The 144179-nt window shown below is 39.9% G+C and overlaps 4 protein-coding genes across 11 annotated transcripts in view; 2 read left to right on the forward strand and 2 right to left on the reverse strand.

Moving 5' to 3' along the window:
- Positions 1–39714: 39714 nt before the first annotated feature.
- On the reverse strand, positions 39715–105429 carry IFTAP (intraflagellar transport associated protein). Of its 7 annotated transcripts, XR_008466272.1 has the most exons (10): positions 105331–105427; positions 92411–92593; positions 78825–78982; positions 77303–77374; positions 76297–76351; positions 69606–69733; positions 61959–62169; positions 53389–53466; positions 51525–52906; positions 39715–48603 (listed from the first exon to the last, which is right to left on the reverse strand). XR_008466272.1 is itself a non-coding variant. In XM_054200547.1 (7 exons), the coding sequence occupies exons 2-7, from the start codon at positions 92511–92513 to the stop codon at positions 62017–62019; spliced, it is 651 nt and encodes a 216-aa protein (XP_054056522.1). In that variant the 5' UTR covers positions 92514–92593; positions 105331–105428; the 3' UTR covers positions 61136–62016. The 7 variants fall into 7 exon arrangements, 3 of the variants coding, with proteins under 3 accessions (XP_054056522.1, XP_054056521.1, XP_054056524.1); XR_008466273.1 differs by lacking the exon at positions 51525–52906; XR_008466274.1 differs by lacking the exons at positions 39715–48603; positions 51525–52906; positions 53389–53466 and adding an exon at positions 54904–60241 and having other exon boundaries at positions 105331–105428.
- A 383-nt stretch (positions 105430–105812) lies between these two features.
- RAG2 (recombination activating 2) lies at positions 105813–107420 on the forward strand. Its single transcript, XM_054201151.1, has one exon. The coding sequence runs from the start codon at positions 105813–105815 to the stop codon at positions 107418–107420; it is 1608 nt and encodes a 535-aa protein (XP_054057126.1).
- An 8271-nt stretch (positions 107421–115691) lies between these two features.
- On the reverse strand, positions 115692–118802 carry RAG1 (recombination activating 1). Its single transcript, XM_054201192.1, has one exon. The coding sequence runs from the start codon at positions 118800–118802 to the stop codon at positions 115692–115694; it is 3111 nt and encodes a 1036-aa protein (XP_054057167.1).
- A 7275-nt stretch (positions 118803–126077) lies between these two features.
- Positions 126078–144179, forward strand: part of TRAF6 (TNF receptor associated factor 6) — a 23556-nt gene continuing 5454 nt past the window's right edge. The window contains exons 1-6 of one of the 2 annotated variants that reach the window (XM_054199509.1): positions 126078–126184; positions 134218–134544; positions 140837–140987; positions 141603–141761; positions 142668–142739; positions 144081–144158. In XM_054199509.1, the coding sequence (XP_054055484.1) occupies positions 134249–134544; positions 140837–140987; positions 141603–141761; positions 142668–142739; positions 144081–144158 (756 nt within the window). In that variant the 5' untranslated portion in view covers positions 126078–126184; positions 134218–134248. Of the gene's footprint in view, positions 126185–126238; positions 134545–140836; positions 140988–141602; positions 141762–142667; positions 142740–144080; positions 144159–144179 lie in introns of those variants that run through there. The other variant, XM_054199508.1, reaches the window with a different exon arrangement.

Below are 144179 nucleotides of genomic sequence, written 5' to 3' on the forward strand. Positions count from 1 at the left end.
CCAGTGAAGACACTGGTCTTGTAATGTCAGTAGTAAATATTTTCATTACCGTATTTGGCTTCTATTCACCAATGCATTAAGTGCTTTACAGATTACTCCAAAGACTAGATGAATAGTTTGTGTCTAACTAAGCCATTTCTACTATGCCACTGCAATTACAAACCTCAGAAATGAAAGCACAATGTCTAGCACAAAAAGCTCCTCTGGCTTTTGTTTGCTTGCACCTATTCCCCATAACAGCCCAAAAATTTATATTGCTTCCTATACCACAATCTTAATGTTAGTGAAGTGATTTCATTAACATTGTTCATTGTCCTGTTTGCAAAATAAAGCCAATCAGCAAACTACTGTTAACCCAATTTATTTGCAAGAGGTATTTTCCAAGCAAGGAGAAATTACAGCAATTGTTCATCATTAATTTTGTTAATAGATGTGTGTTCATTTGTACTACGTTGTAAACAAGGCACTGCATTATACAGGAGGCATACCGCTAAACTTGGGATGCTGTTTAATGTCCTCATTTTATTCTATATAATCACAACATTTTCCAAGAAGCCATGACTAATAACCTTGAGGTAAGGCTCTTTGTGAATTTTGAAGAACCAAGAAGCTGAGCTTTGGAACCAGTCATGAATATTATAAGTCTTCACCTATATCAGAACCTGAGCAAACGTAAAGTGAATTATTGAGGCAACTAGCTTAGCAAGATTCTAAAAAGGGATTGGACACATATGAATACTGTAAAAAAAGCTTCTGCAGTTACAGTAGGTAGGATAAAATTACAAAGGCTATCAGCCCACATGCTTCAAGTCATAAGCCGATCACCAGCTTGAGTCAGGAAGAAATGTTCTCTCATGGGAATGATTTTTTATCTATAATACAATTACATGCTTTATAAAAAACTTAAGGTCCTGATGAATCAAACACTGACCACTATTTAGAGACAGCAAACTAACATAGACTAATTGATTTAGTTTTAATATGGAAATTTCAAAGTACATAGAACTGAAGTGTAACCAACAAGTTTTTAATGAAAACTTTCAGACAGGAAACTGAAAGCATTTTATAAGGAAAATAAGCTTCAGTACCCCATTTTACAGATTAGGAAATGAGACCAAGAAGATAAGGAAGTGACTTAACCAGAGTCGCAAGTCAAGCACAGTCAAAGCCAAGTGTATCCTGCCATCCTCTGAGTTTTACACCAGTGCTCATCCTGTTGGGCCTGAACCTGTTGCCTGTTCAGTTCAGTTCAGTTTTGTCTTCACAAAATTGTCTTAATGCAAGTTCTTCATGAATCTGTTTAATTGAAAGCACTCTGAGTTGGTTTCACAGAACTGCCTTCATGCGAATCATTTGGAGTCATGTTTGTGGGGGGTAGTGACCCATCAAGAACAAGTTAGGGATTATTGCATGGGAAAATAGACTGTCGTCAGTGTAATAGAATAACTTTACCATTCTTTCAATACAGATTATTCTCCCCGGGGCAGACAAATTGTTCCAAATAAAAGTGATTTTTTTTCAGAACAATTATTCCACTGTCCTCAAATAATTGCAAAATAATGGTGCTTGGGGCTGGGTGTCAAAGAGGTTTCTCTCTCTGCGTAAGGGGGTGGGAGAGCTTGGGCCCGATGGGCAGGAGGCGTGAGTGCTGGCTATCTGATCGTGTGCCCTGTGGTTACTTGTGCACAGGCACTGTTAATTCTTATATGCAGAGGCTATGTCTCGTCCTGTTCCCATCTATCTCTGGTCGCTAAGGACTGCTGTTCTCTAATACTGACTCTTACTATTGAAAAATAGATTTGCCCTGCACAAAGAGGTGTGAAATAGGCATGTGATACACACAAACACAGTGGCTGCCTGACAAAGCAAACATTAGTTTTGTTTTATTTTATACGTGATGAAAGGGAAGAGAGTTTCTCTCCTCATGAAAAGGAGATGACTGGATATGGAGGCAAAAGAGAACAAGGAGAAAGGCTGAGGAGACCTACGGAATAAATGCAAAGAAGAGTATCACTGGAGTATGTACCTGAACATCGTGGAGTAGAAATCTAGTCAAAACACTGGAAAGGTCTTAGATTATCCAAAGATTTTTGTTTTGGTGGTTATGAGAGAAAGAGATCTCATAAAACGGTTGAACTCAAATTTGCTGTCTTGTCTGCAGTGCAGCTGGCCCAGGAATGGTTGCTTATAGTTTTTCTTTGCAGTTGGATCTGTCTTCCTCATGTCATCATGCATTTGTCATAGATTTTGCTGGGGACAAATATTGGCATATCCAAATGTTTGTAGCCCCTTGCTTAATCATGCTTCTGTTGAAATGAACGTTAAAAATCCCGTTGATGTCTGGAATGTTGGATTACAGTATATAATATGGGTGACACCATCCTCCAAGAGCTGGAACAGCAAACTAAAACCATGACTTTCCAAGTCCTTATGTCATTCTCAGACTAGTAGGTTACGTGTTCAATGGCAGGTGCTTGGGCTTTTGCTGATGTTACATCTAACAAGAATCCAAGGAAAAAGCAGGGTCATGCATCTGATCTGGGCTCTAGGACAAATATGGTAATTGCCAGTACAACTTCCATGATGACACCTGGTCTCTTAGGAGACCACCATGCCATGAGGGAACTCATGTAGAAAGTACCTCCTGTGGCAGGAGTTAAGAAATTTTATTATGGCTGAGCTCTATAGAGCCTGGCTTGGGTGTAGAGCTGCAGCATAGGTGACCTCCTTTGTATTTTGAACATGCTTATATTCTCATTTGTCCTTACTCTTGATACAGTTCTAACTGCTTCATGCATCCTCCTGATCCCGAAGTCACTGACACTTTGTCATAAAATTAAATACCTTTCTTTTCAGCTGTCCAAAGGAAAAAAGCAATGACAGTGTTATATTTATTGGAACACAGATGTCAAATCAAATCAATTGTTTTGCCCAACGGTCATTACATCTGTCATTTTGTCTTTAGGCATTGAGAGAGACAGGAGAGGGAAAAAGATCAAACCAAACCAAACTGGATGAAGTCATATCAATATTAAAGTTCTGTACAAGTCGATAAAAAGAGACATTTGATTTTATGGGATTTGTAAATGATTGTATGTACTGTGTGATATATAGTATAGGAATGAATGTAAAATAACCATTTACAAAAGGAAACTGGATGATAGTCCATCCAGGCATGCAAGGAGGGATGATTTGCACTGTGAATAAGTGAGGCTACTCAATGGTCTTGTGGACCAAAGCTAATTAATTTCTAATTTTACAATTAATACCATCTTTCTAATGACAAAAAAGATTTGTTCCTGCTCTTGCAATATCACCATTTACACAGTGTTTGAGGACTAGTATATTTCTTTGAAAAGTTGTCTACTGGAGAACTTCATTTGATTCTGATATTTATGATATTTTGTTATCACATTGGCTATATGCTATTTTGGTTTTAACATCATCATTTGGTCACAGTGTCTTATATCCCCAGGCAAAACCTAATTACACTATCGGTCAGTTGGCATTTCTGTGTAGTGTGGAGGAAGCAAAAAACTTTCAGCCGTAACATAGCAGCACATGAGGAAAACGATTGCAGAGGATGACCCTGTCAAATGTAGATCCTCAGCAGACTCTTCTTGCTGCTGTTTTCACATTCCAACGGTGTCAAGGAGAGGTTATTAAATACTCCTGACTATATTTCCCCCTTTATTTTCAGGTTTTGGACAGTATCAACTTCTGTCAACATATCTGTACTTAACATAAATATTCAAAAGGCTAAGATGAAACCCTGTTACATAAAACCATTATAAATAATACATTTTCCTTTAAATCTTTTAATTTGATTAAGGATATAAAACAGACAAATCATGCAAATATTATTCAATAACTAGTTTATATCTGTCAGAAAATATGGAAATCAAAGTGTTCTACTTTAAAGCATTCTTGCATCACAGTTAATCAGCATTTTTAACTTCCAGATCACAAGCTTGTATATATGAAACGACTGCTATGCTAGAACATCACATTAAAAATTCTTTTTGAATTCTAAAGCAACTTGTCAACACACATGTTCTAGTAGTAAGTGCTCACAGTCACTTCAATGCTTTCTCTGATGTTGCCCATTTCCTGTCAAACACAAGGGCAAATTTCAATCATGATACAAAACTGCTACGTTTGAAATCAATCACGGAACTATTAACAACAGTGGCCACGGCTAGGCTATTCTACTTTGCATTTCTATAAGCTTTTTCTGTCTTCAGATCCCAAAGGGTTATTTTTACAGCATGCATTAGTTCAGCCACACCGCATATGGCCTCTGTGGCATTGTCAGTATTGTTAAAGCCAGGTGAAGCACAGCACAGAGGATCCGTGTGCTATAAGAATCAGAAGGGTTATTTGCCATAGCCGAGCATCACAGGACTGTGACAAAAAGTCATCAGGTGAGCTCATTCACTTGGGACAATGCTGTGCTGAGTAGCCTTACCTAGAAAAAGCAGAGTTACTCATCTGCTGGATACGCCGCAGATGCGCTGAGAAGCCAAGATCTCACTTACAACAACTTCATCTGTGGTCAAGTGAGGCACACGGGTGCATGTAGGTCTGGTTCCGAGTGACTTGCCAAATAAGCCACTGTGGGACTGGGAACAGACTCTCGAAGTCATGAATTGTGACGTCCTGTTTAAACAGTAGAACTGTTTCAGATCTCAAGCACCCACATTATATTGACAAAGAACATAAATAGAGAAACTCATGTCTTCCCTTTCAGAAAAGATCAAGGGAATTTTAAATGGAATTTGATCAGATAATGAAGTCAGAAAGCACTGTCCTTAGTTTACTGTCTCGTCTGCAGCACTGAAACTCCATGACTGTAAGTCTCCTGGCAATACAGCGTTTATGATTAATTTTTTAACTGATTCAGTTTTTCTACCTACGCCAGCCAGGCCAGGAAATGAGATGACCTTTCTTTCTAAACCCATCATCCTCTGCTTGGCATTGAATGGTACATGTTGTGATGAGTTGCTGTAGTTGCGAGGCAGCTGGTTTCTGTTAGCACACAGCACCATTGTTAGCACCATTGTCTTGCTTCTGCCCAGGGAATGCCAGTATTACCAGGGGTCTGTTGAGCTTGAATGTCCTCAAATATCCTTTCTGGACACAACATCCCTTCCACACAAAAATAATGGGAAACAACGTATCCAGAAATGCAGAAGTCATGTTTTACAGAGTTATGATACTCTTGGTTGCAAGAAAACACCAAGAATCCTGCTGACGGCAAAAGTGGTGCATTAAGGGATCTTTGAAAATCCTTTTTGGGATGGGAAGCACTACCTGGATCACCACAGAAGAGGCAGGTCTTGCTGAAATTTCTTAGGGATGTTTGTGATCCTTCATTACTTAAGGACTTTGCCTTAAGTACAACCTTAAGTACAAGGACTTTGCAGTGCAGCTGCTGTTGTTGGGAATGTCCAAGTTTGACCATCAGTTTAGGAAAGATTTAGAAAGCTTAAATTTTAGCAAGCATTTGACAGCTTGTACTATTTAGATGCCTTGCTCACAATACAGAAAGCGTATTTCATTTTTGAAATGGAGTGTGATGAAAGCCCATAAAATCACCAATGGAAAAAAAAAAAATCTCTGTATAGACACATGAGAGTTTGTGCCAGCACATGGAAAGTAATATTTAATTGAAGCTATTTTAGCATATGGGCAAAGCTTAAGTTACATGAAACCCTCTGGGATTGCTGTTGATAACTGGCCAGCTTCTATTGTGGAGCAATCTAGCTTTGAGAGATTAATGAGTGTGCTAAAGCATTGGTAATGGTTCTTTTCTGAGAATTTATTTTCAGACACCTTGATCTGTATCATATTTTTTTAAATACATGTGAAAAGTAATACCAATGCCATAGGCAGAAAACAGCTATCTCCTTACTGCAGACATGTACAACCAGAATAATACTCGTTAGAGCTCTGCAAAGGTCAGCATTTCTTTCTGATGAGGATGTCCAAGCTTGAGCATGTAGCGCACCACCATGTCACAAGTTTAAAGGAGGGTTGACTGAGGCAATGTCTCCCTGGCTGCCTAAGATAATGCAGCAAACTTGTCTAGAAGCTTTCTCTGGACAGCCTGTGGGTTATAAGCAGCAGAGTGAGGCAGATTTCAGTTTAAGAGAAAAAGATGCTCAAAATATTCTGTTTAAACGTATTTTGTCTCTGAAATGCTGAGATATCACTGTCATGGAGCTATTGGCCAAGTTCATAATGATCCTTCTACCATCGTAATGAGAGAGGTGCCCTGCAAACCTTCTGAAGAATAAACCCTTATGACTGAGAATTGCTGGTTGTAAAAGCTAGGTTCCCAGTCTAGCACCTCTCCAAAGATAGGTTAACAGCGAGTTGGAGGCTGAGAAGAGGCTAAAAAGCATGTTGGAATCAAAAAGGCATTAAGAGTAGAGACAGGTTGTAATAAGTGCATGCCAGCTATTCCCTGATGATCCTCCTCAAAGCACCATAGACAAGTTTGGTCTAAACTGCCGTAAGACTGACACAAATAAGAGCCATCTCCATAGTATTCCCTTTCTGCAACCTCTCACGAGAAAATAGGAAGCAACAGAGAAGCTACATTAATAGTTTAAATGCTACCATCCATTTCTATTTGAACAGGAGAATATGCCTCCATGTTCTGGACAGATTGAATTTGTAGCAGTTGTACTGTATAGGTATCATATCATATCATCTGACATGATCGATTATGTTTGTTATGGTCAGGGCATTTTTATGTTAGGCAAGGCCATTTTTTCAATCATTTTTAAAGTAATAGAATAATAATTTTTAAAAAGCCCTCAAGATGTTCAGGAACAAAACAAGATCAATCCTCTTCATTTTATATTACGCAATTGCATAATAAAATTTAAATCTTTGTTTCATAATGATGAATTAGATACATTCTGCCCATTATTCTATGGAAGTGTGCAAGAAATAGTTGTTAAGGTGATGGGGGAGAGGGGACAGCATCCCAGCTGCATCCTGTAATATGGTGTTTATAACAACAACATTCTGCATAAAATGAATAAAAGATAATTTGGTGCATATGTCATTTCTGTATATGGTAAAGGCTTGATTTGATATTTATTTCAAGAAGGCTCCTGGTGATTGTCTATTGTCATAGCATTAGATGAGAAGAGAAGGAACGAGTGACTCTTTGAATGTGACTGCAGTAACAAGGAGAGCCTGCAGTCATGTCTTGTTAATTTACCGAGGAGAATGTCACATTTACATTTCAAATTATCCCACTGCACAGCTCCCAACTTGCTAGGATTATCCTGAGTTTTAAACCATCCAGATTCAGGTTTCATTGTTTACTCAGACTACGCTAATCCTTCACTTCTCCCTCCCTCCCTCCCTGCTACCCCACCCACAGAAAAAAGAAAGAGAGAGCCCTCTCCAGAAAATCTAACATTAAAGGGAGTTGCCAATCCTGCTTAGTAATTATGCGATGATTCCTCCAAAAGAGCAGGGTGAAATGTCATTTTTATTATTCTTCTAATTCCTCTCCCTCCCTTCCTCCTCCCCTCACCCATCTCCTTGTAGGCAGGCATCAGGAGTATATTTTCAGTGTGATGTGCAGGGATTTAGATGTGCAAATCCTATTACTGTTGTTAATTAGAACACATTAGCACAGCCAGCTAAAAACGTGCACCCTTTAATGTTTATCTGCTTGCTCTCACCTCTTATCCCTATCCTGGGCCTGATTCTGATTTCTCACTGGTATTTACCTATGTAGTAGTAATGATCTATGGGAATTATTCCTGAATTACATTAAAGTAATAAGACCAGAAATTTTCTCAGCCTCCCATCTGTGACATTTATGCAGATGCCACATCATCTTCTCCATTATTCTGCTTGCTTTCTTTTAGGACCTCTTAAGGTATTTTCTACATCATTCATTCACCATCAGGCACTAACAGCCCCAATTTTCACATCCATTTTCCACTGACTTTATTATACAATGATATATTAAAAAAACCTTGGTCCTATGACTGCTGTTTTGTTGAATTATTTGAGGGTGAATTATTGAATTATTGAAGGACGTGTTTTAAATGGCAAGGTATTGACAGATTTTTCACAGGTTTTAACCCTGTGAAAATAAAGCATTGATTTATTTATCTGGTTTTCCATCAAAACACATCCAGTGACTTCCTACCACAGGAGAAGGGTTTTTTGCTGAGGGTGTCCCTTAGGAAATCTCTTAGATCCAAGGTTTTTTCTGACTGTCCAGGTGGATTCAGCGCATGCCCTAATTCTGCTCTTTTCTACCAATGCGACATTTACAGTTGGACCCAGATGAAATGGAAATGGGCCAGTGCTGGATGCATTTGAAAATCCTGTCTATCACAGGGGAGTTTCTCTGACGCTCTGAGGGTAGCCTGTGCCCTTACCTGGCACAGCTGACAAAGGGCAATGCTCTGTATCAGCCTCAGCCCTGGAGTCAAGTCGGAGAAGAGAGAACATCCACCACTGCTCTCCTTTAATCTCTGCTCAAAGGGCTTTGTACTAATTATGCTTTACAGCACTCTTTAGAAGTGAGGGAAGGAATGCTATGGTTCCACTGCAGATGAGGGGGAGAGGAGCCCAGTAAAATGACTTGGCGACAGCATCAGCCTACGGCAATCAAGATGACAGGCCACAGCTTCAGCATCTGTCCTTTTTGTTGTTACTCAGAAATGCTTCAGTGAAAAGAAAAAAAAAATCTGGATACTTTTTTACCACTTCTGTGTAAAAGCCTAGCCTTTCCCAGGCCTGCCCATTTACCTATTCACCTTGCCTTGTTGCTAGGTCAGAGGCAAGAGATCCAACACATGGCTTAGGTGATGCCAGCATTTTGTGCCCAGAGCTGACTTTGCAGGTCATTTTGCCTGCTTTCAAACACAGAAATGTCAACATTGTTAGGTAGCTGCTGCTAATTGCTTACCAGTAATGCATAAATACCATATATGTCCTCTTACGAGGGAATTGGTACTTTTCAGCTGTTCTTCAACAAATTGTTGTGCTTCAAAACTTCTGATTGAGTCCACAGGAGTCAGTGCAGCCAGCAGGACTCTGAAGGAAGGTGTGAAGGTGAGAGCGGGGAGCAAGTAAACTTTACAGCGGTCATTTTTAGCCCTCCATAGAAGTATCCTTTCTCCTTGGTTCTGTGTAAATACAGGTAGGTTTACGATGCTGCTTTTCGTCTACCTCCTGAAATTTTAGCATTTAATTTCTTTCTTGCAAACTGTCACATTAGCCTGGTGAGACAGAGAGCTAAATGGTGCTCAGATGTAACTGGAGGAGCTCAGGAAATTCACATCATTAATGACCCAAGAAAGAAAATTACTGAAAAAACCCTCACCCTATATGAGGCCATTCAAGCTGTTCGGACAAGCCCAAGCCAAGCTGGTGATTCTGAGTGAAGAGCAAGTCTAGAAATGCCACAGTCAGAAAGGCTTGGGACTTAGGCCTGGAGTGGTTGAACACTCTAAATGCAGCCCAAACTTGGATTTAACCCATTGTTCTGTCCTGGGCATTTGCACCCGTGTTGCTCACGTGGCAGCAGTGCCTGCAAAGCCTCGCTGGAGAGCCAAGTGTGGGGGGCTCCAGGGTCTGACCAACCCAAGACCATTTTCCCTAGGGAGAGGACAACACAAGGCAGGAGGGGAATGTGATGGCGCTTATGGACAGGGAGTCCTCTGCGGCGCCAGCTAACAAGCCCTGCTAGGATAAAGCAGCATTACCACGGCTTCCAGCCCTCCTCCGAGCTGCTTTTAGGTAATATTATAAAAATGGCAAAGAATGCAAGTCCGATTTCCACTAGATCCCAAGCCATTCCTTAGCCAGGACTGCTTTGTGGAGGTGAAGATAAGCATTATTATTATCCAAGTAATAACGAGTTGATTAATTACTCTGTCCTCAGGCATGCATCAAGATGATATTTAAAATACTTCACTGGGCCCACAGAGGTTTGGTTTTCATTCAGGTGAACTTTTTTGAATGTCTTCTGCGATGTACTAGGGACAAAGAGGTTCCAGGGATTTAGCATATGCTCTTCGACTCCAGCCTTTCTCTGCTGTGTCTTAAAGGCTGAGCCATAGACTGCGCTCCCCAGCATCCCTCACTGTGTCACCAGGGTGGTGGCTGTGCTTGTCTGCCATGAGTACGCAGCTGCTTTCAGATCATGGAGTTGAAGACAGCAGCTGTGATGATAGAGCCATGCTCTAATCGAACAATTCTTTGAAATGAGGAATTACAGTGCAGGAGTAATAAGGAGGGGTTCATTTCTTGCTTCCATCAAGAATAGGAATATTTCCATAGATTTTTACTAGAAAATAGGTAGAAATAAGCAAGTAGGCTTAGGCCCAGTCTAACTAGACATATGCCAATAAAAGACTGATGTTCTCAAAATATATCATACAACACATTTCATCTATTTGTACAGTTCACTAAAAGCAAAGATAAAATTGCCTAATAGACATCATGGTATTTCATATGCAATCATGGTTGTTGTAAATGACAATTTCTTCATAAATATGTAGAAACTAACCAGGTATTGCAGCAGTTTTCTTGTATTCACAGATGCTGGTTCCTAAATTCAGTTATGCATCACAGGAAATGAGAGATGTTCTTTTCAGGGTGCTTAATTGTTTCTGCAAGCATGTTTACCACGTAGGAGAAATTCAGTAGGAAAGTACAACTCCTGTTTTTTCTGTTCCATTTGGCTGCTTATGAGATAAATAATCAGGATAAATTCATAGCTTAAGGGACCGATTTGCCTGAGATAGAGTAGTTGATTGTATTATTCTAAAGAAATAATATGTAGTATCTCAAAATAATTCCTGCTTATTACTTTCAGCTCACTAGTGCAGAATGTTCCTTGCAGAAAGAACAGCATTAGACCAGTGCCAATCTGACAGTCCATTTTTCAATGACACTTCTTTCATTTACTTTATAGAAGAGGACTTTAATTTTTTCTTGCTAAACATATCTGTCTGTCTATCTATCTATCTATCATCTATCTTTTAAAACAAAATTATTACAACTTTTTTTTCTGCAAATTAAATTAATGTAGTTTATTTTATTCCTTCATATTAAATTTCAACAAATACATAACGGTGTTTCTGAGAATTTACTAGGCTAGCTAGTGCACAGCTAAGTATTTTCTATGCTACTGTGAAAGAGAACTAGCCATACTTTTGAGACTGTCAGATGTAATTATGCAGTTTTAAACTTTTATGATACCCACCATAATTTAAGCATTTGAGTATACCAACATGGTTTTAAAACATAGCTTACCTGAGAGGTAAGAACATATTACCTGCTATAAGTATGGAGAAAGTAACAAATAAGTTTATTAATTACAGAACATCAGAAACCAAAGCTGTGGAAGAGCTTTCTGAGTCACAGATAGTAATTCTAGTCAATTCAGCGAAACTACTAAACTGTTAATGTAGCTGAAAGGAGAGGTTCAATTTCACTGTGTGTGAACTCTATGGGACTGCAATTATGAAAAATTATTGATGTTACAAGAGTGGAAAACCTTGGCTTCTGAAATGGAATAGGATTGTTCATGAAGTTTAAGATTTGTTGGTTCCTGTAGTAAGAGGGGTAATTTAATAGCAAACTTTGGATATCACATTAAAAGCCACTGAACGTAATTTTTTGTAATATTAACATAGAAGGGCTAGAGCACCAAATGGACACCAAAATTCACAAAGAGTATTAAATATGATCAAACATAACAGACTGGCTATGGAGTTTGTCATGTGGCTTTTTTCTTTTCCAAAAGAATTCTTAATATTTTTTGAAAATCTACCTAAAACAGTTTTTAGAAAGAATGAACAATTAAAACAGAAGAAATCTGTTCTGAAACTTCATTGATGATAAGCACAGGTGCGTATCCATAAGAAGCAGCTAATTTTTGTAAGCCTACAAAGCTCATGTCAGATGATAATTCAGTACCGACTTGTTACTCGTGTCTAAATGGTAATTTATTGCTGTGGTATTTTTAAGGTTTTTGAACTCCGTTGTACTCTTAGACCTTATCCTTTGAAGGGAAAACTGTATAAATAAAATTGGCAGTAGTCTGCCTAATAGTTATGTACAGTCTTACCTGGAGGTGCCTCGCACTACTGAACTCTTTGGCTTTACTGACTCTGCTTTCAAGACAAGATGCAACTTTGCCTGAAGGCAGGCCTTTAAACCAAAATAAATTTCCTTAAATTATTGCTAGTGACAAGAGTGCTCACTCATTCTTCCCCACTTGACTCATCCTCGGTAAGCATTCCCTTCAGCCTTAAAAGAAAATATCACTGAAATTATATGTGTTTTTCCCGTGGCTGGGAGTAGACTGAAGGGATACAATTTTATATTCTTTTTCAACTAGAACTATCTAGCATCAAAGATTGTCTTCCATCAAATATCTCAGTCATTCTGATTCACTTATTCAAGTCTGGGAGACAGAGCCCACAGTACTTGGCTACATACCATCATTTTCCTTCCAGTAGTATTTTTCCCAGAAATGAAATGTGCAATCCCTGGATCTTCAGTAAATGCATCATTGCCAAAACTGAATGAGAGTTCAGTCTGTTTAAAACAGGTTTCTCTCACTGTGGAGTGAGAGAAAGGAGCTTTCTGAATAGCACCTACTACTCCAATACCAGATGCACTTTGGCATGGGATACAGAGGCTGGGGAGTTTGTGGCAGCAGCTGGTGGGCTGCTCCACTTGCCTTCCACAGACCCAAGCCTACCAGGCAGAGTGCCAGGATCCAGAGCAGGTCAAGTGCTGGGCACCCTTAAATACCAGACTGCCAGCAAAAGTTTGGTGGAAAGAGAGCAACTGATAGCAATTACCTGTAGGTAGGGCAGATTTGATTTCATGCTGACTAATAGCCTTAGGCTGTTGTTCCCCAGGCATTGAATCAGGTTTTGGTACTGGATAAAAGTCACTGTCACCATATGCAAAATCATAAACCAGCACAAAGACATTCTACCCATTCAAATATGTGTTGTTGCCTTGTTTGGGGTTGGGGTTTTTTTGAATGTAGGGGAGTAAGTATATTTTATGCCACATCAGCCTCTCTCCTTCTACACCTTGCTTGCTACTAACATGAATCAGAGCATTGGCTTTGAATGCTATACTTGAACTTGGCTTTTGATAGAAATCTGTGTTTACAGCTGATTTGTACTGGAGAAGACATAGTCATACACACATCCAGTAGCAGCAAACATGATACCGTGGGCTAAATTCCATCTGTACTGGTAGTCTGCAGGAACACATTATTCCAACATCCAAAATCCAAAACATCCATATATCCAAAAATAACCAGTGCAAAATATTTCCTAAAGGTGATCACAGTGCTGGTAGAAAGGTGACAAAGACAGGCAGCAGCTGCTGATCAGCACCACCTGGGACACAGGTGCATTTTCAGCTGAAGTCTTGATGGATTGATTACGTGTAGGCTGCTTGTTGCTTTTGCAATCTCTTTACAAGGTCAATATGACCTTAGATATCTGTTGTTTGTGAATAAAACATCCGTAAAAGAATTTCCCAAACATTTGCAGCATTCATGGTTCCCCCGTGGAGGAATCAACCCACTTGAAAATTCTCAGAGCCCAACTCACATCTGGTGTTGTACATTAATGACTCCTAGAGAATTAAGCTAGTTTGCACATGAAAAAACTTGCTTCTTCTCTGTCTCTTTCCACTTCCCCAAAACAACCCCAAAATATCTAATCTGATTGCTCAACAAGAAAATCAGCATAATGCAACATGTACTGAAGGTATCCAACTTTGTTCACGCTCAATAGGAAGCCTGGTTTGCTGATGATAGGAGCGTTTCTGGTCTCTTGGGCGTCTTCAGTTGCAAGACTACATCTATTGTTTCAGGTCAGAACAGGATAGTTATGTTTTGCCAGACATAGCGGTACCAGGATTGCTTTCACGTAGACAGGTAGTGGGCAGTAGTGGGGACATGGCACGCCTCAGGGTTCAGCCACCATCCAGCGCTGCTCAGAGGCAATAGCCTCAGCAGTAATCACAAAGTTCACTAAACATGCCAACTGGGATGTGCCAACTTTGCCCTGCAGCAAGACTGCCTTCCCAGCATTATTGCTCTCCCTGTTGATTTAGACGGGCTCAGGAGACAAAGGGACAAAGTTGTTTAAACTTTTTTATCTTACTGAAACTCTGTGATGATTTAATTTTTTTTTTTCATTTTTGTCACTTTTTTCCACACATGCTCTCTGTGGGAAAATATACACACAGAAAAACATACACATTTGCAGTACAAACATTTTTCCAGTGACAGGAGACAGCACGGCTTGTGCGTTCCTTCTGGTGCTTTCAGTCATTCCCTTTAGGCTATAATCTTCCTCTGCACTTTTAAAAGAAGGAACCTGCACAGAAAGGAGCCTCCACGGTTTCACAAAGAGCAATCAAAATTTTCTGCTCTTTATGGATTTGAAAAATGGCTTCATTGATTGAAGATGTAGGCCACTGTTGGTCAAGAGTCACTTGTCCTTTTGTAGTTTTTTTCTAAAAAGGCATAAAATTTCTGAATTAATGAGAATTTTCATTGAATCATGAATTCTACCAGTATTGGCTTGAAGGTAGATTTGTAGTTTTGTCCCCAGGGTAAAATATCGCTCTGGCTGCCTTCATCTTGTGAGCTGTCCAGCTTTATTTAGAGTGTTACATCCTTTCTGATCATTTTCCAGAATACCTGGGGTTTTATTAGAAACAATAAATGTGTAGGAAGTATAAGGAGATTCCAGTTAAGAATTCTTATGGTCTATTACTTGTATCTTAGCCAAGATGCTTCCTCTGACTTCTGTTTCATGTGTCGTTTTCTGTTATGTGTGATCTATTTGGTATTACAAAACAGTAAGAAAGCTTGTGGTTATTATACAACAGGTCTTGCTTGAATTTGATTTAAGGTTTCAAAATCAGCTTCAACAGCTGGAGTAATTATTGCCCCAAAGTTGTCAGTCTGCCAAGAGGATCCAATTTGAGAGAATAGATACTTTTCACAGAAATAAAAAACTTTTGCATTTTATGGATTGTCAGCTGAGTCCTTTCAGATGATTAATAATCTGCTAGTTCTCTTGAACATTTTTGACATCTTTGCAATAGCACAGTTTTGGCAAATATTTCCTTCTCCATCTCCCATGTTTAAACAGAAGACTGAGAGAAAAAGCACAGAAAAAGCTAATACACTAGGAAAACTAATTATGTTCTATGGTTGGTTTTTTTCTTTCATTTTAGTTCAGAAAAAAAGTAGAAAAAGTAAAGATCTGCAATTCTATGACATTCCTGACAGGCCCACAAAGTGTAAGATATCATAAACAAATATTAAAACAATAAGGAGCTGTGAAGTTTGTCAGGGAAAGGCTTTTGTCTCTACCAGTAGTATCAAATTGTATATATTCTTCTATCATCTGCTATGTACCATTGTTAGAGAAGAACAAAGGATAATTTAATCCCAGAAGCAAAAGTGGTGAATTATTTTATTGGAGAAAACTCTGAGACAAAGAACTTCACAGGATTATTAACCAAACTACTGATAACAGGCTGGGAAAACCCAAAACCTTGTAGGATACCCTACAATCTAGGCAAAAAATACTGGGCAGGAGCAGACTGAGTTAGTTCTCGTGGATTGCATGTTTTTCCTGTGAATATGTCCTTTATCTAATCCATGTGTGTCCTTCAGTGAAAGGATCTCCAGCTCCAGAATTTAATGGCCTAGTATTCCTTTTCCTGTTGACTACAAAGATGTTTGTCCATTTGTTTTGACCATCTATTTGCAGGAGCATAGGCAAGACTTATTCTAACTGCTCCAGAATAATTTAAATGTGTTGCTCATGCTGTTTACCCAGGTTTTACCAAAATAGAGTGCATTGTACATCTAAGGTAATGTAAATCCATTAGCAAGTAGGGAAGATGATCAATTCTTGCCTTTCAGTTTAGCTAGATCTCGTGTGTCTCTTTTCACCTGGTCCACCTTGAAATGCCAACTGATGCCTGTTGATTTATTGCACTCCTAAGCACTTTTCTGGCCCTTATGTAAAAAAAAAAGGTACTATTCCCCAGGCAGGGATAGCTTACTAAAGCATGAAGTCAATGGAAACAGTCACCTGTAGTGGTCAATTTGGCATTCTTCATGCTCTTTAAAGGCAAGTCCGGCGCTGACCAGAGTTTGCCCTGTGCAAATAACGTATCTAAAACATACCGGGACTGGCTTAATCCTGAAAATCATCTCACCACTATAGATCTTTGAAATGGGGGGTAGCTACCAAATGAATGAATTAGTGTGTATAACAGCAACAGTGAACATACTTACCAAACACTGTGGTTTTACGGTTGTACTAGTTGATGCTGAGAAAGCCTTTAAGATCCTTGAGTGAAAGATGCTGAATAATTACAAAGTATGATTATATGGGATGAAGAAATGCTATTAGTATTATAAAAGCAAAATACCTTACTTTGCTTGCTGCTCTTCAGGGACAATGTATAGTGCAGAATACAAGCAATGTCTTGAGCTTGATCTAGGGTTTAACTGGAACCTGCTTGCACTGAATAGAAGATACATTTTCTTGTGACTAATGTTGACTAATGACTAATGAAATCTTATTTTCCATGGACAAAAATCTTCCAAGATCTCAGTGTGGGATTCAATAATGTCTTAGGATGCTCTATCATTTGATCATATCAAAAAGGTTCATTGGCAAAGTTCTTGACAGTGAATATGAGCATCTTCATGCACAACAAACACAATTTCAGCTCATTTTCAGAGCCAGGTGTGTAATATTCTTCATTAGTATTATACCAGAACACTTTCACTATGAGGTGGGTTAGGGCAGAATGTTGCCACCATTCATCATCTGTAATTACGCAAATTTTTGTTACCTTTGCAGGCAAGTGCAATATACAACCAAGCACTTCTGCATATATCTAGTTAGGAAAAAAAAGTTCATAAAACAGATTCAGTAATAACAACAACACCATGTTTAAGTTATAGTGACAAGAATTACTTTCTAACACTTTAGAAACTTATAAAGCACCAAGAGCTTAAAGGTCTATTATGGTTAATGAGGCTGGTAGATGTGGTACTATTACAGGAACAAATGAACAGATATATGAATCACAAGAACAGATTGCAGCCTTTATAATTTTTTCTAATCTAAACTGAACTAGTACTCCCATACAGGACATCTATCTGAATGAAACTTAAAGTGCTGGCTTAGGTGTTAAATTATAGGACAATAGCTGGACACCTACCAAGTATTAAAGGGCAATTAACAGATTAAATCCTCCTCAGGGGTTGTTCCAATATGCCTTGAAAAATGCTCGGTAAAAGTATTGATGGTAGTTGCTTGTGGCTCCATTTTTCCAAGTGACTAAAATTCATTCCATCTGCTCCTTTTTGTTCACACATTGGAAATGTTAATGCTCTGTGACTGAAACTCTCTGCTCCTTAGTATTTTGAGACTAAAATAACCCGAGTGTAGTTTAGCATTTCAAATAAAATGTTGTTACACAGCATACCCCCAAAAAAACATCCCATCTTACCTTACTCAGGCATGCCTCATCCTATCAAATGAGGGACACCCGGTCCTTCTACTGTCAAAGGCCCTCCTTACAGACACTTACCCCACCTTATGAGGGGTGCTATACAGGAGGGTCCACCCCCTGCTGCTTACTGTGCCGAGAGAGCTGAATGTGGGTTGGAGTGGTTGCTGGTGCCGCATGGCCTTACGCAGTTGGCACAGAGACAGTGAGGGGTCCTCTTGGAGCCAGCACAAGAGCTCTTGAATTTTATTGGGCAGCATCTCTCTCTTTTTTATATAAAGCTGAAGAAATAGGAAAATTTTTATCAGTGTAATCTGTCTCCTTCAGTTCAGAGCTGAGTACAGCCACAGAAATGTATCAAGAATGCACATAATTTAGTATATTGTTACTTCAATTATTGCTGTTCTTGTTGATAAGAAGATTGGACCATATCTGTTATCCTGCCTGTCCAAGATTGTTAATGAATATTAATTACATTTGGTCATTTTGAATTGTGGGCCTTCTGTAGGACTGTCAAGAGACAACCAGATCTTTCCCTTGCATTTTTTCATATGTCTGTTGTATAATTTCAGGGGTTTATGCAATGTATTGTCTCCAAATGGGAGTTCTTGCACACCAGGGAAGTTGAAATTAAGATCCTGACTTTACACTTTGCTCAGTTAAGGAGTTAAAAGAGCAGGTGACATGTATTCAATTATATTTAAGAAGTTATATGTAGTTCTCTTGTCCGTGATTAAAAATTATATTCTAGAAGTAGAGACAATGCAAAGAAGGGCAAGAAAATGACACTATGGAAGGATTACAGGCTAACACATAAGAAAGGGAGTGACTGAGGAAACAAAATTAATTCTCTCTGCAGAAAGAAGGACTCAAGGGAATATGAACATAGTCTATAAATATTTCCAAGGAGATAATACAAATGAAAGAAGGGGATTATTAATGTTATCACAAGATGGCTGCAAAAGAAGCAATGTCCTAAATGTAAGACAGGAAAAGTCTGTAACAGCAAAGATAATAAATAATTAGGAATAGGCAATCTTTATGGGTTTACAAACCTTTCTGGGTGCTATCTTCGGTTCACAGAGTATCACAAAACTAGTTTAAACATGTCAATGCCCCCTACTTCCTCCTGTCAGTTTAAATGCTATTTCACCAAGGAGACCTAGATTAAAAAAAAATATCTTTCTAGCTACAGAGTAGCCTGTGGCTCAGGCAGAGGCTGGAAGGGTGATGACCTGAACTAGGCGGACACAGGTGCCCTCCAGTTAAAGCTGTTTAAATAATTGTATGAGCAATGTTCTCCTGGCCCTCCAGACCTCAGCTGAGGGAGCACCTTCAGCACGTGGTGGCAGCTTTTCCAGGAAGGAGTCAATTCAGCTCAAAGCTTGGCACCGAGCCACAAGAGTTCCTGTAAACGCCTGCCCCCCATCCGCATCAGTGCTCTCCAAAGCCTCAGCTGCTCGCATGACCTTGGCCACCTCCTCACTTCCAGCAGTACCTCCCTCCCCTGCGCACCCATTCCTGCCTCAGTCAGCTCAAATACCTGTAGACTGTCTTACAAACAAAGGGACAGGTATTCCCTTAGGGCTTCTTTTAAAACATTGTATTTATTTCCCTTTCCTCCTAAAATTAGGCCTCTTCTTGTAACCTTTCTTTTAAATGTGGTTCAAGGGAGCCAGTGCTCTCTTTGTATTTAGCCTCCTGAATTTGTTTGTGACTTCTCCCCCAGACTGTCCAGCAAAACTGACTATGAGCAATAAGAATTGGTGTCATGACATTCTGCTTTTATAGCAGTACTTTCACTATCATTAATTGAGCCAGACAGGACAGATCTAATCCCTTCTTGAAGTCTGTGAAAAAACTCCCACTGACTTCAGTGGGAGTTGCAGCCAATGAGTGGCCTTGACAGAGAGTCCAAGGGCATTTATCCACAGTCTTGGCTGAATCGAGATCTCATTTCATATAAAGGAAAAAAAAGCTGTGCGTTTGTAGTACAAACCGGTTAAAAATTTAAATACCTGCTGTGAATAAACAAATTCACTGTAGCATGAAGGGGGATTTTCCTCTTAAATTGCTGATTTTAAAGAGAATCTAAAATCTTTAATTCTCGGAGAAGGCTGCATTGATGCTTGTGGCTAGTATGAAAGATCTGTTTCAAGCCTTAAATTTTTATAGCATCTTTTTAATAGCATAAACAGAGAAGTTCTTACATGTTACTAACACCAGTTGATATAAGCAATAAAATAGAATTAGAACAATCTTCATTATTTTCATTATTCTGCTCTGTTAAAGGCTTCTATCTCCTAGTGATGTTACACCATGAGACTACAAAGATTTTGCCACTTCTCTGAGATGCCTGTGTTTCAGTGCTCATCCCCAGTCCCTCATCAGCCAGCCTGCAGATGCCAAATCATTTCACCAAGTTGAGCCTTTTATTTCCTACAGGCTTGTTTGGTTTTAGACAGTGGCTTTTGCAACTTATTTCAATCTCCAGTGCTGCACTCATGTAAGGATACCTGCAGGAGCCAGGAAGGGCTCAGGCAGTGCAGTGAAAGCAGCACAGCGCTCCGCATGCCCTGCTTACCGACTTGGTCCTCCTCAGGCTGAGAAGGGAAAAGGTGCAGATCACCCCTAAGGTGGATACAGCTCTCCCAGGAAATGCTCCTGCCCAAAGCTCGTGTTTCTGCTTCATCTCTACAAGGAGCAGGGAGCTTGTCTAAGGACTTTGGGCACACCAGTGCCACCTTATCTCATTTTGGACACCAGGGCCTTGGTTGCTGGTCTGAGTGCAAAGCTCCAGGATGCTTAAGTTCCCCTGGTGCTCACTGAGGCTTAAATATTGAGTTCATTTTTGGAAATGACACTTTACATACTTTGAAAACTTCACTCTGTCAATGCAAAGCTGTTATTTCAAACCCAAAAGGAAAAGAATGTAGATTTTAAATGCTGTCTTACAGTGTAAAGATATTTCCATAATATCAAGAGAAAGCAGGTTTGTATGAGCTTATGCCTCGAGCACACTGCATGCATCCCATAATGTGTGTTTTCATTGTTAATTGCTATCATTATTTGAAATATTTTTTGCTTAAGACAACAACGTAATTGTAGGAATCTGGGAACTGAAGAAAAAATCTGTCTGTGCATCAGGCAAGCTGGTGGTGCAGTACTTCCAGTAGTAACTTGGTGTCAGTCAAGTTATCCACTGTTGCTTTTATTATCAGTCTCTTTATAATCACTTTTGAGTCCTTCAGGGACTCAAACTTTTTCTTCACAATAAGAGAAATAAAAAGTACAGAGAGCAAAGATGAAACTCTTTAATGAGAACGAGTATGAATTTGAACTCCTGTCTTTTCATACTCTGGTCCCTAGATTTTTGTTGCTTTGTTTCTCTTAAATGTTTCTACTGTGCTGTTGGGAATGAGAGTGCTTACAGATTTTATTTCCTTTAAATAAAGCCTTTTAAAGAGTATTCTACATCCTCATCACTTATGCAATAATAATAATGACTTGACTAGTAATTGTGCTGAGGGGGGAAAGGCTGCCAAAAGCAGATGTTAAAAAATAGCAGTATAATTTAAAGACATGCTTAAAGAATGTCTTCTGGTTCCCAAGTTACTGTCTTTCCTTTTTGTCTTTTTCATCTGCATAAATGACTTGATGTTAAATCCTTAGGAATCATAGCATGTATGAAATAGCAAGTATCAATAGTAACAGTGATTTATTTGATAACTCATGTATTGAATATATTATTAAATGATAATATCTTGCCCTGATGTAATGTTTATAATCCTGAAGGATACTAGAGAATTTTGCTAACTTGATATATAAGAAGTATATGTTGGTGAAGTATGACACAAAGAGGTGATAGGCACTGGTTTGAAATGGTCGCAATACGAATGTGCACCATTTCCTTCCATTGTCATTTCACTACAACTGTTAGAAAAAGACTGTTTCAGGAACATTTCAGATAATTTTAAGTAATTATATAACAATTTTTCTAGCCCATTGAGTAAAACCAGATGTTTCAGTAATTTTGACTCAGTGTGTGTCACAACGTCCTTTCTCAAATTCCTTTTTTAACTGTACCAGTGTTGTGACATTACATTGGTTGTTTCTGACCATTCCAGAGTGCAGGAGCAAGTGCTAGCAAGTTGCAATTCTCCCCTTTCAAAAAGAATAAAAATTCTGCTTTCTGGCCCAACAAGGCAGCGAGACAATGGGCTTCAACGTCATGTCATTTTTAAGGTTAGGAAACCCATCGCTCGCATGGCCCTGGGCTCCGTCTGGATGGCTTGGGTAATTGTTCCCCTCTGAGGGAAGAGGAAAGACATACTTTCTGTCAGAGAGATTTTAAAAGAGATGGTGGGTCCTTGAAGCTGCTCAGGGGGCTGTAATGGTTCATTCATTGGCATACTAATGTATTCTGGAAAGACAGAACTAAAAAAAGGGAGAGATTACTTTGCCCAGCAATCATCCGTGAGGTACATGCAGTAACTGTTTTACAGTGCACCGATATAAGATGCCCAGCAGCTTAGGACAAGAAATGAAAAGGATCCTACATCCAGCTGAAAGAAGAAAGAGGCAATTTAAGATTTTTTTATGCAGAGGTGTGTTTAATAGTAGCTGTGATGATACACTGGCATGCATCTTTCCTTGCTTCTACTAAGGATTTAGTTATGTGGAAAGTAACTTGTCCCTTGTTGAACACGTGGGGTTAGGAGCCCTAATACTTGATGGAGGATGCATTAATTCTTGGGGTCTGACAGTTTCCCTTGCTCAGAAAGGAATTTCAGTACTTTAAGCAGATCACCAGACCCCAATCACTATGCTGCCCTGACATGGTGATACTTGAATGAATTTCTTGCTGTAATGATATGCAGAGCTGCGTCAAATCCACAGTGTCTGCAGTTTTGGCAGTTAATGTGAAAGTACAGTCATACAATAAGAACATGTTTTCACAGGGTGGATGTAGCCACAGTCTCTGAAGACCAGACTTAAGATTCACCAGTTTCATTTATCAAAGGATGCTAGTCACAGATTACCAGCACCACACAGGTAGCAGCAATCTCTACTCCACTTACTTATCCACCTGAATCCTGCTTAAAATCAGTACTCTGAAACAGCTTTAATATTACCTGAACACAAATGGGTTGCAAAAATGATTTGCCAGTACTGCTTTGTGTGTGGCAGTAATGCCCATTAAGTGCAGTGTTGTGAAAATTTGCATTTGTTTCATTGATAACAGTGTGCTTTTTAGACAGTAAATTTCTGCACTAGTTAATTTCTACCCCTCTGAGGTGGATAATAAAGGTAATCAGACAGGCTTTTCCAGCATGGTACCATCTCAGGAATGTGATAGCAGCTCAGAACCTGACCGCCTGCTGCGTACTGCTGCTTAATTAAGTATTCCTCTAGTGTTTAGTATTTAACGGCTTGTGATATTTAAATTCTATCTGATCCATCTTCTAATGCTCATCACTCATTAAAAGAAAAAACAAAAAACAAAAACGCAGCCCCTTAAGAAGACAGTGCTAGGTGGAGAATAACACTCAGCCTTGATCCAAACAGGAATATGACGGGTTGGGATTTTCCAAGTGGGAGACTTCAAAATAGCCATAAGCAAAAAAATGTCTGACATCAAAATTCTAGGGGCAAAAAACCCACAGTGTGAGTTAATGAAGGGAAGTACCTTTTCAAAGTTCAATACAAAAGTCTGTAAAACTATTAAACCCTGTACATTTCATGTTTAGTATGTGAAGCCTGTTTCCATAGGCATGTTTACACATAGTTTCCTATTGAAGGCTCCCAGATGTGGCATTCTGTAGCTGTAAGCTGTATTTATGTGCCGTTCTGCTAATCCTTGGTCCCAGGGCTGCCTGAAGTCTGTAGAAACACTTTGTCTCTGTAGACAAGTCCTTGTAAATCTCTCCTTGTCGAAGGATTTAGTTCACTGATTGTCAACCGTGAGATACTTCATAAAACAATTTACAGAAGAATATAGCCTTCTCCTTCTGCCTTTTACTGGCTAGGCTGTTACACTAGATAACCTTTTAATGACTGTATTCCATTTTAACTTGACTCCAGAGATGGAGAAAAAAAAAAGAAAGAAAAGCTCCTTCCTTAATTCTCTGCATTTTTCACACGGTGTCTGCTGCAGCAAATTAGGCAAGATTGATTGGTTTGGTTTGTTTTTTAATTCTAAAATACTGTCCTCTGTGATAGAAACCAACATGTAACTCCCAGAGGAAGCTGGGTAAATTTGGGAATTGTCAGGCTCATAGCTCCACTACACAGCAATTTCTGCTTTCTCAAAACACCTTTACTTCTTTACCTAAACAGGTTCACTTCAGAGAAAGAAATGTATGCCAGGAAAATTAAATTCCTGGTGCTGAGGTGGTAATTGAGCAGTTTCTTTAGGAGGAATCAGAGGCAGTCATTGCTAAAGAACAGTCTGGAAGCAGTGAAGATTGGCTGATATTGTGTAAGATGTGCATTCAGCGTTACTGCCTCGACACATTGCTACCCCTGGTCTGTAATAGATGCCAGCAAGGTCCAGACTTCCCCTGGTGTTCCTGTGCATCAGACCATTTGCATGGTCTGAAGCAACATCACACATCTTAGTATCACTCTTGATCTTGCCAAATAACTGGAAACTTGAACTGCAGTGCTGGACTTTGTTACTTAGGCCCATCTCCAGTAGAAATGCAACACAAGACCCATTAACAGGAGTGCCTACCTAATGATTTAAAACTGATGATTATGATGGATGTGTAGGGAGTGTGTACCACAATTAACATTATATATTCACTTGGCTTAGGTGATCAGACCAACTGGATGGTGATCATTCCCCCAAAGGAGTGAATGATTTATATGATCTAATATGGATTAATTTATATGTAAATCACTTGGTAATACTGCAGCTTCTGCTTGAAAATCTGTCTGCATTCAAGAAAGAAAAGCACTTTTTTTGTGACTACGGGAAGCTTTATATTATAAGACTGTGTCACCTCTGTTTTAAAAACCTATCACAGAAGTCCAGAGATTCACTTTCTCTAATTCATGAGAGCAGTGATTTTCACACAGTGTCTAATCTGAACCCCTCATCTGGCCCTCCTGCTTGATGAATGTTTTCCAGTGAAGACAGGAATTGACAATCAATCAGCAATACACATTCTTTTATGACTTGTTGAGACTAAGTTGTTTTCTTGGGACACGCTGATGATTTTTAGCACATAATTCACACCATGCAGTCAGGCATCAAGGTGACATGGTAGCTTTTGGTTCTCAGACTGGATAACCAAAGTTTTATGAGAAATCTTTTACGATAAATCTTTTTACTGCTTCCACTAATCGCTAGAGATAGTTCTTTTGCATGTGAAAATAATAAATGGTTTTGTTCAGAATGTCAGACATTTTGGGTGTGAATACTGGACTAATACTTGTGATGATAATATTAGTGATATTTTTGCTTTTAAGAAAATTATTTATTAGATGACGCAGTTATACCCCTAATTAATAGGGGTGATGACCTAGCTATACCCCTAACTTAAGTGGTATACATGTAAATTGTTTAAGCAAGGTGTGATGAATCCCAGCTATTGTCCTTGCATCTTTTGTCAACGTGATGAAAAAGGGCGAACTACTTTTAAAGACACTGCTGGAGAGAACAGATTATATTCCTGAGTCTGCCGCAGACCTCCCCTGCGTCTGCGGAGTGTCCCCCCCGTAGCAAAATGCGTGACCAGAGGACAGTTTCCTACTCACATTAATATAGCCATGGTGATGCTGGCACACCTTTGACTGCAGGGTAATGATGACCATCATAATCAGAGATCAAATCAGCTTTTCTTTCCATTGGGCAGTGAAGCAGCATAAGAACTATGTGATTTTAGCTGGGACTTGGAAATTGTTTTGGGATGCAGCTTCTGCGGAAAGAGGGTAAAATACAGTCTGTAATGCCGTCGGCTCTTACCAGTGGGATTGAAAGTTTCAGCATCTCCCAGTGCTTTCTTATATCTTCCTCTCTACCTCTCATCAAAAAAGTCTGAGGTAGTTACTGACAAGCAAGAGTTCACGTGTTCAGTGCAGGTGCTAGCTTACGCTAAATGCCAATTTATACCATTTTTAAGTAACAGGGAAACATTACCTGTGCCAAGAATACAGGTATCTCAAATCTGATTAGATGCGTAAGTGTCTCTGTGGATTAATTACCAGAAGTTTTCTGCTGGATTTGGCAGAGAGACACTTATCTGACTAGAATAACCCAAAAAATATCTTTCTTGCTAATAGTTTAACATCTCTGGAGTAATGTATTTCTTTCCTTCCCTCCATCTCAATTTCTAAATCCTTTCAGCCTTAGAGTGTCATTCCTTCAATGTTAAAAATGATTGGTCCTTCTGGCCAAGCTAGGTCTTAAAATTTAGAGAGGAAAATAAGTTGTACTGACATATTTTTTGCTTCTTCTTTTTGCCTGCCTGTAAATTATTTCCTTCTATCTTAGTAACTGTGTAACTAAATCTCAGGATGCAGCAAAGAAGACAGTTCTCTACAGTACTCCCCTGCAAGGCCAGCAAAATTGGAGGACCTGGCCTATTTCTTCAGCTTGTCACGGTCCTGGAAAGCCAAAATGTCTAGTGCTTCTCCTGAGGGATGGGGAACTGGTGTGGGGCGTGGGCAGAGCTAACAGTGCTGCCCTGGCAGAAACTGCTCTTGCTGCCTCAAAACCAAGGCTGGCTCTGGCAGCCTCTGGGAGAAGGACCCCCCCAGCTCTCCACAGGGCTCTCCATCCACAGCTCTTATCCATCCCTAGCTTCTCAATTCTCAGGGCAACAGAAAGCAGTTGAGCTTACGTCTGTAAACCTGAAGTGTCCCCTGAGTATAGACTTACTGCATGATGGAAAACTGCTCACCTAAAAAGTCTGCAAGATCCTTTTCATGGGCCCATCTCTATGCAAACTTCTGCCTGTCCCTGTAAAACATCGATCCACACACAAAATAAACAAATCTTGCATAAAGTTTGTCCATGCAGTGTTGACATGTATGCAATAAGTTGCTATCCAGTCTTATTTTTCCCTGTGAGCCATTTATTTCCAGTTTAGAACTTTGAAATACAACTTCTGAAAAGCTCTGCTGAGCAGTTAATATTGGACTTTTCTGTCATTTAATTTAATGCTACCAAGTCCTTCCCATTTCTCCGTGTTCACCTCTCTCGCTCACACTGAGTGCCTCTCTTTCTCACACTTTGATCTTACAGCTTTTGAAATACACACCATTAAATGGATGCTGTCATGGGATTTACTCCTTGCAGTTTGTCCCTGAGGGGAGGCGAGGAGGCGGTGTCACCCTCTATGTCAATGAACAGCTGGACTACATGGAGCTCCATCTGGGGATGGATGAAGGGCCAACAAAGAGTTTATAGGTCAGGATTAAAGGGAGGGCTGGGTGGATGAGGCCCTCTATAGACAGATAGGAGCAGCCTCATGTTCACAAGCCCTGGTCCCCATGGGGGACTTTAACCACCCTGATAGCTGTTGGAGGGACAACACAGCAGGAGATAAGCAATCCAGGAGTTTCCTGGAATGCGGTGACGATAACTTCTTTCTCCAAGTGACAGAGGAGTCAACGAGAAGAGGTGCCATGCTAGACCTTGTTCTCACCAACAAGGAAGAGATGATGGGGAATGTGAAGCTCAAGGGCAGGCATGAGATGGTGGAGTTCAAGATCCTTAGGGCAGTGAGGAGAGCGCACAGCAAGTTCCCTGCCCTGGACTTCAGGAGAGTAGATTTTGATCTCTTCAGGGATGTGCTTGGTAGAGTCCTGTGGGATAAAGCCCTGGAGGGAAGAGGGGCCCAAGAAAGCTGGTTAATATTCAAGGACCACCTCCTCCAAGCTCAGGAGCAATTCACCCCAACAAAGAGGAAGTCAGGCAAAAATGCCAGGAGGCGTGCATGGATGAACAAGGAGCTCCTGGAGAAGCTCAACTAGAAAAAGGAAGCCTACAGAGGGTGAAAGCAAGGACAGGTAGCCTGGGAGGAATACAGAGAGACTCTCCAAGCAGCCAGGGATCGGTTTAGGAAAGCTAAAGCCAGGGACCTGGTTACCCGGTATATGGAGAAGGCTGAGGTACTCAACAACTTTTTTGCCTCGGTCTTCACTGGCAAGTGCTCTAGCCACACCACCCAAGTCACAGAAGGCAAAGGCAGGGATTGAGAGAATGAGGAACCACCCACTGTAGGAGAAGACCAGTTCTGAGGCCATCTAAGGAAACTGAAGGTACACAAATACATAGGACCTGATGAGATTTATCCACTGGTCTTGAGGGAACTCATGGATGAAGTTGCTAAGCCACTAACTATCATATTTGAGAAATTGTGGCAGTCCAGTGAACTTCCCACTGACTGGAAAACGGGAAAAATAACCCCCATTTTTAAAAAGGGAAAAAAGGAAGACATAGGAAACTAAAGACCAGTCAGTCTCACCTCTCTGCCTGGCAAGATGAGGGAGCAGATCCTCCTGAAAACTATGTTATGGCACATGGAAAATAAGGAGGTGATTGATGACAGCCAGCATGGCTTTACTGATGACAAATGGAGTCTGACAAATTTGGTGGTCTTCTATGACAGCGTTACAGAGTTGGTGGATAAGGGAAGAGAACTGACATCCTCTACCCTGATTTGTGCAAAGCATTTGACACTGTCCTGCATTACATCCTTGTCTCTAAATTGGAGAGACATGGATTTGATGGATGGACCACTTGGTAGATAAGAATTGGCTGGATGGCTGCACTCAAAGAGTTGCGGTCAATGGCTCAATGTCCAAGTGGCAACCAGTGATGACTGGCTTCAGAGGTCGATACTGGGACCAGTGCTGTTTAACATCTTTCTTGGTGACATGGATGTTGGGATTCAGTGCACCCTCAGCAAGTTTGCCAACAACACCAAGCTGTGTGGTAGGGTCGACATACTGGAGGGAAGGGATGCCATCCACAGGGACCTGCACAGGCTTAAGAGATGGACCCATGCAAACCTCATGCAGTTCAGCCAGGCCAAGGGCAAAGTCCTGCACATGGGTCGGGGCAATCACATGCATGAATACAGGCTGGGAGGAGAATGGATTGAAAGCAGCCCTGAGGAGAAGGACTTGGGGGTGTTGGTGGATGAGAAGCTCAACATGAGCCAGCAATGTGTGCTTGTAGCCCAGAAACCCAACCACATTCTAGGCTGCATCAAAAGAAGCGTGGCCAGCAGGTCAAGGGATGTGACTCTGCTCCTCTACTCTGCTCTCATGAGACCCCAGCTGCAGTGCTGCATCCAGCTCTGAAGCTCCCAACGTAAGAAGGACATGGACCTGTTGGAGCAAGTCCAGAGGAGGGCCACAATGATGATCAGAGGGATGGAGCACTTCTTCTATGAAGACAGGCTGAGAGAGTTGGGGTTGTTCAGCCTGGAGAAGAGAAGACTCCAGGGAGACCTTATAGCAGCCTTCCAGTGTCTAAAGTGGACCTACAGGAAAGATGGGGAGGGAGTCTTCATCAGGGAGTGTAGTGACAGGACGAGGGGTAAGTATTTTAAACTGAAAGAGGGTAGATTTAGAATAGATATTAGGAAGAATTTCTTTACTGTGAGGGTTGTGAAACACAGGAACATGTTGCCCAGAGAAGCTGTCGATGACCCATCCCTGGAATTGTTCAAGGCCAGGCTTGATGGGGCTTTTAACAACTTGGTCTAGAGAGAGGTGTCCCTGCCCATGGCAGGGGGGTGGAACTAGATGATCTTTAAGGTCCCTTCCAACCTAAACCATTCTATGATTCTGTGATCGTAGAAATGAAATTTTCAGTTTTATAGCAACAAGAGTTTGGTGTACCTTCTGTGTATTGTATGCTTTTTCAGGAGGAGGGGTACACATAAAGGCTCCATATCATTTTTTCCTTTTTGGATTATTAGAAGCCCACAGAGTAGCTAAGCCACTCTAAACTTCAAAGGGCCTTACACTAATGAATAAGACACAGCACATGAATAATGTAGGCTATGTGGAGCAGAAATAAGAACCAGTGTCACTACTGTAAACTATGTGCTAACAGCGGTGTAATAAAATGACGCAGAAGTGAAAGGACTTCTGTGTTTTGTGTCTGATTAAAATGGCTTATGGAAAGAGAGATACAAAATATAATGAAGTCATAACTTTGTAATATACTATGACATGAATGAACTATGCCTCTTGCAAAAAGGTCAAATGACGTCCATTTCTAAAGTGGCAAGGCATTTTCAAAGACTTTTTTTCTCAGTACTCAACATACCTATGCAGAAGCGCAGGGTACTGTCCCAATAAAAAGCCTTTTAAATGTCTAACTAACCATGCTAATACAGATGCGTTCAAAATCACTAGATCAATGCTTCCTATTATCAGCCACAAGGTTGGACAAGTTACCTTAGTACTTTAGAGAGGGCATCCCTGACAACTCCTATTGCAACTCTCATTATTATGCCCTTACCCTCAGTAGCATAAATACTGAAACGCTATTACTACCAAAAGTTGTATTTTTGTTGTTAAAAACCAAAATCTACTCTTATAAGGGGTCACAAAAGGTGAAATATTTTTCAAAATTGCCTGGTTTTAGTGGTAGGTATTTTTGTTATGTCTATCAATGCATACTTCATATGTATATATCCAAGTATACGTTTTAAGAAACAGTTTAGTAGCTTCAATGAAAATCTGTCTTTGTTTTTTTCTTACTCTTTCTCAAAGGCTAAAGTACACAGTTCAGTGTATGCTGAAAGTCAAGGCTGATAGTGTTTGTCATTTACAACTTGGTGCCTTCTGATGCTTTTTTACCTTTGACCACAGGCCTTGTAAATTTGTAGGGCATCAGTTCACCCCTTTGATATGTGTCTTCATCCCCCTCAGCTTCAAGGAGAAGTTTGCTGTGCAGGCAGGGGAGACAATAGGCTGTCTATTTTGGCAAGTGCCTCTCTTGCACTCCCAGGGAAGACTGCAATATGTTCTGAGCCCTATGGATGTCACAAGCTACGCAACTCTGACAAATAAAACATAACAACAATCTGACATGAATTTTATGAAGCCACTGGTAACGTTCATCTTTCAGCTTTGTGGAGACACATAGAAATACAAAATAGGTGCTGTCTGTCTGCCGAGGAATAATTAATAAGCTTGAAAGAGGTAGGAAGAGGAGGACAGACTGGACTAAAGCTGTCTTTAAGATCCTCTGTGCCTCAGTGTCAGTGTGAAGGTGGGAAATACTTCATGTGCTCAGACAAAATAGTCCTGCTTGTAGGCAGCAAGTTTGACCTCTAAGAGCTTATAGAGCAGCTCAGCTCCAAAAAAAACCAGAGAAAAGTGAACTTTGCCATGGGAAAGATCAAGCTCAACAAACTAACTGCTGTTACCTGGGGAACAAACACTTTGAAAAGGCATTATACCTCTCTTCCCCAAAATCGCTCCAACTATCTACTACTGTGCTGTGCACTTGAGAAGACCGTACACCAAACTTGCGCATTACAGAGCTCATTACCCAGGTAGTCACAGCACATGTCATGAGAAAGATCCTGCCTCTGCTTCCAGCTTCCAGGACTTTGGCCTGGTGGCAGCTCCCTGCTTTTTGCCACAAAATCATTTTAGCTATCTGGACATATTAATTCAGTGTGGTGGCACGGAAAAGACCTAATTTTCATTCAACTTCACTGCTTCAAATCACGCGTAAGATCTTTTTAGTCATGTTACCTCCAGGACAGGCATTCAACTGTCTGTTTCTCCTGTGTCAAACGTGTGTGTCTGTCCCTGGCTCCGAGCGCAGCTGGGGTGGGGGGCGCAGCTCTGAGTCCCCTCACTTCCAGGGAGGAGCTGAGCCCCTGAAACACCTCTAACCACAGGGCTGTTGTCGAGTTTGTTCTCTCCCTTCTCATCTCTTTTCCTGCCTCCTCCTCCCCTCTGCTCAACCCCCTGAAAAATATAAAAAGAAAATATTTTGTGGAAGAAAAGGAAAAAGAAAAAAGGAAGGGGAATGATTTTGGAATGATCGAATGATTGAAACCTGTCTTCCTATTCAGATCTACTATTAAAAGTAAATAAATAAATAAATAAAGCCCACCTCTAGCTAATAAGGCTGCTCCAGGAGCTGTTTGATAAACATGCAGTTTGACTATGCAGTATGACAAATCTCCCAGGAACTGATGTTGCTCTTCTAAGCACTGTATAAAAAAGTTGCTTTATCTGCTTAATAATGTATCTAGATTTAACCTCTCCTTTGCAACAGACAAAATTAAACAGAGTAAATCTGCCTTGGGATATGAGCCTATTATTAATACAGATCTTCTAACTGTATGTTAAAATACTATTGTGTTCCTTGACACGTTCAGTTCTATTTGCATTATGGAAAGCTAATTCATTAACTTGGCGATAAAAATGCATGGCCTTCTGAAATGAACATAGTGGATGAATGAATTGTGCTGGTTCTATGCACAGTCTCAATACATTGCTTACATGCCCTTGTTTTTTGCAAGGGTGAGTAATATAAATAGTCCCATGTTCGGTAGCTCATTTTGCAAGACTCACAGAGTAATAAACCCACAGTGAATTTATCATTTTACAGACACCTTCCTATGCAGAAATCTATTTAGTGGGGGGGAGTTGTATGGCTTTCTTCCTTTTAAAGGTGACATACAAGGTTCAGTCTGTTTAAAATACCTTCACTGCTTTGCTATAAAAAAAAATGACAAATCTCAGAAACCTCTTTAAATATGATTGTCTGTGCTTCACAAGCTCTGCTTTCAGTCTGCAGAAAGGTTTAAGATATTTCAGCAGCTCTGTTCCAATCTGTGATTATCCAGGAAACTAGAAACGAGACACATTTACTGTCTAACGTTCACTGCATCTCATTTTTTCAGATTCACTACTTCAATGCCTGTTGAGTTCTTATGTTTCAACATGTGCCCTTGAGAGCCTTTGAATGAATTGAAAACATTAACGCAGCGGGGCATACTGATGTGCAGCTACTGAAAGGGTATTAGTGGCCTTGTATGTACATCTCCATACAAAGTTCTAGCTGACCTAAACAACTCACTTGACTCTCCAGATGTCAGGGTAAACGGATAATGAATAAAACACCAAGCATCTGATATTTGTCTGATCTGTAATGCTCAAACTGGTTTTAAAGGCTACCAAGCCTGACTGTGTGAAAATCATACCAAGAAATCTAGCTTGGTTTTACTGCAGTCCCCTTATCCTAAAGGAACAGCTCAGGGCAATCTGCACCCAGAATTTCCCCTTTCACATGCATTCATTTCAAGAGATAGACCCCTACCTGCAGCTCCGCAAAAGTGCAACTTTAGTGTTTACACCACTGTTGCCTAAGTCACTAAGCCATAACTTCTGGGTTTTTTGCTAATGCTGTGGCAGGTAAGGGGCAAAAATGGTGTTATATCTCTTATTTCTAGCTATATCTGCATCAATAGGTTTGTGTTACCTCTGTAGTGAAACTCCCCAGTCAGGCACTCCCCAGAGATGCCATTCCCAATCCTTCCCTCAGGTCATCCACAAACCAGACCTAGCTACCGCCTTAGTATTGTTCCTCTCGCCAAGTAGAGACTACATTATCTGAAGCATAGCCTGTTTTTATTTTGTGCATACATTCAGGCAGTAACTGCACTGGGTAATACAAGGGGGACTCATCTATGAAGACAAGTCTTTAACAGTAGGTTAGAAAACATGAAATCTACTTGCTCTCTGAGCAGGTCTAACAGACCCATTAAAACAAATTTTCCATCCCAAGTGTCCTTCCTTCCCTCCTTCCTTCCTTCCCTCCTTCCTTCCTTCCTTCCTTCCCTCCTTCCTTCCTTCCCTCCCTCCCTCCCTCCTTCCTTCCTTCCTTCCTTCCTTCCTTCCTTCCTTCCTTCCTTCCTTCCTTCCTTCCCTCCTTCCTTCCTTCCCTCCTTCCTTCCTTCCCTCCTTCCTTCCTTCCCTCCTTCCTTCCTTCCTTCCTTCCTTCCTTCCTTCCTTCCTTCCTTCCCTCCTTCCCTCCTTCCCTCCTTCCCTCCTTCCTTCCTTCCCTCCTTCCTTCCCTCCTTCCTTCCCTCCTTCCCTCTTTACCTCCCTTTCTCCCCTAAATGCCTTCACTACAACTACAGTTTCCTTAAATATTGCTATTAAATATAGAAGAAGCTGTTCTCCCTACCAGAAAGAGAACAGCCATCTTCACAGAAGTAGGTCATAGCTTCCCCTACAAAATGGGTCTTCTTTGCTGATTAACATTTTTGCACATTTGGCCGTACCTTGTCACAGATCACAATATAAAGATGGTGCCAGCACAGAGGTTGCCATACTCCTCAGCCAGTTTTGTTCGTGGAGAGCCAGATCACAGAGGAACAGCCAGAGGGATTTCATTGCCCATCTGCCTTTTGGCTGCAGTGCAGCTTACAAGGCAACACAGTGATCTCTCTCTTCAGCCCGCACCAGGGCCTCACTTCACTTCCCAAGCCTACCTGGTAATCTGCCGGGGTGGCACATTCACAGAATCATAGAATCATTTAAGTTGTAAAAGAGCTTTAAGGTCATCAAGTCCAACTGTAAACCTAACACTGCCAAGTCTACCACCAAACCATGTCCCTAAGCACTATGTCTACACGCCTTTTAAATACCTCCAGGAATGGTGACTCAACCACTTCCCTGGGCAGACTGTTCCAATGCTTGACAACCCTTTCGGTGAAGAATTTTTTCCTAATATGTGATCTAAACCTCCCCTGGCACAACTTGAGGCCGTTTCTTCTTGTACTATCACTTGTTATTTGGGAGAGGAGACCAACAACCACCTTGCTACAACCTCTTTTCAGGTAGTTGTAGAGAGTGGTAAGGTCTCCCTTCAGTCTCCTTTTCTGCAGACTAAGCAACCACAGTTCCCTTGGCTGCTCCTCATAGGTTTTGTTCTCATATGGAGTCTGGGAGCTTAACTTTTCAGAGAAAAGCCTGTGGAAACAGTAAATCAGTCCCAGTCTTGTCAGTGGGTGGCGTGTGAATAGGAGAGACTATCCAGCATTTATTTTTATACACTTCTTTTAGACCATCCAATGGCATTGGCTGGAGAGTGAGATTGGCAGGAGTGCAAAATATAATAGAATTGTATTATCATAGAATGGTTTGAGTTGGAAGGACCTTAAAGATCACCTCGTTCTATGCCCCCTGCCATGGGGACACCTCCCACTAGACTGGGTTGTTAAAAGCCACATCCAACCTGGCCTTGAACACTTACAGAGATCCACACCTTGTCTGGGCAACCTGTTCCAGTGTCTCACCACCCTCACAGTAAAGAATTTCTTCCTAATATCTAATCTAAATCTAACCTCTTTCAGTTTAAAACTGTTGCCCCTTGTTCTATCACTACACTGACATTGCCGGCTCATGTTGAGCTTTTTTTTTTAATATATCTGCTGAAAACTGGATGACAAGACCACAAAACCCCTTGCGTTTGTTTTTTGTGCTCTTCACTTTTCCACACTAACGCTGCCCATCAGTGGCATTTCCCAGTGATGCTTTACACTGCAGCCCTCCATCTGCTCTACCCACCCACCAGCTCTCACAGTCTTTGCACCCATCTGTCCTTATGCTATTGTGCCTTTCATTGGACTATATCAAATGTAACTATTTCCCAGTAAGGATTAGGACTGAATTTCAATCATCCCAATTATCAGCTTTGTGCCCATAACTACAGTTACCAAAACCCCTGTTTTCTTTTGTGAATGTGACCTTCTTCTGATGTTAGAGTTGGATCTGAGATAATGACTGAAGAAGCAGCTGACAGATACCCTCTCCCCTCCCCTCCCCTCTTCTCCTCTCCCCTCCCCTCCCCTCCCCTCCCCTCCCCTCCCCTCCTCTCCTCTCCTCTCCTCTCCTCTCCTCTCCTCTCCTCTCCTCTCCTCTCCTTTCTACAATAAATCTGTATTACAAACCATACCTTTCTAAGCACCTATATCTTTGCTAAAAGTCTGTTAAATTTGAGAAACAAACCATTTCTGATTAGTAAAATCCCATACCACATCTTTCATTCAACTGTGATTCATGCATAGGACTGTATGTTTTCTAAAAGGAAGGTTTGGGGCTGAATTGATACGTGGCTGTGTATGCAGCCCATGCAGTATACTCCATCTGCACACTTATCTAGTGTTTTTTGTGTACAGTCCCTGGCATCCCTATAGGTAGGTAGGGCACAATGCAGGTTGTGTGGAGTGACTTGCTGGTGATTTCCAGCAATTAGTCACTTTTGGAGGTTCAAGGAAATAGTAATCTCATACCATTATAATTTACAGCTGGCCTTAGCCACAGGGAAATCGCAAAGAATGAGAGAGAAATTTCTGATCTAACCAGTAGCTTTGTGAGAACGTAATTTTAGTGGTTTCCATTCCATTCATGATTCATACAGCAGTCTGTTCTATCAGTTAAACCATCACACAGGAGACATGAAATGTAAAATTCTAAGGTCTTGACCATGATTATTTAGCCAGAAGTTTTTCAGTAATTGTGATACACTGTGAAAAATCACAGCATTCAACATCCATGACACAGGCAGTTCCTTTTCACCCTCACATGAAAGAACACTGTACTATAAAGTATTATAAAACACGTAAGAAACCAGCTGTATTGACACCTACTTGACCCAAACTCTGTGTCTTTATTCATGACTGCCTGATTACTTTTTGAGCCAGAAAGATTTTGCAGTGGTTTTTGTAAGATTCTTACAATTTGGGAGGGAGAGGAGAGAAATGTAACAGTAGAGATATACATTACACTCTGAAATCTGCTTGTCTACCAACAAGCATACAGTTTCTGCATGTTTTGAGCACTTGTTGAAAATAGAAGACTCTCCATATTTGATTTTCGGAGTCCTTAAAAGGAGCCAGATTTTTAGCTAGTTGCAGATCTGGCTTCACTCCAAAAAGAGGAAAGAATCCTGTGGCAAAAAAGGCTGGTGAATTGACATGTTTCACCACCCACTTGTGCAGGATAACCACGGAAATCTCCTTCTCAGAGGATCTTCTGAGATTTAGATTTCTCCCCTATGTCTCTGACTTTCTTGCTGCAATTTAGAGATTGTAGGGAAGGTCGCCCCCCTTCCTACACCCTTGTGGAAATTTAATCCCTGTACTATCTGTCTTTCAGAAACATGACTCCCAGCATCCCCTATGCTTCGCTCCATTTTTTTATTTGGAGAGATGGAAGATGGTGTAAGAAGGAGCAAGGACATACCACATTCAGCCCAGTTATTTATGCTGAGCCCTATTCACAATGGGGTATCTGTTGGCACCTTTTGCCATGTCAGCAGAACCACTGACAGACAGTCTAAGAGAGAGGGAGAAAAAACAAGGGCAATAAAACCACAAAATGTCATTCATAAAATTTCCGTTTTATAGGTATAGGATATTTCAATCCCTTCAGAATCAACCCGAGAACTAGTCAAAATAATAAAAGAATACAGCTCAATTTCTGTCTATAAGATAAATGACATGAAAGAAAAGTTATGAAGCTAAGTGGAAGGAATACAGATGGTACTAGTACTCTGGATATGTTTGATCAGAAACAAAAGGGACTGAAGTACACAGTTGCCTCTCAAAGATTGATTTTAAGGCAATTGAAGAGATTCATCAAATAATAAAATATTTACCTGAAGCAGTTTGTGTTTTTCTTAGCAGACAAAATAGAAATAATTGAAACAAAAGTTCATGAAACAGTTTTCTTACAGTATTTTTCACTACTATTCCTCAAGAAACAGAGAGAACTGGTGGACAACTACATCTCAAAATTCAAATGAGCCCCTGTCTGGTTCTGGCGGAGATAGGGTTAATTCTCCCCAGGCTCTGGCAGGGCCACAGGTATTCCATCCCATGTATTCCATCCCATGTGAGCCATGCCCAGTCTGTAGCCGGGAGCTGCCGCGGGAGGGGGCAGGAAGTCGCTGCTTGGAGCTGGGGCATCCCAGGTCCGGTCGGTGAGTGGATGTACCGTTATTGTGTTTGTTGTTTTCCTCTATCCGTGTTATTGTTGTTGTTTTCCTCTATCCGTGTTATTGTCGTTGTTTTCCAGTTCCCTTTGCTGGTCTGTTAAATTACCTTTTTTTCAACCCACAAGTTTTGCCTTTTTCTTCTGATTCTCTCCCCATGGGGGGAGTTTGAGAGAGTGGCCGCATGGTTCTTTGTTGCCATCTGAGGCTAAACCACGACAGCCCCAAACTGTGGAATAAATACTATGCAGGCCTATTGTGCAATTATGCTATTGTGGATGCTGATTCAGTTTATAATAGACATAGTCAAACATAATGAGATCAAAAGTTAACACATCAGAAAATTAACAGAATTATAAAGCTATATCATTTCTTGGTCAATTAAATTAGGAAAAATCTTAATACATTTACTGAGTAGAAGATAAAAGAAACTAGTACTTTTGCTCATTGTTAACCTCACCTCTATGAAAGACATCTAATTTCACAACATGTGTAAGAAGGAAATGGATACCAAAACCATGTAACTATATAACCAAACCCAGAGGCTGTTCCAAAACTTACCGAGTAGAAATGCCTAATTGCACCTGTTAAGCTCTGTCTGATTTCATGAATGCAGACACTGATCTCACACATAGTTGGGTCCATTTGTACATCCCTGTAGCCTTGTTACGAGACTAGCTACTTGATCCAGATGGCTTTCTGCCCTCTTAGTGCACTGTGGAGGACATCCAACAGCGTGTGCCAAGGGAGAGCAAAGGAAGCAGCCCATCCCCTGAAGGTGAATATAAACCTTTGGGTATTTGTAAGCCACTAGAAAAACTGAAAGCCATGCAAACAATAGGATGGGGTCCCTTCAGCCAACCTTGCCCAAGTTGATCTCAGGAGGGTTTGCCCTCCTCAAGAGGACCAAATGGTTCCACCACAGTGATTTGGAGAAAGACATGGGAAGCATCATGCTACAGAGTGAGTCCTCATTCCTTCTTTTGAGTCCTTCAATGCATTCAAGTCTCCTTTCTTCTCTTTCCGCCCTGCCTACAGCCCAATGTTAAGTTTACAGTGTTCTTCACAAGAGAGCATGCCCCCCGCTGGACTACAATTGCTGTCCCTTGAGACAGGAGCCCTGCCACTTTAGAGCAGTTTCCAAGAAGCCGTGATTCCCTCCCATTGCCACGGCCTCCCATTGCCACGGCCGTGCGTGCAGCAGCCTGCCTGGCCAGGCGTGTGCCGCTGCGGCCACGCTGCTGGGAGAGCCCCGGCACGGGGCGGCAGCCAGTCCTGATCCAGAGCGTGCCCTTGGGCTGTGCTGGCAGGCAGGCTCTCCGGCTGGGCAGCCAGTCTCATTTTGGGAGAGTCCTCGAGGCAAACCTCAAGAAAAAGCATAGCAAGCATGAAAACGCAGTATAATTAAAAGCGACAGGATTCAGTGTGCCAAGTTTTTTCAACAAAATGGAATGAAGAATTGAATATCAATAGACATACATTAATAAAAGATATCTTACGGATTTTCATCCATTAAATATATATGGCTTAATTCACTATTTTTCCCAGTGTGAGTCAGGAGTAGATTCCTTGAACAGCCTTCTATATCCTAAATATAAACAATAATAACTGAAGAGAGTTTAATGCCAGCTTAAGAGTTATTCCAAGGAGAATGATACAAAAAGAAACAATGAGGTAAACAGGCTCTAGTTACAGTTAAAAAGTAGGTACTTTTTAATGCTTTTCTTTTGAGAACTATCAGGCAGCATGGGTATCATCAGGCTACTGTGGGGAAGTGAAATGAACCAACAAATCTCTCTGGATTGCCAGAAGCAAACAATGCTTAGCACTATTGTCAGTACAGTTTCTCCCTCGTGGCTTGAACAACACTTGAAAATTATGATTAGGTACAATTGAAACAGCCAGTGTACATGACAAAAGGCGGGAGAGAACGCATTGTTAAGAAATATCAATTAATGAATTTTATAACAGTGAGGCAAAAGGTAGCCTTCAGAACGTATTTGAGAGGAATCATAGAATCATAGAATCATAGAATTGCTGAGGTTGGAAGGGACCTTTAAGATCAAGTCCAACCTTTAACCGACCCTGACAAAAGCCACTTCTAGACCATGTCCCTAAGTACCACATCTACCCTTTTTTTAAACACCTCCAGGGATAGTGAATCCACCACCTCCCTGGGCAGCCTATTCCAATGTTTAATAACCCTTTCAGTGAAAAAATGTTTCCTAATATCCAATCTAAACCTCCCCTGACGTAACTTGAACCCGTTTCCTCTTGTCCTATCACTTGTCACCAGGGAGGTCAGCCCCCATCTTTCTACAACCTCCTTTCAGGTAGTTGTAGAGGGTGATAAGGTCTCCCCTCAGCCTCCTCTTCTCCAGGCTAAACAACCCCCTCTCCCTCAGTCGTTCCTCATAAGGTTTGTCCTCCAGACCCCTCACCAGCTTTGTAGCCCTTCTCTGGACACGTTCCAACACCTCAATGTCCTTCTTGTAGTGAGGGGCCCAAAACTGAACGCAGTACTCGAGGTGGGGCCTCACCAGTGCCGAGTACAGGGGGATGATCACTTCCCTGGTCCTACTCGCCACACTGTTCCTGATACAGGCCAGGATGCTGTTGGCCTTCTTGGCCACCTGGGCACACTGCTGGCTCATATTCAGCCGGCTGTCCACCAACACCCCCAGGTCATTTTCTGCCGGGCTGCTTTTGAGCCACTCTGCCCCAATCCTGTAGCGCTGCATGGGGTTGTTGTGTCCCAAGTGCAGGACCCGGCACTTGGCCTTGTTGAACCTCATACCATTGGCCTCAGCCCATCGGTCCAGCCTGCCCAATATGACCTATCTTCTTCTCTAATATGCGCACAAACCTTTTAGACACATTAGCTTAGCAAGAGCTATAAGTGCAGGATAACGTGGGATTCTTTAACTCGTGTGAGGAGAAAAAAATGACTTTAACTTGTGTGGGGAGAAACTGAATGACTTTCACTGAAGGGACTTCCCCGAGTCTTGGGCTCAGAAATGGGCTTATTATAAAATTCAGAGTCACTGTTTGACATTAGCCAAGGTGACTTTTGTTCCTGTTCATCCATGTGCAAGCCAGTTTAGTAGCTACTATTGTTTCTTACTAATGTCATCTAAGTCCCTGAAGCAATGACAGAGCAGAAGATGTGACTTTTTTCACATGTGATTTTTTTTATTTCTCAACATATTTCAGGCAAGCCAACACAAACCAAAAAAAGCTTTTTACTATGTGGTTTCAAAATTAAATGCGTGCTGTAGACATGTGGTTTGAAAGGATAAAAAAAGATCTAGAATATCGTCTTTTTTTTAACCATATTAACCCAGAAACTATTTCAGGAAATGATGCATAAGCTAGTTAAAAAGCAGACCACATATTTTTAGTGACTGAGAAATAAATAATTGCAAGTAATGGCTTTCAAGGTATATTTTGCTAAAAACATACAATTTCCAGTCTATAATGCACTTCTCCTATGCCACATATAGCACCTACTCTTCTGCTAGTCATATAGGAAATTAGTTCCTGTTTTCAGCAGTTCTATCTATTGTCAGTTAAAATCAGGAATTAAAATAGGAAATATTTCCATTTCTTAGTGTCTTGGTTTTTTTTAAATTACACATACAAAAGTTTAAAACTGTATTTTCCTGAAACATGGATAATCACTGTATTAGTGATTAGTAAGATTTAATACTTCTACTTTTGCATATTCAAGTTAACAGTGTCTTAATATTATCCCAGCCATTGTGATAGTCTTTTCCATAAGGGGTTTCTAAGAACATTATCTGCCAAGAGAGACTGTGTCTGAATGGCTAAGTATAAGATTTCACTCTAAATAGCAAGTGTGGAAATAAAACTGTACGAAAAGACAAAATATCATGGGAGGAAATCTTGATTTCTGATGGACATCCTCTGGTTACAGTTTTATGATTTCTACTCCAAATTCCAAATGGAGAGTAGTCAGTCAAACAAGACTGCGTTATATTTGTCCTTGCCCCTAAAGTTAGGATGTGTTTCCAATACATTTGATTTATTTTAGATTAATATGAACAACAAATACTTTCAGAACAAGGTATTGTGTGTTTCAGTGTAGCAGGCAGCATCTGTTCTCTCTCGCAGAATGGCAGCTACCTCTGCAGACTGCCAAGTCCCATAAATTTAATGGTGTAGTCTACAGAAAACAGGATCCTAATGGTTATATATCTATAGACAGAGATTCATGGGACTAGAAAGGCCCATTCAATCATCTAGTTGGACTTTCTATATATTGGGAGGCTCTTAAATTTCACACTGCAGCCCACAATGCAGGAGTAAATACATAGCTAGTCATCTTTATCACCTATGGCAATTTGTAATGAGCTTCAGAAACCACACTGGCAGAGCCTGTGGGGTACGCAGGGAGGGACTGCCACAGCTTCTAGGACAGAGGAAGGGCATCAGCCAGAATGGATGCCTCTCTCTAAACCTGTTTCTTCAAACTCACTTTCTTTCATGTCTCTGCTGCTTTCATATAAAAGTCTGGGTGTTGTGGGCCTGCAACCAAGAAGAGTTACTGAAATACAGACTCGCTTCTTCTGTAGCCTAACAAGCTGTGGTACTTGAGGCCAGAAGTATCGGGGGAAAACAGAGTCAGACACTATAGGAAGGGAGAGTAAGATGGTAGGTCTGCATTTCTGATGGCATTTTTTTGAGATTCTGATGGCTTTCATTAAGCCTAAACTTACTGGTGTCTGTGAAGTCCGAAATTAGTGTGTGCCAATCATAGTAAATAGTAAGGCATGTAGTGTCAACACAGAAGACTTTGAGGAAAATGTTTTGACGTGAAGGTTAAGAGCTTAACAGTGTAAATTCTGGTATTATCACAGAAAATATGCCAGGTTTAGAGTGTAACCAAGAAACGTAGAGTCTTTTGAAGCTGACTTCAGGATGGACCACCAACACATATTCAAAAAATTTGCAGTTATGGTTTTACATGTGTGCCTGAGGGCATAAGCTGACCATTCCCAAAGATCTGAACGTGCAGCAATTCATTAGAAATGCATGGACTTGAGGACACCGAGTTGTCTTACTTTTTCTACTAATCTGTATGGCAGAAATGGGACTTAGCAGAATGAGACATGGATATTTGCTTTAAAATATTGTAGAAACACACATTGAAATTACACACCTTGAATTGTGACATCCTGGAACAGACTTTGGAACATCCTGGAACAGACTGGAACAAAGATTTGCTAAACTTTGAGGGCCACAAAGATGATCAAAGGGCTGGAGCACCTCTCCTATGAAGACAGGCTGAGAGAGTTGGGATTGTTCAGCCTGGAGAAGAGAAGGCTCCAGGGAGACCTTATAGCGGCCTTCCAGTACCTGAAGGGGGCCTACAAGAAAGCTGGGGAGGGGCTGTTTGCAAGGGCATGTAGCGATAGGCTGAGGGGCAATGGTTTTAAACTAGAGCAGGGCAGGTTTAGATTAGCCATTAGGAAGAAGTTCTTTACAATGAGGGTGGTGAGACACTGGAACAGGTTGCCCAGAGAGGTGGTGGAGGCCCCATCCCTGGAAGTGTTCAAGGCCAGGCTGGATGAGGCTCTGAGCAACCTGATCTAGTTGAAGATGTCCCTGCTTACTGCAGGGGGGTTGGACTAGATGACCTTTAAAGGTCCCTTCCAACCCAACACATTCTATGATTTTATGAAACTCATCCTTCAGTGCTCTGTTTTTGATTGTCAGGCATAACTGGCCCACTCTGAATTATATGACCATCCGTACCAGAGACAACTATCTGTGTACTTGAACTCAAGAGATGAGCTATTCATTCATAGAGGTCCCTATATTAAATACATATGCTATATACAGTTTTCTGTCACTACAATGCCTTTTTCTTCCTACGTTGCATTCATTTCCTTCTTTCATTAAGCTTGCTTTCCGGATAGTTGGTTAAGTTAATGTATTTGCACTTGGCTCATGCATTAATCTCTGCAAACTATATGACATTTTGCATACTGCACACCTTGTCATAAATTATTACTTGCTTCATAGTAAGTATCACTTCGTATTTCTAACCACTCTAAAGGTGAAACTATGCATCAGTTACTGGTGACTCACAAAATAACGTTGACAGAAGGAAGCCATTCACAAATAGAGAAATAATGAAGATTTCTTTTCAATCTAATGGGCATTAGGGAAAATATTTTAAAGTTCAGCAAGTAGTTTGAATTTTAATATACAAGTTTACTAACACAACTCCTAGAGCTGGCCATGAATTCTGAGAAGGATAAGAAAATGTCACTGCGCCACGAGATAAGGAGTCACTTAATCTTCTCTGTTTTATTCCTTCCTTTGTTCAATTTTCTTTTATTAACACAAGAACAACAGGTTTCTTTAGGCCTTGAAGTATTCTTATTTATTTCCCTTTGCTGAAGTTCTGTTCTGTAGTGAAAAACTAACTAGCCGGGTGTTCGTGCAGTGTCTGTCATTCCTTGCAATCAGTTGCTACGATATGAAACAAAATGAGGAGCTCTTAATATATGCAGCGAGGAAGGTTCGATAGACTTCCTACACTCTTCAAATAGGAGTCACAGTGCACCACTCCCTGGATACAAATTACCCCAGCGTCACTGATCGTCCCTCTGGAGTTGTGGGATCTCACCATTTGTCCTCATCGGGAAGATAAATTTTCTAGAATCCCACTGTGTTCCAATGGGAAAAATAAATAAATCAAGAAAAGCCATTTTCCTATCAGGCTGACTAATTTGACACCCTTTCATCATCAAGCAAATGGAACATTATATTCATCCTGATAGTCTTTTATCCAGGCACATGGTGGTAAAAGGCAAGAGTTGCAAAGCAAAGATGTAAAGCCTTCAGGACACCAACAAAAGCCTTTTCTTTTCATCATAGTTTCAATGAGATCTGAAATATACCTAATGTTCAAATGACTGCTCTCCTGTCTGACTGCTTGTGTGTTACGCTTACACCGCTGTCTGAAGGTTGCTCTTGCAGTTTCCCATTTTGTCAGATTCCCGCAAAATGTCATTGAATGAATATAGCTCTTGAAGAAATCTGCAGTTGTGAGCCCAGAGGTGTTCAGGCGTTTCAAAGCAAATTATAAATGTTTGTTAGGAGTGGTGCTCAATGCTTTAACTGCACAATTTTCCTAGTGACAGTAACAAAAACCCACTCAGTGCATCAGGTAGTAAAAGAATGTCATGCGAGACCCCCTGCGCTGCAATTTCAGTTTCAAGTTTGGTGATGTCCACATCCACGGTATACTTTCAAGTCTTTTTTTTTAACAACATCAGGAACACATACAGATGCAAGAGAGGCGTATTTAGAGAGATGTGGCATGGAATGATACCAGTAAGCTTAATACTTCAGCAGTGAAAGTTTAGTGCAAAAAAATAAGTGTGAGTCAGTCCTTCCTGAGAGCAGAGGACTTGCTGCAAAGTTGGAGAATGCTACTTACCTGCTCTCACTTCCTTGATACTTTTCTGTATTTTCCCGCATTCTCTCTGATACATCGATCTGATACACTGTCTATGTACGTGTGGGATAAATTTGGCATGCCCTTGCTTCTCACCAGTATTGATGCAGTGGCTTTTCTTATGCTTGCTTTCCTGAAGGAATGGCTGTCCTCAGGAAAGATCTATTTCCCCCTTTTCTTAATTCAACTTTGGAATAAAATCGAAACTTTGTTTTATTCTGTGGATTCTCCCACATAAATTTCTTTTTATCTCAGAAGTCAATTACATCAGTTAATCATAAAGAATCTGGCAACATTATGTGATGTATGTGTGGGGCAATATATAAATGTCAAATCTTGTTGCTGCAGGCTAGAAGGGAAATGCTGCTTATGAAATATGTTTTAGGAACTGAAAAGGCCAGAGTATTTCTAGGCTGGAGTTTACTAGCAACTTAAATGCCCTTATCCCTGAAAGTCAGGCGACACATAAGCTGAAATCAGAGTTGTGACATTTGCAATTATTTTCAAGCAAATACATGCGCCTTCAGGAACAACATTTAAAGAAAACAAAAACTTAGACAATAGACTTTTCCTCTGTCTTTCAAATGTTTGGAACAGCAAAAATCTTCTATTGCAAAGACACCAATGAGCCATTAATAAACTAAACGAACAGCTACATGCTTTTATCATATCTTGAGGAAAAAAATACATTAATACCTTGTGTTGTCCAAGATGTTACTGGCTAAGGAAGCCTACATTTTAAAAGGCTAAGATAGACGACTGGACTTGAAGCTGAGATGAAGTCCTGTTACACTGATAACATCAAAGTCCCCTTCCCACTCTTCTTACTGGAAGGTGAGTTCCCAGGAGGGCTGGTTATTGGCAAATACCTCCTTGCATGAATTTCCTTTCACTTTATATTACTGGATTTCATCTAATTCACATTGCTTCTATTCTCAAGGGAAATCATTGCCCCCTGAGTGGTGTTCTGGCCCTTTTCTATATTGAAAGCATTTCCCAGCATTGCCACCAGTACATTTTATAAGCAGACATATCCTTTTTATATAACAGATATTAACGAAAGAAGAAATGGGATCATCATGCAGTGGGCAAGGATTATGGCAGGGAGATCAAAACCACTCTATTTATAGCCCACAAACTAAAACCCAATCTTTGTTTTCAGTAGCAACAACAATGTTGAACATGAGGGCAAAAGCATAATTGCTAATGGAACTGAGGATCTCAAAAGTAGAATAACGGCTTGCGGGGAGGATGAAAACCCCCGGTGATATCAATAAAGTGAACCAGATACACTTCATCCCAGAACTGCAAGAAACCCAACTGATTGAGTCACAAGCTGAGCAGTAAGGATTTTTTCCAAATTTTCAATTTGGAAAATATTATATGACTGGGAACAGAAAAATAGTATCTTCATGGAAGGAGTGAAAATTAATGCATGCTACTGCTGTCCACTACTCTGACCTCAATAAAGCAATAGAACAGATATTTGAAGGAAAAGGGGGGGAAATGAGATCTGCATTTTCTTTAACATGAACTGATTTTCAAGACAATAGGTTAATATGACTGGACAAAACATCTGTCACAGAATAGCATGGAAAATGTTGGAATATATTTTAAGCATCTTGCAGGAGCTCTCTGCGACTGCTGCAGATGCCCAGACCACCCAAAGCAAGCAGCTTCCACTGACGTGTAATAAAGCATGAAAAGGAAGTGACCCAAAGACAATGCAACCTCAAATGGTGTTTGCTACGAAACAGATTGCCCAGTGATCACAGGGTAGTAGAGGAGAATAAAGAGAAAAATAATCAGGATAGCAGACACGTTCTCTCCACTAGCTATTTTCTAGCCCGTGTCACTTCATATGAGGACAAACTGGGTTTAGTTGCATGGCAGGCTGAGCAATTGTGTTTCCGTGGTCCTGTCTGAACTACTCGTGTTTTATTCCATCCACATTTGCAGAAGTGAATGGAAATATCACCCTCTGCCTCTAAAAGAGCTTATATTACGTCTGAAATCCACTCAATAAATCCTTTCTACGTACTTCATGAAAACAGGATTGTTAATTCAGCATCTGTAGGTGAAGTTCACACTTTTTCCCTGTGCCGTTCCCGCAGAAGAGAAAATCTATGATGTACTATGGATTTTGTTGTTTGTTACCACCAAACCTCGACCAACTAAAATATTATCAGGGTAGGAGTGTAAAGGTACATCAGATGTGAACTAGTGACAAGTGTTAAATATCACAATCTCTGTAACTTTCTAGCCCTCAATCAGTACTCTACAGTGTCTGCCTTTACTATCTCTAGCTGCTGTATTTCTCTTCAATATCTTTCCCTTGCTCAAATACTTCTAGCTGCTCAGTGGAAATAAATCTCTACACCAAGAGGCCTTGCTGGGCATCCTGGGGATTTAATGCCTCAACTATGAAAATGACACTCGAACTGTCCTTTAAAAAACAATGGCAGATGTGGCAGAAGATCATTGTGCCATTAATACGAAGTGCCAAAAGCATAATTTATATTCCTAAGCAATAATACAACAACTGATAAATGTTTGGGGTTTTAGCACTTATTTGAGATTGAGGAACTAATATTTTACTTATGTGCGAGGGGAGAAAACAAGTAAAAGCTAGCAGGAATTTTATTTAAGATGTGTAAGTACTTTGGAACGGATCATCTCAATGTCCTTCTTTCTAAATTACAAATGTTTTGCTTAGCTATTTCTCTGCCTTGGTCTTGGTCGTTGGACAGAGGGAGAGGTAGGAACGACCAAGGTACCAAACTCCTGATCAATAGTTGTTGGAAAACTTCCATTATGACTTTTTCCACGAAAGAAAAAAACTATGCTTCCTATGAATCAATAAAGAAGACATGGAATTGTAGGGCTCTTGATCTTCATCCTGGAAATGTACACATAAAAAGGACTTTAGGCATTGAAAAAAAAACCACTGAATTTCCCTGCTATTGCTGTATCAGTTACTTCAACACATTTTCAGTGGTTTTAGCTGGCTTTTATTTACAGCAACCTTACCAGCAACATGATCCAAATACTTGTTTAATTCCTAATATTTATTTTTTGCTGGCCTGTGTGGGTATGTGTAGCTCACAAAAATCAACCTATACCAAGCAGTTTGAAAAGTACTGATCTCCCAAGCATGAATCTAAGCAGTTGGTTGAGTGTGGCTTACTTGGATTGCTTCCTCTCAAGCTTTGGGATTTGTGGTTTTTTCATTTTATTTTACTTTTGTGTCTGGTAGAATGGAATGGGGAGAAAAGAACAAAGAGAGCATGGCATTGCTTGTTAGCTGAAAAAACCTCCATTTTCCTTCTTGCACTGTAAGAAGGCATCTTGTGCCCTTACAGCTTGGCTGTTCTCCTAGGCCTCTTCCAGTGCTGTGGAGAGTAGTTTGGGGATACCTGCGGAGTGCATTGCTCCTGCCACCGAGATCTAGAGTTGAATCCAGACTCTTAGAGCTAAGGACAATCGGAGTAACCCGGCAGTGGCTGATAACATGTCTAGGCCCAAGAGGCTGAAAAACAGAAGAAAAAAACTCATTAATTTTGCGTTGGTGAAATGGAAATCAGCTGAGCCGTGACAGAAGCACAGAGAAGGGTTTGTCTGCCAGAGCGCAGAGCTCAACAAAGGCTGAGGAAAAAACAGGAAAGATCGTGGCTTGGGAACCGAGCTGATGGAGCTGCAACAGCACACCAAAAGCAGGACAAATATGAAAGACAACAGCCCTAGAGACCTGAAATACTCGGCAGTCAGCATTCTCTTTCTAGTGTAAGTCCTCTCCTACTCAGTCTGTCTCTGAAGGGCCCCTGTCAAGCTGAACAGAGAGCAGCCACGGGTGCGTGAACCCTTGGCTGGTCTGCTGCAGTGATCACCTGAAGGGTTCAGCCAAAGCACACCAGCTCTGAGGGGTTTTGTGCCGAGAGCTGTCCATCACTGCTGTCCCCAGAAACTCACCCGTATGTGTGCCCAAAACTTCTCCTGATAAGGTCTTCTGCAATGCCACTATTTCTCTGTAGACATTTAGGGAGACCTATATATTTAGGCTAGAGATCTTTTTCAAAGTGACTAGCTTGTTTGAACAGTAAAGCTTTCTTTTGAGAGGGAGAAACCTTCACAGTTCCTGGTTTCTCTGTGTGTGATGGGTAGAGATTTTTGTTATCCTAAGTGCTCCTCTAAGGCAGGTTTATTTGATTTTATTGAATGAAACTAATTAGTCATATCTTTTTCCAATACCAGCTACATTATTTCTGCAAAACTTAAACTGTACCAGTGCTTAGGATGCATGCAAATAATAGAAGTGGTAAAAAGAAAAGACAAAAAGTATCTTTCCTATACCTTACTCTCTATTTTAATAGAAAACACAGTCAGTGCTACCATGTACAAGTATAATATTCCCTGGGTAACGCAGCACTCTACTGCATCTACCTATTTATTGCTCAGTAAATTAATATTGTCTCAGTTAAGCACTGCACAACAGTCGTTCAGCAGTGGTGCAACATTGCCACCACGTGTTCTGCACTGAGAATTGGTTTTACAGTGTCAATAGTTACCCTCTTTCCGTGTTATTTTAGAGAAATATGAAAAAAAAAATTAAGGGTAACTAAGTAACTTCTCCCCAACAAAACCGTGGACTTAGATATTGGGAAACAGCGCCCGGAGTATTTTGGAACTCTTAGGTGATGCTCAGCAAGCTCCGCACTGATCTTCTAATCTTGTTTCCCAAACTGAATCACCTATTTATTCTCAGTCCTTTAATCTTTCTCGTCCATGAGAAAAAAACTTTTTAGTTAGTGACCTTTCTTCTCTCTCATTGTCAGTTTTCCCTTAAACCCTGCCCATCATCCATTCATCTCTTAAGTGAGTCAGCTAGGAGCACACTTGGGATTCTCTTACTGGTCTGTTCTTGTGGGGCACAACCTGAGCTAAGAATTAATGATCCCAGGCCTAAGTGGAAAACTCAAGAACTGAGATAGATCAGGGTTGGTTTTTTTCTAAAAATTCTGTCTCTCTTCAGTATTTTGCTGAAACTATCAAGTAGCATCTTTCTTAAAGTAACCCAGTGGAAATCACATTCCAGTTACAGTGGGAATAATTAGCCATAAATGATTGCCTTTACGCATCAGCAATATTTTCAATCATCTTCAACACACTCTTCCATCGTTCAAAGGGGTTAGGTCTTGGCTAACTGTGATGCTGATCCCAGCAATAATAGAGATCCCAAACCATTTATCTTTGCCTTTCAACAAGATGAGAAAGTTGGGTTTTTTTTTCTCTTGATGAAGAAGGCTAAACATTAAAAATAGAACCTTAATGCAATCAAAATACAGTAGTGTGAATGCATTATATTTTTGCTATTTTTCACTTGGGAGAACTAAAAAAGTATATAAATGTATGGCATTTGTGATGATAGGAAAGAAATTCAAATAATGAAAAAGGGGTTTTTTTGTGTAAACCCTATTGATGGGAAGGTAGAGGGCTACATTGGACCATTGGACCAACATTGCCACAGATGCAAAGATCAAGTATGTGTTTGTACCAGAAGTGTGGAAAACTAATACATTTGCTTTCTCAGATACATTTACTGACTGCACTTAATCAATTAAGCCCGATCATCACAGTCAAGGTCATTGAAGCTACAGTCCCCAGCTGGTCCAAAAGACTGGCAGCAACTAGCTGGGACCAGGGAGGGGCAGGTATTGAGTTTGGCCTTTCACCGTATTGGCTCCCTTAGGGAGCCAAAAGCAGATTTGAAACCTATCCTTGATAAAGTCAATCTTTACTGAATTAAGTGGTGCAAATTGCACCTCTCTACCTAATGCCAGACAATGTCATGCAGCCATTCTGGTTACTGGCTTTGCCATTCTGGTCAATACTAAATATTTTTACTGGTACAGAAGCCTAGAGAGTGCATCTGACAGTGGTCCTTGCATACTGATGTTTTCCAGACCAATTCTGTCACAATTCAAAATGCTGGCTATTAAATCTAAGATTTCTAATTAAATTAAACCTCTGAATAATGTAGAATGCACTAGCTCAGAACATACCAGTCCTGCAGTATGGCACTCACGGTGGCAATTCTGCCCCCCAAAACTGATTTCTAGAGCAGCTTCGCCTTCACGCTGCTGCAAGAAAGGTTCCTCTCCCACCTCGAGTCTTTCCCTAACCATAGTAACTAGCTTCCTTTTATAAACAAAACCCTCACCAGTTGGCTCTTCTCTAAGAAATCAGAAGGAACGAGAGCATGTAATGTGAATATTGTTCCTCACTTGTACAGATTTTATTTGTTATTGCTTATGGCTTTGGGATATTAGAAAAATGTGTGATAGTATTTTATCTGAGTTTAGAAAGCTATGAGTGAATTCATAAGAGAGATTCTCTGGTGGTTGATTCTTTCCTTTATTATTCAGCTCTTGGATATTTGATTCTAAAACTCACCAGGAAAGACCCAGCAGACCTCAGTATGAAAAGTATGGTGCAAGCAAATACATTCCCAACAGGCAAGATCCATCAGGGAAAGTAAAGTGACCCAGTCGTACTAGTTTAGCAAGACAAGAAAATGTACATTATCAACAGAGACAAATCAAGAAGTTTCTTAATATTATTTTCTTTGAACAATATAATGTAACATCATTAATGATACAAGAACGCACATTATTTGTAAAAAAAAGAAAAAAGAAATAGAATGTGTTGTTTCTTGTAGTATTTAGAACATTTGAATTAATAGTTTCATTTAAAAATCCCATTCTCAGCAAACACAACAAATGTAATTGTTTTCAGCCAAGAGCTTGAGGCAAAAATTGGTTTAAGAAGCAGCTAGTGAAGCAGCTACTGTAGATGCTGCTACAAATTTGCTATTGATAGTCCATAGCTGCACAAGAGTCTGAGGATCATCTGTCAGTACACAACAAACAGGGAATCACTTCCACTCCTCGTTTCAGTCCAGGGCCAATAGAAAATAGATCGGAAGTCTGAATATTCCCAAAGTAGGTGTTGCCTTAGTGGGGGTCTAGTTCAGTCTCCAGTGTGGGTACAGGCTCTGAAGTTTAGCTCAGATTTCTCCAAATTTTTGACCAGAGGAGACATTTCAGACTCTTCACTGAAACTGGCTTTTATTTACTCCATTTAGCCACTCTTCTATATATAAGGCGCTAATTGCTTTCATGTCACATGCTCTGCAATGAACGGATAATTGCGTCAACCCAGCAAGAGCATGACTCACTAAGTGAGCAATATCCATTTTCAACAGGGCAAAAATATCGGTGTAGGCCCACTTAATTGTTCCATGATACAATTTAGCACTGCTATAGCATGTATTAAATTAATTAAAAGGCTTTCCTTCCCGTCAAAGGTATAATCAAGGCAATTTGCTTCCAAACATAATCAAGAAACTATGCAAGGAAAGCTTAGCAATATGAGCTATTTTTTCATGTGGAAAGTTAATTGATTTTCTATCATTTTTCCCCTCTGGGATTCAAATGAAGCTTTACAAAAGTTGTTGTTCCTTTATGTGTAATTGGTCCACTTGAACTTTTAGAGGTTACTTGAAACTAGGCCAGCAAAGTACTTTTTTTCTCCCCTTCTTCTGAGAGATTGTATCAACCATCATTTAAAAAAAATGACCTAGAGGTCACAGAAAACTCCAGAGTGCTAAAAATAATTAACATTTAAAACAGAAAAACTTTACTGTGAGGTAGCAGTCTCCTCTCCTACTGAATACATCAGCAAACATCTTTCTGAATGTTAATAAGATGGGGGTGGTTTGAAGAAACACACACTTTTTTTTTCCTCAGTGCTTGGCACCAGAAGTAAAATTCCATCTGGAAAAGAAAGGTTAGGGAAGGTGAACTGAAAAGTGAAAAACTGAACACTCAGTTAAACCAACAAATGCCAATCAGTCTAGGCATTGGTATGCTCCTTTAGCCGTTCCTTTGGGGAGGACAGGGTGAGGCGTCGTTACATGGAGGCATGTTTTGGAACAGAAAATAAATAAAAATTACATTGTCCTCTGGGGAGCCTCTTGATAAGCTGCAGCTCCCTGGAAGCGTCCGAGAGAACTGGCAGCATTATACAAGAACCCAACTACAAGAGACGGCAGTGAGAGTCTGTGTGTTTGCTACGTTGATTCTGACAGAGCTACAGTGGGATGGGAGTATCAAGAGGAATTCACAGTGACCAAAGGACAGACTATTTTGAAGTTGATTGAATTGAGTTTTGTTACGAATTATTTCAACCAGCAGCACCTCTCTGATTTGGATAACACCAGTGCTTCATAAAAATACAGGCTGAACTCAATACTTACCTATTCAAATTGACACGTGGCTAACCAAAGGGCTTCAATGGCCTCTTCAGTTCTCAGTAAGGAGAAGGGTCCCTTTTCCTGTTGAAAAATGTGGCAATGTTCTCTGTCTATTACATTATATTATATAGATTGCTGTATAACATGACAATTAAGACCAATAAAGGCAAGGAGAAAAAACAGTAAAAGAAGCATGCCCTGCAAGTATAAATCTGATAGTGGTTTTGGATTCCAGAAAAAAATTAACTTCACATATTGCAAGGTAAGATCAAATGTGATGTCATTTACTTTGGCAAAGAGATCAAGGCTGAGCCATGAAGTCATAAGCCACAGATCTACACCCAAATGTAGGTTTTCTCAAAGCTCTAATGTGGTTCTGATCGAACATTCCGCTTCAAAATTCTCATCTCTAAATTCAGCTTTTTTAAGAGCAGGAAAAAAAAAAGCCTTCTGTCCTATCTTACTGTGCAATTGTAATGCAACTAGATTGTTCAGAAAAGCAGAATATTTAAATAATACATCATTTCTCATTTTTGCAAATGCTGGAAGTGATGCTTCAAATATGGTTTAACACAGGTCACCAGCCTGTGTACAAATCAAGAGTTTGCAGAGACATTCTGGAACTAAAACAGTCAGAATGAACTTGCATCACTAAACCGAACCATCCTTTTTTCCATTATCAGAATTGGAATCCCAAGATGATAACGATCTTAACGGTCATTAAGCTTATGCATCTTAAGATGATAATGATCACCTGCTCTGGCAGAGGGGTTGGACTAGATGATCTCCAGAAGTCCCTTCCAACCCCTACCATTCTGTGATTCTGTAATTAACAAGTAAAATTCTTCACACACCAACCACTCATTCTCACATACCTTAGTCTCAGAGGGAAAATATTAATCAAATCCAACTCCTGGCTGATCCAGTATTTTGTTCCTACAGCATATTCTCCAATATTTTTTTTCAGATTTCTTTTAATTGACCTTAGCAAAGCAGCTCCACTAACTTCCCTTGTGGTACTTGTACAGCCTAGTATATCTGAATTTCAGCAAGTTGTTTTTCCTAAATTTAACATTACTTAATTTTATTTCATTCTTAATTTCATCACTTCTGTTCAGAGCACTCGAAGTTATTATGTTTTTTCAGAATCGTCTTTGAAGGATGACTTTGATCTGTTGGTTCTGGGGCAGCAAGTGAAAAGTATCAAAAGAATATACATTTCAAAAATTAATTTTTGGGCAGTATAGGACTACAAGCAGTACCAGATAAACATTCATTTAAACATTTGTGATCACAGTCCAATTCTGTCAATTAGTAAATGCTCTCGGTTGCAAGCACCTTGTAAAACACACTCCAGAATGAATAACATTTCCCTTGGAATAGTAGCCAATTGAATTTGGATAGCTTGTTTGCCAGCACACTCATACATGTGGGTTTGGGGTGGGGTGGGGAGGGGTGTTATTCAGCCATCTCTTTTGACAACCAAGATTCTCATACAAATATTGAAAGAGAATCAAAAGCAAGACGTCAAACATCACATTCAGAGCACAGACAATACTCGGCTGCTCAGCCAACCTCTCTTCCCACTAGCTTCCTTCTTCCTGCTCTCAGCAGAAGGATATCCATTGGACCATTATTTTTTGTACAGTTTATTAATGTTCACGAATGGCAAATAAATCTGTGGAATTCAGGAAGTGTTTCACAACCCGAAACAAAGAGCCTTAAACGGATCACAGTTTTGTTGCAGGAAATGCTATTCAGCTAGTGCGAGCTGTCAGTATTTTTGACAGTCTGGATTTTGAAATATGCTAGGTAACAGAATCCTTGGTGGGCAGAGGAGCTGAAGTGTAAGCAGATGACTTAGACAATTTGCAATTAAATTTTCATTCGGTAAGCAGGCTGACAATTATTTGTATTTTCCTGATTGTTTTTGAAAGCTTTGCAAATGCTAACCTTACACATGAAATGCTAACGGTGCTTTGATGTTTCCTGGCCCAGACACCAGCCTTCCATCTTGTTTACTTTAAAATTTTATCCAGCATGAAAGTAGCTCATTGGATTAATGTAGTGTCTGTCAAATTTAGGAAAGCTAGTTGCAACTCTGACATAGGAAAGTCAAACACGAAAATAAGGAAAAGAGGGTGAAAAAACGCATTTCAGTATTTTTCTCTCAAAGAACAAATGTGCACTCTGCCACAAATCTAAATGGCAGAGTCAACACTTCGAAGTAATCAGCAGAATTTGTCCTCTAGCTAAGTTATTCTGCAGAGCATGAGCAACGTAATAAATGCCACTTGCCTCTTTCTAAGAATTATGCATACCATGTTGCATATTACGAGGTTTTAAACGTATGGACAGAAAAGCAGATAGATTCAAGAAAACTTACTAAATGAAGGCTTACTTGCTACAAGTACACACCTGCACTCCAGAAACAGTGCCACCAGAGTCCTCAACCACAATAGCCACAAAAGAACAAACTGTTGTAACATATGACAGAATGAGGCTAAAGCCTTAATTTATGGTGTTAGCTCTGCCACAAAATACACTGAAAAATCCCACACAATTTTTAATCTCATTTTAATGGCTCAAGAGATAACTGTGTTGTAAATCCACATGAATTACAAAATGATTACACTAATTTTTCAGTTGGGCATTCAGAGGTTCTCAAGAATTGTATCAAGTCAACAGAATATTTCAATGTGCTTCACTCTCTAGAAAAATATTATTGTCCATTTAATTCTACTGTCTTTAGAGTCCTTTTATAGAATACCATTATCTTCCTATAGAGTGCAGTTATTCCGATTGTTAGGTTCCATGGGTTCTTTTTATATAGGGAGGTGCCTGACTGCTTTGTTTTCTGTAGTCCAGACAGGTACTAAGTGGTTGCTTGAGAAATGTTTGGTTAGAGATTTTTAAAATAGATTACCTACTTTCCCAAAGTTTGGGAATATTCAGATCAAAGAGGGCTTTCAATATATAGAGACAGATTCTACAACCTGAAATTAAGTGAAAAGTTAGATTTAGGGATTTTGCTCAGATCTATTTTTGCTTGTTATTTTGAAACGTTTATGCGGATTGATGTAGTGAACAAGACACCACAGAGCACATAAAATTACAGATCGTTAATCAGGGGAATTTTATTACCTGTCCTTTTTGGAAATACTGTAAATGAGACAAATATTTCTGCATTTTCATAAGGCATTAAAATTGATTTCCATTTTAACTGTGGGGCACTGCAATTGCAAATAAAGTAGCCTGTCCATAAAAATGACAGTACCTTTTAACACTTGCTTTTCTTCTTGCAAACTTGTCATAAACAAGCACTAAAACTATCTCCAGTCTAACTCTGTGGCATTTTACAGTTCATACACCTGCAACGTTGGCTTACAGTACCTCACCAGCAAAACACAGGGCGTCACCTCCAACAGCCAGCAATCACAAATTTACTAAACTCATCATCTTTTGAGATGTTCTACAACTTAATACCATTTCAGAGAAAACTGTCTGTCTTGTTTTCCCAAGAGATGGGCAGACACTTAGCACCTGGGAGACCTGCATGTGCCCAAGACTGGCAAAGGCAGCCGCCTTTCAGTGAGAGGGCGCATCCCTCCAAGAGAAGCCCAGGACACATGTGGCACCTCACACCCACCTGTGCTAACTGACACCTCGCCACAAGAAAGCACACCGCAGTGGGAATGCCCTTCACTATCACAAGCGCTCAGCTCTGCGGTGCAGGGTGCTCGCCTCCTGAGGCCAGCGAGAATCCTTATCACGTGTGTCTTCACTTTACTGGGCGGCTTGAACACGCCAAGGCTGAACAGCAGCTTGTGAAGGAGGGCGGTAAGCCACCTGTTCAGCATGGCCCCCGTAAGGGAACGGGGTCTAATGAATCTCTGCCCCAACCATTGTCAGTCATCACTTTTTCATTGCACGTCTTCAGGAGTATCACATTCGCAACGGTTGTAACACAAATCTCTGCTGAACAGAGGTGAATAGCCACACTCATCTAAATTATTCAGGAGGCTGGAGCGTGCATGGAGCCCCAGTACAAGACTGCTGGTTCAGCTTCTTTGGTCAGCATAACTGAATTGTCTTGCAGTCTCTTTGCAGAGCTGTAAGAATTCATTCAAGAATTGGTAGGACCAAGCTACCACTTAGACTCCTGAGGAAAACTGAAAGTGGAGGACAACAGGATACAAATCAGGCTGCTATCCAAGCAGAAACTTTGATACCAAGTGTCTGTTTAGCCACACCATGACATACCTGAAGTTGCTGAATAGCTAGGGATTTGGTCCTATTTTCATTTCTGCATTTAGTGTTGCATCACTAACTGAGATAGTCCGCCTTTATAAGAAAGTGCATGTTTTTACAATCGATGTCAGATCTTTTAAAAACAATTCCAAGATAAAGCAAACTCCATTTCCAATCCTTGACAAGATGCAGAGGGAAAAAAAAACACTTTAAAGGAGGTGGGAATCTTTGGTAGTTATGTATGGAATCAAGTTTCATGTTTTGAATAGGACATTGGAAAATGTATGTTATATTTTTGTTAAAGCAAAAAGCAACGTTCTAAGCACACACCACTGCAGAAACTCCATAATGACCTGTGTAAAATTAGTAACTGAACAGTTAAAGATATGTTTTCTACATTTCATTTGCATTGGCTCTACATTTAAATATTTTCCCATAATGATAATGGGTCATATACATAGCTTTATATTCAGTAAAGTTAAACCAGGAATTGATTTGGCTCCGTATTCTTTCAGCTAAGACTGTAAATACCAGGGTCCTGTCTGCTCTGTATCATTATAAATGGCCTCAGTGGAGTTCTGCCAGTTTACAGCAGCAGAAAATCAAGGCCAGAGGATCAAAGGGTCTTTTCCATAAAAGCAGGGATTTGTTTCCATGCCATCTTCTTCAAAAGGTTCTGAATTATCTGGTGAGTACTCTCCATACTAAAATTATTTTCTTTCAGTGGCACTGTGTGCACACAAGTGTATATAATGATACCTTTGTGCATTAATAGAAATATATTTAGAACCATAATAATGTCCGAGTCAGACAGATCTGTCTGCATCTCTTCATTTCTTCAATTTTTATCTTATTCTTTCACAACCGTTATCTAAGCAAATCATTACTCTTACTTTTACACCCACAAGGAGTAACTCTGAGCATTAATATCTGAGCTTGCACCACAGCCAGCCAAGGAAACAACCCTTCACACTCCAGGCCCAGTGGAAGGACTACTATACTTCCCATAAAACTCAAGGAGTTTCTCCCCATAACTCAGGATCCACCAAGACTGTGGCAGAAACAGTCAGTATCTTTCTGGTAACACTCAAGGTAGCAACAAGTTTAATACAGGTAAGCTCACTGACTGATCTGGATGAATATATCTCTGTTGCACTTTAGACATCGAGGAAGTCACGAATAAGACGGTATTAGAGAGATGCATCACACAGTCTTCACTTCCAACAGGCTCACACAACATCAGAGATTTTGCAGTCAAAATCCTTGTCAGTGCGGTAGGGAGAAAATCCTGTTCCCTACTGCAGAAGCCCCTAAGTCGATTCCAAGTAGCACTGGAAGTTTCTTGTTCCGTGTGTGAGTTTTGCCTTTAATTCTTTTGGAAAACAAACAAAAAAAAATGTTTAGAAAAGACCATAAATAGAAACGTCCCTCACCAGCCCCTGCTGAAAATATTAAATATTAAAGAGAATACAAGCTACAAGAGGAAAAAGATGTATATTATTCAGACTCCAAACCACCTCACAAACACTGAAACAATTCCAGGTAACTAACTCCATGTACATGTATAAAATTTAACATGCACATAAAGTATGTTCTTAAAAATGACAACCTGGTAATGGAGAAAAGAAAAATATGCCTCCTCTTTGAAGTATAATCAAGTAAAAGGTACAAGCCAAAACCAACCACAGGGGCAGGCCAATAAAATGTCATGTTCAGAAAATGTAGCCCACATTGCCTAATCTCCGCTGTGATACTCATCTCTGTTAACAGAGAGCAAAAATCTAACTCATGAGTGGTGTAAATGTAAGTGAATTATCCCCATTTTTCTGCATAAGATGGATGCCACTGAAGAGTTCCAATTTTGTTGGGTATTCTGCAGCAAAGTGTCTCTTTATATCAAACGGAACCATATAATGACTATACTGAATGACACTTATGGAGCATAACAGGTACTCTGAACATTTGGTAAGAGAATCATCTGCCTATGAGAGAAGAAACTGAATGGCTGTATGTATCCCTAATGTACAGGGAAAAATTGATAATGAAATGAAAAGAAAATGCACTTGGAGACTCCAGAGCTGATTTGGCCTGAAGATCATTATGAACCCCTGGACAAGTTTTCTCATTGACTCTGCTGGCAATAGGATTCCAACACGACCGATCTAGAGTATTTGCGTCTCAAACCTTTCTAAAAAAACACTCAAAAAAAGTGCCGAATTCATCATTCCACAAACCCACTGAAGTCCACCTTTATTTATATTGTTTCTTTGTCTGCAGGTTAGGATACTCTGTACACAGAGGTCTCTTGAACTGAAGGTTCCTTACTTTATCTTTTCTATACATACATATGTGAATGAGGTTGTCTCCCCTTATTTTTCTGTTGAGGCTTTTAAAGGTTGACCTTGCTATCTTTGTACAGCACAGCAAGTCTCAATTTCTTCCTCCCAGATTTGCTCGTGGAGCTCTTCCAGAACTTATTTCTTATACCTCACATTTATACACATTATCTGTGTGTTCCAGTCTTCCAGAAGAAGAAGATGAATTAATAAATAGATCTGCTCAGGAATCCTTAGCTGAACGTTTCTCTGGAAAACTCCAGTTAGATCTGAAGCACATAATTAAAAATATCTTGGGTTCAACAAAACACTCCATTATTCTCAAATGAATTCACGTTAAAAAAAAAAAAAATACCAAACAACAGCAGAATCTGTTATACAGCCAATTGCATCAAAACTGTTTTAACTACAGCACAGGTATCCTTTTGAGTGTAGACGTTAATAACAAATTTCTCATTACCTTCTACCAGCAAGGTCCTATACAGACCAGTTTTGCTATACAAAATACTTGTAGTTTTGTATCACTCTCCTTAAACATCTTGTCTGAGACCACTTTCTTTTCTGTTTTTTGTTAATCTCACTCTTCAATAATATCCCCCTAATCAAGGCAAATGCCGTTCCTCAAAACAAATGCCATTCAGATTTCAGTGGTGTGTGATTATGGTCTACAAAGTTACTGATCCAGAAAATTTCGTTTGAAGCATCAAAGCACCTTTCTTTGCTTTTATAAATTGCTGACAATGGAGCAGCCAACCAGCCACAGGGATTTCATCCAGAGCCTTTAAACAACTTGTGGTTCGGTCTCTAGTCTGCCTGCTCAGGCACTCTTCCCATATTCATCATGTCAGTCACCCACTTCAGAAATAATGGAGATAAGGCCAAGGACAAAATGTTGGACAAAAAGTTGGTAACTTTAGCTCATGCAGTTATACCAGAAAACGACCAATACTACAATACAGTGTTGTGATGTTAAACCAAGCCTCAATAGCAAAGCTTCTACTGTAATCTGAAAAAAAAAAAGAATTCTAAACACTTCAAAGCCTTGAATCTGCCAGTCTTTCAATGCCGATTCCTTTATTGGATGAGATCACTATTTTTTCCTCTGTGTGAAAGACTTTTTGTAGCAGTTCATGTTTTAATTGTCAGGAGTTGTACCACATCAATTTTGATTAACTGAAAAAGTTTATTGGAAACAGAAATATTTATTTCTCTGCAGAACTGAAGTAACCCAAAAGACAGAGAAAATAAGCCAACATTCCCAGATTTATTCCCTCATATAACTCTGTATGTTTAAGTCATCTAATAACAGGGAAAGAGTCTACAGACTGATTTGTCAGATGCAAAAGGTCTTACTTGCTTTACTGAAAGAACCAGGTAAAAGGCAGCTTTAGGTCTAGCTTTGTGCTAATCAGGATCTGAGTCGGTACCAAATATAAGCCAGAGTAGCCATAGTGCTATTCTGAACTACAGCAGCCTGTTTTGGTCCTATGGAGCAATTACTCCAGCATACCTGGCCTGAGCCAATACAGGATTCACCCTGCTCAAGGATTTTTCTACAAAAGGGAATTCATGGCTGTCATTTGAGATGTCCTTCCAACTGCTTTGTACCACCTGGAGAACAACAAAGTAGCAGAACACTGGGGCCTATAAATATTAAAGGTCGCTGGTCTATACAAAAATTCCGTAGTGTTTAGGGACAAATACAGACATCCTTAGCCAACCCTAATGCCTAAGCAAATCAGTGTACAGACATATAAAAAGGATGGAAATACCTCCTCTCTGGCTGAAGAGCTAATATACAAGCAACTCTGTGCAAGAACCATCTTCCTATTCTGTGTTTTCCTTAGAACTAGGAGGAGGTACAGCGAAAGGCAACCTCCGGCTCCAAGGCACCTTGGTAGAAGAAACAAAAAATCTCGAGGATGTCATTTACTGTCCACATAGATAAGAACACTAAATAAGGGTACAATGAAGAGCTAGATTTACCCAATAAAAATGTTATTTCAACAGCACTGCACAGAACGCCTTTGACTCAGTCTTCAGCTCATGCTGACTCAACATCTGTCTCCGTTTTCTTCTCTTCAGACAATTCCATAATGGCCTTCAGCTCAGCTTCAGAGAACTTAGGGGTCAGTGCCACATTGTCATAATCAAATTCTTCATCAAGTGAGAATGGTTGAACATCATCCCCTAGTAGCTGTAATGAGGAAAAACAGATATATAAATAATATTGCCGCAAGTGATTATAAGGAAGCTCAAAATATAAACTTCTAATTAATATTTAATTAAACTATTTTTTCTGACTCTAGCACTCTCAGCTGATTAAGCTCTTTTTAAGTAAAAGAATAAATTCAATTATTCAATTTGACCTAATTTAAGCCATTTAATGTGCCCCATTTGTACTGTATCTGAATTAATATCATTAGCTAATTTTGCTCAAGGCAAGGAAACTAAAAACCTCCCTTGCACACATCTATTACATTCCTGCTGCTTGTAGCAGCAGGGCTGTGGGGATATGGACAAGTTATGTACAGCTATGTTAAATTTCAAAGGCAGATTCCATATCCTTAAAATTTGGGCTAGTATCACATAAGCTTCAGTGTGCATACATCTGATACTAATGTAACATGGTTCCCAGAACACAGTTTCAGCAAATGAAATGCCAGGAATGAGCAAAATGACACATAACCAATTTTCAGACTCTTAAGAATTTCTTTTCACCGTCTCCGAGATATGCAATTGGCTAGTTTGGATTTCTTGCATGATGAGTCTTACTGCATTTGACAGTATTTCCTTTGTTGACACGGTGTGGAGCATTTCTGTATTGTTTATCATTGAAATATCTTAGAATAAACACTCTGCCTATAAAATAAAATAATGAAAACAAGTAACTATGGTAGGCTGTGTGCTGATAAGGAACTGCAGAGGGCCATGACACAAAAGGTTTATGGTAAGCAGTCACATAAAATAAATTACAGAGCTACACAGGAGACACATCTTCACTGCCCAAACTGTACAGGAATGCTCCCTATCCTTTGAGAAGTTAATATAAAATGTCTAGAAATTTCAGCCATCACAAAAAGCACAACTCCTCAAGGGCTCTGTGTTTCAAATATTTAAGTAATCGAGTACCAAATCATCAAAACCTTTAAACACATGCTTATTTTTTCAAACTTCTGATGAATCCTCAATGAAGCCAATGACTACTGACATATTTGAAGTTAAGAATATACTTATTTGTTTTGCTGAAAGGGAGGAAGAACACTCAGCATATTATGGTCAGTGCTCAGTTTAGAAGGCACAGTATCCCACACAATATCTGGTAACATTTTATAGGAAGCTGTATTGACACAGTTAATACCATCTAATAAGTCAGAGAATTGGTAGCTGGATTCCTCTCCAGTGGCTGGGCACCTGACAGACATGGCAGCAAGTATCATGCAAGTATCTACATCCTTTATTAATAAACTGTAATATTGCCTGATTGATCAGGAAATATTTTTGCTGGGTTTGTATAATTTTATTAATCATCTGTATTGCTTAATGTTCTAGAGCCTGGCTTCAATAGATGCTGCAGCATATAAATCATCTTAGATGCAGACCTGCAGACCATGGGCTTTTATGAATGAGGAAAACAAACTTTGTAGATAGAGCTGGTCTAGAAAACGGTATTCATTCTGCATGCAAAGATTATCTTGCTTATATCCATAGACTATCCCAGGTAAATCATCATTAACTTTTATGAATAGCACATTCAAGAAATGTTAACGTGAGACAAAGCAAGCACACAAGCTCTCTTTCCCATTAAGGCTAAGGTCAACTCCTTGATCTCCTCATCACATTCATGTACAGTTTCACCTTTTCCACAGGCAAAGCCTCCTAAAATTCCATGCCAGTAAGGGTAACCAGCAACTAGTTAACAACTGGTACCTGCAACCTGCAGTCCTTCCTTTGCAGATACACAGAACACTCCTCCAAAATATGATGCAAGGTGCAAATATTTTTCAGTTGTTTGACTGTAACAATATCTGTTACCACATCTATAGGTAACTAAGGTAAGTAAGAAGAGTTTAAATTGCAGTAAGCCTTCACAGGGATTCTACAAAAACAAATCTATTCTTCCTCTGCCAACATAGTTATGGACAGTATACACACATTCACCAGGCCCTTGTGTCGACCTTCATGTCATTCCAGGAACATTTTATGCATATGCAGAGAAATACTGGAAAAACTTGTGTTTAAAAAACTTGACCCCAAAATGCCAACTGAAATTGGATGCCAAAGTAGAATATACCCAACTTCACTGTTAACAATCTTTCTGTTACCCACTTATTGCACATTTGAAAAGTTTATTCACATTGCATATTTATCAGTGTGCTTCATCTCTCAAACAAGTACTCAAAGCACTAGAGATTCTTTTTTTGCTTCTTCTCCCAAGAAGCCATTCACTTCAACGTTCCACACAGACAAGCAATCTAAAATTTTTATACTGCAAACTGCAATTTTGATCTATTTCAAAAGGAAGACATTTTGCAATAGAACACTGACTCCTCTGAGCTGATCAAGTTATTATCTTGTTATTTTTGCCTAAGGAGCTGAGAGAAATATGTGAATTTCAGGTGTCTAATTTAACATCTAATTGAAATCTTTCTGAGAGCTCTCTGGGAATAGAATTTTGCTCTATTAGAAAACTGCCAGTTTGCTTAAGAATGCTCCTGTGATTTACTCTGAAGAAAAAATCATTTTCATTTACAGTTCCTGCATGTCCAAATTAAAGGGGAAAAGAAGGTAATGTTCATATTAACTGAAGTATTTTGCTAGAGGCTGTTTTACAAAGTAATGTTGTAAATAAAATACCTTAAAGTTGAGTCTTTCAAAAGTCTAGTAATAACTGGCAACTCAGTTCTTTTTATTAATCCGTGTGGAGTTACAGCTAACTGAACAGCTTGACGCTGTCCTTCTAAAACCTTTATTTCTGTGTAATTATGTCACTCTATGATTCACTTGTTCAAATCATGTAAAGGATGCACATACACTCACCAATGATTTGATGGTGTACTCAAGGGAAAACTTACCAGTTCGATAACAATACATAAAAAGGTGGCGGGGGGGGGGGGGGGGGGGGCGGAGAGGCATGTATCCTATTATTTCATATAAGCTTAATATGTAGTGGGGTATTTGGGAGGGAAAAAAAAAGTTTGTCTTGAGCTCGGGGATTGGAAGTCAATAAATCTTGACCAGTTTTCCACTTCTGCTTCATCATTCTGGACAAGTCACTCAATCTCTGTGTCTTTACTGGCCTCTGTAACTCTTCCATCTTCTTTCACGTAGTCAATCCTGTCTTTAAGTTCTTCCTTGTTCTTGTTGCATTTATGCATAGCACTTAGAAGAAACAAACCTCAGTTGATGCCTATCAGTAAAACCTTAAATCAAAGGAACTCAGTGGAAACTGCACTTTAGGTTATAGATGCTGCCATTCCATAGATAAAAGGCATAGTAAATACAAACTAAAGACAAACAATGGAGAATAGAAGGATAGAATTCATCTTTCCTAAATCCAGCCATATAAAAATTAGGCTTCTAGATTAAGGTAGTCAATTAGCCAAAAAAGACCAAGCCTGAGAGTCAGCCTGTAGACAGAGGCTATTTGTCTTAGGACAAATGTCTACAGCAAGTGGGATGAATTACTTTCTGGAGGTGCTTGTCTCTTTTTTAAACTTTCCCTAGCAACACGTTCAGAGATATACACACCTTCCCCTAAAGTCCTTCACAAATATGTCCCTGGCATAGACATATGACATCCTACATTGCACTATATATTTTTCATAGGGAATAGTCTTCCATTCTCTATGAAAACCGACGAGGCAGCCACATTCTGTTGCCCCTACCTAACAGATTTGTTTTGATGGGCAGAGAACAGTCTTATTTTAAAGCAGGGATGTCTCCAGGAAAGCACACTTTGTCCTGTTTAGGAGCCTGGCTGACAGACTCCCTTGGGAGGCAGTCTGAAAGGCAAAGGAGTCCAAGAAGGCTGAACGTTCTTCCAGAAGGAAATCTTAAAGGTGCAGGAGCAGGCCATCCCTATGTGCTGGAAGGTGAGCTGATGGGGAAGAAGACCAGCCTGGCTGAACACAGAGCTTTGGCTCTGGCTACTGCTGTACAAGACAAAAAAAAATGTTTCTATAAATATATTAACAACAAAAGGCAGTCTAAGGAGAATCTCCATCCTTTATTGGATGCCAGAGGAAAGACAGTGACAAAGGATGAGGAAAAGGTTGAGGTACTTAATGCCTTCTTTGCCTCAGTCTTTCACAGTAAGTCCAGTTTTCTTGGGGTACCCAGCACCCTGAGCTGGTAGACAGGGAAGGGGAGCAGGATGAAGCCCCCATAATCCAAGGGAAAATGTTTAGCTACAGCACTGAGACATGGTTAGCTACACCACTTAGACACAAGTCTATTGGGCCAAGGGTACTGAGGGAGCTAGCAGAAGTGCTGACCAACCCTCTTTCGGTGAGCACATCCATCCCCCGCACCACTTATCAACAGACCTGGATAACTGGGGATGTCCCAGTTGACTGGAGGTTAGCAAATGTGACACCCATCTACAAGAAGGGCCAGAAGGAGAATCCAGGGAACCACAGGCCTGTCAGTCTGACCTCGGTGCCAGGGAAGGTTATGGAGCAGATAATCTTGAATGCCATCACGTGGCATGTACAGGACAACCAGGTGATCAGGCCCACTCAGCATGGGTTTACAACAGGCGGGTCCTGCTTGACTACCTGATCTCCTTCTATGACAAGATTACCTGCTTAGTGGTTATAATATCCTGCAGTGGATATTGTTTACCTGGACTTTTATTAAAGCTTTGACACCGTTTCCCACAACATTCTGCTGGAGAAACTGGCTGCCCAAGGCTTGGACAGGCCTACTCTTCATTGGGTAAAAAACTGGCTGGATGGCCGGGCACACAGAGTTGTGGTGAATGGAGTTAAATCCTGTTGGCAGCTGGTCACAAGTGGTGTTCTCCAGGGCTCAGTATTGGCGTCAGTTCTGTTTAATATCTTTATCAATGATCTGGACGAGGGGATCAAATGCACCCTCAGTAAGTTTGCAGAAGTCACCAAGTTGGGCAGGAGATCTGCTTGAGGGTAGAAACGCTCTACAGAGGGATCTGGAGACAGGCTGGACTGATGGGCTGGGGCCAACAGTATGAGATTCAACAAGGCCAAGTGCCGGGTCCTGCACTTGGGTCACAACAACCCCGTGCAGCGTTACAAGCCTGGGGAAGAGTGGCTGCAGAGCTGCCTGGCAGAAAAGGACCTGGGGGTGTCAGTCAACAGCCAGCTGAATATGAACTATCAGTGTGCCTGGGTGGCCAAGGCGGCCAACAGCATCCTGGCCTGTATCAGAAGCAGTGTGGTGAGCAGGACTAGCGAAGTGATCGTTGCCCTGTACTCAGCAGTGGTGAGGCTGCAGCTCAAATACTGTGTTCAGTTTTGGGCCCCTCACTATAAGAAAGACATTGAGCTTCTCAAGCATGTCCAAAAAAAAGCAATGACGCTGGTGCGGGGTCTAGAGAACAAGATGAAGGAACTCGGGTTGCTTAGTCTGGAGAAAAGGAGGCTGGGGGAGACCTGCAAGGCATTTGTAGCGAGGTGGTTGGTGTTCTTTTCTCCCAAGTGACAAGTGATAGGACAAGAGGAAACAGTCTCAAGTTGCGCCAGGGGAGGTTTAGATTAGATATTAGGAAAAACTTCTTCACCAAAAGGGTTGTCAAGCACTGGAACAGGCTGCCCAGGGAAGTGGACAAGTAACCGTTCCTGGAGGTATTTAAAAGACGTGTAGACATAGTGCTTAGGGACATGGGGGACTTGGCAGTGTTAGGTTTACAATTGGACTCGATGGTCTTAAAGGTCTTTTCCAACCTAAACGATTCTATGATTCTACTCCAGGGAAAATCTTTTTTCTAAACGAGTCCTGCCATAAGCAGTACAAGACTTAATTTTCAAGGTAATGGACAATTTGAAGCACTGAGGGATTTTAAAGTGGACCTGTCCAGTCTTGACAGTTCTAAATATCAGGCCACAGTTATATTATCTAAATGAAGGCACAAATATGTGTATAATTTAGGGGAAAGACTGCCTTCATCTTGAGTAGCCTGGCACCAACCAAATGGTTGTGAAAATCATAAGAAATCATTCTTGAAAAATGCAGCAACCCTTAACCAATGTAATAATACTCAGTTTCTCTTTCATAACTCAACTTTTCCTCAAATGTAAATGAATTTTGCATGCAGTGGGATCTTCATCTATTTTTCATGAATCATAACTTAAAGACTCATACACAACACTTCAGGCTGCTTCTTTGGTTTTACACAGAAGTTATCAAATGAGAAAACTATAAAACCTCATTCTAGTTGGGGGGGTTGTTTTTGTACCAATGGATATTTCTCAAGGCAAAACCCTGGAATTATGTCAATCCTTAGGGAAAAGTGTATTTTATTCACCGAATGGCAGGTATTAAAGCTTGAAAGGTCATTTTAGAACATTTACTTTTTCCCAAAGCAGACTTGTTCCTTACAGAAAAGAGTTTACTGCAAAGAACTAAACACAATTCAGCTCAGGGAAGGAGGCACCATATGCACTGCTGTAACATCAATCCTTCAATGGTCACGTGCCATTTATAAATTTGACTTAAGCCTCATGGGACATCAATAAGCATATGAAACAATCAAAACTAGCCCATTTTAGCCAGAAGCTAACTTCAGCTTCTGTTACAATGGTCAGGCAGGGGAAAAGAGTGGTGAAGAATTCCCTGCAGTAGAAACATTTCCAAAAGTTAATGCTCACACTGACTATTCGGATAGGAAGCTTAATGACTTAAAATAAGCCTGTGAGCGATCCACACCACCTGTTCCAGTTTGAAAAGAACTGAAATTCTGAGGGAAAATGACAATTCTAAATTAAAGCTTGTATTGATTCTGTCTGATTAAAAGACTCAGACTCCAAAATGCAAACCTCTCCACACCAGACCTAGGTAATGCAGATCCTCAGCAGCATCTTGCTACTACTCATTTCCAAGATGACAAATCCTAATTCTGATCACAATATATCGTAAAACCTTTTCTTCTTTTAAATGTCACATTAAAGGGATCATTCACTACCTCCTTGTTGCAGAGAATGGTTCTTATATTCAGCCCAATGAGAACTGCAGGATGTCATAAGATCATGAGATCACTGGAAAATTAAATGGCCCATCATTCTACATAAGTAATGACTCCTTAAAAGTTCAGGAAGTGCAAGAGTTTACTTGAATATTCTGTGAGTTACACCAATTAAATATTAAAAAGCCCACACACAGTTTCAAGTATTGAAGCACACATTTTGATAATGTAGGATTATATAGTAGCAGTGTGCAAGATAAAATAGTACCTTTCTATTAGAGTGTTTATCGATTCTTAATGTATTTAAGAATTCATCAATAATTTAAAAATTAATAATGTGATGTTAACTGACAGCAGTTTCACACACTCCATCTATATCCCTCTGTTCTTGTGTAAATACATTAGAAGCCAACAGGTAAAAAACCCGCCCCAAACCCCCAATGTTTAAATAAATAAATCTGAGCTCGTACCTGTTGGGCTTTGTTGTCTGATGGCTGTGGAACTGGCAAAGTTTTTAACTTCAGTTGAATAGGCTTATCAAAAAAGGGCGCACAGTAAGTCACTGTCTGTTCCACTTCTCCTGGAAGAACGAATGATCCTGATGAATAAAAAATAATCAACTTTACCCTTCCATCCGATGTATAAATTAGCAAAATGCTGTGTGTAAAATCCTGTAGTGCTCAGACACAAGCAGAACCTTGGTAGTCAATGTGTTGTTTACTATTATGTTGTACTTATTGTTGCATAATATATAATACAGGCAGCTATCTTTAAAACAGATCCATGCAGTCCTGAGCTAAAATCTAGATAATAAAACATACTATACTAAGTAAAAATCCAACCTGATTGAAAATAGACAGGTAGCTCTTCTTACTTGAGGACACTGAATTAAAAATCTGGATGAGACACTCCTAAACTCAGAGAACACCTGGGATTAGATTAATTTCTTTCATTAAAAAGGTGGAAGATCCTGAGCAGAGATGCCTGCAGTAGGAGTTACAAAAAAACAGACTGAATCCTGGTCTTGCCACTGATGAGTTGGGCAGTCTCATTCAATTATCTTTTGCTAGAATTTCACCACCCGTACGTACACTGGGCATAAAGAATCCTTGCAAAGCATCTTAACATGACTATCCCAAAACATTAAGTAAAAATATCTGGTAGAAGTACTAATATTTCCCACTACAGTGCTAGATGACTCTCTTGTCCAAGGATATTTCATGGATGTTTGTTCCTCCCTGAGCTTTCCACAAAGAGGTACTTGAAAGGACTTCCCTATATCTGGGACACAGGGACATGTAACCTTTCCACATGGGCAGGATTTGGTCCGCAGTTCACAAATGCACAGGCTTTCTCAATCACTTTTCCTTTACATATTTAAGCAAAACGTTCATACTAGGAACAGTGAGTTTGCTTTCTGTGACAGCTCAGAAGGATATGCTTTAGGTTTAGAAATATCTTTTAACATGAATCAATCTCAGCTCTGCTATAGCACAGATGTGTCCATCTTGTCTCAGAAATGTTTTTATGAAGGAACTTAAGGGGACCATATGTCTTGCAATTTAGAGTCAAAGGATTACGTAAATCTACCTACAATATTTTTCTGGCTGATACACACGGTTCTTTACAGCTTTATGAGACATTTTAGTAGCTTGATTTCCTCTTGAAAGCTTAGAATAAATTTTCAAAGCATTGCTTAAATTTTAGTTACTGGAACCAACAAGAGGGTACATACATTCAGGGTGAAAAAGAAGAAGTGGTGATTTTTACCACAGTAGGGGAGGTACAGACCTCTCATTCTCCTGCAAATCTGTATTTGAAGGTAATGACCTAGCTAGGCCTTCATCAAAAATCCATGACCGAATTCTTCATTTAGTTTTCTTCTGGGAATTGTGTACTATTTCAAAGCAAGCAGGGCTTTGGACTTGTAAAGTGGAACGTTCTTTAAAAAAGAGCTGAATTCATTCCCTTGGGATCTCATTCCTGGTTTTTTGTCTTTTGGTTCATGATTCACATATAAGTGTTTTCCAGTTTTCATCCCTGTTCTCTTGGTTCATTATATCTATCTCTGTGTGCTTTCAGTACTTGTTCTCAGCATAGTATCCGATGTTATTCTGCATCACTTACATGAGAAAGCTTTCTGAAAAGAACAGTGCAGTCCACAGGTATATAAGCTCTGCAACTGCTTTTTTCCACCTTTCATAACTTGGGTCAAAACTATTTGTAGGACAAAAGGAAGATGTGGATGCTCATTTAAAGGCAATGGCTGCTTCTGTTATTGTTTCAAACTTGCGCCCTATATATATACTGTCACTGAAGGAAGGAAAGCCTGGACATCAAGGTCTGTATCACCTCCTGATATAAACACTGATTATTTCTGTACTAAGAACTCCCCCCCCAACCCCAACAGACCAGTCTGTGGAGAGAAGATGAGGAGGAAGCACTGTTATGCAACAGTCTGGCAACGGCTCCAAAAGACAACTCCTACAAATTAGGACAACAGAAGGAAATTTATTTTTGCTTTTAGCAAGAAGTGCTTGTCATACTCAGAATGTCAATTCCACTATTTTAAGGCTTGTTAGTAATGCAAACAATGTTTCAAATTCCCTTCAATCACCCCATAAGAATGTGGTAATCAACCTTTGTTTGCCAGTAGACATGCCAGAAATGAGCTTTGTCTCTCTATCCTGGCTGTGCGACAGCGTATGAAACTCTAATCGGTAAATGTTGCTTTCCCTGATAATGTTTAATCAAGAAACTCCATCAGAGAGAAAAATTAGGGAGTTTTAACAGTCCTCCTTCTCAGTGGGAGCTCCCGAAGGAACTGTAGGCTACTGTAAGTTTTAGCCAGTACCTCACAGCTGGTTTAGGCTGATGCTACAGCTCTAGTGGATGATGATCCTAATTAAGCTGCTAATTATGTTCTCTGTGGAGGTGATTAATTAGCAACAGGAAAGCCTTGGATACTGCCAACGGCACCACTTATAGCGATAGCTGAGCAGGCAGTGATATCGAAAAATCTGAGAAGAGATTCTGAAATGCACCTCTCCTCGTACCATGAAGAATCAACTTCCTGGATGATATGGCAGTGAACTCTAATGATTTTACTCAAGTCCAGCACACTTTAATGAGGGTGTATTTGGAAACCGATCAGTTGTCTTGTCTTTAGTACCTTACACACACACACACACACACGATAGACCCAGAGGAAGAGATTACTACATCTTTGAACACTGCTGAGTTGGGGGTTTTTGCTCACTGTGTACCATTGACGTTAATTATAAGTACAGAAAGAATCTATTGGCACAAACCTGATTTGAACTTTCAAGAGTGAAGGAGTTCAATGTCTTGCCTAAATCTTTAGCTTTACTGTAGTCAAATGATGCTATAGCTACACTAACACAGGTTTTACCACTTTCAGACACTACATTTCACAAAAACGCTGTTGATGAGGAGCTGAGGACGGAAGTCATGATAATGAAAAAAGCTTAAAAGCTAGATTTTGCTGTCTCCCCTGGTTCACAGGCTTCAGGCTGTTAGCCCCAATCTGATGAGTAGTGTGAAATCATCTCGAGGCAGTGTTAAATGGATTGCAGGGACTGGAGTAGAAAAAAGAAAAGAGATTCATCAGCTATGGGGAGCCCTATACTTGAAAAAAATCCACATTATTTAACTCTGAATCCCCTTCCTCAATCTGATTTTTCTGGATGTAAATATAGGCTCAAAATATAAATGGAAAGGCGTAGACTAAGGAAAATAACAGAAATTGATATAATTTGCCTAAAGAATTATTTAAATAATCAAATAGTTATGTTTGGCCTCAGCTTCAAAGTAACTGAGTCACTTGGGTTCTCCTCAACCTCTCTGGGGTTATAGAGAACCAAGACTTTGAAAAGACAAGTTTACAGTACCTCAGGGCTCCAAGCTGGATTTGGATGAGACTGATATCCTTGCCTATGCAGCCTCACCCATATGTTTAATTAGTCCTATTTTAATTTTCTCTTGCATTTAAAAAATAGCACACTCATGGTCTCTAGATATGCTTTTTACTTATTTTGTACCTTATACAAATATTACCTCCTATTACCTAACTATCCTTCGAGCCCTGCAGCAAGTGATTTGTCACCAGTCCTGGAAAGTAATTCTGTTGCCAAAACATAGGTACTAGGCGTTCTCCATCCATCCCTGGAGAAAGGCTGATGATCTCTATTGTTGCCTTAAGCTACTTACAGTTACACATTAAATTTAGTGAGAAAGAGCAATTTAACAGTCCACCATACACATGCTGTCTCTACAGAATGCACTAAAGCTATGGTTTAGGGCAGCAATTTTACTTTGCCAATCATGGTTTACTGTGCCAAAGTCCCACAATGCAAAGCATTGCCCTGGTTTCAGGCTTTCAGCCCAGTGCTGTCTAATGAAAACAGCTACGATGAATTTGTATACTGGCCAAATTTATGGGGTGCTTTTATTTTTGTAAGAAGCAGCTGTATCCATTCACACCTTAGAAGACATTGGACTTACTTAGGAAAATAAGTTGAAAAAAAAATGGAGAAAAAAACCCACTAGAATGATTCTTACCGGACATCTCCCAAAAGGCACTGGTTTAGATGGGATGTTTTAACACCTATTTTCTACTATGCTTTTCACACTGTCAGCTTTCATCCACTCCCCCTTAAGGGTGAATATTTATTTTATTAATGTACAGTTGCTAACTCAGCTAACTGATCTGCCCTTTAAAGCTAAATGAAGTACGGAGATACTGAACTGTTGCCAGTAACAAGCAGAGATAAAAGCTTGTTGTAATTATACTAGCAAGGTATGACGCTTTTCACTGGGTGTCCTAGCTTGTTTTGCCAATATGAAGTCTTAAATCTATCATTTATTCTGACATACAGGTGGCAGCATTTAAAAAGGCCAGCAACAGAACATCTTTCAAATTTGTGTCACATTTTGCCTCACTTATAAACAAACTGGAATTCTTCGGAATTAATCCTTTATCAGTGTTCAACAGGGATATTATTTTATATTACTTTATTATTACAAACAATAAAGTGACACTATTTTATATTTTAATTTGCATTTTGTTGCTATGGTTTCTACAGGAGTATGATTATACCTCTCTTATTATGAAGCCTATCAATCAAGTGGATTTTGACACGTAAGACAACTATTAAACTCTAAGTCCTATTTTCTGCACTTAGGAGTCAAGAGGAAATTTTTCATCTTGACTCAACAACTATCTCTACTGAAGAAGCCCTGGGCAAGACCCAGTCTGTGGGCTTGCCAGATACAAATTTGGATGCTGTTCACTTTCCTTACACAGTTTAGAAGGAATAATTAGCTTCTGGCTATGCAGTGTTTTGATGTTATAAAACACAATCTAAATGCTTAATGTTGTTAGTGAGCACTGTTGATTGCTTAGGAGTTGATAGGACTTCTTTCTGCACTGAGGCAGCCTGTGCAGGGAGTTTGTGCTGGGAGTGCTGTCTCATGGGAAGCGCTGAGGAGAACAGAGCCTGAAAGCCAAATCAAATGTCACGCAAAAAGTGAGTAGTTAGCAGACTGATAATCTCCAGTAGTGGTGGTATAATGTTATGTTTATTGTTTTTATAATCACCAATAAAAGCACTAACTGAAAGGTTTTCCCAATGTGGCTTGCATAAAGTGCTATTCAGACAGTACAAGCAGATGATCATTTTGGTAATTTTACCAGGGGTTTCTAAACGTATGTGATTAACATTTACTCTTGCATACATACAAATACATAGAAAAGCCTGGAGAGAGGCAGTGTCTGGCGTGGTCCAGAAAGTGGTGATCTACCCCCAAGCTCTGGCAGAGTTCTTTCCTCACTGCTGCCCTGCTTGGTATTTTAGTGTTGGCCTTAATTCTCATAATCCAATTTGTCGCCCGTTTTGAACTAGAGATATCTAACAATACTTCCATTAACCCGATATAGACAATTCTCATTTCATTATGATACAAGTGAAACATGGGTTTAGGCTTCCACCAGTGAGCCCCAGGGTTTTTAATAGATATTACCGGAATTGAAGACATAACCACAGAACAATGTCCTACAAAGGGAAAAATGGGTACATATGAACACCGCACTCAAAAGAAAGCTTTGATGTCTGTACTTCATACAGGACTGCTATCTTACTCTCCCTTCCTGAAATGCCCAGGTTGGAGAAAGAATCTGTAAACCTGGCTTATTTTAGTTTATTATTTTCTTGTGAGTTACAGCCAAGCTCCAAATATTCATCAACTGGAAGTCTCTAAGCCCTCTGACTTGATAGGAATTCTGCACATACCGAAAAGAAAGACTAATCAAAGCTTTAATGGATTAGACAGACTAAACAAATGGCAATAACCAAGGAACTGAGAACCAACGTCCTGCTCTGCAACAGCTTCTTTTAGTGACCTTAGGCAAATCCCATAATTTGTGTGGCTTGGTTTCTTTGTGCTGTCACAGGTAATAGACGAGGAAAATATATTTAATCACTAAAAGGTCAACAATTCTGGTGGTAATAAAGACCACACAAGCACCTACGATAGACAAATAACTACAGACACTAGGTTTCTATTTACTTCTTATAAGTGTGAGAGTTAAAATTATTATAGATGTATGGAACAGTTCAACACAACTCAAAATGCTCATAATTGGAATCCTTAAAGAAGTTCACTGTGAATAAAAATTAGTCTGATCAATTTAAAACCCAGGATGAAATAATTTTAATAGTCAGAGACAACATTTTCATTAAATATTTCTACTTTATAGAAATCTCTCTTAGCACCCGCATTAATTTATGGAGAAACTTCTGTAATCAAAATAATTTCAGTACAAAACAGAAGTGCAGAAAAACGTAGAAAAGTTGCTAACAAGAAGAGTTCTTTAATTCTGAAAAATCTTGAAAAAAAATAACTGCTCACCAAGGCACAGTACAACAAATATTCCTTATAATTTACTATCTCATTACCGCTTAGAGTGAGGAAATGTGTACTTTAATTTGGGGAACTTGGGCAATTTGGGGAATTTTCTAGCAATAGAAGAACTGAGGAAGAATATTTTTATTAGAGAAGAAGTGTTGCTTTAAACAATGTCCATACACCTGCATCCAAAGACAGACAATGATAGTGAATATGAAAAGGGACGAAACCTACCACAGCATGTCTCTTCATCTGTGTCTACATCTTCCAAATCTAAGTACTTGTCCACCTGCCGTAAAAACCCCAAATTGGAAAATAATTAAAATGTATTAATTCCATTTCTTATACTACAATCTAGAGCAAAGCAAAAAAGCATTACTTTGTCTCCTTCATCTTCTCCATTCTCCCCTGCATCTTTCCAAGAAAGCATGTGAGTTTTCTTTGAAATGTGTAACTCAAAAGGAAATACTTTTTTAAGTATAGGCAAAGAATTGCTGCCAAAATTGCTGCATATCAACTACAGTGATGGGAAAGAAGCTCAAGCTGTACAGCAACTTTTTCAGGAACTTAGTGGGAAGATGGAAAAGTAAAATATGTTCATAGGAAAAAGATACATGGTAAGTTACTCTGGAGTTTTGCATGCTCACTGTATATGGCACAGAGACAATACATGCTGTAGGCAAAGTAGAGCTTGATCCTTCTGGTTTGATACTAATGCTGAACTGAATGGAAAATCAAAAAGCTAAGAATTATTAAATTTTTAGTATTTCATCTGGGACATTGCACTACTGTTTTTTCAGGCTGATGTCCCTTCAAATTGGTCTAAGCTATCTAAAACATACTACAAGAAAAGACATTTCTTATTTCACGTAGCTCTCTGAATAGATTCACAGGGTGAGAGTGAAAGGCCTATGTGCAAATAGTGTTACCATGGAGGATCTACTATATGCACTGGGTAGTCTTCTGTGTTTCCATTCAGTAATTAGAGATGCTCTTACATAATTTTTCCAACCTGATTTGACACAATTATCACCAACACTTACATAACCTTTACACTTTAAAAGTACATACTCATTAACATTTGAAAAAAAGTCTGGATGGTGATGCTCTCGTCCTTCTTTCCCACAGATAGGAAAGAAATACATCAACAAATCCTAAGTACCTTGTAAATAAATAAAGCAAAAATCAGTCATGTTCTACTCATAATTCCCACTTTGAAGAAAATTAAAGAAAAACTCACTTTCACTCTTTCAGAGAGACTGAGACCATTTCTATCAGAGACACGAGGTTTCCAGCTCTCATTCATCCCTGTCTGTCAATAGATAGGCAGAAATACTTATATGCGTGAAACAGAACCAAAATCACAGTCAAAACACCTCCTGATGTACACGTACAGATCCTTTATGGTGTATTTATTTTTTTTTAAAAAATTTAATGTAATGCTCCTGAAAATAGAACGTATGCAGGTAATCCTCTGAAAACTTACACAGGACCAGATGAATCAATTGGAACAACAGTGCAAGTAATCATAATATGCCTAAAAAGCAGCATTTAGAACAGAAGCATTGTCTTCAATAGCAGTTTTTTCCCTCTTTCCTTTCCTCAGGGCAGGCTTAAAAGTTACAGTGGCCAACTTACTGAATTACAGGCTCCTCCTGCTACGATGCTAGCAATTTTTCTGGTGCATTCTACTATTACTGTATTTGTTTCTTAAACTGCTAATGTGACAAAAATGTGCAGCCATGCTTGAAACTTTTTTTCTGTAGCAACAAAAACAAGTGTTAAGATGTTCCATTAAATAAAAGATAATGGCAGTTGAACATTGTTTCATGGGGCAGAAAGCCAATTCAAAGTGGCTAAAGTAAGACACCCAAAAGCAGTCTATCCCAATGAAGCAACCATATTTTTCACTAGGAAAATGTCAAAAAGATTCTTGTCATTATTATTGCACAATCAACTGACAGAACGTGATTGTTTTAAAAGCCTTGCTTGATTCCGCATCAAAAGCATGTGCTAATAGGGAGGAAAATGACAGTTTGTGCTCTTTGACCAAGGCCTGGCAGGCCCACCATTTGACGGCACTTAAGTGTGTTGCTCTCTGTATTGCACAAAATGACCTGCTACTTCTTTTTTAATAAAAAGTTTAATGAAGGGAATTTTTGAGTACAGGCTAGATCATAGCTTAGTTATTTGTTATTCAGGCAGAAGGGGAGAAGTTCTTAACAAGTGGACTCAGATTTCCATCTCGCTCTCTCCAGATGATGTCTGCTGTTTTACTGTCCCTACACATTAAATCCCTAATCTCATATGTTTCAGAAGATTAAAAATGCCTCTGGCCTGCTTACTGTTTACTTTAGGTAGCTGAAGCAATCTAGCTTCAGTAACACAGAATTCAGTACTTGCTAAAATCCCCAAGAAACAAAATAACTCTGTGCATGCTGGCATCCATACTCTCAAGACTTTTTCCTTTTTGCCAACCTCTACTGTTAACTGCAGGCTTCAGTGAAAGCATTACAAAGGTCCTTGCAGGGTGCCTTATTTATTAGTCAGTTTATGGAAGCTCTTCAGTCGAGCAAATGCCACTGCCAAACGTGATCCCTGCAGGTGCCTCTGTAAGCATTACACACTTAGGTAGTATTTTAAATATTTGCTTCGGATGGGATAAATACCACTAGCTTCTAACATTTGGACAGTATATCTCCCCATATTTTCATCTGTTTGAATGTGGTGCTTGTCCACATGGACAAATGTTAACTCATTACCTCATTATCATTTGACATCTGTGGTGGAAGAGACACACACATTTCTTTGCTTCTTCCAGGTGAGCCATCCTGTTTATTTCTGTTTGATAATTCAGAAGTAGAAAATGTTTTTCTTAGGGAGTCCACTTTACTTCCTTGAATTGTCTTCCCCTCTTCCTCTGCAAGGAGAATCACACCAGATCAGAGAACATAATGCACTATCCAAGAAAAAGAAAAACGTGAATTTCATTAGATCTAATACTGACTTATTTTACACATTGACTTATTTTGCACATTGACTTTTCCTCTCATGCTCAGAGCTTCCATGCACATCATATTTTGCAATCTTTATCATAAAACCAAATATGCAATTTGAACTATAAGTGCATAGAGTATCACCCGTTCCTCAATTCTGAAGAATTCATTGCCTCAAAAGTCTATGCAATATACAGAAAACTTGAAAAAGTAACCCGAGCACTGAAAATACCCAAAAAAGCAAGAAAGTAAGTAAGGTTACACCTTACTTTTTATTTTAAAATTTTGTTTAAATGCTCTCTGAATGCTGCACAAAATGACATTTGTGCCCATGCCTTCATCCGGCACTGCAAACACCAACACATGTGAAGAGAGTCTCCTCTTTGCGACACCACTATAAACCCCATGGTAACTGCACATACTCTGTAGAGCTATTTTAGATGTACACTTTTAGAATTAAAAGCAGAAACCCCTCCTCATTCCCCCACACCAACACCAACTCCCAACACTTACTTACATGTCTAGTATTAAAAGTCCAGCAACTGTGCTCATGTGAGATCTGTGCTCGCAAAATCACTTGGCATCTTAAGCAGTTCAGGTGCACGTATTCCTTCACATACCTAACTGATGGTGTACCTTCTTATCAAGCACAAGAAAGAATTCTGATTTTGATCATAGTACAGGGATGACCTGGTCCAAAAATGGAGTAGTTCTTGTATTTTCTGCCTCGGTATCTTGGTCTCACCTGTTTATAGTAGCTATCAGCCCAAATATGTGCCCCATGTGCAAACCTCACAGCCATTCGAAAAATGCCCATGTTGTCTAGTATAAAAGTGTCGCAGTTCTTGTCAGAGCTGATACCGATACTGGCTGTGAGTTCACCCAGGGCCAGCACCCGCAGAACTCTCAGCTGTCTTTGGGCACCACTGCCAGAATCTCCACCAGTCCAGGACAATGTGATGAAATGCGCTGACAGGTCCATAACCTAGCCCCTGTATCTTTAGTTAGTAAAACACCTAATTTGAGCTGATTTCTTTAAGCACTGCTGCTTTCAGTGTTTAACAACTATAGTATGCTCTTCACTTAGCTTATGACCGATCTGATTTCCTCCCTATATCAGCAATTTGACTGGGTGCGAAAATTTTGCAAGTAAGTATTTTTTTATTGGAATCAGACTAACAAACAGCAGTACGCCAGTGATATTTAACTTCCAGAAGTTTAGGTCCTGAGATTAAAGATTAAATACAGATGTTCAAGCAGGGGATTCCTTTGGTCTTGTAAGACAGACTGGAAAAATGTTTTGCCAGTGCAAAATGACAGAAGATTGGACTAACTTCTCTCATGTTTATTTTACACATTAATAGTGGCTAATTGGGCCCTCACTGAAAATGAAAAAGTATTCAGAAACAGAACTGAGTCTTTCAATGACAGCTTGTGATATCCTTCAGACCTTTAACAACTCTTTGGACAACAAGAGTAAAGTTAAGACAATTATTAGGGCTTCTGACTGTCCTACAGCCAGGTCCATGGAGCAAGGAGCAGGCAGCAGAATTAGGATACAGATATGTGATCATCAAATGAAATCTCAACAGTACAGACTGGATCTAGGAACTAATTACAGATCAGGACAGGTATGTGCATGGAAGTATGGGCTTCCGAAACCAAGCTAAGTAGTTTTTTTCCTACAACATGGCAAAAAATATAGTAATCATGGCCAAAATAAAAATGTAGGACTTTTTATTTTAGAAGTCCCATTATCACAATATGGAGCAGCTATAGGATGATCAATTCAAATTAACTTCACACCACACGTTCGTAATGAAAGATAAAAGTTCATTTAACAGAGTTTCTTGGGTTTAGTTGGAAAAATAAGAAGCACTGCAGTGCATTTCTAAAGCGTAATTATATGTTACAGGCATTGAAGTAATTCTTGTGGAGAGTTTTAATGATGTCCTTGGGGTTACTACACTGAGCGATCTACCAAAGAGTTATTAATCCCCAGGGACAGCTCTGTGCTACAGTTACCATGACACATAGAAAGGGGTGGCAGTCTGGGCATAACCTAGAGGCCACACAGATAAGAGGTAAGGTTCATTGAAAGTAAATCACACCAGACCAAAGCAATCTAGCAAACAGATTTTAATGCTCAGACCACAGATGCATCCTCTGAATAATTCCTAAATCCCAGGTCTCTTGATATGACATCTGGCTTCTCCCTGCTTTATTAGCAAGTACTTTCCTAAAACAATATTTAGAAACAGCAGTACATATGGGCAATCTCTTCTTCCTACGCAGTCTCTTTTTCAAGCCATGGAAATGAAGCAGTATCACACAGGAAACCCTCTTTTAAATTCTTGACAAGTAAAATGGTCACTCACTATTTGAAGATATTTTTACTGTCACCCTACTTTATAGGAAGAACTATATTACTAGCTCAAAAAGCTTCAAGTTTTTGTTATTGTGGTGGTAAAGCAGGACAAACTTCCTGTTTTATACTAAAAACTGACAAGTTTGATATTAGAGACTGACAACCCACAAAAGCATATTAATGTATTTTAGAGTATATGTGTATTAGCAAATTATGTAGCCAAACATGTGGAGACCTGACGAGTAACAATAAGGACTGAGGACCTGTGCACATCAGGAGCCTTTATGTATGAGAAGCGAGAAGAAGCTTCTGGAAGCCATACACTTTTCTCAGCCAGGTCAACAGAGACACAAAAGGCATTATCAACTGGAATGATCAACAACATAATTCATACAGCCGACAGGCTCTGAATAAACATGATATTCTTGCACAACCCATGCCTATCTTGGATACCACTGTAGTCATTCTTCTGGGATATAAATCAGATCATCCTTCTCCAAAATTCAGGTTCTGGACTCTCCCAAAAAAATAATATAACTTTTAACATCAAAAGACCTATGACACATAGTTGGACGGTTATAATTAGATGGCACACATGAGCTGACAAACTTATTTTATTAGGTGATTTACTTTCTGGACAGCTGAGCTATTGTCACAGTTAAAAAGCTAGATAGATTAAATGAGATAATAAGATATCAAGTGCATTCATACTATTTATGTGCCATTTACCAACTCTAGACTGCAGATAGAAGCACTACCCCTTTTCCTATGAGATCCGTCATAAACTGCTGTCAGAAACTTTTTTCTGGTTAAGACCATCCAGGAGTTATTGGGTTATAGAATATTAAACATTACATTTGATGAAACACTCACAACTGCAACGTGATACTAGATTCATGACTGCAAGTGAAGAAAAATTCAGAAAGAAAAAAAAAAGTCTAACCAACCCAAAGCAGTTGTGAAATGCATGCTGCAGACAGACTATCAGCTGTGCAACCATGTGCATAACGAGGCTAGGCCACATAAATTGGAGGGGGGGAGGTGAATCAAACATTATGTTGCTGGCCTCAGGCACGGTCCCTCAGGGCCAGTAAGATCCACCTTCAGATGTCCACAGTAACTACTGATACCTATAGTTTGTCAATGCATGCATCACATAACTGGCTCTCTTGAAGCAGTAACAGTCATGATCTTACAAAATATTAGTAAAACTAACACACATAAATTGTTCTAAATTTGAAAAAACTACAGCCTGCAGAGAAATATCACATCCGAGTTCCTTTGACAGTGTTCTGAATTTAAACCATTTATGTCCTTACTTTCGAAAGAGACGGGGAAGGAGGAAGAATCACATTCAAACCAGCAAGAAGATCGCTCTGCCTTCCCCCTGACTAAGTGATAATTGACTAACTGATAATTAACGGTCACAGTTCTCAGCCTGCCAAGACCCAGATGTACAATACTGGCCTTTACAATATGTGACAGAAGTCCAAAATAAGCGGTACAAACAAAAGAAAAAGTAGCAGAAGCAGAATGCTGAACTGATGGAAAGATTCATATATTCACTCTGCAGACGGTTTTTCAGTCTTGCTTTTCAGAAATTCCACTGTCGGTACCGTAACAATCAAATAAGCCAGCTTAGGTCTCTAGAAAAGTAAATCTGAATCTCTCAAGAGTAGTATCCACCATAACTGCGTGTCACTGAAAAGTATGTTGCAGACTTGTCCTGGTTCAAGCCCAGCCGGCAGGTAGGATCACACAGCCACTCGCTCACTCTCCCCAGCTGCAACGCGGGAAGAGAATCAGAAGAGTAAAAGTGAGAAAACTTGAGGGTTGAGATAAAGACAGTTTAATAAGGAAAGCAAAAGCCACGCACGCAAGCAAAGCAAAACAAGGAATTCATTCACTGCTTCCCATCGGCAGGCAGGTGTTCAGCCACTTCCAGGAAAGCGGGGCTCCATCACACGTAATGTTTACTTGGGAAGCAAAACACTCTAACTCCGAACATCCCCCCCTTCCTTCTTCTTCCCCCGGCTTTATATGCTAAGCATGATGTCATATGGCATGGAATATCCCTTTGGTCAATGGGGGCCAGCTGTCACAGCTGTGTGTCCTCCCAACTTCTTCTGCCCTCCCAGCCTGCTCACTGGTGTGGCAATGTGAGGAGCAGAAAAAGCCTTGAGAGCTTAGCAACAATCAAAACCAACGGTACCCTATCACACTATTTCCATCCCAAATCCATCACACTATTTCCATCCCAAATCCAAAACACAGCACTACTCCAGCTGCTCACAAAAAGTTAACTACATCCCAGCTGAAACCATGACAAGACTTCAGAAACATATTTCTATCAGAAAGTATATCCAGCTTGATAATTTTTTTCTCCCCTGCCATCTATCCTCTATATTGTTTAAAATTATCTTTGTCTTCCAATTGGGAAGGGAGTCTTTTGATCAGTCCACTGATCACCTACATGTTTCAAAGAATAACAGAGTCACTTATCTCAAGGCCAGAGAAGAGAGCTACCACAATTATCAGGAAAAACTTCCCATCAGTGAAATCTGTTAGATGAAACAGTAGCCCCAAAGTAATCATAAAAGACTCACAGTTTGAAACATTTCAACGCAGCAACCAATAATATACTGTAGAAAGCCTGACTTGGGATAATACACTGGAGAAAACAATACAAACTACCAGGTATTTCCCTCCTTTTTTCAATTCAATGAATTCATTCCAAAAACAAAAATTGAGTGGAAATGATAAACAGGCACCTTTAACTATTAAAAAAAAATTAAACAGCAAAGCTACTATTATAAGATCCAATTTACTTCTTTGTCCTCAAAATGCTGGACTGAGGGCCAGCAGAAGGTCTGTGAATGTGTTAAATCCCTTCCAAGTTATGCTTTGATGGAAAATCTGGGATTCACATAATACAGTGACTTTTTGCAGGACTCCTGAACAAAAAATAATTTTACTCGCAGTAGCATGACAACTGTCTTGGACAGAGCTCACAAGGACAAATTTCATGTTCATTCACTATCTCCATTCTTCAAACACATCATCAGCAAACAGCCACATTTTAAAACAAGAACAAACCCCGTCACTGAAATGGTTCCATAAAATATCACTTTGAGATGTTCAAAAGACTGTAACATACTGTAGGAGAAATAGGTGCTGAGTTCATTTACCCTAAATGCAAAGCTGTAAGAGAAAAAAACAAATTTCAAGGCCAAAAATCCAATCTGTTGTGAAGATAATTTTTAAAGCCTTCTATTTCTTTTTGATATTTCAGTCAAACCAGCTCCCTGATTTTCTAGACTAACCCAACCAAAAATTGCAGCCTCCCTCTACTCGTATATTGCCCAGCTGAGAATAGAACATAGTGTTTTATTTAAGTTACTTAACCTAGAAAACCAGCTCTGATTCACATTCTTGAGTTTCCTGTTTTCATGCACTTAAATGCCTAAACCTCTGTAAATCAATACAGTTTGTCCAACTTTTCATGACAAAAAGACCAAGCATCCCATAGAGTAAGTACTGGGATCCCATATGCCTGTCCATAAGAGCAATCCAGGTGCAATTCACGCACCTAAACTTTGCTTTGTAGTGCTGTTTTAAGAGTCTTACAGCATCCTGCCTAGCCTCCCGCTGCCACCCAAAAAGGCAGTGGATGTTCCATAGATACTATATCATATCTGCCAACCCTCAGCATCTAATTGTCTGCCTCCTAGCTATCTGAATTCCTAAAGTCCCATTCCAATCTTACTCAACCAAAACCCTCACTAATTTTGATGACAGTGACCTCAACGTAGCACTGAGCAAGCAGAATTCTTCTGTCAAAGTAACTTGATCTATACAGCAGAGAAAATAACAACTTACTTGCCTAAGTGTGCAAATTAATATTGGTAACACATCTTGAAAGTCCAAAATGTCAAACATTGTGGTCTTCCATTTCTATACTTCACCTCTAATTAACAAGGGCGTTTTTTGCTGCTGAATCCCTTCTTCTTCACTGCAGCGCTTCCCCAGTGTAACTCACTTATGCCTGTGCAATTCTTTCCTCTCTACATCAGAACAGACATTCAGATAGTGCAGCCTTTTCCCCTAATGTCTTTGATCTTACCCTGATTAAATGACAATCAGCAAAAAGTATTGTTTACCTTTTTTTTTCCCTTCAAAAAAGGTCAACTTTTATTACAATCAGTAATATGGGGTTGATTAATTTCTGAATAATGCCAATTTCCTAAGGAAATTTCACTACACCATGTCCTCAGCTAGGATAAATACATATTCTACAGACTGGGACAAGTAACTTCAGTGGGACTATTTCTGACTTAAAAGGGTAAACTGTTAAGTCCCAATTATTACTTTTGACTGTCATTTTTGGATACTTGCCTTACTGTAGTATGTTTAAAAAACAGACAGGAAAGAACTTTTTTTGTACATGCTTCTTCAGGGGAAAGACAAATAACTGTTACTCTCAAGTATATTTCAGCTACTCTCACACACCTGCTTCGGCTTAATGTACAGCAATACTTCTTCAAAACTAACTCAGCTCTTAATTTTCAAAAGTTTAACTGTTCTTTTTCTGAATCAGTATCTCTCCCTTTTTCCTTAATGGAACCTAATGTTCTGGTTTTATGCAGTGTTTATCTGTATCAATATCTATGTCTCTGTTGTGCTGCATAGCGTGAGTGTTAGAAAAGGGGCGATATTTCCTGTTTATACCACATTCACGCCAGCAGATCAAATTTAAAAATATGTATTATTCTTCCACGGTTCAGCAGTGCTGTTGCCAGATACCTTCTCCTTTTGAATATTATAATGCAGTCAGTTAAATAACAGGGCAAATGTGCATCTGACCATTTCAGCAGCGCACCACGAGCAAAATCCTGCTTCTTCCAACAGACGATGATGAAAAATAATCTTTAAAAAATTCAGAAAACCATGACAGAAAACTTAGAGCAGATCCTCAGCTGATATTAAGCAGCAGAGTCCTATTAAGGGAGCTGCGCCTCTTCATACCTGTGAGGGATCAAGTGCTACCTGTCACTACGAAGCAATGCCAACATACTAGATCAGAGTTCTAGTTCTAACAACAGACTGTTTATGTGGTAGGGGGGAAAAAACAGCTTCATAAAGGCACAGGCTGTACTACTGATAGTATTTTGCAATTATAATTCAACAGTGGATCAGGATATAAAAGCTGTAAGACTTTTTACGGAAGTTGATAAAGGTGGGCCTGCTTCCAACGGCTTCAGAAAATCTACACTGTCCTTTGCAGAATGCAAACAGCGTTACATTTCAGAATTGTGTTTGAGGGATAGTTTAGGAGGAGCTTTAATTTAGACAGTAACTAATGGGAGAATACTAGCTCAGCATAGAGGAACTCCACACTTCTTTCTGAGTCCTGACTACACAGAGTCATACTCTGAACTCTAGCTAAAAGGAAACAGAATGTATCTGAGTTTATTACTTAAATAAGCACTGTGTTTGTTACACTTCCTTTTTTTTTTCTTTTTTACAGTCAAAGCAACCACAAATGTGCTTAAATTCATCCTCAGCACTAAATATGTATGTTAGGAGCACTTTAAAAGAGCAAGTGGTATACTAATAAATCAGGGCAGAACTGATTTTGAAAACTTTCTGTGTATTCTAGAAGAATTCAGCACTAGCAGTTAAGCAGATAAGCATTGTAAGAAACAAGTGAATTGTATATAATTAAAAGCATATGACATGTCTGTACAAAGTATTCCTTCCTTAACAAATAATGTCATTAAAAGATTTAAAAGATTACAGCAGGTGGGAACAAATTAATAAAATGTCAGAGAGCCCAAGAGTTTCAAAAATGCTCAATTTTGAATCTTACAAGTAAGACATTAGGGCATCTTCAAAAATGCCTGTTGTGTTTTTTTTTAAAGGCAAATACCTACTTTCTTGAAATTAGGCACTTCTATGTGATTTTATACTGGACAGAAAAGAACACAATACTATAAAGAGTACAGCATTAAATGGGAAGTGAGGTCACTCGGTTTCTTTTTCTGATTGTCCTCTTGAACTGCTATATGGTTCTGATCTCTAACATTTGCTTTGTGTCATATCCACATCTGGAAAAGAGGGCTAACAGTGCTTCCTCACCTCACTGCAATGACATGAAACTTAGGCAACACCTGCATTTAGCACACTTTAATGCCTCTCGAGGCAAGGTGATGAGCTAGAGCAAGAGTTCATTCTGTGTTACGGCTTTTTATAGTACTACAGACTTCAACCATAGCCAATATGCAACTACAGGATGGAATCTGTATCAAAGTATCAACATCGAAATTACTAAATACTTCCCTTTTCTACATTCTAGAAAATCTAAATTGTGCAACAGAATGAAAATACATTTTTCTCCACCTGAAACAATCTTTAGAAATTCTTTAGTAATAAAGGCATCACAGAAAAGAACAAATAATTGCTATTAGAGAATCATTATTGTTCACGGCCTGTCCAAGTTTCCAGGAGTCTGAGTGCCTCTGTCGTTATCTGGTGCTGCCACTGAGCTACTGTGCAAACACTAGTTATTTCCCCTCTTTATGCCTAAGTTTTTTCTGTCTATAAAATGGAGATGAAATACTTTGCATAGCAAATACCAATGAGATCTAAGGACAACAAATATCCATAAAACAGATCAGCTATTTTTATTTCAAAAATAATCTATTATGTTTGCATCCCCATTTTAGGGGCTCTGTACAATATTTGATTTTGTACTATATCGAATGAAGGTTACATAGAGATAACTACCAACTTTATGATCAATAGAAAATTGCAAATTTTTTCTCCTAACCAATTCTTTCCAATGATTCAGCACAACACATCAATAAAAAGCTCTGAATTGACGCCGTTTCCCTATTTCATGCCCGGTTTAAGTTCCCTGGGGATGACAAATTAATTTAATTAGTTTTATTGAACTGCCTAGTTGCTTTTATTGGCAAATCCACTCATAGAAAGAGGCTGCAAATTTCTCTTGGGGTTAGCATTGTCCTACTGGTCCATTTTTGAAATTAAAGTGAATTTACTGTCATTTCTCATATAGTTTTCTGCTATGTTTTCTGCTGTTAAGACTCACATTTGTAAAGTGCCTCTACTGACACTTACGTAGGAAGTTTAAAGTTGTTTTTCCTAAATGTGGTTAACAAAAAAGGAAGCAGACAGCTACCGTCAAATGGACTGCGAACTAAATACATTGCTCAGCTTTCACAGGGGAATTAAATTAATCGGACCACAACACAGAATATGGCTCTTGCATGCCACCTGGAAGCAGAGAAATGGTCAGCCACTTTTCAACTTCCTACGTTTGACAGCTTGTTCGGCACAGGAGCATCTGAACAACAGCACCGAGGCTACAAAGAATATTTCCAAGGTTCAGTTTGCTTAGAGATGGGTCTGATCAAAGTCCTCAGACTTCAATGTGTTCCCAGGCAGTGTAAGGTACATGAAACAGAACAAAATTAAGAGCAGGAACGGACTGAATTTAATACCAGTGCACAAATGCCCAGGACCATGGAAAAAATATGACTCTAAACTTGGGTTTGGATAAAAATTTTATTTATGGCAGCATTTTTCTATGCAGCTGTGATCCAGGATCCCATATTTTTAGAAGTGGGAGCGGAGTAATTTATAATCTAGATGAAAAATTTGAAGCTTGGACCATTTTTGTTTGCGTTTTTTTCTGTGTTTTTTGTAGAAGGTCAAAGGAGATACTTTATGCTCCAGTGAATTCCCCAATCTTCCTCTGAGTTTAGAAAAATGAGCAGATGCTGCCTTCTAATTTTGGACATCATAGTGCTCTCCACCAAGCTTTCAAACACTTCCTAAGATCTGAAAGAGCCTCTTGCCCTGTGTGGCACTTTTTTTTTAAAGCGAGGATGGGGACTATTTCCATGACATTTCGTCCAAAGTTTTTCTAGGAAGTGTTTAATTCTGAAGAGACCACTCATTGACCACATCTACTGAAATCTGTGTCATGGATTCCTTTGTAAATCCAACTCTTCTGAGGCTTCTTCAACTGCACAGTCAAGAAATCACTCTTAAGATTTTTCTTTGGACTTAAAAAACCTAGTGGAGTGGTACAACCTCAAAGTAAATGCCAGTTAGTTGTTTTATTATCAGATTGTTTTTATACTCAAAGCTAAAAGAACTAACAAAACTAAATAGGTAACTTGGCACAAGCATAAAGGGGTTCAGTGATTCTAAGAGCAGTACAAATGAATGTATTAAAATAAATGACTAATAAAATGATTCCTTTTACCAATATCTTTGCTTTGGATTTGCACAAGAGAGGGTCATTTTTTTCCAGATGCTGAAAACTTCAGCAAAGCTTTACAGAAAGCATGAAAAATTTCATCTTTCTGGACCTGTGCTCTAATTGCTAAATTATATTCCCATGGGCTCACCAGCCCTTTCACCTATCTATCCGTTTTGTTAATATTACCCTTTTGAGAAAAAACACACTTTGGATGCTGTATGTAGGAAAACTAAGAGACTTACTAGAATTTTAACCTGGCCCTCAAGTATCCATTCATTACAGAATCAACAAAAAGGGTTAAAATTTTTTCCAATTATGGCAGAAGTGCTCCCATACTTTTTAAACATTAAGCACAGAATAAATATTTTTAAATATTATGCAGAGAATAATTGGGTTTTTTAGGAATACTAAAATCAGGAAGATTAAATTCCTATATCAAAGATCTAATTTTATGGTCCAACTAAGTTACAACATATCTGTGTGCTATTTAAACCATACACACATCACTAAATGATTACACAGAATTTAGAAGGACTTCATTAATACTATTTCCCATATTTACAAGAATGGAACTATTCCATCAGCAGAAGAACCTAATGTGCTCACAGGGGGTTACTCCAGACTGACACTTACAGCCTGAAAGGGTTCTTTTTAGATAGGCCAGAACAGTCAAGGATGCTGGGGTTTTTGTACTCCAGTTACATTCTTTTTAATTTCACTGTGTGTAAATTTAACTAATGAAGAAAAATTAAATATTAGCTAGGAAATCAGATTCTTATGAGATGCTTTCAAGAACAATGAAGAAATTCCTCGTGAAAATATTCTTGCAATCCCAACTACAGAGCTAGTACAAATTCACGCGCAAGTGAAAATCACCCCATATGGTACCCTGTGAAATATGGTACCTTGTGAAATGAGTGGGATGAGATTCGTTATATGTGTCTTCTGTTTCCAATGTTACGACAGTCAAAAATCTATCAGATGGTGATGTTTTTCAAGGAATGTTTTTTAAAGAGCTCCTGTATATTTTTACACACACAAATGAACAGGCTTGGTTATTTATGTATACAAATAGCTGTCTCCATATCTAATTGAGCAGGACTGCAAATTCTGACATTAATGCTCATTGTACAAAGATTTAGTGTGTGGATCAACACCTTACCAGGCCAGATTCAGAAATGTAATCTGAAAATGGTCAGACTTTACTTGACAGTAACCACAAATATATCCCCACAGTAAATACCTGAACTCACACATAAAACGGAAAATTTCTGCAGCCTATTAGCAGATAGTCTTATCAAGCTATCACAGTTGTTTTTTAAAAAAAAATTAAAAGCCAAATGACTTCTTCAAATGCAAAATAAAGAAATTAAGAATGTGATATTTTATAAAGTATTTTGCACTGTTCTGATCCTAAAATGCCTTGTGCTTTAACTGCAATTTTTGCAGGTTATTAGTTTATAACGCAAACCAGCACCTTTGGGTATTTTTAAAGGAAAATGAAGTCAGGAGCTTCTACACCAGCATAACAAACTGCATTTCTAAGCATTTGATTCAGCTACAGCTCTACCTTTTATACCATTTTAGTGGTAGATGCTACAGTAGCAATGAAAGTGACTGAAATACATGCTGAGGCTTTTTGCAAGTAGCATCATGATATGCAGCATGCTTCTAAGATAGGACCTATCCCCAGTGTATCAATCATACATAAAGAAGACCAGAACCTAATTTTCAATGCTCTTATCTCATCCCCAGGGTCTCCTTTCTCTTCTATTTTTTATTGGGAGGAGACAGAAGGTTGCCACAAGATTATTTCTATGGCAGCTCCCACTCCCCCACTGGTTTTCTGCTCAGTGCCTGTGACTGACACTTAGTTCTGCCTGAAGGACAAGGACAGGACAGACTTCTGAATGCTAGCCAACAGACCATGCCACATGCTGTAATTGAAAAATACAGTGCTTCTGCATTAAGATGAGGACATCATTTTTAGTGCGGAGCTGTGGTAAAGAGAATTGTGAGTAATATGTAGCTCGCATTTATTTTTACAGCATCTGACTTAACATCGCCAAAAGAAATGAACCTGAGCTACAGAATTTGGATCCAGATCTGAACAGGCTGCAATTCAGCAATGCTCAGATCAAGGTTAGCCCCACCTTTTATTTCATCTGCAGAGCATGACACCTTTTCAGCCTAATCATTCTAATCTGATGTTCTGATGTGCCTTCATCCAATTTATCTGTTAGCTTGGTGCACACGACAGCATAGCACAGCAAGCCAGTGTTAGTAAATCTGTAAACACATCCAAATTGCACATCCCTAATCTTAGGCCATCTCGTACTATTAAGTACTTTCCTTAGGCTCTTATTCTTTCAGGGAAACTTCTCTAGCAGAAAACAATGCAGGAAGTAGTTAGGAAAAGCCTATCTTTCCAAAAAATGCACACTCCCCCACCTCCCTAAAGCGAGCAAAACATGGTTAGACACCTGTAGAGACCTACCTTAGCAGCCTATGAACCAAGTTAAGGAAAGTTGTTCTTAGGGATCCCACTGCTGATAGGAGAACCAAAACCATCACAAGGATTTGACAAAGGTCACAAAGCAAGTAAGTAGCAGCATGATACTAAATACTACTGCTTCTCTTTTTACCTTCCCTTATGGCTGTGATTTCTAATGGCAGATTTGGGAAGTTACATACCTTTCAAAAGATAAGTGAATGTATTTAGAAACTCTTCATATGACTGCTCATGACTATTAATAAATTGATCAAGGATGCTGTTGTTTAACAGTTGTTCTCCCATGATCCACACCTTGACAGTCGAACAGGTATATTCACTTTAGTAGGCTGCTTCTGCAATAGAAGGAAAAGAGCCATATGTATCTGTAGGCAGAAAACAAATTAACCGAATAGTCCCTAGTACACATAGGTAAGCGCCAAAATGTCAATCTTGTCACAACATTTCCCCCAAAATTCAAGTGGGCATCGTAATTTTAAGTGCAAAGGTAGAGACTGTGGTCATCTATGCCTAAAATTTATGTTCTTGAGTAATATGGGCCACAGAAGTGCCAGCTGCTCTCAGTGGTGTTCATTCCCCCTCATTTTAAGTCGTCCAGCCTTACAAGCCCCGCCTTCTTTGCAGAAACAGTGACACCAATCACTAGCGTGTTGGATTTAACACCTGGAACACCTGGACATTCAAAACTTCGAGTGAATCCATCATTCTGCAGGTGCATTGCTCGCTGTACCATCAAAGCCACTAAACCCAGATTTTGGAGGGCATGTTAAATCACTGTGAGATGTGTGTGTATGCTGAGACAGCACACAGGACGGCGAGGGTTCGATGGAACTGGGCAGCCACATAGGAAGGCGAGGACCACTCTCGAGAAGGGAATAAATGCTAAGAGCTGAAGGAACCCCATAGATGTTTTTCCTAGACTTGAAAGCTCCTCTCTTCAGTCACACACCAGCAGCTTTCCAGCCCATTTTCATCACTTTACTAGAGTCTAAAGGAAGTAATGGCCTGAAACAGTTCTCGATGGAGCCTTGCCCCTCACTTCTAAAAGCTGTGTAAATGCATTTTAACAGCTGCGTGATGCTAAATAGTTATTAATATTACTAATTTTTTAAACACAAAGGATCAGACTGCTAGAAGCAGAAAAACACAGGTGAGGACACAGACACATAACTGGCACATCGTCTCACACAGTGGCAACAAATAAAAAATGTAAATGACCCGTTCGCATACATAAATGTGATAAAGACGCAAGAAGGCATTACACGCTAAGTGCTTGATTTTCATGTATTCCTGTGTTTCTTCTCTTGATTTACCACAGTATTAAGAAGTGCCTTTTGGGAATGAAAGCTTAATTCTTCAGCAAAACTTCAAATCAACCACACTAAGGAAACACTGCCAACCTGACTGTAAAGTTAAATAAGATCGAACAAGAATTATTCAGAGCCCAGTAGGAAAACAAAGCATGATTTCTAATGTCAAACTCTAATTTTGCTGGATTGCCAGCTTGTAAAGAAGACTAATGTTCTGAAGAAACAAACACACACACACCCCCACATGACCTAAAGTTTAAGTTTTCCAATGTTTTTAAAAAAACAAACCAGTATTAATCTCTCTGTGGACTGACCAAGCAGAATATAATTTACCAGTCTCTCAGAGTGGTTTATGCAAATTATGGTGGTTTCAGAGGGAAGCAATGCCTTTTATTCCTCATTATTGTTCAGTTATTACAGTCATTATTTGAGGTAAATTTCATTATATGAAGAAAATGGTAATAACAACCTTTTGTTTTTCTTTGGCATCTGGCGTCTAGGATCTCCGAGTCCTTTACAAACACTAATGAAATAAACTTCACAATAGTCCCACGAGGAAAAGCAAACAAATATTATTCCAAGTAACAGATGAAAAAAATGAGTCACCGAGAATTTAAATGACTTATTAACAAATGACAGGAGGGCTGGCAATAAAGCTTAGATTCCTTTACTCTAAAATGCTCTAGGAAGTTAGAAAAATAATAAGCAATTTAGGGCAACAGTTGTATCCTTAAGCAGGCTGAATGGCAGCTTTCTGAGTGAATGTCATGTTCTACAGCCACCAGCTCATCAGCCTGAGATTAAGCATCCAGACCAGGTGTTAGCAAAATGCTATAGCTCAGTTCTTACTGTTTTGAGCAACCTCTACTTCCTACAGAACTTGGGAAACTTCATATTTTAACATCTTGTAAGCTGTAAAGGAGCAACAGTGAAACGAGACTTTGGATAAACACCAGGTTTTGCCTCGTTACAGTTAGCTGGGAAATGCAGTGCTGAATTCAACTTGACAAAGTTTTAGCCAAACTATGATTGCAAAATACTGAACATCAGCCTCGTGAAAAAGCAAGCACTGGATGCTGTTAGAATATAATCTAGCATTTAATACCTGGAATCCCCTGATGTACGGAGATTAGGAAGTTATCCCCAAAGGTTTTAAACATATATTTCACTGAGCCTATATATTTTCATCTAGCATGCACTTCAACATGTATGCACTGGGAGAAGCATCATAAAAACAGTATTACTTTTAAAAAACATAGCAAAGAAAGTTCCCTGTATATTCCAAGCATGGGAAAAGATTACTTTCTCAAGACTAACATTTTTTTTTACCAGAAAATGGACCAAATTTTTACCCAAGTCAAACCAGTAAACCCAGAATAGCTCCCCTATAGCCAATATAGTTATTACAGGCATTAGTATAGGAGATCTGCTATCAACTATGTCAAAGGCATTCATTTGGGTTAAGAAAATAACTTGAAATTCATAGGCCCCATTTCCTTATTTTTTCTTCTGAAAAAAAAACCCAAAGAATATATCTTGGAACATGAGTTCACTATATTATTCCTATTTTAATAAATCCTAAATTGGAAAAGAGGAGAGAAAACCCTATTTGTCATTTTGGCATCCATCCTCCATTGCTTTTTATAAGAACTTCACAGTTTTACTTCAAAAATCTAAAGAAAGAAATAAAATGCAAAATGGAATACAGAGGTGACAGTCCAACACAGACCAAATCTTCCCTTGCACATCTGTTATTCACATCTACAGACTCATCTCCACATGGAGAGGAAAAAACAGGTAGGTCCTAATAAAAGCGTAAGTTCTGTGAGAAGAACAGCCATTCACTCAAACAATAGAGAGGACAGACTGGCAGCTATTATTCAATTATTTCAAAGAACTGCAGGGCGCTATTGCATCACCCTAAATGAAAGCAAGCACAGAGGATGGTATTTGGAGAACATCTACCATCCCTAAAACTGAACGTATGGTTAGGATGAATGGTACCATAGAGGTGTTCAGAAACATATCTCAACCTATCAAGGTTTTTGTATTTTTCATTTTCATTGCACTTTGGTTTTCTGCTGCTTCCCACCTACTTTATTCCTCAGCCTCTCTTAAATGAACACCATACTGTGTCAGCTGCAGAGAAGTTTTGTGATGTGAACAGCTGAAACCAGGCTGATCAGAAGACTCTCACTTTTGCTAAGGAGCTAACAGGTAGATTCTACATAAATAAAAGGCTTCAGCAATCATCCAATTCACAGCCTCAAGGCAATGACTTCTTTGAACTGTCATGAAAAAAGAAAAAGATGTATAATAATGGATTGGAATCACCCACAATTTATGAACTGGATACAATCACACCTCTGCGAATAAAATGACAGCATTGTTCTGCTAGAGAGTAATTACTACAGAAATCAAAAACTTATCTTCTTTTTCCTAAAAGGCATCAAACTAAACCGGAGGTTTCAAGGAAAGTAAGGCAAGGAGATCTGATCCTCTCCTCGTGCTGGCTCCGGGCAGTTTTAGAGTCAAATATCAGTGAGTGAGTGATGCATTCAAGCAGCAACGGTACTTCTTCTTTCGCATCTCACTCCTGCTCATCCATCCAAATTACTGTAATGAGGTTTCTTGAGGCAATCATTCATTAAGCCTTGATGATCATCAGCAGATTGTGAAAAATCAATTTTATTTCTCAAAATGCAGTCTTCTTCCCAGAAGTTTAAGACAAACCAGGAATCTCTGCATTGAATCACAGAGGCGGGTCAAGTGAGTATTAGCATGATTTCAATTATGCAGTTATTCGTTCTATTAAACAATAAAAAATGTGGTGGAATACAGGCTTCCTGTTTTGTGCTGCGTTTTTGAGTACTTTGTTATGTTTCTTTTAAATATAATATAGGCAATGAAAGAAAAATCAAGATTCTTAATTTTTAAATGGAAAGAGTAATAAGCTCTCTACAAACTCACTAAAACCTTACAAAATTTTATTTTTCTGGAAAAATAAATACTTCCCTGTTTTTTCTGGCATAGGTTAAAGTCAGGTTTCCAGACTATGAATTTGCTCTCCCAAAAGTCATTCTCAATAAAAACAAGTATATTCAGAAATTTTTATTTATAGATCACTCACACATTCACGGAAAACATCACTAGATACAGCTATTCTTGAGATTTTATAACATATGTCTGCACAAATCAGACCGAACACAAATATATTATTTTGCTTATACTCTGCTACCACTGGACAACGCCTGATCTTTTTTCCCTCTAGAGCTAGCATAGTAACTCCACCTGTCACAACTAACTTTTTTCAAAGGGGTTCAATGCTTCAGATCTAACTAACCTCTCATAAAAAGCGATATTACTCTCTTACAACCCACAATACAGAACTAAGCAACAAGCATTTCTACAACACCTCTTATTCATAGAAGTTTTACATGTCACTCTGCACTAAAGACCTTGATTCTGGGGACTCTCTTGGCCTGGCCAGTACAGCAACATAAAAGCTGTCACTAGTGATGGGGCGGGCTGGTAAAGGCAATGCAGAAATGACCTTTGCGGCTTGACCACTCATGTAGTTAGGCAATACTGCGGATGTATAGGCAAGCCTTAAGTATGCAGTAAGTTGTCAAGGGACCAAATACACAACCAGAGCTGGTTACTGCCTCCTAAAGACGATGAGAAAGCACGTTGTAATTCAGGACGTTAAGAGTCTCCTCTCCAACCTGCCATGTGACAGCATGCTGTCTCTTATAAAAAAAACGTAACGTCCAAATAGGCCCTCTAGGCAGCAGTACTGTAGAAGTCACACCATGTAGTATATGTACCCATATATTAGTGTCAAGCTTGCTCAAGAAGGCTGGTTTAATTACACACAGAATGAGTGACCTACGTCCTATACTGTTATCAACTAAAGCAAACTCAATCTGAAGAACAAGCATTAGTACTTTTGGAGGAAAAGTATCTGATTTCCATTCCTTGCTGTCTTACTACCATTTACCACATTAGTGAGTCAAGGAGATTCTAGAGGAGTATGGATTTGCTACAATATTATTACAACAATAAAGAATGAGGTAGCACTTTGAAAAAGGAATAAGCCTGTGTCAGATGACTGCAGTCAGAATCAATTTAAGTCTATTTAAGTGCTGGCTGCTCCCAAAAAGGCCACCATCACCCTCTTTCCCTCTTCACCCCTCCACTTTCCATTCCAGCCCATTTCATGGCCAGACAAAATAAACTACCAGTATAAAACCTGAAACTGGACTGAGCAAAGACGTTATGTCCTGTTTTAAATGCAAGTTTTCTGATCTGCCTTACAGCCATACGATCGTGAGTGCCCTCACAAGGAGACAGGGGGAACATGCAGCAGGAGCAAGGGAAGGACGCAGGATTGCCCCTTCTGGCAGCCAGGCATAGGTGTTTATGCAACCGTGAAAGCACAGCCTGATCAAAAACACCACCACCAAATGGCCCAGAAAGCTGCTAGCAAAAGCAGGTGTTACCAGGGTGCTCATACCCACACTTCTGCTAGAGCTGGAGCCTGGAGTGCAGATCATCAGCCCCCATGGCCCTGAGAGGCATGCAAAGCTGGAAATCAAGCCTGCCCTTAATAAATGTTTGTTGTTAGCTATGGACTGTGGTCACTACCTAACCAACATCCCAGCATGGCACTTTGAAAGTGCGCCATGTGAACAGAGTGATTCCGGGAATTCCAGCCCTGAGAAAGATGTAAAACATTTTCAGTGGGGCAGCACAGGAAGGTTACCCACTTTCCAGAAGGCAGTCAACTGCTTTCTTCTTGTGTAGACATCTGCAAAGCTACAGTTGCAAAAGAAAGCCCTCCCTGCTCTACTGTCATGCCCTACTTTTCTCCCTCCTCCTCCTTGCTACCCACCACCTGTGCAGAGGCAGAAGCTCCTGGAGCGAACCCGACGGCAGCAAGCTCTGGCCACGAGCAGGTGCAGGTCAACTGAACTATGGGAACAAACGAAAAGAAAAAGTTTCAATTGCAAAGGACAAAACCTTTCAGATGAGGTTCCTTGCAGCATCTCTCGATTCAATGTGATCTGCAACAGCTAATCCTGTTTAAAACAACTGGATGTTTGCCACTGCCTTCAGCAGGAGGCCTTAAGGGCACACACTTAATGCATCAGCAATCTGCGTGGATGGGAGCTGCATCTGCTTGCATAAGTGCATTACTGAGCCTCAGAGCTGACCTCTGCGATGGTCAAAAACATGTGCCTCTTGTGCCCAGCTCGCATGAGCTTTTAGGGGATATATTAAGGGCTTTAATTGCAAGCAAGCACATTGATCCTGTTTGATTTCAGCGCTGTTATGTCAGTCCTGTACATGATTAGAAGTTTTTTTTAATGAACTTCCAATGGCTGCAAGAGCACAGCTCCCTTTAAAGACCACCTGGAGGCCTATGACAAGGGTAACGTTTCCTATGCACCAAGCACTCCTCAAAAACACAGTAGCCACTAGTCCCCTGGAGTGCAATCGTCCTGGATTTGACAGTAAAAGCACAGCTGGATTCAATCAGCTATTTTAGATGCGGCCACCGAATAAAGCCCTGTCCTTCACATGTTAAATACTGTTTACTGGTATTTTTAGATGAGACAGAAAATTGAAGACTGTAAGACACTGGACTCCCTGTGCCATTTTTTCACAAGTTTCAGACTGTGGGTCCTGGCTAAATATCCAGAATATTTGCATTCTGGCTGGCTAACCCTACACAAATGAGTAAGGTGGCCTTCCCTTTCCCTGCTGAGCTGGAGCCCACGGGGAGCCAGCTACGTTCCAGCTCACAGATGACTGCGTTTTACCGGCAGAAAAAATGCTGAAAAGCCTGGAAATATCTCAATGCAATTTGGAATGATTTGGGATGAAAAAGATGTAAACCACATTATATTTTAAGTAATTAACTGTAGAAGAAGAAAATGAAGTGAAATGAAGTATTTCCATAATAGTGAGCAATCTGCTGGAAACATACTACCTATGTCAATGTCATTAAAATAGAAATCGTGAAGGAAAATCTATTTATTCATTTTCACATGGTTTCTCTGCCAAATAAATTCAGGATGCAAATCCTAGATATTCTTGCTATGACCTGGACAGTTCTGAACATGATTTTCCTGCCTTGTAGATACATTATTATGAACCTACTTGCTGCAGCTCCTCCAAAGCAGTTTGTCACTGACAGTTGCCGAAGACCAGCTTGGACAGACCATGTTCTCATCCAAAACTGACACGCTGTTGCCAACAAACTTTAATTTCTCTTTCTTCTCAGCCACAGTAATTGGAAAAAGAATTCCTAAAGATAAGACCCGTCAACTGGCAGAAGGAGAATAAAATTAATGTAAAATATTAAATGAGACACAACTGGGGGTTGGGTTTTTCACTTAAACACTTCTATCTCTTTTGCCAGTACATCTTTGCTCACAGACCCAAACAAGGGTCAGACTATGTCAAGCACTTGGATAAGAAGCTGTCAAATATCATCTAGGCGCTACTAGAAATAGAAATAAATGTGATCTGAATGCCCTTAAATTTGGTGGAAGTTATGTTCTTCAGCATTCAGCTCTTCAGTACAGTCTGCTTTTATCTTTGTGTTAGAAGTAACGGGCCCGTACGGATGCTTCAGGGCAGAGTGCCTTAGTGCTGCTGTATTTCAGTTGAGAAACGTCACCACATCCTACCTGCATTACAGCTATTCAACAGCTCAAGTCAATTTTCACAAACATTCAGTATGTTTGCTTTGTGTTACTTATCCAATTCCATTTCAAGCTCTTTCTACTTCTATTCTCACAGCAGTTTCAAATGGGAGATGAGATATTTCTAAAATACTGTGCAGCAGATGTTGCAACTCGGGAGTGGGTGAAGTAGGGCCAGGAAAGCAAAAGCTGGGAGCTATGAAGGGTGAATTGTTTTCCATTTTTTTCTGTTTATTTGCTGTGCTATGTTACGCAAGTGTCTTATCCTCTGTGCCCCAGCACTGCTAGCTGCTGAAAGGATGTGATACCAGAGGCCTTCCCAGAGTCTAATTATTTTTTGTTGGAGAAAAGTGCTGTGAAACTGATGAAAAATGCCACAGAAGGGTGCAAAGTTTTATTAGTCTTTTACGGTCTGATCAGAAGGCCACTGAGGTAGAAAAAAGACATTCATAATGATTTCAGTGGACTTTTAGTCAGCCCTCACTCACTGGGTTGCATGCATTTGTCATTTCCTTTCCTCTGTTTCAATGTCACTAAATACTTGCAGCGGACCATTCCCAGGGAAAGCAGTGGTACACCAATCAGCAGGAGTTGTTTTCTTTTACTACTATTGAAATTATTTTTTCTTTGAACTCAAAAATTACTTTAGATTACATTTTTATATTCCAATAGCACTGAAAAACTCCAAAAAAAGATCATGATTACATTTTTATATTCCAATAGCACTGAAAAATTCCAAAAAAAGATCATGAGCTTGACAGGTTTAACAGTGTAAAAAATTAAACTATAAAGGAGCATATGTTGCAGACATTTACAATCTAGCTAACAGACATCTACTGTCACTCTGGTCTGGTTCTACTGCAAAGAGTTAAAGCTTCTGGAGGCTGGCGGGTTTCTTGTTATGCCATCTGAAGACAAGGGAGGAAAAAAAAAAAAAACGGTCACAGACAGTTAGCCACAGTAGACCGAGTTCTCAGGAGCACATCTGCAAGTTAAGTAGATATATTCCCCTTCATCAAGCTGTCTCTCCATGCAACAAGCCCCCTGTGCTGTCAGAGAAGATTCCTCAAAGTGCTCACATTTGAATCCCAATTACATAGAAAGATTTCAAAGGACGCAAAAAAACCTCTATCAGCCAGGTACGTCTAACTTATTGTTTTGCCCAAAGCAAACTTGGTTGATACACTTAGCCAATGTTTTGAGTAATACTATATAAAGATTTCCTTCCTTAAGCCTGTTTATGGAGGACTTCAAAGCTCTGTGGGTGTCTGGTATGATTTTGATTGTGAAGAATTTGGGACAGCATTTGCTTTTCAGGGGTATATGCTTCTTCACTTTGCAAAGGGAGAGCCTGCAGGCCAGTCAGAGAAAAAAAAATATACAATATCACAAAATAAATAATTCTACCGTAGGTATCTGTGTTCATGCTAAGTTAAAAATAACTGCAAACTAATGACAGAATTTAATGGTCAGCTATGAGCATCTACTAACTAAGACTCCATGCTATCCTGCAATCCGTTTTCTCAGTGAACAATGTGCTCTTCAAATGCCTTATCTTTGCATAAATGAAAGGTGCTTTGGGTTTCCTACAGTTCATAAGATCAAATCATTCCCTATTTGGTAGAGTTCAAATTACTGTGAGATTATTAATGTTGACAAATATTAATATGAAACGTCACACAAAATAACAGCACTCATTATTCATTGTTCTCCTGTTTAAAATGTTTTTATTGCCTGTTGAGGTTAACAGGCACAGCACAGAGGTAAACTAACAATTACAACATAGGGTCAAAGAGAACAATAAGTAGAAAACATAGTTTGGGAGTTACTCAGTGCCTAAACATAGTAATCTAGTGATGTTTTACAAACCCTAGATTTACCAGGACCTAGGACACAGGACCTACGGGAGACTTGCTGCCTTCCATAGCAGAAGTTAGAAGACAAGAAGACTATCCAAAGGCATATGAAATGTCACTTGATGTTTAGGCGCCTGAATCCTACCCCTTGTTTCTAAAACACATTCATCCTACACTTATCAGTGAACACATAATATAGTTTCTGAAATAATACCCCACATACAAAATTGTAACTATGTTCATCTATTTCCATACTAAGCACATCTCAGATTACATTAACTAGTGCTTTTAAAAAGCACCTTCTCTTCATTTGATCCTTCTGTAAATAAATCTCCCAACGAATCTATCTAAAACTGAATTTCTTGTAATCTCTTCTTGCCGTACAAACAACTATTAACTGAAAAAAAACAGCTCAAAATCATGTTTGTTTTTAAAATAAAATATGGGAGAATATTAGTTTTCTTCTTTCTGTTAGCTTAGCTTCTAGCTCAGATCTCTACAGTTCACTTCTTAAATGCAGGTGTTACAAAAGTAATGCTGAGATACTCACTTATTTGTATAATCCTTAGAACTTAATCTTTTATCAAAATACCAAAAAAAAAAAACCAAACAAATAAAGCCACAAAAAAAACTTTAAACTTTTTGGTTATGAGGTTAGATTTCTACCTTTTGGGCTCCCTGAAGCTGCTCAGGGTCAGATGAGTGTTGGCCCAAAAGAATCAGTGGTGTTGGAAGGCTAGAGGTGGAGGTTAGCATAGCCAAAGATCTCTGTATTAACACACCATAATTAGCATGAAACAACCTGGAAAGCCAAAGCAATTCCAGCAAGTGCCTAAGGAGCTACTTTTGTCAGAGAATCTAGGATAAATATTCTCTCCGTTACTTACTGAACTGCTTGCTTATGTAAAGTTCAAGAAATATTAAGGGATGACAAGGAAGAAGTGTGTTTAAGTGTGTTTATTTAACCATTAAGTTCTGTGTGTCTATCAATCTCATTTTTGATCATTTTCATTGGTCTTTTCTCCAGTCTGTATCTGCAACAGTCTCTTTAGATAGTATGCTCATCAAAACTGAGTACTGCGTGATATTTGGGAAATAGTTTGTGACATTGTGGAAGCTAATGATTTTCATATTTGGAGATTCTTGAAGTATTTGTAAGAATATGAGATGAATGCCAACATTTCAATTAAATTATTAGCCATTTTTACTACTCTTGTTAGACTTCAAACATAAACCAGTCAAATGTAGAACACTAGTGTTATAAAATGTAGAACACTAGTGTTACAAAATAAAGAACACTAACTTACAGAGGTGCTCGTGGCATCTTCAGTATGGAAGACACACTACTTTTCTAAAGTGTGTGTACACACAAAGAAGCTAAGTAACCACACAATATGAAAGAAAAGAAAAAGGAAATCTAACCCAGTAAACCCAACTTAGTGCAAGCCCCTCTAACAATACCATTTTTGAATGGCTGTAAGAAACAAGCAGCAGAGACTCTTGTTTAGTAGATCACACAAAGGTAAATAACTTGGCAAATTTTTCTTCAAGGAAATAATAAGAACAAAACCTGCTGTGTATAGTGACATGTTCAGAATAGGGTTCGCTAATTAAATTAACTCATGACTTAACTTCACCTACAGTGTCGTACTTCTGAAAAGGAATCTAAATGTAGAATAAACTACCACCTTCGGGGCAGAGGCAGCAGGACTGGCTACACAGTGAACAGAGCTTGACCGTGATCTTTGGATGATTCCACAACATGCAAAAGGATAAGACAGCTATTCCATGGATTATTTTTAAAATAGACTCAGTAGTGGTTATGCCTACCCTGGCCATGTCATGTGCGCTGGCCTAAGCATGTGACCAGGCTTGCCTACCGTTGAAAGCTTTTAATGGCAGATCCACAGTCTAGCACAGCAGTTTGCATACCAGAAAGTGGAGGAGCGGGCAGGCAATACAGGAATGTGGTACAACAGTTCTTTCTGTGCATGAGAACATGTGCTGATGGCAATTTAATGTAGTTGGTGTCATCAGTTCCCATGATTTTACAGTGACTTTCACTGTACACTATGTTGTTCCCGAGTCCCCAGGTTTTGATGTCATATAACTAGACGATACTGATCCTTCCTTAAAACAGAAACCCTGTGTGTCTTGGTTTTGTTGTTACAGCAAAATGAAAAGCAGGAGCAAGAAAAATATGAATCCCAAAGATTTCAAAACAAGGAACTGTATTTTAAAATGTAGAGGTTTTATTTTTTTTTCAAATCTTGTATTTGAAAGCTAATTCACACTTTTAAATTCTGGGGATTTGGCAAAGGCTGGGTCAGAGAACTTGGACACTTACTAAAATGCACAACTCCGCTGTCACCAAAGGACAGTGCCAAAGAACTGGGAAGCTGTTTCCCTCTGTGCTGTCCATGCTCGCCAAAGCTCTTTTGGTGTTATTATCCAGGCTGACTACATAAACTGTTTTAGGTTTTTGAACAAGCAGGTAAAAAAAGTAAAAGATAACTCCTTGAAACCTACTCACGAAAGCATAGGCAAACAGCAGCCATCAAAGATGAAGAATTCGATCACACTATGAAAACACCTGGCAGCGAGACTTCCAAGCCACGCAGTTACCCCGAGCGGGTGGCGCAGCGCAAGCGTTGCGAGATTCACCCTGGCACTAACAGCTTCTACCTCTGCCGCTTCAGCCGCACCCGCGCGGGTAGAAACGCAGCCGGCACCGACTGCTCCTAAACGCCTTCAACACATCTTGATGTTTTCCTTGTAAATCCGCAAAATGTTCGACTGAACTTTGCATTGGGCTATGTACGCTCTTACTCCAGCTGACAGTAAGGGCGGAGGCTGGGCTGAGGGCCTGGATGGGAGGGGATGAGCGGGGTGCCGCTCCCGGGGAGCAGGCGAGCCCCCCGCTCCAGGCAGGCAGCGAGCCGCGGGCAGGTGGCCACCCCCCGGCAGGCCCGCGGGGGCCGTGGGACTCCCCCCCCTTCTCTGCAGACCCCGCACGGGCTGCTGAGGCGGCGTGCGGCACCCGGGCGGCTGCGGGGCGCCAGCCCGGCACCCACGGCCACCCCGGCAGCCTCGGGGCGAGAAACGGGCAGGAAGCAAACCGCCCTGTGCCATCTGCGGCGCTAGTCCCTCCGCCCCCTCGGAGCCCAATCCCATGGTCAGGAGACCCGCCCGCAGGAGGCCCCGGCCCCGCGGCCCCACTCACCCGCCGCCTGCCCGCTAACCCCTCCAGTCCCGCTTCCTCACTCCCGGGGACGAGCCGAGCGGCGGCCAGGCTGCCCCGCGCCGCGGCGCGCCGAGCCGGGCCGAGGCGCCAGGCGAGAACTACCGGCCCCAGCAGGCCACGGGGCCGCCCTTCCCAGGGGAGCGGCCGGGCCCGGAACAGGGAGGTCGCCTCAGCGCGGAGTTGGTGGGGCCGGGCCGGTAGCACGCAGGCCGACGTGAGGGTGTTAGGTGCTGCTAACACGCCGTAGTTTGTACAAAACCCCGCGGAACTGGTGCGCAGCCCTTGATTCATGTCTTGAGTTGCAGAAAAGGGTCTCTTTTTGGGTCTCGAAGTGTGAACTGAAATGCATCTTTAATACAATTTATTCAAGTACTGTCAAACAGCTCATGTAGAGTCTAAAGTAGGTTTCATCTGTTTCTTTTGTGTTTGTTTTTTTTTTTTTCTCAGACATTGACCACAGCATGGCCCAGCCAGCAGACGAAATGTCGCTGCAGGTGGTATCAGCTGTCAGTAATTCGTCCTTGCTGCAGCCAGGCTTCTCTCTCCTGAATTTTGGTGGGCATGTTTTCTTTTTTGGGCAGAAAGGATGGCCAAAGAGATCCTGTCCCACGGGTGTTTTCCTCCTCGATATAAAGCAGAATGAGCTCAAAATGAAACCTGCTTTCTTCTCTAAAGACTCCTGTTACCTGCCCCCTCTCCGCTACCCCGCTCTTTGCATGCTCAGAGACAATGCAGAGTCTGATGAGTGCCAGTATATCATCCATGGTGGGAAAACACCTAACAATGACCTTTCTGATAAGATTTACGTTATGAGTCTGGTAAGCAAAAATAGCAAGAAAACCACGTTCCAATGCATTGAGAAAGACCTGGGTGGAGATGTCCCTGAAGCCAGATATGGGCATACAATTAACGTAGTTCATAGCCGAGGGAAAAGCATGAGCGTTATATTTGGAGGGAGATCATACACTCCTCTTGCACAAAGGACCACTGAAAAATGGAACAGTGTAGTTGACTGTTTGCCATCTGTGTTTCTTGTTGATTTTGAGTTTGGATGCTGTACATCATACGTACTCCCAGAGCTTCAAGATGGACTTTCTTTCCATGTTTCAGTTGCCAGAAATGATACAATCTACATTTTGGGAGGCCATTCGCTTCAAAATAACACCAGGTCCCCCAGCTTGTACAGATTAAAAGTTGATCTTCCACTGGGCAGCCCAGCCGTGACCTGCACCATCTTGCCAGGGGGGATATCTGTGTCAAGTGCTATAGTGACTCAAACTGGTGATACCGAATTTGTCCTTGTCGGGGGCTACCAGTCCGATAACCAGAAACGGTTGGCATGTAACACCATAGTTCTGGAAGATAACAAGATAGAGATTGTTGAAAGGGTGAGCCCGGACTGGACACCAGATATTAAACACTGCAGGATGTGGTTTGGCTGTGATATGGGCAAAGGGTCTGTATTGCTTGGCATTCCAGGGGCCACCAAACAGTTAATCTCAGATGCAAACTACTTCTACATTTTAAGATGCAAAGGAGCAGAAGAGGACAAGGAGGAAGAACTGACAGCACAAATTTGCAGTCAGACATCAGCTGAAGACCCTGGAGACTCCACTCCATTTGAAGATTCAGAAGAGTTTTGTTTTAGTGCTGAAGCCAATAGCTTTGATGTTGATGATACTGACACTTACAATGAAGATGATGAAGAAGATGAATCAGAAACAGGCTACTGGATCACCTGCTGTGCTAGTTGCAATATTGACATTAACACCTGGGTCCCTTTCTATTCGACAGAACTGAACAAGCCTGCAATGATCCTGTGTTCCAGTGGGTCTGGCCACTGGGTCCACGCGCAATGTATGGATCTCTCGGAGAGCATGCTCCTACGTCTCTCAGAAGCAAATGTCAAGTACTTCTGCAATGAACATGTTGACCTTAACAAAGGGCTACAAACTCCCAAAAAGGTGGTGCACCTGAAAAAGCAACCCATGAAACCATTGGGCAAAAAGAAAACCATGAAGTTATCAACGCCCACGAAAAAGTCCTTTCTTCGGAGATTGTTTGAATAGATTTACTCTGCTGGTTTGTATTCAGCTGGGAGGAAGTAAAATCACAGTCAAAGACGGCTAGTAATAGTTGAAGAAGAATGGGTTATTGGAACTCAATGAGATATTTTTATTTAATTTGGAACTAGATAATCTTTAAGGTCCCTTCTAACCTGAACCATTCTATGATTCTATGATCCTATGATTCTATAATTTAGTTTAATTATCTTAATATTTCAGTTACATTTCAAAGCTCATTAATTTTTTTTTGTCTCTTATGTGTATTTTTGTAATATCCAGATAGGAGCTCCATCACAGAGGACATTGTCAAACACAGAGACAGATACTGGTAACTTTGTGCTGTATTTTATGCTATACTTACTCCTTGATTATCCCCAGTGAGTTTTATGGAACTGCTGGTAGTATAAGACATTACCCCATGTACTCAGTGGGGTTAGCATCTGTCCACAAAGAACATTCTGTTACCTATTTTAATTTTTTTGTCTTAGTGAGTAGTTCTAGAAATATTTGGCCTAATTTATAACAGCATTACTCCAATTTTATGTTGGTGTAATGAAATAAAATTAGACTAATTACTCTGGTTTTAAACTGAAGTGGTCGCTTCAGTCCCTTGTGTCAGAAATAATGAAATATTCAGGCAATGAAGGTCAGTTTTGTTCAGGGGCTTCCATTATGGAAAGCTTACATATGGAACATTTAATTTTGGATAATTAATTTTTGATTTTTAGACGTACTGAATGATTATATGTCAGTTTTGGCTACAGTTGTGGAATATCATCTCATAGTAAAAGTCAAATTGCTTTTTTATACCCCTGAGCTCAACAACTGCTTTGTGTTTGTATTTTTAAAAATCTAGTAAGATAATAAAGTTTATAATAAAAATGATTGCATTTGTTTCACCTACTCATGGGGTAAATCAAATACTGTAAATCCTGAAGTCTATGAAATGACAGCATGTGTGCTTGGGAGGTCCATCCGAAGTCTGGTAAGTGGTCTAGCTTCACAGTTGTCCCATGCTGTGAGCTCCCATTGACTTCAGAAGTTGTTCCTTCTGATGAACAGGACTTTTATCATTTACTCTAGGTCCTCCACTACGGATTTCTTTCTGTGCTCTCCCAGGGTGACTCTATAAAGTGTGAAAGCTTAAAAGTGCAAGCTGTAGTTCAGAGTGACTCATTGAGCCAGTGGAGCATTGTGAGGGTGGAAACAAATGCAGCTGACTGCTCAAAGCATGAGGAGAAGATTGGATTCAGATTGAAAAGAACATTGTCAAGGTTGAATAGCCCAAGAGTTTACTAACTTTTGTGGATTCTTTTATTGGCTATTTGTAAAGCCTCATCATTCCTTGACTTTATTTTTTTATTTTTATTACTGCACCAAACATCTTTTCAAAAAATCAATACCATCAGCTCAACATTTGTGAGCCAACAATAATAGCTCAGTATTCACAGTCCAGCTCTCATTCTGGACCCCTGAATAAAAAAGAAAGACAGGAGTAGCTGTCAGCCATTTGATTGCTAAGTGCAAACCCTGAGCCACCACTCCTTTACAAAGCAGCACGTGTAGTACAGTATTCCTATCAACACAAGACATGTATGCACAGTAGTCCCCTTAAAACCTTCACGACTGAAGACAACAGGAGAGGAAAGTAAAGGGCAGCCATAAAAAGTTTCCATTTCCAACCTTTTCCTGTGCTAAGGGAGGTTATAGTTAGGGTAGAGCTTGTAAATGGGAAGTATATCACTCTGGCTCCCCTCTCACCAGTTTGATATGGGTATGAATTTCAATGCCAGCTTCCCATTTCCTGTGTCATGCTACTATGCCTAAGCTCAGAGTGTGTTTTTCCAATGAATGAATTCATACCATGCCCGTGTAAAGTCCCTTCAAACTGGTGAAATTGAATAGTCAACATCCCCTTTTGTAGGTTAGTCATAGGTCTTTCTCAGCTGAATTGTCATTAAAATATACATTCATCACACACTCTTCGTAGACTTCATCTACATCAACCAAAAGAAATCCACACCAAAATTAAAGCCACGTCATCAGAACACCAACAAAGGGGGACAATATGCTCACAAAACAGAACTCCACCCCTCGTCCCTTCACTACTTTACAACAACAAAAGACTCCCCGCAATTAATGACCAGACCAAGTTTTTGCCTGTTAACCTCTCCCAATTACTGTCATTATTTCAAATTCCTCAGACCCCACATTGTTTGACAAATTTGTCTGCTAGTGCAGACAAGTAAAAGGATGGAAACATTTTCCAAAGAGAAAGCTCGACACTGGCCTAGCAGAAGTGATGTTCAGACTGAGATGAAGCCTGGTGGCTCAGGCACTGGTGGTGTAGTTGCAGTATGTTGGGAGCATCTCTTGAGTTTCCAGAACTGACTCCTGCAGCTGCCGTGGCTCCCTGTGCCCCTAGGAGCCAAGAACAGGTACTCTCAGCACATGGCAAGCACAAGCACACATTGCAGCCCCTTCCAATTCTTACCTGAATAGCTGTGCTTTGCCTTGAGGCTGTGGTCATGAAAAAAACAATTCACAGTCAGACTTTACGACATTCCTCATCGGGCCCATAATGTTAGTGTATTGTATGTTTGAGCTATGCTTTTTTTAAATGTATGTTTTATTTGAGTAGGAGGGAGAAATTGCTTGGTCAAACCATGTCCCAGCCCCACCGTGAAGGGCAGTACAAGCAGCATTAAATCACACCTCAGAGACTGTAGTCACTGCAGGAAGAGGAAGTCAAACATAATATTCCAAAGGACTTGAACGTAAAGAGATACATCAACATCAGCCTGTAAAGAAGACACTTGACATAGCTTTCAAGATTGCAGAAAGCACTTAATTCACTAATAATTCTGATGACACTTTTGAGTCATGTACTTGTTAGAGCATTGATTGTCTTCAAAACCAGCTAATCAATACAAGATGTTTCTTCCTCAGGCAGGTTAGAATTAGAAGATAAAATGAAGCAGATCTGAGTGCAGAAGTAAATCTCTATTGTATCTGCATCCGACTGACCTATGTGTTTTGTAACCACAACAAGCAGCATCGTGGTTTCCAGACACATTTTAGTAACACTATGTTGTTATTATCAGCTTTTACAAGAATAATATGTGGATTTTACTGCTATTGAAAGGTGCTTGGACCCTGAAGTGCCTGATTAATCTACAGGAAAGGCACAGCACGAGCTTTAGTGGTAGCACTAAAGCATGTGTCATAGTTCAGCGTGACTCATTGCACCAATAGACCATTGAAAGGAGTGGAAGTAATGTAACTGTGAGCCCAAAGCAAAAGGAGAAGGTTGAATTCAGATTGAAAAGGAATCTGTAAAGTTATTTACTGCTAGACTCAATGTATTAAAGACAGGACTAGCTTACTTCTGTTTTTTCATGATTGGTGGCTATAGCTCCCTCCAGATTTGATTTCCTACTCTATCCTGTTTCAAACAAGACTAACTTCTGGGAAGGACTTGAGCAACAGCCTCTGAAAATCAAATTCTAATTTGGTGTTTCTACTTGACCTTTGAAAATCGTGACACCAAAGCCCATTTTTTCTTTAAAAAGAGCAAGACAATAACTTTATAAACCTTCTGATTTCTCAGTACCTACCACAGGTGTGCAGAACCTCCTTCAGGTGGTAGTTATTGTGTATTCCTTTATCCGCTGTCTCAGAATGCCCATCTTCGAAGGAGGAGCTGCGCATGGAAAATACACCTTTTGATGTCTCTCCCGATGCTGCTAGAAAAGGTGCTAATTAAACCCTTTCTGATGTGTCTTTTTGTATTATGGACAATATTAAGCTTGATGCAGAAGGTAGAAAAGCTCTCACACTTAGGAGTTGCAGCTGGTCAGCTGTTTGAGAATTATGCCATATTCAGTCACCTAAAACAGTACTCTGAAGAAGAGTGGTGACAGGCCTCATTATTCTTCATCTGATCCTGATTTTAATAGGAATACATGGAAAGTAAAATTCAGTCAGTTATTTATGAATAAAGGAGTTAAATCATCCTAATTTACCAGGAAACTCTCTGAGGCTTGGGGTTTTTTTGTTTTATATGGGTTCTGGTTTCTCCATCCAATGTTTCTTATTCAAGGTCAGCCAAAAGAACTAAGTTGGTGATATAAAGTCCAGCAATTAGATGTCTAATTACCTGATTGCACAAGGAAATCGGGTAGCTTAATTTGCTCATCATTAATTCCATCCAAACCAGTTGGTTTACATAAGTCTTTTGACCCTGAGATATCATTGCAGGGAAGAAAGAAGGATTCCCTGAAGTGGAATAAAGGGAGGCTGCAAATCTTGAACTGAAAGGTAGATTGGAATTAATCTTTGCGGCTCAGTCTGTGTCGAGGAGCCAAAACTGGATGCAAAGGATGCACAGAAGCCATTAAAGAGGCTTAACATATTAGCATGGACATAAAAGTGCAAGGCTGATTTTAAAGAAACACTGGGATGGTATTTGTAAATAAAGCAAAAGCCATTTCCAGACTAAATAAAACTCGTTTTAAATTAGTTTCGTTTTCTGTCAAACAGTTGCCTGTGAGGAAAGCTGCTGAAAGGACTGCTGAGACAGAGTAATCTTCATTTGTGTTAATTTAATGAATTCCAGAACAGGGCTGGAATCACAGCTGTGTCTGGGTATTAGAACAGCCTAAATATAAAAAGCATCCCCAATTTGAATGAAAAGTGAGGCTGTTACCATGAAATTATGGGCATAGTTGAAAAACTGGTAAGAAATACAAAGCCAGAAATTTAAATATTTATGAGACCTTTATTTTAAACAGGTTTCATGGATTAAGAAACTGTAATACAGTAAGAAAAAGTAAAATTATGAAGCCGTGTGATGAGACAAAGCACAGAACTCAGTGTAGTCAGAAATTAGGATGCTGTAAATATCTAGAATTTTTTTCTGAACTACCGACTAAAAGTCAAAGCTGACTTGCTTAAAGTCAATAGAATTACTCCTGTGAGGAAAAAAATATGTGAGACCAGGATCATGGCTTCTAACATAGTTCACATACTTTCAAAACATAGCAATTCACAATATGAAGCCCTTGAATAAAACCAAACAAAACAAGATACGTAGTGCGATTGTATAAAAACTACAGTCAATACAATTTCAGAACAAGGAAGTTATTTACCATGAATTACTGAAGGATTTGTACCAAGTAGCAATATAAAAAAGAAAATGTGAAGGTTTGAAAGGGTACCATGAATAAAAGTGTCTCCATTTTTCTAAAACCTCTTAAAATCAAAAAGCTTAACAATAGACTGAGTAATCAAATGCTGCACCTGTCTGCAGTCAGAATTTGTTTGCCTTCTGGTGCATGGCTGTGTGCATGCGGCATTGTTATCCCTGTTTACAAAAGCGTCACTTGCAGGTGCCTAGCCTTTTAGTGCTGTTTGTTCTAATGGGTTCAAAACTCTCAGAGAGAATCTCTCAATTTACAGAAGGTGTCAAGAATGGAGAAAAAGATTAAACTAGATTCAAGTCCAAAGAAAAGAATAAAAAAAAAGTAGTAGTTCTCTGTTTCAGCCATACTGCCCAGAGCTGGTAGAATGTGAAATATGTCTTGATGGCTTAATGATATTTCACAAAAGAATACTTTCACATGCCACTGCATTCCTCTGTCCTCGTCCAAGCTCTGTTCGGTCTGATGAGTTACCCCAGGATATAAACCTCGTCTTGAGAAATCATACATATATGGATAAAACTTACTCAAGCCTTTTGAAGGCAGTGAGATGAATCACTTGCTGTTACATCAGCACCTTGTTAAAGTGAATTTGGAATTTGAAAATGTCAGCAGAGTCCCTGAGATTGCATGTGCAAAATGAACAAAGTCTGGTCTGTCACTCCAGTGGCCCATATGTATTGCGATGAATGGGTCTGGATTACTTGGGGGTGAGATTCACTCCTGTGCAAAAAGCAGCAAAAACTGTATATACCACTTAAATGGAGTGAAAATCACCATGAGGTGAGTCAAGGTTTTTAAACTGGGCCCTGGGTTATTCAAGGAGAGTCAAGAGTAAAACATAAGATAATACACTTTTCCCAAATATACATACAGAGGAAAAAGAAAAGTATGCAACTATTTGCATAACGAAATACATGAAATATGAAAAAAATGCAAACTATATCTGCATTTACTGCTAAAGGATGTTCTTTATACCTGCTATTTATACTTCCTGGAAAACTTCTTGTCTGCATTTATTGGTAAAGAATGATACTTATATAAACCTGGTATTTATGGGAAATACTTGTTTTATTCAAAGAAATGAAAAAAAAATTAACCTAGAAATGAACGCTCAGTAAGTGTAGATGTACATGGTACACCATACAAAAAATGCTGTAGTCCTTATGACTGCTGAAGGAATTATGTGTTTTAAGTAAAATTTGCCAAGTGCAAATTTTGACATAATGTTAAACTGTTTGAAGAAACCATATTAAAACAAAATCCTAAATTACAGAATAAATAAAAAAATAGTATTTTACTTAATAAAATCAAAAGAAAGACATAATCAGAATAACACTAATATTTGTTCTAATTACTAACAGTTAACTGTATTTTTTCATTGTCTGTAAATGGTAAATACCAGATCCTTAAAGCTATAGTAATTAACGTGAAGAAGATAATACTAAACAAACCTCAGAGCGTTAATTCTTTAAGTTTGTTGTTCACTTACACGCACAAACCAACTTCCTCCACATCAAAATAAAACCAAAAAGCAGATTCTTTTAGATCCGTGCTTTGATTCTTTCTGCATTTAGTCTTGTTTCAGAAATATTACTCCAAACACTGTAATGCCCTAGCTACAGGTGCAAATCTGAAAAGCTAGATGATTTCCAGGCATCTCAGGTAGTTTTGAGTATATTTCATTAATATGTCATTGAATGAAATTCGGATAATTTTAGTATCTGAATATACTAAATACCACTTCAGTAAGGCAAATATCACCAACAGAATGGTTCATTTAATAAAGTATGGAGGAATGTCAACTAAACATTGCTGGAATAATGTAAAATACAGTATGCACTGATTTCAAGACAGTTCATTGTTTTTTAATTAATCTTGTATGACAGCTATCTTTGAGGTTAATAAATATCATTCCTCTTTTACAGATTTGGAAAATGAGACTGTGAGTGTGGTGTATCCCAGGTGTGAAAAAGCTCAGTATCAGATACAGTTGGAGCACATCAGCAGCAGTCAGTGAGATATCCTAACAGAGAAGATCAGAACACTGGCGTGTGTCTGTGCCTGATAATAGCCATCTCCTGACAAAGGGGTCTGCTGTGACTGAAGTCACTTGGTGAAACTCTGGGCCTGCTGGTATTAATGACAATTTACTTGTGACTTCAGTGAGGCCAGGAATTCACCCAAAAAAACTCTACTAGTATAAGTTATACTATATCCTGAAGTTACCATAGAAATCTAAAATGCTTATGAAGCAACAAGCTGCACAGCAGAATTTGAATGCACTTTGTATAGTGAGATAACCACAAGGCACTGTAAATCCTGATTTAGGAGCACAAGTACAAGTTTGCATTTTAGACTAAACAGACTACGATAAAAATGTCTTTAAAAAAATTCCAGCTACCTTTCCTATATCTTCATGTAGTAAATTAGCACGGTGATACCACCATCTGTTCCTAAGCAGTCCTACAATATAAATGTTAAATAATAATATTTTTTAAAGATTTTGAGATCAAAGTTTGCATATTTAGTCAGTATTTTATAAACAAATAACTGAACTTTATCCCAAAGCAATTACCCAAGTGTCTCACTGACGAATCTTTACTTATAAAAGCTAAAGGACCATTAAAAAAATAATCAAACCCTCTTAAAAAGTACATAGCAACATAGTTTTAAAAATGCAAACAGAACAAATAGCCATGCTCCTTTTTTCAGCAACTATCATAACTCTTCAGAATCATATTCATTCCAAAAAATGCTACTTTGTATAAAACCTAGTTTACTTTGTCTTTCTCACTTACAAACAACACTCTAAGACCAAAATAAACTGAAGACCCTTCTTTGCAATTTGTTTCTGCTTTCATCTCACGTGACAACTTGTAAATGCACCACTGCATTGCCTCTTGGAAACCCCCACAGACATGGGGTTTATTAAACTCCACTCAGCACCTTTAACAGGGAGTGTAAAAATTGTTGTTTCAGACTTCTCTGTACCTCTGTACAGGCCTGAAGAACAAGCTGCATCCTTGCAGAGAGACATCATCACAAACCCAACACCAAATGCGCCTTACGTTTAGAGTTGCACTGAATCATTGCTTTCCAAGACCTCCAATGGCAACGAGTCACCTAAACTATCCTCTGGATCAATGGTGAAGCCCTGGCTTTTTAATGTTTTATGAGCATTCATGAACTTCTGGAGGTACTTAGAGGTGTACAGCCAGTGATGCTTCAAGACATCCTCCATCTCATAGCATTTGGACTGTCTGGCATTCATTTTTCTGAACCTCCTAAACAGTTTGTTTCCAGACTCATTTCCTTCACTTGCCCAGGCCCCAATGGAACCGTCTCTTTCAATGATTTCAGGAACGTGAGCAAGGGTTTTGTGGAAATAATTTGTAATCTTGCCTTCATATCTGTACTTGAACTTTGTAGATAGAAGCTCAGCAAAACGCTGTGAATTGTAGCTATACTGGCACAGCAATTCTGGACACTCCTTGGCAGGGCATGAAGATCGCCACACTGGCTTCATCTTCAGATAAAGGTCCATTAATTCTTTTAGGGCCTCATGCCTTTCCTCACACTTTATTAATTCACATACTGCCTCTACTGTCTCTTTGGACATGAGCTTTCTAGCAAAATTTCCACTCATCCTCATCATAGGCTTCAAGTTCATCTTCTTTCTGAGGTGTTTGTCAAGAGTTAACTGCCACCTCTTCCTCTCCTCTTTAGAGACGTCAGGATTCTTGTAAACTTCACCGATCTCCATCTGGAAGATCCTGTAGAATTCTGTTGCATTGCCAATGTCACAATGCAACGCATCTATGGAGGGAACAGTCTCAATAAAAGGTTTAGCTGAAACACCCTTCACTCTGTCACGGAGCTCATCAACAGATTCATGATATGGGTTGGACCTCCATATTTCATAGCGCTCCAGATTTTCAGCATGGCTCCTGGTTATGGAGTGGAAGACCAAATTCTGGGATGCCTCCAGGCGGGTTGCGTCACACAGGGTGCAAATGTAGGTGGAACCTGAGGCCTCCAGCCCTTCCACTTCTCGCACGAGTTTCTCATCATATCCTGTACCCCTAAAGATGAATTTGAACGTTCTCAGGATGCCTCCCATTTCAAGTAGCAGTTCACTGTTTTTCATAGACTCTCTTTCTGCTATGAGGGGGCTCAGGATTGCTGTCAGAGTTTCATGATCCGATTCGTCAGCGAGCATAAGGCACAAGGGCTTGCAACACAACTCTGAATTGGGCTTTACTTCTTCAAAGATCCTCTTGCTTTCATTCCCACATGCTATAGCAATGTTCATGACTGTGAAAGAAAAGCGAACAGCCTTCTCTGGGACAGCAGGCCCACTTCCATGCTTCTCGCTGACATCTCCCATTCCATCACAGGACTCTTTTACTACCACAGTGAAGGGACCATTCAAATAGTCATCCAGGTTTTTTGCTTTCAGGCCTTCCAAGATCTCCTCCTCCATGTCCTTTAGGGCACAAACCAAGGCTGCATCATATCGAAATCTCTTTGCAATTGTGTCTACTGGGTAGTCATCAATTGAGAGTGTCAATCCTGATAGTCCATCTATAATCCCCACTTCTGTGTTAGTGGATACATTTTTCAAGGGAGGTTTCCACTCAAAGGGATGATAACCTGGTAGGAGGGCTTTCTCAGCAGTGCGAAGAGCATGCAAAGGCTGGAAGATCTGCCTCCCAGTGACAGCTTTTACTGTTCTATACATTTTATGATATTGGCTACAGCTGAGAAATGTGTTGACTCGGATTGCCAGGCAGACAGCAGGGTGAAGTCCAGATCCCCTCCCTTGCATTATCGCCTCCAATTCATCTGCTTGTCTGTGTTCATTTTTTGCTCTTAAAGCTAGCAGGAACAAAGTCATGCATACAGCCTTTATATCACCGCCCTCTTCTTTCTCAGCAAAAGCCTTGACTTGACGTTTCAGTTCTCTCAGACGATGTTTCTGAGCTCTCCTGGTCAAAGACAGGAGATGCTGCCTTGGTCGGCCACCTTTATTTATGTGGCTGTAGAGCTCTCTGTCTTTCATTTCTTTGTGGCTGGAGAGGTGTTGGCCATATTTTCCATATAAGATCTCTTCATCACATTCCTTTACAGGGCATCTTATACCCAGGCTATCAAGGATGCTCAGGAAGGATTTCACTGGGGTTACCAGATCAGTAGGGAAGCAAGGATACCAGCAGGAGGGGCAATAGCTGCCCATAACTTTGATACATTTAAGGATGCAAGTTCTGCAAAACAAGTGTCTGCATGTTGTTTCCACTGGATCTGCCAAAATATGCTCACAGATCTGGCAAGAGATGGATTTAATGAAATCTACTGGGTAATCAACTGCAAGCAGCTTAGTGCTGAGATGTATATTCTTGCAATTGACAATCTCTTTCATTAAATTTTTGTTGTTTATCTGTGCTTGGTTCTTTACACCTCTGTTTATTCGAGCACGTTCTGCAATGGTCTTCACACGTTTGCCATGTTGTACACTGGGTGGCTGGCTTTTTCTCTTGACTCCCCGACTGGTAGTGTGGCACACATCACAGTTTGGGGAGTGGGGTTGCCACTCCATCGTGCTGTTCCGAGGAAAATACACTTCACATGGAGTATTACTGAATTTTCTGTGGATAATACTCCAGCAGTTGTGACAAAATCGAGTGGGATGGATAGTATCAACATCCCCTCGCACATCAATCTTAAAAACCTTAGAGATAAGATCTGGCCAAGAGGTTGCTTTTTTCTCTTTCTTTCTCAGAAGCCACAAAGTTTCATCATCCACTGGCCCATGCACTGGATGAGTTCTTTTGTAACAATCAGTTTTAAATGAAACTCCACAGATGCGGCAAAGTTGCTTCAGATTGTGCTGATGAGCTTTATTGTCTTGTGTTTTCACGTCATTGACATCTTTCTCAAGTGCCTCCCTGTTGCCCATTAAGTCCATCTTTTCTTGTCTTGGTACTGCTTCATCTTTATCCAGTACGATTTCTTTGTTTGAAGAAGTGAATTCTTCTGCCTGATCTTTGTTTATCTGCTGGCTGTTATCAGAAGGTGTTTTTTCAAATGATCTTACTTTAAACAGCTTGAATTTCCATTCAGAAAATTTTGTGTACGGATGCTGAATTTCTTCAGGCAGGTCCATTTGTGGTGCTACTGACATCTACAATCTGGCAGAAGCCAGGTCACCTGAGAAAGAGAAAGAATATGTAAATTAGCTCATCTTCCAAAATGAATAATAATGCCATGTTTTTTAATAGAACAGTTCTAATCACTTTAACTGATAAATGCTTTGAAAGTGAGTTACTTGTCCAAGACACCTACCGATTTGAGAGGCCCAGACATGGCTGTCCACTCAGTATCTCACATAAGTGCCTGAATGTGTTTTGACTTCGATCCTGAGGCATGCACATGTCTGTTAGATCACTGATTCACCTTAGATAAAGCCATTAGTCATCCAGTATGAATATCCAAATCTGCACTTTCCTTCTTATACTTGACTGAACTTACCATAAGCAAAGCTACTGTAGACAACAGAATTGCATTCTGAAAGTTCGGTGACTTTTTTATATGAAGCTGAACTCAATTGGTGTCTGAAATACAGACTTGTGTCTGCCTCATGCTTGATTATCTAAGTGAGCAAGACCACTGCTCTTACACCACTAGTTAGTCCTTGGTCTGATCTGAAGTGTATAGTACACACCATTTTACACAGGCAGGGCAGCACATACTACTCAATCCCAGTGTAGACTTTATTCAGGCCCCAGTTCTGTAAGGTACTTTAGCACGTGCTTAATGAATTAAAGCAGGAGGAGTGTGTCTTCTGCTGATGCAAAGCGCTACAGTTCCCTGGACTCTAAAGGAGATATGGCAATTTATACTGGCTGCAGATTTGTTCTAGAGAGAATATTCATACACTGTAAATTAGTTGTCTGTTAAGTACCCTGCTGAGAACTCTCTCTGTCAGGATTACTGGTACTGGAAAGCTGAAAATGTCTGTTCAAATTTGACCCCAATTTTAGCTTTCCTAGAGATGCAACCAAAAGTAATATCAATGTCATTGCCATAGATATACGGTATTGTATAAAAATAAATACAAGACTTTCACCTCAAACACTGAAGGTTTTTGCTACTACATCAGACTTGGAAAACAAAATTGTGTAGAAACAAGAGAAGTGACTAACCTATTTTTCATTATCTGGCTATGATGAGAAGTGCATAAAGTGAACAAACAATATAGAGAAGATTCAACTATGTTTTCTGATTTATTTTGTTTTTACTGATCTAGTTGGTGTGAGAAATAAAACTGGGAAAAACTATGGATTAAGACTATATACTAGAACTAGAAATGTCATGGGTATGGCCATGGTTTCTTTAACTGATTATATCACCACTCCAGCAATTCACATAACTTGCTAGAAATCTCAGTTTGGTGTCTATTCGGAAAGTGTCCTTCACAAGAAATACATCCAAGTCATGGTCTAAAGTGATGATGCCCAGGGTGCTCCTGAGATTATTTCATTTATAACCTTTCAGTAAAGCATCATTTCAGTACAGTCTTTCATAGTCCGTTGGGAAAGGACTGCATGCTTTGATTAAATTCCAGATCCAGAATGACATATCAGTCTGCTCAGCTATTTCCTTAAGAGCTGTGTTTAACTTCAAAATCATTCATTAGGCCTTGGCGACTAAAATTTAGGGGTTTTTTCTACCCAGCTTCTCTTCATTTCGTCCCACTGAGAACAAGCTGTCCATACTGCTGTCCCCATCTGTCTCCATTGCTCCGTCCAGCTGCCTGTACTCTATCTGCACTGTGGTCCCCTGCTGTCCGTCACCAATCCAGCCTGGCAACATGCTTGCTTGTATTCTGCTGTTCATAGGTCTGTGATGTGCAGCTGTGCCCAGATGTATTCACAGCGTTACTACTGTCTCACTTTCTCGGCTGCATCCTGGGGCAGACTTGGTAAAATCAATCCACTGAGCAATAAACTGTTTGCCCCTGAATAGTCCTGTGTTCCTATTACCTGCAGAGTGATTGAATTGCCCTATACTGTCCACAGATTCTTTTCTTCTACAGAACACCCTATGCAATTTTGTGTAATTTCACCATCTCCAACAGCACCTTCAGAATCTCTTAAACCATGAGCAATGAACGCCTCCTCAGGGTGGTATCTAAGTCATTGTAAAGAAACAACCAGCACTGAGTACATTTAGAGCAAAATATTTAATACTTTCTTTACTCTTCTAACCCTTTGACTGAGTGCCACCATAGTGCCATACTCACCTCCAAACTCATGATCTAACTCTTGCTATTAATCTCCAACTCCAGTGAATCTGAGAGGGTTTACCCCTGCTAAAGAAAAGTTCAAGCATTCTTTTTTTTTTTTTCCTCCTCTTTCATTAAACATGCCCTAGAAGAAATGAATGACAAAGAAGCCCTCTCAGGTCACCCAACCTTCGCCTTCTGCACTAGATAATTGTTGCCAACAGGCTACTCATGAAACGTTTTGAATTGCCTAGCTCCCAGGCAGTGGAGATATCAGCAGCTCTCTTGGGAGAGATATAAATATTCCCAGTGCTAAGAATATTTCCTGCTACTCGTGCTAAATTTGCCTGTGTTCTGTTATTCTAGTTGGGGGTCACACTGAACAATCTTCTCCCTGCCTACCCCACTCAGATTCTTACAGGGTGAACCCAGGCACGAACCCCCAGCCATGGTTATTTAATCAGCTCTGACAGCTGTGTTCAGAATAACCTGTTTTTATTTTGAAAAGGGAAAAGAAATCCCTTTTGTTCCCAGATCACAATATTTCCTGTGTTTCTGAAGATGAGTGAGATTGCAATACTTTTACTCAAATCAAGGTAGACCTTGCTTTATAGATAATCTCACCAAAATGAACAGAACAACCTCTGAGGTGAGGAAGCACATGTAAAATGACATCACTGGCCTGCACATTAAACCAGGAAAAGAAACCAACACTCAGATGTCCTACAAGCATCTAGGATGCTGTCATTAGTACTGCCAGCCTACCTTTAGTTCACTGTCAGTTGTAGAGCTGCTGCTATCTCTGCCCAGTTTTCTCCAAATGTGAAGCTTGCTTGCTGTCTCTTCTGCATGCTCTTGCTTTTTCTGTGTTCCCTCTGCTTTTTAAAGACGCTGCAGTGCTGTTTATCTCACTTATCCCTGTCCCTCCGAGCTCCCAGTACCACCCTGGTGCTAACCACAGGTTACTTCAACTAAACACAATACAGAACTCTCAAATCCAGGTGGCACCTGGCAATTTATGAGGCTTAACCACAAAATTCAAATAAACAAGGTCTCCTTGTGTGAGACTCTTGGCCTCTGAGATAAGTATGTAGACTCTCTCTGAGGAGCACCTGCACTGTTTTTTAAAACAAAGTTTTGCATTTGGCTTTCTTCTTTATAGTTGCAGAGCTGTTTTCTTCACTGTTAACTCACAGAGAGGAGAACCTGGTGTCTAGTCACACCACTGTCCAACATCAAGGCTATTTGATTGAAGGCCCTCAGGTCAACAGCAGCCAAGCTTCTGGGGTTTCAGTGAATTGACAATGGGGATCACAAAGTGTCCTTTCTTCTGATACCAGTATTTAATTTTCAAGGATATTGCTTCTTTGGTGGTGTACGTCCGGAATCTTGAAGGCGCTGGGCAGGGAAGACAAATCAGCAATATAAAAGCTAGCTATATACATATTGAGTAACTGGTAGATATTACACCAGGTATAGGCCACAATGGGCGACAAAGTGGCAAGTAGAGTCTCTTCTCTGGAGAAGCCCCAGTTGAACACCCATGCTTAGTTTCCACAGAGCAACTGTCTCAAAAACTTACTCAAAGTGGAAAGAAACCAAATGCTGTCACACAAGAGCACCCTGAAAGTTTTCATTGTCCACACATAACAATGTGAAAAAATTCTAGCAATCCATCAAGTCGTTCCAAATGTGAACATCATTTCACACTCCAGAAGTAGGAATTTGCAATAGCGGTGTAACTACATAAACACCTACCCAAGCATTTCCCCTTCTCATGAGACTTTGTGATCCTACAGGACGCAAATCCATTTCCAACTTGCACACTCTTCCCTGACAAGGCAACTATGAGGGAGGCCGCTGTGCTTTCACTGTGGCTCAGGATCCCCCAGCTAATGCGGCCCCTACCTGTCAGCATCTTACACAACACTGATGACAGCCAGAGGGAAAATCAGGAAAAGTTGCAATATTTGGCATTTGCTATAGCTAGAAGTGCTGAGAGGATTCCCTCTCCATTATCCGCTCTGATCTTACAATGCTTTCAATACTTAGAATCATAGCATCGTTTATATTGGAAAAGACCCTTAAGATCATCAAGTCCAACCGTTAACCTAGCACTGCCCAGTCCACCCCTAAACCATGTCCCTAAAAGACATCTACATGTCTTTTAAATACCTTCAGGGATGGTGACTCAACAGCTTCCCTGGGCAGCCTGTTCCAATGTTTGTCAACTCTTTCAATGAAGAAATTTTTCCTAATATCCAATCTAAACCTCCCCTGGCACAACTTGAGGCCATTTCCTCTTGTCCTGTCGCTTGCTACTTGGGAAACGAGACTGACCCCCACCTCTCTACAATCTCCTTTCAGGTAGTTGTAGAGAGCGATAAGGTCTCCCCTCAGCCTCCTTTTCTCCAGACTAAACAACCCCAGCTCCCTCAGACGCTCCTCATAAGACTTGTTCTCCAAACCCCTCACCAGCTTCGTTAGTCTTCTTTGGATGCGCTCCAGAACCTCAATGTCTTTCTTGTAGCGAAGGGCCCAAAGATGAAAATAGTACTGGAGGTGCAGCCTCACCAGTGCTGAGTACAGGGGGACAACCACTGTCCCAGTCCTGCTGGGCACACTATTTTGGATACAAGACATGATGCTGTTGGCCTTCCTGGCCACCTGGGCACACTCCTGGCTCATATTCAGCTGGCTGTCAACCAACACCACCAGGTCCTTTTCTGCCAGATGGCTTTCCAGACACTCTGCCCCAAGACATTCTTTAAGATGAAGTCTTGGAGAAGTGGTTAGTGCTGAGTCTGTGTGCCACAAGAGAGGCTAACAGTTCCTCAGTAACCAAGTGTAATGATTCATGCCAAAGCAAGTAATGCATGGAGAAAGTAAGCAAAGTTCAGGGTAAAACCCTGATGATATCCTTGCTCAGATTCTGACTCACGCAAAACCCTAATGTGAAATAAATCCCAATCAGAAACAACTGAATGGGAGTGTCTGGATAAGGTGGAACAGAAATCATAGAGGTTATTCCAGGCCAAGGCAGTGTGGGACAAGGATGTCATGGCTGAGGCACGTATAGACCTCTGAAAACATTAGATGGCTAGGTCCTGAGGCCAGCTCTTCCACTGTCCCTGTTTTTCCTGGTCTTCCTAACAGCCTGCCTATGTTTACTATTCATTCCCTAGCATTTGGAGAGACCTTTTCAAAGACATATCAGATCAGGCTGCAATGCCAGATATCAATCAAAATCACTCTCTGCAGTCACATACTAGTTTCCTCCCTTATCTTGAAACGGCAGACGCAGCTCGCTAACAATATGCATTGTTAGTGCTGAGTGATTTGGGGCTCTTTGAGAAGTAGTTTAGCAGATCTCTCCCTCTGAGGTGCTTATTCAAAACTTCACCCAGGTAGCTGGCTCTCTGCCCTGTTCCCCGGGAGCCCAAGTTCCTGTGCAAACAGCGCTGTGCAGGCAGCAGCTTGTTTATCAAAGGAGCCACATGAGCATATGTAAACCTAGTCAAGTGCTTTATTTCCCAAGTACCCAGGAAATCACCTTGAGAAAATATTGTCTTGTAGGGATACTGAAGGCAACTAAAGGTTTTAATTGATCTCAAACTGCTACAGCTTTGGGTGTGTTTTGTCTGTCTGAGCGTTAACTGCTCAACAGTTTGTGCTGCACGGATCCAGTGCTGGAAAATGTTTTCCCTGTGCACCTGGCGCCACCGAGTGGAGAAGAGCGTTTTTGCATTGGTTTCTGTTACAGCAGGGGCATTAATACATGACTATGGGTCTAAGCTTCACAAACCATACAGACTTGGAAACTGCCCTGAATAAAGGCATTTCATTTACACTTGAAATAAAAGCTCCAGATAAGTTCCTTGATTTCTCAGTTAAACCAGACTGGACAGCAGCGCTCTGGGTACCTTAAAGATTACTAAAAATGGTATTTTTCAGCCATAGAAAACTCTCCGTCTAAGGATATCTGTTTTACAAAGCTATGTAATGACAAACGTCCTCATTTTACAGCTAATGAAACTAATATACAGTTTGTCCAGTTGGCATGAGAAAAGGGATAGCTCTGAAATTCAGCCAGTTGTCCAGGAAGGGTCCACAAAGTTTTAATTATTGTATTTATTCTTAATATAAAAATTTCTTTATTGTGGTACTTTGGAACACTATCTAAAGACCCAGCTACCTCTCTCCTCTAACTCTTAGCTTCCTGGCAGGTCTTAACAAAATATGTAAGTATGTTTTGGAAAAAAGCAGTGCTTGGAGTGGTGCATTAGGGTCTGGCATGCACCCTTGCTCCAGGAGCAGCTCCCTGCCTGTGCCTGGGAGCTCAGCACTTCAGGGGAATCAGGCGGTTTAACGATGGTTCCCTGGTTTCCACCTCCCAGGGAACGTGGCACACAGCCAGAGACATTGAAACATTGAAAATCACCGGAAAAGTGTGGCCCCATACCACCACCACCCCCAGGTTATATATCCCCAAATGCTGGAAACAGAAGTGTTTGTCGGATTTAAATATGTGTTAGTCAGATATTCTTGCCAAGAAAATTCACTGATGCAAACAACCAAATTCCCCTTGTTCGTTTTTAAGGAAATGAAGCTGTCTTTGTGTTTGCACTGTCCTGTTTTTTCACTTCCTTAAAATTGCCTGTTGTCACAAGCCAGAGGGAAAGGTTAACCTCAGCACTTGCCCTGCAGGAGGTCGGGCACCTTGCTTTGGTTCCTGCAGGAGATCCCTTGGGTCAGTTGAGGTTGAGAGAGAAAATTATTCCTATTAAGAATTTCTTTAACATTGAGAAATGGCTTTTTTTTGTGAATCCCAAGCCATTCGTAAAGCCCTTCCTCAACCAGCTTTCAACGGCTCATTTTTTACAGGACTCACAACGAGTGAATCCTGGTGGTTATTCCTAAAAGCATCAGCAGCGCGGAGTGAAAACTGGTATGGCAGTAAAATCCACGGCTGACACAGAAACTGGTGACGCCTTTAGTTCTGTTTTTTTTTGTGAAGGGGATGGCAGCTTCGCCCAGGTTTCCGCAGCTTTGGCGAGGCTGCCCGGTAGGGACCAAACCCATTCCCGCTCCCGCGCCGCGGAGAACCGCCCTGGAGCTGCCGCGCGGCCGCTCCCCCTCCGCGCCGGCAGGGGGCGCTGCCGCGGACCTGGGGCCTCAGTGCGCCCCGCTTGGTCTGGGTGACCGCCGCCCCGCTGCCTCCCGAGGAGAAGGCGGAAGCGGCGCCTGGCGGGTAGCGGCGGCGGGGCCGCGGGTCGGCGGTGAGTACGGGAGGGCAGAGCGCTGCCGGCCCGCCGCGGTCTGCGAGCGGAGGCTGCGGCGCGGGTCGCGGCGGGCCTGGCTCGTCGGACTCCGACAAGCGCGGGGTCGGCCGGGGCTCCGCCGGCGCGGGCCGCCGCAGAGCGCTTTCCCACCCGGGCCGGAGCCGCTGGCTGGGGAGCGGAGCGCCGTCCTCGCTGCCGGGCCCAGGCGGACCGCGGCGCGTAGCGCGACGGGCTCTTCCCCGGGAGAAGAGCTCGGCCTCTCGGCTCACGCCTGTGCCGGCCCGGGGCCGTGCCGGTGAGGAGGGCCCGCGCTGCAGCAGGGCGGTTACTCGGGCCGGGGCACGCCAGCCTGCGCGGGTCCGAAACTGAAACCGTGGGGCGGCCTGCGCGGTGAGCTCGGCAGCTGCCGTGCCTGTCGGCGGCAGCCGCTCGGAGATAACGCTGGTTTACGGGCGGTTGGAACCCTGCTGGGCCGACTTTCTCTTGCCTCTTGGCTGCGTGGCGTGTGCCATGGGGCAGGTGTGGGAGCGTTAGCAGCGGGTAACTCCCTAGTGGTAGTCTGAATTGTTAGAGCCTGTGCAGCCTCGAGTACGTCCCCTGAAAAGTGGGCTCTGTTTTGCCAGCTGTGAAATGGAAGTAGTCAATAATTTCTTCGGGAACGTGTTGAAGATCTGTAAGGATAATTTGCAAGAGGGGTTACCATCTCCAAAATCGATAGCTCTATTTTCTGGTAGAGACTGGCAGTACTTAATATATATGGTAAATTTATTAACACAAGTACTAAGTTATGACTTTAGCAGTACTTTCCATCAACTTCATCTGATTTAGATAAGTCACACTGAGTCTTTTCATACTTAAACGGAAATCTTAGCTGTAGGTGGGAGGAAAATGTTCTAATTATATCCCTTATACCTAGTAGTTAAAGCTAGCCAAATGTATTTTCTCCATGCTTGCCTCTGACAAATGCTGCATATCGCAGAGTTACTTGTAAGCTATGTGGACTTTGTTGTGTCTTAGATACCATTAACAGAGTGATTAAGAGAGTATTGATTTGAAGTTTCTGGTGAGGGAGAGGTATGAAAAGGAAGGGGGAGAGGCAAAGCTAGTGGCTGCACTAACAGCTTGTTTAACATCTCTGGTGCATTTGTCCCTGTGTTCACCATCTGTGTTAACACTTGCAAGCAAACAGCTTTGTCTTTCTGTAGTATGAAAGGGCCATAAAACTAGTCCCAGTGGTATCAGAAGGAAAAAAGATCACAGAAGGATGCTGATAAAAGCACTTGGATTATTTTCATGGCAGGTATCACTTTGGGCATAAATCTTCTAATTGTTACACATTGCCTTCAGCTTTTCCCCGCAGTTAAAGATTTGTGGAGCTCAGTCAGGCCCCATTGAATGAGAAGTCATCAAGACATAGATGGCTTTTTAAGTTTTATAATACTGCATCACTGCAAACTGCTTTCTATTTAAAAATTGTTCTACTATATTTAAAAAGACAATGCACACAATAGGTACTTATGCTGATAAAACTTCAGAATGAAAAAATGTGGGAGGTGAGCATGCTTTTTCTTCATTTGTTGAACTTTGATGAGTTTAATACATCAGGAAGAGTAACTTTTGTATCTCGATAGCAGAAATCAGCTAAACAAATATAAAAAGGTTTTAGATCCAGACTGTGAAAACTAACAATGAAAGATTCTGGGTATAAAGCATGTCAAAAAGAAAATAAAAGTAAACCTAAGGTAGAGTGAAAAGGGGAGATGTTTTAGTTGTTTCAGAATGTGTGCGTAATTCACTCTTTCTTTTCCCAGGGTCTGAAATTGTTTCACTAATGCCAGATACAAGCTTAATGCTTGTTGAGGTAGATAGTACTTAAATCTAGCCTGGAGACTGTGCCTTGTGGAAATGACGTTTGTTTGTAGCCATATTTCTCCCTGCCTCTTTTTGAAGTACTTTCTGTTCTGATGTTTACATTGTTCCCATTATGGCAGCATCTTAAATTCTCTGCAGATCTACTGAGGGATGTAGAAAGGCGCAGTGCGTATCTCAAAGTGTTCTCAGTGTGCAAAGGGAGAGCAGAGGCCAAAGACAGCAGAGTCTCTGCCAAAGTAAAGAATGGTATCGTTCTTCTTACGAACAACGCTTTCTTTGTATTTGTTAATCTGAAGAATTCTCAGTGAAACGTCTCTAGAAGTTAATAAATTGAAGAAAGGTTTGGGGGATTTTGGGTTGGGTTGGGTTTTTTTGGTTATGGAAAAACCCACGGAATATTTTGGTGTTAAATACAGTATAGTGCACTTCCACTGCTCACTAAAATTAATATTCTTTTGACATACTTAAGTAGGATAACATATGAACATAACTGGGAATATGCCACCATCCTAAATAGAAATTAAGCATAAAAATATGCGATTAAAGCCTGACAGCATTTTTTCCAAGCAAAGAGAAATCACCTGGAAAGCTTCAGAAACCCCCCCAAAGGCCACTCTGCTCCAGCAGCAGGAGCTCTTGATAGTGTCTAATGAGCTTTTAATATTGTTGTTTGATTGTATTTGCCTCAAACCAAAATTCTTATTTTAAATTTTTAGGTTCACATTTCAAAAAGGTAAGTATAGCGGCTATCCAAAGACTCGTAAGTCTTAACAGTTACTGCTATCAGAAAAAAAAGTTGATGTCTCAATAAAGTGTTTGCAACATGCTTGTGTGCGTTTACAAGAAGCTAGAATTTGTTTTTTGCAGTTACAAGTTCTGCCCGAATCTCCTATTGCTTTGGCTTGTGTAGCCATTTGATAGCTTTGAAATGAAAGTGGTTTATAGGTATTAATTAGAAGGAACTTGCATCATTTTATATGTTCTGCTTGGATGAGGCCACAGTGATGATAGTTACAAACCTCATAATGCAAACATAGTGCTTATCAGATGTCAGTAGACCATTGATTAATATGCCTGGGAATAAATGTTGCAAGTATTGCTTCATAAACAAATTATCCAAAGTCACTCCACTGGTCTGTCAGTCTCATGACCCAGAAATGTATATGCACAGAACTGTTCTCAGTGAGGCAGAAGAAGAAAAGAGAAAAGTTTGGCTAGTTTTTGTGTCCGGGCAGCTTTGAAGGCATTTTCTCTGCTTGCTGTGTGCTGGCCAGGCTGCAAGCAGATTGATTATGTTTGTGAACTTTAAGTAAGGAAAGGGATTTGGAAGAGTTTTTTGGATTGGTTTCCTTATTTATATTGCTACTCAGGGTGAGTTTTCTAGGAAAGGGCATGTGGAAATTAATTGTATTCAGTACTTTCTGATTAATATTCAAATTTTCTATTTTGTGGTAACTGATACACTCTCTGTACAGTGTTCTTTCACCTTTGCCAAATGTTCAAAGGTATCATTTCATATTTCAGTAGAAATAGGATACAATACTTACTTTTATTTCCTCCTTATTACTCTAATTATAGTGTAATTTTCCGGGCAATCTGAAGATATCTTCTGGTAATATTTTTTTTTTATTATTATTTAGAGAAGTTTCTGAATTAATCCTGTGGCTCTTTGGAGCATGAAAATCTGCAAAAGTCATACCTAAACTCCGTTACAGTGTGGAACTTCGCAAATGAGAGTTCTGAGTTTTGTTGCATGCATTACTTTAAAATATGACTGGTTTTTAATTCTGTTTTGAAATTGTTCTTGTCAGTCGTAAGGTACATTTTTCCTGCAGGAGTTTGCTCTTCTGGTCTGACCGTGCTATCTCAGATCAACCTAATCACTTTGTAATGCAACACTGTAAATAGCAACATAGCACGGGTTACTTACTGAAGAAAGTTTCGTTATGGTTTGATCTTAAAGTTGTAAGAGTAGCATGGGGAACCCCTGTAGTCTTAACTGTGTCTTTTCTGGGGCATGAAGGTTTGATCCTTAGGGCATTCCAGATTTCTGCAGCACAAATAACGATCAGACAAATTCTGTCCATTACCATTTGTCCGGAAAGCACCTTCCTTTCTGTTGTCAAACAATACAGCTGTTGCCTTGGAGAGAGAAATCAACCTTTCCTGGCCCAAGAACTTTGGGTACCTCATGTGTGGAAGCTGAAACCCATTATCTATCTACTCAGCAAGCCTGATAGGACTTCCTAGCTCCAGAAAAGGGCATTTCAGGTGCATTACCAAACATAGTTTTAAGGTTTTCTCTGCCTGAGAAACTTCACACTAGCAAAAACAAGAATCACCATCTATTGATCCAGTTTAATTTTATTTGTTCCTCGATATGAAGGCTGGATGTTGTCCAAATAAAAAAGGTCATAGAGCCGGCTACCGAAGTGTTTAATGTATGAAAACTACCAATATCAGGCAAGGTATTATATATTAATATTTGCATACTGTTGCACTTGTATTTGACTCGATTTTGTTCAGCACAGAGGAAGAATAATAACTATTGTCAATAGGAAGAAAAACTGATGTGGTTTTGGGGGGATGTTTGTTAGGTTTTACTTCACTGGTAATCTATTTCATAATGAAAAAGAAAGGGTAGCAATTTGATGTGAATTTTTGGGATATTTACTGGTTTGGGTTTTAAAATCCATCCTCTTCTAGGCTGACATTTTTTTAAATTCCCCAGGGGAGTAACATGCAAAACTGCTACAGTAGGCTCACAAATTGTCTGCTCCACCTTCATTGGGGGAAAGGCCTGTCATTAACATTGAAAGTATACCCTTGTCTAATTGATTTTGCTCTAGCACTGCTCTGTTCAAGAAGACCCTCCTACTCTTGGAGGGTAAAGTAAGTGCCAGAAGGAACAGAACTAGTTCCTACTACAGTAGTTACAACTTGCAGAGGAATTGTTTTAAACTATGGTGGAGTAATCAGGCCTCGGTTAAGGGTCTGAGTAACACCAGTGTGGATATTGATTTGGAAAATTGTGCCTTGACCCACACCTATAAATATATGTGGAGGAAGGAGGATTTTCCTCACAGATAAGATGAAATGCATAAGAGTAGTAGGAGGAATCCTATCTTACATAAAACATGAACAAAATTAAAAATCTGGCTCTTAATCACCTTAAGTTGCCTCTTTGTGCCTGAATTTCCCTATTTAAAAAGAGGAGCCAATGATACTTGCACTTCTTTTTTTATGAACCCCTGTTATATGCAGACAAAAAGCTCCATGTGGGAATGGAGTATATAACTGAATAAGGGGATTTTTGTGTGAGACTGGGATGTTGACTGGTTGGAGTGACTCATTCATTAAAATGACCCTGGTATAGGATTTTGTTTCTGTAAACAGAATGTACATACCTGCTATGTCTGTGGAAACAATTTAAATGGACAAAGAGAACACCACTTGCACAGCTCTTAAATCTACAAAGTGTTCAGCTGTTGAGATTATACTGAGTCAGATCCTGTTTTCTTCCTTATGAGAACAATATTTCAAATAGTAGGGTTTTTTTTCCTGGGAATAGCTCAAGGGAAGGGTTGTGCACTTCTTTGCAATTAACATGACAGCTGAATTTGGGTAAAGCTATTATATTTTCCTCCTTGCGACTTCCTGAATTCCTTTGTGATGTTGCTAAAGGGGTATATGTCCCTCTTCCCTTTCTTAGTCTCACTAAGTATACCCTTGTGGCTTAGAATAATGTGAATTTCTCACTCCTAGGCTGGTCTGTGGATTCTGATATCCTACATACCAACGTTCCCACTCCATTGGCCCAACTTACTTCCTCTGATTTTTCATGAAATATGGTCTGTGGACTAATCATGCTCTGCAGTGGCCGTTAAAATGGAAACAAGTTGTTTTTTTTCTCCAGATGGCAATCTGAAAAATCTTTCAGTCATGGAGCATCTTTCTAAGCACTGATTCTTCTGCTTCCATTCTAAGTCATTGGCGGGGGCTACTCAGTTCCATAGGATTAAATTGATCGTTGTTGGACTACGCCTGAAGCAACTGCTGAGAATTTACTTGGTGTTTAGTTTGTATTGCTGTTGTGTTTAGGAGTTTTGATTATAAAGCCTGTTGTGGTAGATAATGTATAGGGATAATACATGGGGACAGAGAACAGGAATTGAAGTAAACATCACTCCTCGGATGCAATTCCAGACAGCTCTGCTATAGAGTTATTTCTGCCTAAAGTGAGCATTGCTGACCAATTCACTACAACCCTAAACTGTCAAACTGTACTTTGAGAGTCTGTACCTTAATGGTATTTTGGAAATATCAGGAATGCTACTCTTCAGATACTTCTTATACTTCTACATACCTCAACAAAATGGAAAGTCACATATTTACAAAAGAAAATAAAAAGATTTTTGGATTCTAACTGTAATTGACCTAAATATGGTAATTTTGCCCGTTTGGTTTTGTTTGGCCTTTTTATTTTTTTTTTTGGTCTGGATAAATGGTCATACACTGTTAGCATGGACAGTATTGCTAATTGTTTATCATGTAGGTGGCCTAAAATGCATTTCTGTAATGTTGCCTGTGTTCAAAATATATTTCCAGTAAATGCTAGTTGAGGCTTTATGTGATTAGTATTTCTTTTCATGTAATCTTCAGGTGTCATATAATAAGTACCCAAATAAAACTACCTATATGTCCTCCTGCTACCCATGAGCATTTTGTTAAAATGACTTGTGATGTTCAAATTCTGATAAAAGTCAGGAAGAAGTTCAGTTTTGTGAGCTTGTGGTCAAGGTAACCCTATTAATTTTGCATCCCTCACTGGCCCCAGAGTCTGCAGTGGTGATGCAGATCAACAATCGTTACAGTTCAGCTCTTGATTAATCCTTAGATTTTCATCCCTAATGTGCTTTAAATGATGTAATGGTATTCAGTGAATGCCGTAGGTGAACGTTGCAGGAGATTTTTGCCTATACTGCTGTGCAAAAGAAGATCAAATCTGGGCTTAGGGGGCTTGTGTTTCATGCCTGGCTCCGTAACCCTCATCCTGCTCGTACTGCCTTATGCCTGGTGATAACCTCTGTGTCTCAAAGAAATGTCATTCATAGAAAACTAACTACCATAAGATTCCAAGAAAATGGTTGTAACCATCAGAAAATTGAGGGAGAAGAAAATATCTTGGACTTCTAGAATTTATATTTCTTGTTTAGACCTTTCTTTAAAGTTCCCTCATTCAGTGTAGAAACATTGGCAATCTGTTTGGGGATACCAGCGTATTTTTTTTTATTTCATACCTGTGAGTTCAGTCTGCATTGTGAGCAGTGTTTTAAAAGCAGGCTTTACTATGCCATTCACCGCTCTTAGGGAAATGTGACTTTTGTCTTCTGTTCTTACAGTCATGTCCCTTGTCCTCCCTCCCAGCTAGACTTGAAGAGGGAGAGTAAGAACTCCGAATACTAGTTGTTTGTAGATAGCTTTTGAGCTGTGGAAGTATTACTTTATATTGTGTGTGGCATCTTACTCAATTTAAAGTCCTGTTGGCAATTTTAAAATGTTATTAGCAATGCAGTATATTTGAATTTCATTTGCAGCACAACATTTTCTTGGTTTGGGTATTTGGACTTGCATTTTATTTGTGGAAATGCACCTAAACTGATTTGAAACCAATACTGTGAATTGCTATATGCGGAAAATGTTAAATAACACTTATTCATTGCAAGGAAAATGTAATTGAGCTTTTGTCGTCCAATAAAGCTTGGTTTTGTATAGCATTTTTCATGCAAATTACATTTGAATGCTTTTGAAGTAAATAATACTGAAGGGCTAAAGAAGCATTTTCATTAAGCGTAGCAAGGAGATAGAGTATTCCTCTTTTTACAGAAATTAGGTAGTCAGATGAAAGAGATTACAAAAAAGTGTGTGTGTATGTTTGTGTTTGAACTAGGCTGAGAAGATGCAGTACTTTTTACTATATATCACAAGATAAGTAAAAAAGATAACAGAAACTGTGACAAAACAAATCCAGTGATTTTGAGTAGAACCAAATCTGCGCCGTTGATTCAGTGTTTCTAGTCAGAAATAAAACTTGTTCTTCACTGGAAAGGAGAGTCTTGGAATATTTTAAATTAACACATCTTCTTGTCATCTTGCAGGGCGTTTCTGTGTAGCACTTGATTAGCTACTATGAGCTTACTATATAGTAATAACGGTTGTGGAGCCCGAGACGTGGAAAGCGGCTGCTGTGCAGCCATGGCCAGTGCCTGCAGCGTTGGAGCAAAAGAAGACAGCGTAAGCGTCAGCAGTGGGACGGGAAACCCTCCAAGCTCTTTCACAGAGGAAACACAAGGATATGATGTGGAGTTTGATCCGCCCTTGGAAAGTAAATATGAATGCCCAATCTGTTTGATGGCTCTTCGGGAAGCAGTGCAGACACCATGTGGACACCGTTTCTGCAAAGGCTGCATTGTCAAATCAATAAGGTAAAGGAAAATTTTATGGAAGTTGCTTTTAAGAAGAAATTAGCTTACCAGAGCAGAGTAGTTTATGGGCAATGTAAATTGAATAGAACTGCTTAAGGTGCGTTATCATGAGTCTGGAGGTTGCATGAGCTTTAGGTATTTTGCCATTTTTACAAATTTACTCAGGTTATGAATCTAAAAATTTGATTGAGTAAACATTAAATAATAATTTTTAAAGAGTAGCCAAATTCTCTAAATAAATTCAACTTTCAGCCTAGGATTATTAAACCTATCTTTTCCCCATGATTGTTTCCCTAGATAACTACAGGCAGCTACGGACAACATGGTTTCTTGGTGCAGATACAGCAATTCATGCTTTCAGTTCTTCACTTGAAATCAGCTGCTTCTGCGTTGAGGTGGAAGAGAGAATGTAATGAGGGAATAGTCTCGAACAAAGTGCTGAGAGAAGAAACTAGGTAGCCTATTGGGGATTGGGAATGAGATATGAAGGCAAAAACAGACTGGGCCCATAAAAATGAGTGATCGAAAGAGCAGGGAAGGGCAGGAAGTATGCTGGTAGAATTTACTTCCCTCAAACCTGGAATACAGTCATCAGTGTCTCACACGTGTCAGTGAGTATTGGAACACATTGACAGAAGGCTAGATGTGCTGTAGAGTTTTTCCTTCTTAGCACAAGACAGATTTTTTCTTATCAGTTGCTCACTTAGCTCAAATGTCACAGTACTTTGGTAGGAATCTAAATACTTAATTCTGTGTGACCCACATTGAATTGGTTAATTTCCAACCTTACTTTGCACGCTTTTGTGTAAAGATCATCAAACTGTCTTCGATGTTACTGTACAACAGGTTTTTTTTCCCAGACATCAATTTTTAGCATGCAAAATGGACAACGCTTTCTCGATTGGTTTTCCATACCATCTATCCATAGTTCTATTCCATTTCTTTTTCTTCATGGTTTATCATTTGTAGCTCACTAAATGAATAGTGTGCCTGCAACAATGTTCTTGAATACAGTATTTTGTGAGGGTTATGTGGGCTTCCCTGTAGCTTCTGTCGCTGTTGTATCTGACGCTACTGTATTTCTTCATGACGTGCCTTTTAGATCAAGGTGGGAAATGTTGGAGCTGAGCATGAGAAGGCAAACTTAATTTTGTGTTCCCTGCTTATGATAGCAAAAGAGCAGGCTATTTTCCTTTCAGCAAGCACAGAAATGTCTGTGTTTCCAGCTCAGTTCTTGTTAATATTAGTTTCATCAGTATTTCTGAGAAAAGGATGCAAATTTATCCTCCAGAAAATGCAGAATACCACCAGTATTCATTCATGAAAAGTGACTTGCCTGTGGATTCTGCAGAGGAAACTGAGAGATACTCAGTTCACTAACCATACCATGAGATCACTCTGCTCCCTTAGTCCCTTGCCATGTTCGCTATGTTCCTACTTCTGCAAAAAAAGTACGTCAGGCCTTACCCAACTGCATCACATATTCACGTCAGCCAGGTGCATGGAAGGAGGCAATTTTTTTGCCCAAACATGAACCTGTCAGCTTTGACTATAATCCACTTCCTTAGGCACAAGCAGTTGGCTTCAGTTTCTGGCCTTTGCTTTGCACATTCCAACCTAAATTCTTTCAGGAGGTTAATTTACATAATTTCATGCATGCTTATAAGAATTGAACTAGATGTTTGTACTAATAAAGGCCATTAAATTTTGGAATTCCTTACTTGCTCTCTCTGAGTTTGCTCTATTTGTTGGCAGTAGCAGTTTTTATACTATTCTTTAACTTGGTTATTTCTGGAAGAAAGAAAAGAAATCTTTAAATCTTTTCATGGGAGTATGATGTCTATAAATCCTGAAGGTAAATTAGTCATACTTAGGTATGCTGAGCTTTAGAAATGTCTACTCACTAATCACTTCAAAGATGACAGAATTCCTAGGTTGAAAACTGAGGGGAAAATTACTAAACTTAAAATTATTAAAAACAGGTGTCTCATTTCCAGTCTTTCAAATCCTTAGTGGTTACGCTAAGGTGATCTTGTTTTCTCATCCTGCGGCTTCTGCTGACGAGCTGCACAGTTACAGTCATTCTTTAGAATTTACCACAGGACTGATGAGGAACTGCAGTGAACCCACGCTCAGAATGCAACATCTCGTAGCAGGTAGAGAAACTTCCTTCTTAAACCTCAGGCAAGGGAAATGGTTTCTCTTCCTTTTTAAATTAACAGAGCGTTTGCTCTGCTCAAAGTTTTAGGTCTGCAAATAGTTTCAATGACCAGAGCTTTTACACCCTTTCCCTATTTTACTTCATTTCTATAGATAGTGTTAGTGTTTCAGTGAATACTAAACACAAATGGAAAGCATTTTTCATCTTAGACTCTATAGATCATCAACTGTGATGTTTCACTGACAGTAAATGTTTTCCCTCATTCCTCACTGAAATCTGTCTCTGGAGAATGGTTTGAGTGAATGCTTGTGAAAGCAGAGCAGACAACTTTAAGTGCCAGACCACTCTAAATCCCTGAAGGGCTGAACTGCATGCTTAATTGAGATCCATGGATCAAGCTATCGATTTGGAGTAGATAGTGTCTACAGTACAGTACTGATTTGGAGTATGTAATGTCTACAGTACTATATTGATTGATGTCATTGAGAAGCTTCTGTAGGATTAAAATGAAAATGGAAAGTGATTATTACATTTTTTAAGTACTGTTTTTTTCATTAAGTGATTGTCACAGCCTTTATTTGATCAGGAAAAAATAGCTTCTGTTTATTCCTCATTTGCCCAATGTCTGCCTCAAGTGAACACAGATATTAAATCACAGATTTTGAATCATAAAGGATGGACAAGCAGTTTTTGAGTAATTGCTTCTTATGACTTTCACAAACAATTGTAGTTGTCCATGTTGAAGAAATTGTGGCTGCAAGCAAAAAGATTTTTTTAAAAAGCTTTTAAAGAGCGGAGGCTTAGATCTTACAATGTGTGGGACATGATTAGACCAGATGGATTTGATCACAGTAAATGTTTGCCTCCCAGAAAGTCTTGGCATCTTTTTAAATAAAACAGTCTGAAGTGCTTTGAAGTGCTGTGAGTCATAGCAGTGAAGAAGCTTACCTACCTAAGTAACTACAAATACTATTTTACAAATCTTATTGTCTACAAAGTCCTTGATTAGAAATTTTAGAAGAACTAAGTTCAGATGCAGTAGCTAATTAAATATCACTCTAGTCTTTCTTCTCCTGTATCTTAGAACAGAGCCCATTTCGGGCTTGTAGTAGAGCTTGCCAAGTATGATAACCTCTGTTTATCAGAAAAGCAGAATTACCAGCTGACTTGAGACAGCAAGGAAAGCTTTGGGTGCTAGCAGCTCATCAAACAGCCACCGTGGCTGCAGTTAAAGTGTATGCTAACTGTTTTCAGCTTTTAGGCTAAACTGCTCAGTTGCAAAAAATCACAGAGCAGGCTTTTCTTTGAAACAAAATTATTCTGGCTTTACTTTTCATACCTATATTTTAATTTTGAGGGAAATTATAGGAATATCCATTGTACTTTGTAGCAGATGATTATTGTTTCACAGGTACTGTTGTGGGTGGCACAGCCCAATGTGATAAATAATTCCAGCGTAGAAAAGCCTCCGCTGTAACGTAAATTAGAACTGAGGTGTATAAACTCAATTCTGTGTTAGGAAATGTATAGCAACATCTTTGTGTGTGGATGGATCTAAGCAGCCTTTTAAACACAATCCCAATACTTGTAAATGGTGTTTGAAGTCCGTTTAATATACTACAATAAGTTACTGCACTTTCCTTACTATAATAATTGGAAAATTGCCATTCATTCTTATTTTACCCTTTGTCTGCTAGTTATTTAAGCTGGGGATCTGATAATCATTATTCAAAAATAATCTGTTGTTGGCTGTTATTATATATGATTATCTTTTCTGTGTAGGAATAAGGCTGCTGTCTTATCAGCAGGCTGTCATGTTTTGGGCCGGATTGGCCGCTGAAATGAATGGCAGATGCTCTCCCCCACCTCTCTCTCTAAGAGGAGAGAGAGAGGGAAGGAGACTTATGAGTTTAGAAAAAAACTAAACTGCTTTAATGAAATATTAATAATAAAATAAAAATAAAATAATGAAATATATACAATATATACAAAACTGTATCAAGCTCACAGAATGATGATGATGATCGCATTACAAGCAGGCACTGGGAAAGTCCCAGACGGGACTCGGCGACAGATGGGAACTGGATTCCAGATCTGGATTTAGGAACGCACAGACTGGGATCAAAGGCAGACAAACAGAGAGAGTCGAGTCTTCTCAGTTGGCGGCCATTGAAGAAAGAGGGCTGATCCCTCAGCTTGTATACTAAGCAAGATGCATGTATATATACATATATATATATATATGCATTATATTGAGCATGATGCAACAGGGAGGGAATACTCTGTTGGTCAGTTTTGGGTCACCTGTCCTGTCTGCTCCTCCCTACAGGTGTGACCCCTCTACACTTTTCTGCTTCCAACCCTCCAGCGGGGCAAATAACAAAGTTAGCTGTTAGCTAATAACTAGTTAGCAAATAACAAAGACTTTGGCTGTTGCAGCTATATGTATAAGCAAGAGCCTCTCTGCATACCGTTCTTTGGCATAAATTAGAAACAATGACATCAGTCACTGGAAGTGGACTACAGACTTACAAATATGCCATTAATTTCAGAGAGTTCAGTTATTTAGAAGAGACTTAGCTGCAAAGTAAAATTACTGAAAAGAAAATTGGTTCTGTTTTACCTCAAACTGGGACAGCAGGCCTACTGAACTAGCATTATACTTCACTAAACAGGGTATTTGTAACCAAGTTATACTGGTGAATACAGATTTGCTGTAGGTTGCCTGCAAAGTGAGGGAATGTTTCTGAGTTGTGACAAAGATTAGCACGCTGATCGTAGCTCGGGGAGCTATGAAACAAAATGGTGCATTAGGTATTTTCTTTATTCCATTTGTTTAGGAGTATGACTATCAGACTTTCAGCAAGCTAGCTCTTGCAAGCAAAACCTAGGAAAGGAAGTTCATTGTCTCTTTCTGAAGTCTCGGCTTTACCCCTGCTTCCTCTAGCAGCATTGCTGATGAAGGAGTTGCTGAGCAATTATTTCCTTTTCCAACAAAGAACGCAAATTCCCTCATGGTCTCCACAGCCCACTCGGTTTACTTCCCCTCATGGTTGCGAGCAGTGACAATGATCTGGCCTTTGATCTTTGCACCGCAAGTGCTCTCTGACATTTTTCCACCCCATGTATTTTTCCATTTTATTGCTGTTTCCATTAGCACTTCAGCTCAGAAGCTTTGATCCGTCATGTCTCTTTAACTGTATTACTTAATTGTGAATAGATATGTTCACCTACTGCTTTCAGAAATCAGCTGATACTGCATATTTTTAAAGTAAAATTTTGTGGAGGTGGTCCCTTATTTACTCTGTTTGTAATGATTCTTGTGTTTAAATGCTGCTAGACAGAACCTGAAGAAGTGGAACATGCTTTTAGTTTTCTTGTGCCAGTTGCATGTACCCGCGTTCCACCATCAGACTCCAAACTTTGGCCAGTTAGCGCTAACTTCCAGTCTGTTTGCTGTTAAAATGGCTTCAGATACAACACCCAGTTCCAGTGTAGTTCTCATAGTTATTATTAATTTTTGCATCTGGAGTTTTTTCACCCTTCTTTGCTATATAAAAAAAACAAATTGAAGGATGACCAACTGATCAAATGGTTGTACAACAAAAACAGCAAAATGGGCTGTATGAAAAGTAATGCCAAATAGATAAAGTGAGTCCTAAAAAAAAAAAAAAAAGGAAGTTTTTGCTTTTTCTCTCAGCTGTGATCACCTTGGCTGTTTATAAAGTGAGAAAGAAAGGAGAGGAGGTCCAAGAATCTTTGAAATAATATGTGAAATATTCTTTGATGTTTGAGCTATGTGAAGTACTTACAGAAATGGGACACTCTTAAGTTTCTTTACATCATCCTCAGGTTTATTTCCAAAGTATCTATCACAGCATTTGTCCAAATAAAAACTATTGAGTTGGAAAAGTGCTGTGATCCCAGTCATGTGAAACTCTAGTGAAACTTGCGTATTGTCAATTTCTCTGGTGTACATTGCATACTTTCTGGTAATTGCCACAGAAATGCCGTTGTTTTCAGACATTTCTTAATGCATTATAATTTGGCCACTGATGTCTTGCTGGTGTAAAAATATTTTAAATGAAGGGTAAAGCAACTTGTAATCTCCTTTTCTTTTCTGCATTGTAGAGATGCAGGTCACAAATGTCCAGTAGACAACGAAATTCTACTCGAAAATCAACTTTTTCCTGACAACTTCGCTAAACGGGAAATCCTTTCATTAATGGTTAAGTGTCCCAACAAGGGCTGCAGTATGAAGATGGAGCTGAGGCATTTAGAGGTGAGAATTAATTTTGAAAATATGGAACCATGTTTAAACGGACAAGTAAAAATTCAAAATAACTTAACTAGATGGTCATACCTGATACCTGCTTATGCCGATTCAGTGCATTGTTCATTCAGGACTATAGCTGCATGTTTATTGGGGTTTTTTTTGATGAGTCTTTAATTTTAATTAGGTGATTCTCAAGTGAACATCGTAGTGCATGAAAATTGTCCTAATGCAGCTTTCTCTTTAGGATCATTCATGTTTGTCTTTTGATCAGCTGTATCTGTACCTCACACAAGTTCCCTAAAGTCAGTTTAATATTCCCTCAAAGCAGCTAGATATATTAGTTGAAATAACTGTTTTGGAAAATAATATACAAAGTTAAAAGGATAAACATAAAGCTAAATTTTTACCTGAGAGCATTCTTAAAGCTCTGAATACATGAAGCCCTGATCTTAGTAATGAGACAATAAGAGGCTGTTGGTAAAGTCAGTGTTAGTGTATAAGGATTTGTTTGCATGAAGGAAAGATTGCAATTTGTTCCTCTTGTACTGTGCTTTATCTTGAAAACAGGTGAAACAATAGTACCTGTTTGTAGTATCAAATCCCTCTTTTCTCCTTGTCCAGGACCACCAGTTGCAGTGTGATTTTTCCACTGTGGAGTGCCCACAGTGCCAGGGAGCCTTCCAGAAGAACCATCTGAAAGAACACGTGACACAGGAGTGTCCGAGGCGTCAAGTCTGTTGTCCAAACTGTGCCACATCTATGGCCTATGAAGATAAAGAGGTACTTAGCAGGAGTCTTAGTTCTTCAACCTTCATTCACGTGGGTTTGCTTGTAAATGGAATGTCAGTTAAAAAAAAAAAAAAAAAAGCTTTTGGTCTAGCAGGGCTGTTTGTACTGCACAGGTGAGGGGCTGCAAACTCAGGGCATTAGTCTAGAACAGGTGAAAGCTGGGGAGAGGATTGTGCTTAAATACAGACTTCTTGGAACTCTGTGGTATGAAAAGACTTGCATAAGAACCATTGATTCTTGTCCTTACCATCAGAGAGGCCAGTATCTACTACTAAAGTAACACACAAGCAATATTTACATTTACAGTTCTTATGCCTGACAGAAAGGATGTGTCAGGAGATGCATCTTTTGGGGATATGTGCTAACAGACAGTACCAAGATCATTTCGGAATTCTTCTCCTAGCTCTGCATTTTTTACTTGGGTGATACCAAGGGTAGTCCTTTGATTTTTGAGCTTCCATTCCTTCATCTGTATATGGACGTGTTTTATCTCAAGGGCTGTTAATTTTATTATATCATATTGTGAATTGTCAAACAAAAATACCTCATATAGTCCAATAATACAAAAAAACCTTTAATATAGTTCCACTGCAATTGAACATGAATTTCAGAAACTTCGGGATAAATTCAGACTCCTTTGGAACATAAAAGCTTTAGGAAATAAAATACCTGCAACTCTATGAATCTCATATATTGGTCCAGGAAAAAACAGGAATTACAGAAAACATACTATCCAGGGTAAGGGGATTGTCTTTGTTTCACAGTTGCATACAGCTAAATGCAAAATTTGAAATGTAAAGAAAAATACAACATCTTATCACATGTGATGAGCACTCTCTTAAATTGTGTAACTTTATTGATTCTTTCTTTCCTCTCTTTTTGTGTTTGATAACTAAGCTTCATGACCAAACCTGTCCACTCGCCAATGTATTTTGTGAATATTGCAACACGGTGCTCATCAGAGAGCAGGTAAGAGGCTACATTTATCTGTGGTTAATCTGGGTTGGATGTTTTGTATTTACGTTGCTGCTTTAATCTGAAATTAAACTTGAAGAAGCAGTTTGTCTACTAGCTAATAAATCTCTACCTGTCTCTCTCTGAGAATGTTGCATCCAGTGCAGGTGTAATACTCTTTAAAAAATGCTGCTCCAGCTTGCAGTTGCAGTCTGTAAGATTGTAAGCCTCTGTAAGATTTTTGGTTGCAAATCACTTTGTTTAGCTATACTGCGTCTTGACAGGGGCCATGATGCATGTTTTTCATCTTGAATGAAGGTTGAAGAATACCAAGCAGCTGCCAGTGGTTACAACTGACACTAGAAGACAAGGCTTTGGTTTGTGCAGAGAGGGAGTATTTGTAATTGGATGGCAGCTATAAATATTTCACTATCGAACTGTAGATGCTGTCTGGAGTTCTGCTTCTATCGTAGTAGCCATTATTATTTATTCTATTCAATAATAACTTACTTCATTGACAGGAAAATGGTAACTGTTATTTAATTTGCAGCCTACCCCTGTTTGAATGGGATGGCAACTATGTTAATGACCTGGGTTAAAATAAAGAATCATCTTGTCAAATTGGAGGAATACTGTGGAAAACAGATTTGAGTACAGTAACAATAAAGACGAAAATCTGTTGTTAGGTAGAATAATGAACTGCAAAAATAGGGAACAGAGAATGGCTAAACTAGGTTTAGAATTTAATGGCTGACCTATATTAAGTTTGTGTTCTACTTCATCATGATATTTAAACGTGGCACACGTACTGGGTTATATAAACAGGTATTTTGCCTGTGAAACCCAGAATTATTCTTTGTTCTGTTTAGGGCTCATAAGGCCTCAGCTGAGGCCGTCCAGCTTTTGAGGTGGGGATAATAGGGAGGATCCAGAGCAGTGAGATAATTGGGTCTGGAAAACATGGACCGTAAAAATTTGAAGTAACTTGGGCTTTTTGAGGAAGAGGATAATGAAGAAAGACACAACGAGTATATGCAAGTAGTGCTTCAGAAGGCACTGTGATCTAGCTTGAGGATAGGCTAGAAACAAAAGGCGTTTCTTCTAGGAAGAAAACTTGAATGCTTTTTGATGTCTAATGTAAGAACAGAGGCAATTAATTGTTCAAGTACATACAAGGAGGATGTAGAATCAGCTAATGGTTTTGTTCAAACCTTCCATATTTCTTTGAGAAATTGTATAGGTATAAACTGATCTGACTTCAGGTACTTACTCAGAGTCCATCCAGCTTTATTCTTTTAGGATGCTATAAAAGAATACCCTTGACGAAAAATTAATTTCAGATCTGATTTGTTTTAGATGCCTAACCATTATGACAATGATTGTCCTACTGCCCCAGTACCATGTTTTTACAGTGCGTTTGGGTGTCCTGAAAAGGTAAGCCTTTTATCAGAATCA

The sequence above is a fragment of the Rissa tridactyla genome, chromosome 4 (assembly GCF_028500815.1).
Source record: "Rissa tridactyla isolate bRisTri1 chromosome 4, bRisTri1.patW.cur.20221130, whole genome shotgun sequence".
NCBI lineage: Eukaryota > Metazoa > Chordata > Aves > Charadriiformes > Laridae > Rissa > Rissa tridactyla.

Excerpts from the sequence above, each read along its gene's own strand:
- RAG1 (XM_054201192.1), bottom strand. The coding sequence starts at position 118,802 with ATGTCAGTAGCACCACAAATGGACCTGCCTGAAGAAATTCAGCATCCG.
- IFTAP (XM_054200546.1), bottom strand. The coding sequence starts at position 92,513 with ATGGGAGAACAACTGTTAAACAACAGCATCCTTGATCAATTTATTAAT. Across the intron at positions 76,352-77,302 it reads GTCTCTCTGAAAGAGTGAAA|GTGGACAAGTACTTAGATTT; the intron begins GTGAGTTTTTCT and ends TTTTTACGGCAG. Across the intron at positions 69,734-76,296 it reads AGATGAAGAGACATGCTGTG|GATCATTCGTTCTTCCAGGA; the intron begins GTAGGTTTCGTC and ends TTTATTCATCAG.
- RAG2 (XM_054201151.1), top strand. The coding sequence starts at position 105,813 with ATGGCCCAGCCAGCAGACGAAATGTCGCTGCAGGTGGTATCAGCTGTC.